The following is a 144,179-nucleotide window of genomic DNA, read 5'->3' as shown; positions in this document are numbered from 1 at the left end:
TATTCACTAACTAAACAAATATTCTCTAAGTACTTAAAGTGTGAATGTAAAAAGAATCAAGACATATGTGGGTCCTATCTTCCTGAAATTTGCTATCTGGATTAAGTAGATGTGGAGCAAAGCATTTCAACCACAATCAATATTATAGGAACAAATGTATATGGTGTTTTTAATAACATGCTAAAACCCAATATTATATGAAGATGCTGGAGGGAATGGAAGTGCTTTTAGATCAGATCAAAGAGCAGTGACTCTTTAGTTAGGCATATGGAGGTGAAGTCAATGGACTTGAGGGATGTTTGAGAGAAAGAAGCAGTCAAGACTTGGCAGTTGCACTGTGGAAGGGCAAGTGAGGAGAAGCATGGTATCTGCTCATCTTATTTGGATAGTTAGATAGATGATTTTTAAATTTGTAAGTAACAATCCCAGAAGAGAGGTTTTAGTTTGAGTAGAGTGGGTAATAAATGAGAGAAAAAAAAATAGGAAATCCTTTGCTCATCTGGGATTTGAGTCACCCAAGAGCGGGATAAAGTAGGGGGTTAGGTAATTGGGTAGATTGGATTAACTCCTATGATTGAGGTCATCAGTACCGTATATAGTACTGAGCCTGAAAAATCCATGAAGTTGAAGGAAGAAGAGGAAGTGAGAGAGCAAAAAGGACAGAGGAAAGCAATGCAGAAGAAGTGTTGGAGAGGAAGGGAATACTTGTCTGTAACTATTCAGGAAGATCAAGTAATAAGCACTGAGAAAATTCCATAGTACTAAAATTTTAACATAAATTTCAGTTATAGATTGTGTGCTCTAAGATATAATGACTTAAACAATTTATTATTTTTTCACAGTTTGGGGGTTAGTGAGGCTGTCAGAGAACTGACAGACTGCAATCATTGGAAGTCAGGGTCAGCGGAACAACAAAGTAACATTTTTCTTCCCAATGCATGGTACCTGCCTACATGTGGTCTCTCTCCAGAATAACCCAGATGTCCTACACAGAAAGAAACAAGCAGCTGGCGGGAAGGACTAAATCTAGCTGTGGTATTGTGCTAGTTTTATTTCATTAGGACCATTGCAGATTCAACAGTTTTGGGCCAGCGTTACGGTGCAGTGGGCATATTGCCACCTGTGATGCTGGCATTCCCTGGCATCCCCATTTCGCAGTTTCAATTCTAGTTCTGGACACTCTGTCATAGATCCAGGTCTTTGCCCATTTACTTGGGGAAGCAGAAGATGGCTCAAATGCTTTCACCCCTGTATCTGTGTGGGAGACCATGATGGAGTATCATGTTTCTGACTTTGGACCTGCCCAGGCCCAGCCATGTAATCTTTGAGGTGGCAGCGGTGATATTGGTGGTAATGAACTCATTATGTTTTTACATTTTAAATAAATAAGCAAATCCAACAGATGAAGAAATATATTTTTACTTGATGAAAGAATAGCAGAAAGATACATATTATTGGAAATATTGTAGCCATTAACTTACACTACATGTTAATGATTAGGCTATCATTTGTTACATATTACACACAATGTAACGTAGCAGGAACTTTTGGAAGAATAGTTATTTATTTTAAAGGTAGAGTGACAGAGTTAGGGAAAAACAGAGAGAGAGAGAGAGAGAGAGAGAGAGAGAGAGAGAGATAGAGGGAGAGAGAGACAGAGAGAGAGAATCTGTTTACTCCCCCGATGCCCACAGTTGTCAGGTCTGCATCAAGCTTTTGCAACATCCTAGGAACTCCATCCTCATCTCTTACATGGGTGTCAGATACCCAAGCATTTAGGCTGTCATCCGCTGCCTTCCCAGGTGCACTAGAAGGAGGCTGAATTGGAAGAAGAGTGGCTAGGATTTGAACTGGCATTTTGACATGGGATAATGGTGTTGTAGGTGGCTTAAACCACTGCACAGCATTGGGCTCTGTAATAGACCTTGTATATATACATTATAGCTTACCACAAATGCCTTAACACAGATATTGTTATTCTCTTAATAAAAAGCAACAATTCATAATTGCTACCACTACAACCAATATCACATCATCATCATAATACAGTAAGAAACTCTGGTATCACTGAAATACAGTCCTTCAAAATGATGAATGCAAACAAATGCTTAGACAGTAAAAACTCCTTAATTGTATTTACCATGTGATACGGAGTTTAGAAACCAACTGTATCATAAGAGCTTTATATTTAAAGCAAGTTTCAGGAAAAATCCTTCTGTTAGTATGATAAAATTCATAGGTCTTCAGTGACTTTTGGGGAAAAATATTTGAACAAGGAGCCTGGATGTCATCCACAGTAATATGCTTTTTCTTCTACCGCTTCTTAGGTTCCACAGAGAAAATAAAATAAAGAAAGGAGACACTTATATGCAAGGGAGTCATGGAAGAGTATGGAGCATTTGTGTGCAAAACTTCCCTTTCTAGCATTGATGCTAGCAGGTGGAACCTTTTGGATGAAGCCCTTCTCTTTTTTCACATGTTTCCCTTTGACTCCTCTGTCTGATTTGGAGTTAACAATAACTGCATAGACATTCTGCCTAGCACCCCCAAGCCCTAGATAAACCCAGTGACAAGGTGTGGGGACTAGCTATCGAATCCCTTACCATACAGGGCTGTCAAATTTTCTACTAAGAAGACAGATTGTATCAAACAAGTATACTTTAGATGTATGGAAAGTCTTAAATTAAAGGCTGTAGGATGACAATGCACAATGGTAATTATCTTTTAATTGATAACTAATGCAATTTTTAAAAAGAAATTTATTTTATTGGATGATGTTTAGTGGTTGGGAAGGATGCATGTCCATGTTGGCCAGTGGTTAGGGTGAGTAGGGTTGAGCACTGGGGGAAAGTGGAGAGAATTGCTTCTATTTGTTCTTTTCTTTTTCCTCCTTGTATCTGGGGGAAGAACGGAGAAAAGGGGAGAGGGCTGCTCTTAGAAGCCTAACCTTGTTAGTACCAGGAAATGGGGAACAGCAATTCGATTTTCAAAAATTTTAGGGCCTGGTACAGTATCCTAGCGGCTAAAATCCTCACCTTGTGTGCGCTAGGATCCCATTTGGGTGTCAGTTCTAATCCCGATGGCCCCATTTCCCATCCTGCTCCCTGTTTGTGGCCTGGGAAAGCAGTCAAGAACAGCCCAAAGCCTTGGGACCTTGGTACCTGTGTGGGAGACCCGGAAGAGGCTCCTGGCTCCTGGCTTTGGATTGGCTCAGCACTGACCATTGCAGCCGCTTGGGGAGTGAATCATTTGGCTGAAGCTCTTCCTCTCCTTCTTTCTCTCTATATATCAGCCTTCCCAATTAAAATAAATAAATCCTTTAAAAAAAAATTCAACTATAGTGTCTGGAGTAAAGAATGAAATAGAACTGCTTTAGTTCTGAGCATCACAGATCATAAGAAAACAACACAGTAATGATAAAAAAAAATTCTTTCCAATTATAAAAATTAGAAATTTCTGAGAGGAAGCACTCAAAAAAGAGAGCATGATATGCAATTTTTCCTAGAGTTTATTTTTAGGCAATTCCAAGTGTTGTAATAATGATTAATTTCTATCTGGTAATGAAAAACATCTCCTTTTTTCATTTGTTCATTCAGTGAATAATTATTGAGCAGTACTGTGTGCCAAGTATTGTACTGGACACTGAAGCGATACTGGTCAGAGTGAGCAAAACATAGAACAACTTTTGTGGTCCTGGGCCTTTCATTGCTTCTCTGGTTCTTGAAATTTAAATGTACAGAGAAGAATGGTGTATCCAACTGTAATTTCAGAGGTATAATCTTGGCAGTATTTTAATTCTGACCTGGATTGTGCAAAAATCTTGAAATAGCTTTTAATGCTAGGCTTTAGATTCTGATTTAACAGAGCATTCAGTTAACTTTGACATGAAAGACATCGTAAAATACCCTATTTCATCATCTGGAAAAATAACCAAAAAAATCGTGGTGTGAATTTTACCCAGCAATGGCTAAGAAAAATATTGAGTCTGTGGAGGTTCATCTTAACCTGGACAACCTGCCTTTCTTAAACTTTGATTTCAACTTCCACATGTGTTTTCACACCATGTATTGTATGGGTCAGTGGACTGAAGCCACATGGCGTTTAGGGTAGTTAATATTATCAAAGGAGCATCTGGAGGATGTTCAAGGTTAATGAGAATTCCATTCTTGAACCTATCATTGAGGGTTGGAGGTTGTTTCTGATTGTCTAGGTTCAGTAAAGTATCATTTATATCCATGTGTACTCAAACTCTGCTTATCATATCAAAACCCTGTGTTTCCTGCAACAAGGAAGCAGTCTCAAGGAGTCAATAGCACTTTCCTGTTTCCCCATCTTAATCTTTGAATGTTTGTACAGCCACACAATGCGCACACAGAGATGACACAATACAAAATGAAGCTGTGTGAATAATCTGAAAGAGTGATTTTTAAAATAAAATACCAGTGTTTGGTGATGCTGTAGCATTAATCACTTAGGGGATCATGATATACGTTTGAATTTTTTTTTTGCTTTTGAGGAGTTTTTACCTATGCCCAAAATTGTTTTCTCCTTTTGGTGAATAGTTCATTGCAGTGGATGGCACTGAGGCTGAGAAAGGTGCAACAACTTTCCTACAGTCACAAAGCAGTTAAGGCAGCAATAAGGATCGGAGGACAATTTCCTTACTACCATGCCCCTGATTCGATTGCCCTTTGATTATCTTCTGGTCGTCCTGATCCTCTTTGGGTTTCACAATTGTTTTTCTATGTTCTGTGCATATGTATTAAGTTAGATCATGGGACACCGTTCCTACTGTGCACACACATGGGCACTGACAGTTCTCCTGAGGAATCTGGCTTGAAATTAAAAAAAAACCCCAAAATGCCTGCTTGCAGAAACTTACGTCTGAACTGATCTTGACTGTTTGAGTATTTTCTCAGGAGATGCAATAATGATTAACATGATTTGGACATTTTGAAAGGAAAAATGGGATTTTATGTGGAAATACTGTAGGGCTACTTCATTATTCAAAGATGACTTCAGCTTTCAGGTATGGGAACAGTTCGTTGAAATACAACACATGCCAAAACAATGAAAAAATTATACAGCTCAGGATGCATATCTTGATTGCTTGTAAACTGAATAAAATCATGTGCACAGAGTATCACTGGCACCACAAAGCCTTTGCTGTGTCATTTTCCAGTTTATTGGATCTCCAAGGATAAGCACTATTATGACATCACAGATTGACTTCCTTGTTTTTAAATGTGATGTGAGTGGAATGTCTTTATTAGATAGAATAATTTGTGAGACTTTTTGCTTTTCTATGCATTGTATTGTAGTGGGCTTGGCCTCTGCCTAAGAATGCCAGCATCCCAGAGAACCGGCTGGGGTCCCAGTTGCTCTACTTCTGATCCAGCTGCCTACTAATTTACCTGGGAAATCAGTGGAAAATGGCTCAAGTGCTTGGACCCCAGCTACCCACAGAAATCCAGATGGAATTCTGATTCTTGGCTTTTTTTAAAAAAAGTTTTATTTATTTTCATTGAAAAGACAGACTTACAGACAGAGAGATACAAAGATCCTCTGTCCATTGGTTTACTCCCCAAGTTGCCACAATGGCAAGAGCTGAGCTTATTCAAAAATAGATTGCCCATGTAGGTTCAGGGTCCCAAGGCTCTGAGCCATCCTCTACTGCCATCCTAGGCCACAAACAGGGAGCTGAATGGGAAGTGGAGCAGCTCGGGCATGAATTGGTGCCCATCTGGGATTCTGGGGCATACAAGGCAAGAACTTAACCACTGGGCTATCGTACCTGGCCCTGGTTCTTGGTTTTGACTTGGCTCAACCCAAGGCCTCATGAGCACTTGGTGGAGGGGACCAGCAGAGGAAAGATCTCTCCCTCCCTGTCTCTTCCAGTTTTGTTATTCTGCTTTTCCAGATAAATAAAATGAACATTTGAAAAGCAAAGATAATAGCTTTATTGAACAGAGCAATTCTAGTGAATGGTGGCATATCTGATAATAAAATAAACAAGAATTTTCTTCTGTGGATTATGTTCCTTTTCAAAAAAGTGAAAGTTGTGGAACTGGCATTGTGATGCAATAGGTTATACCCCTCATGCAAGCTGGCATCCCACTTGGACACTGGTTCAGGTTTTGGGTACTCTGCTTCCAATCCAGCTGCTGGCTGATGCACCTTGGAAAGCAATGAAAGAAGTCTCACGTGTTTGGACCCCACTACTCACATAAATGACCTATATGATATTACAATTTTTGGCTTCAGTCTGGCTCAGCTCAGGTCATTTGGGATTTTTTGTGAGTATACTAGCAGATGATAGAGGCTTCTTTCTCTCTGCCTCTCTCTGTCTCTGTATGAATTTCAAATTTGATTTTGGGCTAAAAAGTAAGCTATTTTGATTTCAGTTGAAATTTTTGATGTAGGCTTGCGATTGGATATTCAACTCTAATTTTTGCTATCAAAGACAGATGGAGATCTTTGTAAAAAGACATCTTCTTATCCTATCTGTAAAGGTACTCAAGGTGTTGTTCTACATGCCTTTATTTATTAATGCACTTTCCAGTTTCTTTTTACTTATTTGAGTGGTAGATAGAGACAGAGAAAGATAGAGAGCTTCCATCCGTTAGTTCTCACTCCCAATGCCCACAGTAATAAAGGCTGATCTGGAATAAACTGCAACTGGGTCTTTCATGTGGTGACTTGGATCCCAAGCTCGTGAGCCCTCAATTACTGCTTCCCAGAAAGCTGGAGGAACAGCAGATGCAGGACTTATTCCAGGCACTCCCACACGGGACTTTGGCATCCCAAGGAGTGTTAGCCTATTGTTCTACCACAGCCATCCCACCATATGACTTTAAAAAGGCCTTCATCAGAATTCTTTGACAAATAATGAAAAATACTATAGGTTTTATCACCTATGGATAACAATCACATTTAATGTTTCTTGTTTTTCTTCTTTTTACTATTATGCATGCATCATGCCTTTGCATAGTGAAAGTTCCATTTAAGATATTATTAGAATGTTCTTTAAGATTTATCTTAGTTTTTTTTTTTTTTTAATTTGTAAGGTAGAGCTGCAGAGAGAGGAAGGGGCTTCTGTTACTTTCCCAGGCTATAATCAGGGTGCTGAACCTGAAGTGGAGTAGATGAGGGGTGAACTGGCACCCATATGGGATCCCAGAACTACAAGTGGTGGTTTAGCCTATTACACCATGACAATGGTCCCTAGAATGTTCTTCAACCATAAGAAGGAGTGGGTGGAATAGTGGGATAAAAAGAATGGCTATTATAAGACAAAGAATTCAAACACTGGAGGGAGGTTATGAAAACAAGCATTTAAAAACCATCCGTTTCATTTGGCAAGTAGGAGACTGTGGGTGAGCCTCACTGAGTGGAGGGCCGATCGCAGGGCCTGACTGGTGAAGGAGGAACAGAGGAGACAATGGGTTTTGAGAAACTTACTTGTGATAAAAAAGAATTACAATAATGCATATTTTTTTTCAAAGATTTATTTATTTTTATGGGAAAGGCAGATATACAGAAAGAAGGAGAGACAGGGAGGAAGATCTTCCATCCAATGGTTCACTCTCCAAGCAGCCGCCATGGCTGGAGCTGAGCCAAACCGAAGTCAGGAGCCAGGGAGCATCTTCCGGGTCTCCCATGTGGGTGCAGGGTCCCAGAGCTTCAGGCCATTCTCAACTGCCTTCCCAGGCCACAGCCAGGGAGCTGGATGGGAAGCGGGGCAACCGGGATTAGAATCGTTGCCCAAATGAATTCTGCTGCATTCAAGGTGAGGACTTTAGCCTCTAGGCTATAGCACTAGGCCCATGATGTGTATTTTTAAAAAGGTTTTTTCTTGTTCTCTTTCTTCTCTTCTCTCCCTGCCTTTCTTTTCCCATCTTTTTCTTTTTAAAGGTTTTCTCATTTTTCATTTGAAATTCAGACTTACAGAGGAGAGGCACACAGAGAGAGATGTTCTCTCTGTTCATTCACACTTCAAATTGCCACAATGGCTGGAGCTGAGCCCGTTTGAGGCCCCGAGCTAGGTCTTCGTCTGGATCTCCCGAATGGAGGCAAGGCCTAAGGACTTGAAGCAGCCACTGCTGATTTTCCAGGCCATAATCTGGGAGCCAGATATTAAGTGGAACATCTGGGATACAAACCAGTTCCCGTATGGGATTCAGGACACTAAGTGAAGGCTTAGTACTCTACGCCACAACACCAGTACCTCCTCATTCCTTTCTGCACGTTTTCTTTTTGGTGATTTTCCTGACTTTATGAGTAATAAATGAAAGTGGCTTTCATTTTTTAAAAAAAAGTTTATTTATTTTTATTGGAAAGTCAGATTTACAGAGAGAAGAGAGAAGAGAGGTGAGGTGTGTGTGTGTATGTGTGTGTGTGTGTGTGTGTGTGTGAGAGAGAGAGAGAGAGAGAGAGAGAGAGAGAGAGAGAGAGAGAGATTTCCATCTGCTGGTTCACTCCCCAAGTAGCCACAATGGCTGGAGTTGAGCTGATCTGAAGCCAGGAGCCAGGCGCTTCCTCTGGGTCTCCCACGTGGTTGCAATGCAGGTAGCTGGATAGAAAGTGGAGCAGCCAGGATATGGAGTGGTGCCCATATTGGATGCTGGCACATGCAAGGCGAGGAGTTTTGCCACTAGTCTACTGCACCGGGTCCTGCGTTTTTAAAAATTCAGCCTTAGACTCTGATCTGCACTGCCACAGGTGCTCTTAGTGTTGTCTCATGCTTTTCCATTTGTGTCCTACCTTTTTATAAACACTAATATTTAATCGCCATCCATTATGCTTCTTACTACAACTAGAGAAAGGTTGTCAACAGCAACAGGAGGATTAATGAAGGGTAAAAACCATGGTGGATTTGTTTGCTAGACTCCTGTTTGTAAATGAAATTTGATTTTGAAATATTCCCCATTGAATACAGTCTGCAGGTTTGTTTCAGAGCGTGTTGGCTGGTTGGTTTTCTAGAACTGCGGTTTGGCCATAAGAGGCTCTGCCCACTCTAGCAGCAGGATGTTGTTAGAGGTCGTCAGGACATCTCTGAAGAAATCTTTCCCCAACATTTGGAAAGAACAGCACCAATCCAAGTGGTGCTGAGAAAGCTGACTCTTCAAATCAGGGTGTGTATTCCATTAATAATTTTTAATAAAATAATATAGAATGCTTGGCAGAAAAATTGGCTTGTTTTATTATTAGATTGTCCATTTCATTGTTGCTTTCATCAATAAAGTAATTTTCATCATATGAATCCTTGATTGTATTTTGTACCTTTAATAATTATTTAGAGATGTCAGGCGAACCAGAGGGAGTGTAATAGGGGAAAATGATGAATTGTAAATAGAATGCACATATTTTAAGGATTTGTCCTGCCACAAATCAACAAATCATTCTCTACTCTTCCTCTCTTGACAGAGAATGTATGGCAATAAAAGGAAAATTCATGGCATTTTTCGAAATAATTTTTGCTCAGAATACTATCATATCTCTTTTTGAAGTTTCTAAAATTTATTAGCTATTAGGACAATGATAAACTAGCTTTGTAATAACTCTTATAATTCTCATAGGAATTTGATATACTTGAGTTATTTTTTAAGCGAAGGTTTAATGAGGAGGTATACTAAAAGGCTTTTGTGTTTTAAAACTTGAATCCTTTTGAAAAGTTAGACCCAGAATTTTGAAGAGCTGTAACGACTAACAAATTACGCTTGTCAAAATCATTTGGTAGTCTTTTGCCTTATATAAAACGATATACAATTATATGCATTTTTATTGTGGCATACGAAAGACTAGTGAACATTTGTAGCTATGTCTGTTTATTATTAGGAATGAAGTTTTTGTGTTTAAAACACAGAAAAAGGAAAGGGTATTATACCAGTTTCATACTCTTCCATAACAAATCACCACAATATTTTTGGTTTAAACAACAAGAAATTCATTCTCTCACAGTTATGGAGATCAGAAGTTTAAAATCCAGCCTTAGGCTGGACTGTGCTCCCTCAGCAGATACTAAAGAATAGTCTTTTTTTTCTGTTTTCTTTTTAACTTTAGGTAGTTCTTAGTTTGTGGTCAGAACATTCTTAATACACTGCCTTCTCCACTTTGTATGTTTAATCTTTCCACATCTTTTTCAGCAACACTTTCCACTGGGTTTATAAACTGTGCAAACAATCCAGGATGATCTTATGTAGAGATCCTTAATTACATCTGCAAAACCCTTTTTCCAAAGAAGATATGAACATATTTTTTTCTGGGGGGAGACACAATTCAACTTATTATAGATATTATACTATTGCTTTGGGAAAGTGATTACATGCATGCATATATTAAAACGTATTTATTTATTTGAAAGAGTTACAGATAGAAGTGGAAGAGACACAGAAAAAAAAGTCTTCCATATCTGATGGTTTACTCCCAGATGGATGGTTGCAATGGCGGAGCTTGGGCCAGGTGGAAGCCAGGAGCCAGGAGCTTCATTCAGTCTTCCATGTGGATGGAAGGGGCCCAGGCATTTGAACTATTTTGTACTTTTTTTTCAAGGTTATCAGTAGGAAGTTTGGTCAGAGGTGGAGTAGCTGAAACACCGGTTGGTACCCATATGATATTCTGGCAGTGCTGGCAGTGGCTGTATGAACTGTGCTACAACACCATCTACACTACACACAGAGTTTTGAAAGTTTTGTTAATTTTTTTTTTTGAAAGATAGAACGACAGAGAAGAAGGGGAAGCAAGAATAGATGGAGAGAAAGAAAGAGACAGAGACAAGCTCTTCCATACTCTGGTTCACTGTCCAAATGCCTGCAACAGCCAACAGTGGTCCAAGCTAAAGTCAGGAGCCAGGAATTGCAATTAGTCTCCCATGTGGGTGACCATGGCTCAAGTGCTTGGTCATTATCCATTACCTTCGCAGGTAAACAGAGGTACTTTAGCAGGAATGGAAACAGATGTCTGAATTGTAGCTAGGGTTTGAACTCATATGTTTTTTAAAGATTATTTATTTATTGGAAGGTCAGATATACAGAAGAGGAGAGACAGAGAGGAAGAACTTCCATCTGTTGATTCACTCCCCAAGTGACTGCAATGGCCAGAGTTGAGCTGATCTGAAGCCACGAGCCCAGAGATTCTTCTGGGTCCTCCACGTGGGTGCAGGATCTCAAGGCTTTGGGCTGTTCTCCAATGTTTTCCCAGGCCGCAATCAGGGAGCTGGATGGGAAGCAGGGCCACCAGGATTAGAACCGGTGATCAGACGGGATCCTGGAGCACGCAAGACGAGAACTTTAGCCTCTAGGCTACTGTACATGGAATGTTGGCGTTGCAGGTAGCAGTTGATCTTGCTGCATCATGATAACAAGCCTGAAGTATTATCTTGCAAACCTATTTTTTAGGTGTTCCTCAAATGATAGCGTGATGTGATGCTGAAAAACAGGCCTGAAAATTAATAATGGTGGGAAGAACTGGTTAAAAAACTGCAAGAAGACCAACCAACACCATGTTATCGTTTTGCAGAGACCATTCAGATACAGGAGGAACAAGGCTTATTTGTAAAACCTCATTTGCTAAACATATGCTACATGGTCGTAGATACACATATTCTATAAACTCATCATCTCATTTTCATGTTTTTCTATATGAATAGTTATGTGAAATGTTCATTGACTCATTTCCCACATAAACAGCAAGTGTTTGTATACACAATTGTAGGTCATTTTGTATTTTATCAAAAAGTTTTTCATGCTATTTTGAATGGACACACAAGAATCTTCCATTTGGATATACATACATGTTCTCTCCAATTTTTCAAATTTTATGTATGCTCTTTTTGTTGTCTTTATTTCTGTTATATATAACACAGTGATGAACACAATGTGGATTTCAATAGACAGAATTTCTTTCTTTTTTTTTTTTTAAAAGATTTATTCATTTTATTACAGCCAGATATACACAGAAGAGGAGAGACAGAGAGAAAGATCTTCCGTCCGATGATTCACTCCCCAAGTGAGCTGCAACGGGCCGGTACGCGCCGATCCGAAGCCGGGAACCAGGAACCTCTTCTGGGTCTCCCACGCGGGTGCAGGGTCCCAATGCATTGGGCTGTCCTCAACCGCTTTCCCAGGCCACAAGCAGGGAGCTGGATGGGAAGTGGAGCTGCCGGGATTAGAACCGGCGCCCATATGGGATCCCGGGGCTTTCAAGGCGAGGACTTTAGCTGCTAGGCCACGCCGCCGGGCCCAATAGACAGAATTTCTGAAGAATATAAATTTGAGGCTTGTTCTATATAATTAAATTATTTTCCAAGAATATTAAAGTATGTTAATTTTAGCCAGCAATATATGACAATTTGATTAGCATTGTGTTTGTAAGATGGGTCCATGATGCTCTTGTTCATTTACTCCAGCTGATTAATATTAGATCTTTGGATAAACTACATTTTACTGATGCATTCTTACATTATTAAAGTGTGCATTATTTTAAACATATGTATCCTTGTTTACTTACATGATCTAACATTTTTGGGCTATCTAGTTAAAAATAAATGTTTTACTTCATCATCATTTATTTTTCTTGATACTGGCAAATTACACTTCTGTCATATCTAATAAATAGATCTGAAACATTATTCAGTGTTTATGGTGGCTGTAAATGATAACGCAGGTTCTGTGAATTAACCTAAGAGATTACATAAAATCAGGAAATTCCTATGTGCGTCTTGGGATGAATTTTACATTCCTTTTCTAAAAAAAAAGCCCTGCATTTGAATGTATAAACATGTTTTCAAATTTATGTGGATTCTATGCATGCATGTGTGTATGTATTTGTATATATATATTTATTGTGTGTGTTTGTGTACTAAATAGTAATTTCTGAGCATATTTGGAGAGTCCGTTTGTGTAAGATGCCTGATTTATGAAGTGCATGCATACGAATGAGTGTATGTATGGAATTTACAAATCTAAAAGTAAAGCTTTGAAGACTAGGGGCTTTTCTAAAATCATTGTTTGGTTCAGACATGAAAATCTAATATATGTTGCTTGCTATTTTTTCCTTTCAGTTGCTACGATTTCAATCTCAATGTGTTGCCTGGATGTTCTTAAGCTGCATAGAACTGCAAGATGTTATGATCACCAGTGCAAATATTACAAAGCGTAATAGTTTGTTTTACATAATTATGTGATAAAAATTTCAAGGCAGATGCTTTAAAAAAAAAACAATCACAAAACAGCAAACCTCTCAGAATCCCTCCTGTGTTGTAAACTAATAAGGTTCATACTCGGCTTTCCTTGGCCTCATGACTTTATTTTGCATCTTTCTGAAGCAGAAGAAAAATATTCTTTATATCTCAGGATAGCCAAGACAGAACAATCTTTTCACGGTGTTTAAATCTCTCTGTCTCTCTTTTGACCAGAGGTTCCTCACTTCAAGCTGTCTACTGTGTCTTCTGAACTTAAGCCCTCAAAAGCAGGCAATCTGAATTTTATAATCAGATGTGTGGTTGACATAATCTCTGGAAACAAATGCATGCCCATTATTTGGTTTGCCACATACCAAATAGGCTATGCTGCTACGGTCTTAGAATTTCTAAATGTTAAAGATTCTTTATCTGAGGAGAGTAAACCACCCATATGGAAATAATCTTTTCTTCAAAAATCATGTCATTAACTTTAGAAATAAACTGGCAGTAGAAGTTATAAGAATTATTTTGAAAGTTTATCTGGATCCTAAAGCCCCACATTCGATTGCGTCTATGTTAGAAATTATCAGTTACGTTCGACCATAATGTGGTAAAGTGCTATTTTGGAAGCAGGTAGGAGTTCACAGTCAGTGACAGACTTAAGGTGGCTCTGGGGTTGCCATGCAGATATTGTGCAATTTACTTTCTTGCTTTTTTGTTTGCTGAGAAAAAGTGTCTTATATTAATTTATAGTCTTCATTTGGCATGTCTTCTTTCTTTGTGACATTGCTTCCTTGGTTGATACGTATATACAGTCACTTGCTTGGTATACCTCTTTCTCAACATTCCCAATCTTAGAAAGACATTGATAGAGATCAGGGAGGAATTCCACTGTTAGAAAAGCTTATGTGCTGCAGTGGCAGCCTTGAAATAAAAGGCTCTTGTTGACTGAAAAACTGATCTGCAAATGAATGGATTTATGTCTACCTCACAAACCTCCCAAGTTAGAGGATTAGCTATCTACCTTCTTCTTCTTCTTCTTCTTCTTCTTCTTCTTCTTCTTCATTATTATTACCATCTACCTTCTAGCTTCCTATCTATTATTATTTTTAATTATCTATCTACCCACCTATCTATTTATCTATGGATTCCAGCTAGTTCCAAGAGCTTCACCTGCCACTGATAAGGATTAACAACCAGTGAGGAAAGGTGGAGAGGAAACACTACCCAGTCACATCAGAATGCAGCCTGCTGTGCAGGCAAGGGAAATAGGACCCAGCCACAACCACATTTAAAGATGTTTGTGAAAGTCATTTAATTCTGTGTAAGTGCGATACTGAAATGCCATGATATCTGCTGGCTTCAATGCTGAATATTTCTCTGGGTTAGATTCTGAAGGCATTGAATGAAGTAAGTTTAGTTGGAACACACAGTAAATTACAGCACAATTTCATCAATAAATCGTGTAAAAACGAGGGATATGGAATGGGGAAGAGGAAAGGTATGAAATAAAAATTCATACATAATTCAAAGAGATACTTATATCTACTTTCAGGTTATTGTGAACATCAGAGAAAATAAAAATACTTGAAAACCAATAGCATACTTTAGGTTTATTTATTTGAAAGGCAGAGTTACACAGAGAAAGAGACAGAAAGAATGAACAAATAGAGAGAGAGAGAGAGAGAGAGAGAGATTCCATCCAGTGTTTCCTGAATGGCAGCGAAGGCTGGATTTGGGCTGATGCACACTAGAACCCACATGTGAAACCTGGCTCCTGGCTCTGGATTGGCACAGCTCCAGTCTTTGCAGACAGATCTCCCACATGTGTATGGCCTGGGAAAACAGCGGAGGATGGGCCAAAACCTTGGGACTCTGCACCTGTGTGGGAGACCCGGAAGAAGCTCCTGACTCCTGGCTTTGGATTGGCTGAGCTCTGACCATTGTGGCCTTTTGGAGAACAGTGAATGGCAGATCTTTTTCCTTCTATGTCTTTCTTTCTCTCTGCGAATCTTCTTTTCTAAGAAAAATAACTGAATCTTATTTTTTTTTAAATAAAAAAAGAACGTTTGGTGATATATCAGATAACAACTTTTGGCCATTAAAAATAAAGTTTCTACAGACAATCTTAAAGTAAATTGAAGGTTATCACAAAATCAAGGAAAAAGAGGGAAGGAGGAAGAAGAAACAAATCACTATATTCTTAGAATTGTTTCTATGAAATACATGAAATCTGTTCTCTCTATATTAATAAATGAACGTTAAGAATAATAAAAATGAAGAGCAAAATAGTAGTGTTTGTATTCTTAAATTAATATTCAATGCACATTTTATTGTAGTGTATTGCATTTCAGTTAGGTAGATTGTCACATACTTTTCTTGTGCATTTGTATCAACTGTTGGATAAATAAATAACTTAATCTTTTCTCTGAATGTAATTTAATAAATAATTATAATAATTTGTAGTATAATTAGTTCAAGTAGTCAGATTTGTTGGACTGAATTTAGATTGTCTTCAATGTTTAAAATGAATTAACACAAAGCAATGAAATATGCTGATTATTAAATAATCGAAGTATCATATTTCAGTTTGTTTCTCATGTTTTCTTTTTTTTTCCAAAGGTTACAAATTCTCATGTTTTCTTTGTAAAACTTTTAATAAAGTTTCAAGTTTTTAGAAAATTTCTAAGGTATTAATTATTTTATACTCTGGTATATCTTATAGATAATTTGATACTTTTATTGAAATAATTTTGTCAATCTGCTTATTTTATTCTTTATATACAAATTTTTAGAATGCATTGGTCACTTGTTTTTCTAAAAAAAAACCAGTTACTGTTATAATTAGATCATAGATAGCTTCATGTTCATTTTGGGAATTTTCAAGTCCATTATTAAATGAATATTTTATGCAGCTAAGCAAATAATATTATGTATTTGGGTTGAAAACAGCAGTAAAATGGCATCAAATATACTTCCTAACAGAGATGTACAAACGCCTTTCAGTTTTTTTCTCATCAGTCTCTGTTATATTTTTAGACAGTCTTTATGTGAATACAATGGCTTCAATATCAAACATTTTAAATGATGCTTGAAATATCAGTCACTTGACTTTGATGTCACACACAATTAAATCCAACCCATCTTCTCTCAGTTAATAACAGCAATCTCACCAAGTGTAGGGCCTAATTAATACCAGCTATTTGTCACAAAGAGGTGACACATGTATATCAGAAGGCTTGAAATATTGTGTTGTGCTAAAGTGCAGCTAGCCAGCCCTGCAATATAGAATCGGTCTCATGTATGATTTGCTTTAAAGATTTCCAAGGACCTCCGAGTTTAGTGTGTTCATGCTGGGATGCGACAGCGCATAGAAGGTGGTACTGATGTGTCAAGTCCCTTTAGGCTGCTAAGTAGGAAGGTATTTAGAAAGAAATGCAGCTCTCCCTAAAAGGTTCAGACTTCATCATCCGCTTAGGTGAAAGGCAGAATTAGGAATAAAGTCCCTAGGTATTTTGCTTAACCTGCAGTTTTTAAGCTCTACACAACAGATTATACAGTTATAAATTGCTTTATTTTATTTGAAAGACCATTGCTACCTCCAAGATATTCTTTTACCTATGTTGTTTTACACAATTAAAGTGGCTTCCATTAAAGAAGTGATATTTTCACTACTTTTTTTGTAGTGTGTGAGAGAAAGTGATTTAAATTACATAACAATTACTAGTCATCAGTTAGGGGAAGTATTTGAGATAAATACAGATGGGACATAAACCACACACTTCAATTAAAAAGAGATGGAAGTAGGAGTATGTTGGTCAAGTACTTACCAACAGTTAAGTGAACAACAATAGGTCAAGCCTCTTTACTGATATTTAGAATTTAGGCCAGATCAAGATACCAACATTTTTTTTTTTTTGGATGAGCAACTACAGCCAAGAAGCTACTGTATGTTTGAAACTTCTGCTACCGTTTCCCCAGATACCGTGATTGAGTTATGAAGAGTTGTTGCCAAAGCATTGCACTAAACAAGCACTTTCACTCCATTTCTTATGCAAGGGGAGGAAAGAAAAAAAAAATAAAGTATTTGTCTAATTGAGGTTTCATCATGGTTGCCATGGTACTCCAGTTGTCTCAGATTATAGCTGCTGAGGAATTCTTTCTTTTTGTTTGTTTCACCACGAAGATGTTTTAATTGGACCTTACCAGTCACATAGTAATTGGTACTGTTGTTCACTTATTGAAACCAATGGAGGGAAGAAACAATCAGAGTTGAAAGAGAGGGGAAATTTGAAAAGATACAAAACAGTGGCTTCCAGGAAGCAGGCACGCTTTCAAATAAGGCAGAGATTCTACGTTCACAGGGTGAGAAGGCTCCCAGTTGCTACTTGGCCAAGGGTGTACTATTGAAATAAATAATGCCAGTGAATACCACCGCAGCTACCAGCCGTGCCCTCCCAGTCTTTAGGACAGTTCAGTTTACTAAGAGTATCAAGTTTGTGTCCTTTTTGCCCTCAGCTGTGGATTTAAGGACTATTTGCTCAGATCTACATGTAATTGAAAAAAAAAAAAGCAGTAAAAAAACCCTCGGGGCTTCTTTCAAAGCATGGCACAACATAAATAGTTGGACCATTTTAAGGTTCTATTGGTTTCATGTACAGAGATGGCTATCCTGTACTCAGCTTGGAGCATTTATTTCTCATCTATTTTTTAAAAAAGATTCATTTATTTTTATTGGAAAATCAGATTTATAGAGAGAAGGGGAGACAGAAAAATCCTCTGTCTGCTGGTTGACTCCCCGAGTAGCCGCAAGGCCGGAGCGGAGCTGATCCGAAGCCGGTGGCCAAGAGCTTCTTCCAGGTATCCCACGCAGGTGCAGGGTCCCAAGGTTTCGGGCCGTCCTCGACTGTGGGTGTTGAAGGACTTATACCTATTCTGACAAGACGGTGGTGCCACTAGAAACCTCAGAGCCGGTCCACCAGACAGTGGCATGCCTTCTCAGCTTCATCTAGTGGAGGTTCGTGTGGCTGTTGCAGCAGCTCTGCTTCCCCGATCAGCTTCGAAATACTCCAGCTAGATCAGTTCCAGGTGTCCCTGCAGCCTTCCGTACAGTGCAGACAAGTTTCTCTACCTTGGTGACAATTGGTTGGAGGCCTAGGGCGCTCCCTGAGGATTCCGCCGGCAATGCGGCAGCTAAGGCCAATACGCGCATCAGGGAGGAAGAAGACACCACGCAGTCTCTGCTTCCCTCTCTCTCTTTTGTATTTAAACACAGAAATTCCATTTAGGATTAAGAGTAGATATAAAAAAATACCAAGTGCATTAAGCATCGCCACTGGTTAAGACACGATGGTAGATGGTTGACTTCGCCAACACAACTTGGAAGACGTTCACATTCGTCCCGTGGGAGGCATCTCAGTCTCTCTTTTGTCCAGTTGAGGCTGAAGTGTGGTCATTTTCTACTTTTAAAGAAATGACGTTTCAAGATTTGTGGAAGCTTATGCTTTCAGAGGCAAATTAATGGGTTGAAAGAGGTGAAGCCATAATTTGATTTTCGTAGCAGAGTTAAGGACTGGTATGAGGCCCAATGAAATCCACTTATGTTTCTCAGTGGGAGCCTCAAAGCATCACCACTTTGTCAGAATGGGGAGTAGGTATTATTTCCTCACATAATTCCGTCCCTTATCTAGCCTGCAAACAAATATGCAGAACATACTTCGGAGTGGCTCTCAAGTCACCCTTAGTTTTTCTACCTTTCAATGTCTTGTTGATCTCTGTGACATTGGGCTTTCAGGTGTACATTTGAAGCAATAATGACTTTCAGGGTGTGGAGTTTGGGGTCCCTGAACTTTCTGAATTATGGTTCACGAAAGAGATGTATAGTAGGTACAATAGCTCACATTACCCAGTTACACATGTATTGTTTCTGGACTCCATGTTTTGTCAACTCCTTTAAATTGTAGTTATTTATACAATACTGCTCAGAAAGTGCTGGACTGGGTAATGTTTGTTAATTGGCTTTATAAGCCTGCATGGGGTTTATCAATACACATACATTTTGTTCTCAGTGCTGAATGGGCAAACTGCATGTGCAGCATGCTGATTTCTTACAGTGCTAAGCTGATTTAATCAATTGTTGCAGTTTCATGGGATGCTAATAAACAGCGACTTATTTCACTTGCTTAATTGTAGATGAACATGCTTTCATTAATTTCATTTAGAACAAAGATTTTATTTTGCCGTTACGCTAGATGCCAAAATTTGAAATGCAAAGTCAAGACAGTGACAATTTCTGATAAAGCATTGAAATTTTAATCTAGGCTTTAATTAAATTTTCAATGTGTGATAGCTTTATCCAGCATCATATTCCCAAAAAGGAGAACACATTATATGCTTTTTATTATGTCTGTTTGCTTTTTTAGAAAGAAAATTTCAATGCTGTCTTTTTATACACAGTTTATGGCTTAGTATAAAGAAAAGAAAGTTATTTATGATTTGGAAACACCCAGTTGATTCTATCTGACTTAGAATTATAGAAAATGAAATGTTTTTCAAAATCTAACTCTTGGCGTTTCAATCTGCTGATTAGAAGTTTACTGCTCAGAGCATATGCATGAAGTCACGCTGTTCATATGCACTTAAAAAATACAGAAACTTTGATACACCAATGGGTTCTAAAATTTGTGAAGGGGTAGATGAGGATTACTCTTCTTTCATCTTTGCAGAACGGATAAATTACATGATGTATGGCCCTACTAATAAAAATATCAAAGTATCAAACAGAAGTCGGACAGGAAAAAAAAAAGACATGGTTGTAGAAATCGATTAAGATTTGGAATAGTGTAGACACAGTAAATTTGAAGGAAGATCAGAAACAGAGCAGAACATTAGAATCAGATTGTCAGGTCAAAGCAGGCTCACTACAGAGCAAAACCAGGTTGGAGGACTAAGGTCAGAAACCCTGGACGTCAGTCAAGAGGGCAGTGGAAAGCAGCAGCTTGAAGCACATAGACTGGGAGAAAGGAGGTGGACCACCAACTGGGAGGTGATGCCTAGGGTTCTCTCACATCTGGTGACCTCTTCTGACTTCAATTCCTGCTGACCCTGGCTCTTGGGTTAGACTGTGGACACCCAGTATGCCTACTTCCTCGAGAGTTCTAACAACTAATTTTAATCTAAAGTTGGGGACATCAAAGGCAACTGTATGTCTTGTGTTTCAGTAGCCTCTTGTGTTTTCACTGATGTAACACTAATGTAAAATCTTGTGTTAAAGATTTTAGAAAAATCATCTCCAGAAACAAAATGCAAATATGTAACTAACTGATAGCTCTCTTCAAATGTTTAGTGTATGGGAAATCAATACATATGCATGTTTGCATATATAAAGAAAGCAAGTGTCTCTATAAAGCCTGAGCATTATGAATCACTGTTGCTTTAAATTAAAACAATGTGTAGTCATCACTTGTTTATACAGTGGCGTTACCTATTTTTTAGAAATGTAATAAAGATTAAGTCTGCTCTGATTTACAGAATGACTTAACTGTTCACCAGCAGTGTCTCTTTGACTGCAACATATTTACCTTTCCCCTATGGATACTGAAATAATAAATAAAATAAAGTGTAGATATAACCATTGCTTTGTTTTATTTAAAACACTGCGTATAGATGCTTACATTTAATAAGTGTCTCACAAAACAGCCTATGCACGTAAGATAAGTCTGTTGCCCATCCCTGTTAGGAATACAAACAGGAAGTGTGAAACCTGCGTACAGAAGAAAGGTGAGGAAGACAAATTCTTTGGTATGTAATGCCATCTTTGCCAGCTCTTCTTACCAAATCTTCCAACACTCAGGCTCAGCCAGAAACCCAGATCCCTGCCTATGAAGTTACTGCAGGTGTCTTCCAGAGTTTGTAAACTGGTCATGTGATAAACTGAAAAATGAAGTCATAGAAATAATAATGTCACTAACTTGAGAACCTGCAAAACAAGCTAGTCATCTGTATTTTGTCTACTAAATGTGTCTTGATTTCCCTAATGAAAAAGGCCTTTCAAAAAAAAAAATAAAAGTGAAGAATAGCTTTGTTAAATATTAAATTCTGGGAGATTAAAAATATAATTCCCTTCCCTTATGCTGATATTGCCTTCATCCTATTGCATGGCCTTATTGGAAATCACTATTGCATTGTTTATTTTTTAAATTAGAATGCTGCTACAACTGCAGTGTTTTTCATTGTAAGAATATTTTATTGCATGATGAAGAAGGATTGTGAAAGCCTTAAAATGCTCAATTTTTCATTTAAATATTTTACTAGGAAAACCCTACTGAGTTACATCTTCTTTTCAGGGGTGCCCTGGTGGGCCTCACAGAAGGGAGATGTTACATGTATATATAGTTCTACAATCCAGTGCATTTAAATTTCATGGAACAAGAGGACAGAGATGACTTTCTGTTGTAAGTGGAGTTCTAACAACTTATCTGGGTGTCACTGCAAACCTAAGGTTCTGCTCCTTCCATGGCAGGTTAAAAATGATGGGGCTGTATTCAAAGTGCCCAAAGTCCTCTGAGCTGAAGCTACAAACTCAGAGAGATATTGCACCATGAATTTTGCTCTACACATGGAAGGCTTTGATTTATATTATTGTGTCTTCTATTTCTGGTACTTTATAAAGGAGAAATATATTTGTGTCTTAAATAGACAGCTGCATTCCTGTCATGTTATAACCACTAAGTAAGCTTGTAAATATCATTTTCTTATATATTCTAAATACATTAAAAAGATTGCCTAGACATGGCATGGTTAAATTTAAATTTAATCATCCCCTTCAATTACAAACATTTGTAGGATTTTTTGTATGTTTTGAGTAGAATAGCAGGTTATAAGCAGGAGACTTCGCTGGTATTTTACTTGTAGGAAGTACAAAAAGGTTGAGAAGGCAATACTAACTTTTGATGGATAAATGAGCTTCTATGTCTTTAAAAATAAAATAACAACAAAAATTAATTTACCTAAACTTGAAAATATGAAGTCCAATCAAAATTTATGGAAAATATAAATCAAAGTGTGAAAAGTCTGAAATTCATATGTAGCGTTTTTCTTAATGTGCATTTTGCATGAGCTTTTTAAATACCTCTTACATGCTTTATTTTCAAATTTTTTCTCCCAAAATCAACCATAACCTTTTAAAGTTCTTTTGTCTTTTTTTTTTTTTTTAAATTATAAAGTCAGATACACAGAGAGGAAAGGTAGAGAGGAAAATCTTCAGTCTGCTGATTCACTCCAAGTGACCACAATGGCCAGAGCTGTGGTGATCCAAAGCCAGGAGCCAGAAACTTCTTCCGGGTCTCCCATGCGGGTTCAGAGTCCCAAGGCTTTGGGCCATCCTTGACTGATTCCCCAGGCTACAGGCAGGGAGCTAGATGGGAAGCAGGGCTGCCAGGATTAGAACTGGTGCCCATATGGCATACTGGAACGTGTGAGAAGAGGACATTAGTCATTAGGCTACCACTCCAGGCCCCTTTCCATGAATTTTTGAAGTATCTTTATATGTAATATTTGAGACTCTGGGAGTGAAATAGCCAAAATTGTGCAGTATTTTAAAAAGTGGATAAAAAGGGAAAATAATTTCAAAAGAAAATCTTCAATGGTTATACGCATAGTGCACAAGGCTTAAAAATATTTAACACAAATTTATAGTCTGAATTCTTTTGAAAGTTCTTTCTCTTATGAGAATAATTAATGTGTTTGAGTTCAATGTGGCAAAAGAAGCAAAAGGGAATATTTTTGGTATTGGTGATCATGGTTTTTATGTTGAGAAAATTCTAACATTTTGCTATTTGAGCTACTGTACCTTTTAGTCAAAATGCAACAGAAATGTCTATTAGCTTCTCACCTTAACAGGAGCTGCTGTACTCTCCAGAATTGCCTCTCTTGGGAGGCCTGGTTGAAAAGATGAAGAGCTGAGTACATAAACACAATTTTGTTGGAATTAGCTATGTAATCACTGTTTCTCAAATTTCCAGAATCATAAAGATCACCTAGAGGTATTACTTACAACACACGTTGACAGAATCCTTGCCAGGAACTCGACAGCCAACCAAAACAAGGAATCCGGGCGATGCTTATGATGAGCCGGCGAGTTTGGCAAACATGGTGTACTTGGACACCTTTTAAAAGTTTTCACAACCTTGCCACCCCTTGCTAAGGGCCCTGGCATTGTCACTGAGAATGGCAAAAACAGACGTGTTAAGTAATTTGCAAGGAATATGGAAATCAAACGTTAATGTTTTTACATAAAACTTAAATCTTTTTTATAAGACCTTTGAACATCAGGAGATAAATGAGCTATCTAGCTGTTCCAAGTTGTTACTCCTGACTTTAAAGACAGCCAAAGCAGCAGCTTCAAGAATTCCTCAGTGCCTCAGCAGTGGTGTTTGGTTGCCACATGATGATATCTTTTCAGAGTGTGCAGGGAAATGTTCTTCTTTTGTAGTAGCTCAAATAGTCGTAGTGTTCGGCAAAAAAATTTTTTGTTCAGTATCTTACACTAATTGTGATTGGCCATGAACCTTTTAGTCAAATATATTTAGATGGATTTGAGACTAACATGTAAATACAACTAAATTGTCTATTCTCCATCCAACACACGTTTCCTGTGGTATCTACTTTGTTTTCTATCGTCTCATGCAGAAATGAAACTTGGCTGTTGATTTTTTTGGCTTTAATTTTCTTGGCAACTTTATGGAGACAGAAATAATCACAGACTTGGATGGGATGAATAGAGAATTTACCAAGCACTTAATTTTTGCTCTGGAAGAAAATGGTATCACGAAAGCACTTCAGAACCTTTTAAACATATTCTAATTTTCTGATGTTGATAACAATAAGCATTCTCTCACAGTCTAGCCAGAAGAATGAATATTTAACTTTGTGCAAATATATATGCCTACAAAGACGATTCTGGAATTTTCAGAGCAAGTTAAAATACTGCCTACTTGGTAGCAGTAATATATACACATGTATATATACATCTGTTCCTTGGAAACAGTTATAAATAAGCCATACGTATTGATAATATAAGAAATAAAGTACTAGGTTAAAAAGATAATCAGCAAAATATTTGCACTTACAAGTGGAAGACAGATATGGTGGTTGAGAGTCCATCCCTTGCTGGCAAGGTTGGGGAGCAAGGCTGGTGAGGAGAAGGTGGGCGACTGATACAGAGAGGCCTGTGACCAGGAGTGGTGGCCCCAGGAGTGTGTACTCACAGCACGGTACTTGCAGTTAACTGTGATCAATTTCAAAATAGCTGGAAACTTTTCAATGATCTCATCACAAAGAAATGACGCTGCAGTGCTGACTACGTGAACAGGATCTTTTGCTCATTGTGTACTTGTATTAAAGTATTATTCTGTATCCTGTAAACATGTACTTTAAAAAAATCTGTATCTTAGGAAAAAAAAAGAGTGTAGCTTGTAAAGTCAAAATTTCTTTTCTGGAGCGAGGGTGCTACTTTCCACCTGGGCTAGCTTTTCTCACACGCATGTTATTTTGGTCCTGGCATGGTAGCCTAGCAGCTAAAGTCCTCGCCTTGCACGTGCTGGGATCCCATACGGGTGCTGGTTCTAATCCTGGCAGCCCTCTTCCCTTCCAGCTCCCTGCTTGTGGCCTGGGAAAACAGTCGAGGATGGTCCAAAGCCTTGGGATCCTGCACCCGTGTGGGAGACCCGGAAGAGACTTTGGGCTCCTGGCTTCAGACTGGCTTAGCTCTTGAGGCCAGTTGGGGATGGGAGCATCAGGTGGAAGATCTTCCTCTCTGTCTCTCCCCTCTGTGTATTTGACTTTGCAATAAAAATAAATAATTTTTTAAAAGTAATGTGTGGAGTTAGTTCAATTCTGTCAGTCTTCTCCACCAATTATTTTAATATTTGTTATTCTAATAAAGATTTGTATGACTTAAAGATGGATTCATATATGTCTGTAAGCCTCAGAAACTGCTTTAGCTTCTCAAAATGTCAGTGGCAGGCTCCGAGACACCCCATTCTACCGGAATTTGATTCTGGAAACCATAGGACCCTGAATGCCTCCCTCAAATAATAGCTGATAATCGTTACTCAGGGATGTTGCAAACAGCTTTAAGTCCTCTAAGGTATCAACCAAGCAAGTGACAAAGGACATGATGGATTTGATATTCGGCATTTTGTGTTTTTTTGGTTTATAAGCATAAGCATAAGCATAGCATCACACTGGCCTAATTAGAACAACTTCCTTTCATTTCTTTCTCCCGTGACTGCTTAGGCATTCTCCAGTGATCATTTTTGCCTGTTCAGCCTCTTTGTGTTTCATAAATTTCCTTTTCCTCTATTGGTCCTGAATTAGAGAGCATTATTTTGGAGCCAAGCCATGCACCCCAAATCTCTGTACTTGATCTGAAACAGGCAGGGCCTGAATCAGGTTGACGTTCTGTGGTTCTAACAAGCCTTGGGTGATGTCAACACAACTCGTCCGCATATCAAGGATGTACTATGTGGTTCAGGACTAATTAGGGAAATACACAGGTTCTCATCGAGACCCAAGCATCCTCTATCTTTTGATTCATTGGCTGGCCAGTTGTGTTGGTGACTGTATATCCCTGCAGGGTACCTCCAATGGTCCTTTCCAATAGAACAAGTTTCTTCTTCATTTTTACAATTTAAAAATTTATGAAAGGGAGAAAGAAAGATAGAGGAAGAAATCTCCCATTCACTAGGACTGGAAACTCAGTTTCTGGATGGTTGAAACTCAAATACTTGAGCTATTATGTTGTGTCTCTCAGTATGTACATTGTCAGGAAGCTGGAACAGAGAGCAGAGTTAAGAACCAAATTCAGGCACCCCGGTATGGCTTGTAGCCTTTCCAAGCAGCAACTAACCCAGCACACCAAAAACCTTGCTCAGAGTACTTTGTGCTCAGAGATATGCCTCTCCTCCCCACCTCCACCCTGTCCCTGCCCCAGGCTTAACAAAACCAGAGGAGGTGGTGTGGAGAGGCAGAGCCCTCACATAATTCAGATTATGAGCTGTCGTGGAAGGAACCGTATTTGAGAAAGGACAGGGAAATACCAGACTGCATGATAGAGCTGACTGAGAGGAACAGAATGGTTGTTGAGGGACTGGTACTACTTCAAGCACAGTACTGTGTGTGGGATTGTGGCGTTGTGCAGAGAACGAAAGGCTTTAGAGCTAGATGTATTTGGTTTCTGTGTCTTCCACTTACAAGAAGAGAACAGATGGATGAGCCCTTGCCATCTCACTCACAGCTAAGGTATTAGCCAGAGTAAGATTACTCTTTCTACCGGATGAACAGATAGATGCAGGGATTAAACCAAAATACACAATAACTGTCAAGGATCATGACAATGAACTTCAAATACATAGGGATTATAAAACATTTAGCAAATGTTTGTTAAATGCACATGGTCACTTCAAAGTAGTCTCCTCTGGTCTCACTCAGTCTATGGCTAGCACTGGCTGCAACCAGTTATCACTCTTCTGTTTTGGGTGCTGCTATTTCTCAGACTTGATGTTTTTCTCTGGATGAGAAGCAGCAGGCTCTTCTCCCCGCCACTGCTTCCATTTCTTCATTCTCTTTAACATTCCGTTTCGTGTGTGCAGAATCCTTAGGGTCCCTTCATGCTGGGGACCTCCAGTAGGCAGGGGTGACTGGCCCTGTCATCTCGCTTCTCCTGGCTGGAAAGGAGAGTGGGTGTGTGTTTATATGGTGAGTCGAATAACAGACTGAATAGCAGCTTCCCTTTATTCAAGCTCTGCTCCTCACCTGTGAGCAGACACACTGGTTTTTATTTTTCTGTTGTTCCCTGGCAACGTGTCAGTGGGGTAGCAAAATATCATGGCAGGTTACCTATTTGTAATGCAAATGAAGTTTTTGAGTATGTGTTGCTTCAGTCCAGTTTTTTTATGTGGATTGTTAATCCATAACACGTTGCTGCTTCTGAAACAAACCTGAGATTTCTGGTGTGACAGCTTCCAGGCAGAGACATCGACTGATTCCTGTCTTTCTTTTTTGGAGACTTTTCACGGAAGGGGAGCCGGTCAATGGTTTTAGCTCTGGGTAACCTATTTTATGTTCCTGAGTTCTGAGCTTTATAACAAGCAGAAAGATTTTAATTTTGAAAAGAACCATTAAACTAGATGATAACACGGGTAATAGCAATGAGTATGATGTTGCTGAACAGTCTACTTGCTCAAACATAAATGTTCTGTACTATATATTGAAAGTAAGAATGACAAGTATTTGATTCTGAATGTCTTTTTCAGATTATTTTCATTCATACATTTTGTGGGCACTTGTCTATGAAAGACACTGCGATAGGTGTTAATATTCCAAAGAAAGACAGCTTTCTGGCCTCAAGAAACGGGAAGTTGTGGATAAAGAGCTATAGTAACATCTAATGTTGACTTGGGATTTGATGGGTGGTGGCTAGCAAGGCTGCTTGCTGAGAATGATAGAAAATGCAGTGCAGACCAGTAATTAAGAGAAGCAAGCTTTAGATACAGACAGATCTGGGATATCAAATTTTCTTTAAATTAAAAAGAAAGCTGTTTAATTGAAAAGCAGAAAGATGGAGAAGGAGCAAGAAATCTATCTGTAGATTTATTCTCCATATAACCCCAACAGCCAGGGATGTGGCAGGCCAGAGCCAGGGGCCTGCAACTTCATCTGAGTCTATTCTGGCAGGGGCACTCACCCAGGCCATCTTCTGTTGCTTTTTTCAGGCACACCAGAAGGAAGCTGATTGGAACTGGAACAGTTTGGAGTCCTAGGATTCAAACTAATGCTCACATGGAATGCTGGCTTCTTACATAGAGGGTTTACTCACTGCCTCACCAAGCCAGCTCCATGGAAAACACATTCTTGCAATTTTACTTACAAGTTGTGGGGTTGAGGTCCTTCAGAATGATTTTTAATTTTTCTCTGTCGTGGTTTCTTTGTGGAACATATAAATGTATTCTAATAAGTTTGTGGGAAATTTGCATCCAAGGTTGTATAGTTGGATGTAAAACACTTGATATCCATGTGTACACATTTTGTAATATGCATTTTCCCCATAAACTACAGGTCTTATACACATGGAATTTAAAAAATGTTGATACCAAAGTAAGTTGTCTTTTAATTCTGTTTTCCCCAAACACTTGAGAGTACCTGCAGACAGGCAAGGCTATCTCCCTTAGGGTGATGATAACATTTAAATACATTGACTAGGGCCCGGCGGCGTGGCCTAGCGGCTAAGGTCCTCGCCTTGAGCGCCCCGAGATCCCATATGGGTGCCGGTTCTAATCCCGGCAGCTCCACTTCCCATCCGGCTCCCTGCTTGTGGCCTGGGAAAGCAGTCGAGAACGGCCCAATGCATTGGGACCCTGCACCCACGTGGGAGACCCGGAGGAGGTTCCTGGTTCCTGGCTTCGGATCGGCGTGCACTGGCCGTTGTGGCTCACTTGGGGAGTGAATCATCGGATGGAAGAGCTTCCTCTCTGTCTCTCCTCCTCTCTGTATATCTGACTTTGTAATTAAATAAATAAATCTTTAAAAAAAAAAAGGCAAGGATTTAGCCACTAGGCCACCGTGTTAGGCCTCACACTTAAAAAAAAATACAATGACTAATGTAGACTTCATTACAGTAAAATCACGTGATAAACATGCAATAGAGAGAAGTCCTGACAACTGTTATGCATTAGCATTTATACTTTTGTTTCATTGAATGAAAATGTTGTGTTGTAGAGCGCTATGTATCTTCTTAATCGCTGCTAAAGAGTTTATTTTTTTTAAGAGTTCTCCAAGTATATAGATATCTGTTGTATTTCTAAAATTGCTACTAAGAGTTCAAAGACAACCAAAGCAAGCTGGTGTAAGTGAACAATTACGACACTGCGCTGCAGTCTTGGTGCTTAATGTTAGCCATCCTTTGTATTCATATGAAAGATGGGTTCTTAATGAAGGTTTGGTGTAATCTGACCTGGGGATTCTTAATGAGTAAAAAGGCTCATTAAGACTAATCAGAAAGATGATGAGAGTAACACTTGGACATTTCTAAACATGCCACCTGTTTTCCAATATTAGCTTAGACCATTTTTTAACTGCACATTAAAATTGAGACCCACTCCATGAAATCCAGGTGTGTGAGAAAAGTGACTGTAGTGGCTTTGGTCCAATGTCTTTCTCAAGTTGGACCAGGGAGTTGAAATCTTTTAGTGGGGCTCTAACCCTTTCAGTGTGAAGACTGTTTTAAAAATCCAACATTGCAGCCTAATTTACACTGATTTCAATACATGCATCAAGATGATCGTTGATAAGGCAGAAATACACATATTGACTTCCTTTAAGAGTTGACACAGTATCTTAACTACCAAAACTATGAGATTGTATAGACTGATGTATAGGCTACAGAGTATGCATGAGTTGAAATGTATCATTGGCAGAAATGAGTAATTGCACCAATGTTATAATTCGTTTGGGTAATCACATTTCTTTGAGTTGTTTTCTGATTTAAAATATTTATTCATCTCTATAGAGAGACACTGACATACAGAGATTCTTCTGAGGTGGCTGGGGTTTGTTCAGGCCAAGACTGGAAGCTGGGTGATTGTTTGGGTCTCCCACATAAGGACAGGGGCCCAAATACTTAGCTCATTTTCCTTTGTTTTTCTAAGGTCGCTGGTAGGGAGTTGGATCAGACACAGATCAGGTAGGACACAAACTGGCTCCAGAAGCGGATTGCAGTATAGCAGTCAGGCCCTGCTTGCTGATAGTTACAAATAGTATACTCATTGTGCAGAGTGCTGCATAATTAGTTTCTGTCGCAGTATTTTTGAGCAATGAATGTTTTGAACGTTTGTTATTTTGAACTTAGTTTTGAAAAATTTTAAAAACTCTTATAAGTGCAGAAAAAAATGGAAATTATAGCATATGATGACTTTATCAATACCAATTTATTTTTATGTTGTTAAGAAATTAGTTTGAGGAACTTTGGCTCTTTTTATATAAGCATCTAATTGTAAGAGTTGTTTTGGATGCTTATGTGATGTCCCTAGTCATGAACAGGATGATAAATACTGTCTGATTAACATACTCTCATAAATAGATACATGGATCTACGTATAATACTTATCACAATATAATGAAATCTAATCCTTTCATAATTGTGTAAGTCCAGATCAAATTTTTAAATCTGGGATTAAAAATATTTCATCAAGCTTTTTATATATCTTTGGAAAAGCATTGAATCAGGTTGACATTTTATCTATACAAGTATTCACTCTGTTATGCCTACTCTTTCTCACCAAATACAAGTGAAACAAATGATCATTAGAAACATTGTATTAGTACCAGAAAAAAGCACTCAATTTTGCATGCAGATTTCACTAATTTATAAGTGCATGCCAAGACAAAATAATTGTTAAAAAGAAAATATTTATCAAGAGGTGAGTTTTTAAACTGGTATGAGAATGAGAAAAGTCGTGTAACTCTCGGGGAAAATATTTTATTCGATATTGATATATTTATTCAAACTACTTTGATATATTTATTCATGTAATCTTATTAATGGAGGAGAGCTGAAAATTAATATATGTCCACAGTTGTTGCCTCAAACCATAACAACTGAGTACATGAGTACATTTGTCGAATGCAGAGCATAATGGTAAACCAGAGATAATTGTCTTTCCTCAGAAAAGCCTCTCTCTTTAGCGGAGGATTCTGTAGGTCTGATAACTCTGCAGGCAATTTAATCCATTTTTAAAGTTTAATTTTTAACTGTTTCTGAATTATACCATCCGTGCTAGAGCTAGTACAAAATAAGAATGCAACTGTGACATAAAATTTTACGTATTAGCGACATCCCAAATTTGATATTCTTAATCTAGTCTTAGAAAATTGGGCTTTTGAATTTTAGATATGACAATTATTCTGAAGACATTGCTTTTTGTTTTGCTATAGCACTGTTTTTTCTCCCATTGTTTAGCAAATAATTGGCACAATTTTATTGTTGAGGTTTTTAAAATAGTGCATTGTTTCTGGAGCCTTTAAATGGCGATTTTCTCAATAAAAATGCCATAATCCTGAGTAATTTAAAAGTAAGTATTTCTTTTCATTAACATGTTTGAACAGTAAAAATATTTTCCTTTTTTTTTTTTGTGGTAGGAGGAAGGAAAACCTGGAAGACACAGCTAATTTTTCTTGACAGTTGCTTGGGAAAAAAATGTAATACACCACACAAGTTCTATATGCAATGGTTGAAAGCCAATTGTTTTGTAGAAAAATAGGTTGTAGCTGTGAGTATCCTTAAGCATAATGCCTTGCTTGTGAATACTGCAGCCTCTGGAATGCAGATTCCCCCCCTCCTTTTTTTTTTTTGCTGGATGAACAGCCTAATGTTCCATGCACTGTACTGGAAGTAGCATTTTATGCAACATTGAAAGAGTCAATTAATTTGCATAATTTCATGAGTATTACCATGACTTTAAGGTAGGGTAGCTTGCTCAGGAGCCTTGAATGTCCAATATATATATACATATATATATTTTCATTTTGACAAATTAATCATTTTTAGAAACCATTAATTATACTTATGACAAACAAAACCCGAAACCCAAAGGTCTTAAATTTTTATAGCTGAAATATAATATTAATGTGAATAAGATTAGTGATTTAGTGAGTACCTTAACAGTCAACAATGCCTAAGGCTGAACAAAATTAATATTTTGTTTCCCATCTGGAGACTTCAGTAAAATTAATGAGGAAAAGGGGGTTATTGTAATATATAATAGATATAAATTCACCATTTTCAAGTTCAGCATTCTGTTTACATCAGAACGAAGATATTTTGTGTACATTTCATCTGAGTGGGTTGATAGAGTCTGTTGTCTTCCTAAAGGAAAATGGAGCAATAATTAATTCTAATACTTTGCCCCTATTGACCCAAGTAAGAAATTAATTTTAATTTAGATGATATACTTGGTGATCATGATTTTTCTAAAAAGTAATGTTTTAAATAAACATGATCTTAAATATTTTTAAAAGGTCTAGTGAAACGTTACACTATTAAGTATTAATTGTATGAATGACCAAACCTGCCAATGGAAGAAAGGATCTGAAATTTGTTCTGATATTCTCCAAGAAATTCCATTCCAGTCCTATAATTATATGGAATATTTTATGGAATAACTTGCCTCAGGTTTTTTGGAAAGCTGCTGATTGAAACCTTGGACCAAAATAGTACTGAGAATTTGGTGAAAGTAAAACAGAATAACGCTAGTCCAACACATCTACCAGATGACTTTCCAAATATTCTAGTATCTATCTTAAAACTTCAATTAAGTTTACACCTAGTTAGAAAGGACAATTCAAATTTGTGAAATTCTCTCCAGTTAAAAAAATCCCCTAATTTCTTTTCTTAGGATCATTTTTCTTTGCTCATATATCCCAGCAAGAACCCTTCCTAAAATTGCATTTTTATGTTTTCCATTTTTCTTAAATATTGCCCAATATATTTTTGATCTTCAACAAGCACCAAAGGGAAATGTCTAGTTAGAAAATGTACCAATATGCATATCCTGAATAGAGTATGATTAGCATGTGTAAAAACACTTTCTTTTATCAATATAACAGACAAGAAATATCAAGTAAGAATGTAGTCGACTCCAGTGGCTCACTATGTTTTTAGCAATATTTAGGTTTTACAATCAATACACATTTTAACTCAAAAAGTCAATTACTTAGTAAATTTCTGCAATCTATTCAGCATACTAAATTATTTTGATTTTTTTATAGCTAAAAATGATAGTTTATGAATCTTATGTTTTGTAAGCAAAAATTTTCTTTCAAACACTACAAAAAGCATTTACATTCTGTGCAAATCTGCATTATTAATTCACTGTAAAATAGATCCAGTTGGAGTACTTGTTTTTGCATTAAATTAAGCCTTTGATGTTCTTTAACGCTTTGATTTAGCCTCTAATTTGTCAGAGCACAAATGCACCAGCAGCTGTTGAAAATATCACTTTTGCAATACTGTTCCTGGCCAATAAAACCCAAACAAGCCATCTTCCTATATCTGGCTGTACAAAATAGCGTTGAGAAAGTAGTCACTGCTTTGAAGTATCACTACAATTATAGGTTTTAACCCCATAGGTCACAGTTAGATTATTTATACAATGCTGGTATAATTCTGTTTCAATTCTAGGCTTTCAGTCCAGAGCGTTCAGCAGCTCCGCCGGAGGAAATTTCAGTCCACTGCTAGGTTGACATTGACCTGTGTTTGATAGGATTAGACAGCATTTCACTGATTTCTCCAAATTTTGTGCATTATTTAACTTTCTAGAACATGTTTAACAGCAGAAGGGAACTATACCAGAATTACTTTTCTCGTTTCAGAAACCAAGAGACTAAGCCGGCTTTTTTTCATGTGTGATATTGATGCCATCAGCTGTATGACATATATGCATATGTCCATAATGTGGGTCAGTAAACTATCTTATTTGACAACCATTGATGATTTGGGAATCTTTCACTGCAAGTTTAGTCATGTGTCTCTACTCGGGTTATGTGCCGATGTTGATGCTTGACAGTAAAAACGGACAAATCCACAATGCTGGTTAAATTGTCCAAATTTATTACATTAGACATTTCCTGGCAAATGCATCTGCTAGCAGGAAATACAAATGCAACTTTTGTACCAAGGCAACTGGCTCTGTCATTTCTGGCTTCTTGATGATAATTCTGTCTTACATTTTTATAAAAAAAAAAATAATGGCAGAAGACCATGGGTTTTACTTAGTTGTTGTACTAACAACAGATCATCACAAAGAAATCTACATGATGGCACAGGAGGAAAATAAAAAACAGAAGAAACTGTCCATAGAAGGACAATATCTTTTTGATGCTTACGATTTTGAGGCACAAAATGTTTTCCTCATAGATGATCAGCGAGCACCACCACAGCAGGCTGTAACCTGTCCAATATGTATAGTCTCCTGATTTGTGCTGATAAGCAAGAAATTACACATTAGTGTTTTTTCTGTCTTTTCCAGCTCATTCCTTCCTTTGAAATCAATGCAATTATCAAAGGGAACAGGCTTTTTCCATATTTGACTGTTCTGTGGCATCCTACGCCTTAGGATTGTGGATTAAGTCTTCACTAGTCTCTGTATAAATTTCTTTCTAGAATCTGGAGATCTTGTCAAAATAAAGAAATTATTTCCCCTCAAATTATTTATAATTATGCACAGTGATGAGATATCATGCGTTTACATCTGATAAATAGATTTCTTTATTTCTAAAAACAGAAACATATTATAAGAGAAAGTCAACTCTTTGGAATCCTCTCAACCCCTGATATTACTTAGAAACAACACATAACATTCACATTACTTTAAAACTGATGCAGTAAAATGGACCTGAATAATACATTGCAGTCCTGACCAGAAGATGTTTGCTTACCCACATAAAGTAATTTGCTTCTTAGCACAGCTGGGTTCCCTTTTGTGAGTGTTTTATTTTTTATGAAGTAAAGAGAAAACATTATGTTTGTAAACCAATGTTTTAATCTAATTGATGACAAGTCAATGGCCTCGAATAGCAATGGCTGGCTCAAAACACCTCTCAATTTGCACATTTTAGGGCCTACTAAGCTGGAGAACTGAAGCATGAGGCAAATGAAAAAATATGAAGTTCATAATCTAGGGAGACCTGCGTGTGTACAGCCATAAAAGCCACAACTGCCAGCTCAGGTGGAAAAATGTTGAAGTGAGAAATGTATTCAATAAATAGAAAACACAGCATGGAGCTGAAAAGTGTGCATGAGAAACTGGTTAGGAGATTCAAGTAATGGAAAAGGAAGCAGATGGAGCATGAGTGTACATTAAACAGTACTGTTCATAGCTTGTGACACAAAGTATTCCATTGGGAGCCTGATTCTTAACTATCTTCAAATTCATTCAATTTAAAATATCATGGTCTTGTTATCATCTAATTTTGCAGAAACTTTATGGAAATATTATTGTGATGGACGGCATTCCACAGTTTAAAGTGCTTGCTGGTGGAGTGGACTACGTCTTCAAAGTTGATAACTTCATGTAACTTTACTTAGTAAGTTGTACTTGCCTTGCTGTAAGTTTGTGATTTCAGCATCTAGGCTTGTGTCGACCTCAGGCATGTGAAAATGTCATTGTGGGTGCTTGCAAAGAGGATGGGATGTGGCAAGTTTTCTTGGACATTGAAAGAAAGTGTTTAAAGATACTTTCAGCTGTTCGTGTAACATATCAAGACACCCAGAATAGGATTTCGGTTGCTCTAGGAAGTAAAATTTAAAATGAGATGGCATTTATTAGTGTCTATAATTGCAGAATTCTTGCAGCTTTTATAAAAATGTGCCAGAATTTGTATTCTGGGTTCTTCTGTTTCATCCACTTGCCGTGTCAGGGGCACACCAAGAGAAAGATATTTTCCCTCTTTTGATCATTCTCATCTTCAAGTACTAAGTGTTCTTAATTACCTGTAACACAGTCTTATGAAGCTACTCATAGTAAACTCTTTTTGAATCTCTGTATTTTCACTTCTATGTATTCTGAGCAAGTGTAAAGTATGTTTTTATTTCAGTTACTGTAATGCTTTTTGTCTCCGGTGCACTTCTCTATACAGTAGCAGCAGTAAGTGGAAATTTTTATATACATAGTATTGGTACCAAGTGGGACACTAATTCCTAACCGTATTTGAGAAACAAAATTTTTATAGTGAAGCCCTTAAGCAACAGTTTTGTATATGTTACTTGAAAATTACTATCAACATTCATTATCATATTAATATTTATAGGTTAATGAGATTGTTTAACTCAGGCTTTCTCAGTATTTTCTACACAAGGGACCATATGCTTTGAATAAAACCTCCTTAAAATCTGAAAATTAGTATTTTGTAAACAACTTGAAAACTGCTGGCCTGTTGCACAGTATAAAAACTTCATGCATTCAACAGAAAAATGATAGTCAATATTTAGCAAGTCACTGCAAATTATCTTACATGCTTAATGCTTTTGAAGTTGTTTTTTGTGACAATTCTATGATGTGCATTTTATGTGTTGTTACCTTTATTTTTCCAAAGCTCATAGAGTCTGGAATCATAGAAGCAAGTGACATTACAAACTCAGGCAGACAGACAGATAACTTCTGTACTGTTTGGCTGTTTATAAACCCAGGCGTCTCTCTACTCCTCCACTTTGGCTTTCCAAGCTAAGTTTCTAACTGGCTTTCAATGTTTGTTGGGTTGGTCTACTACTCTTTTCTTTTTCACCTTCAATTATCTCAATAATGTTCTTCAAGAAAATTTCCTCCCTCTTCTCCCTGATTAAAACAAATTTTCTTTTAATTTCCAGTAAATATATTAGCAGGCCACACCATCCTGGTATAAATTTATCTTTTCATGGTCTTGCACAGTGACATATAAAGTTAGTTCTCTGCTTTTTTAAAAAAACAAACAATAAACAATCTTTTCCAATGCATCAACCAGATTTCCAATACACTGTTCACTTGCTACTAGATTATTAAAGAAAGAAAACCAAATCAAATCAAACCAAAAATAAGTGGTTTAGTGGTTCTAATGCCTGCGTTCCATATATGAGTACTTGAGTTTGGATTCTGGTTCTGATTCGTAACACTGGCTGCCTGTTGGTGCTGACCTTTAGAGACATTGTGGGTTTATGTGAACAGCTTCCTGCCACCCGCCACAGAGGATTTCAACTGTGTTTCCCCTGCAGCTTCTACCCTGGTCCAACCCTGGCCGCGTAAGAGATTGGAGTGAATCGGAAGATGGAAGCATGATCTCTCTTTCTGCCTCTCAAACAAACAAAAATTTAAAGCTAAATGTTAAACACAAGTAAATAAAAGGCACCTTGAGTGTCTTTGCCCCCAGTGCTATTATAATCTTGTGAACTGGACCTATAGTTTTGTACTGTCATATATAAATGAGTTAAGTGGATGATGTAGGAACCCTGTGCAAAATTTGTGATAACATAAGGAAGAGAATTAATCCTATAAACATCAAGTGAGGAGTGAAACAACTGTACTCTAAAAAATGCTAAAAATTCACTATTTTTAAAGTTACATAAATTATTTATGCTGTTATAAAATATCTAAAGAACAGGATATATATTTTTAAAGACTTATTTAGTTTTATTGCAAAGTCAGATATACATAGAGGAGGGGGGAGACAGAGAGGAAGATTTTCCGTCCGATGATTCACTCCCTAAGTGACCAGAATGGCAGGTGCTGCGCCGATCCGAAGCCAGGAGCCAGGAACCTCCTCCAGGTCTCTCACATGGGTGCAGGGTCCCAGGGCTTTGGGCAGTCCTCAACTGCTTTCCCAGGCCACAAGCAGGGAGCTGGATGGGAAGTGGAGCTGCCGGGATTAGAACTGATGGCCATATTGGATCCTGGCACGTTCAGGGTGAGGACTTTAGCTGCTAGGCCACCATGCCGGGCCCAGAATAGGATATTGTATAGAATAAAATAGGAGACTATTCTCTCATTCGGTAACTTCTCAACTTTAACCTTGTTCTCTAGAGTTCACAGTTACCAAAATGTGGCATCTTTCCAGTTCTTTATCCATTTGACTATATTTGTATTTAAACTTAGAGTCCTTTAATAAGATGAATGTGATTCATAATAATACATTGTATATCTCAAAATAGAAGAAACAATGCTGGATTTAGTCACCAAAAAGAGATGATAAAAAAGGAATCGAAGAGAATACATTATTTACCCTCATTTGATCATTGTCTAATTTATGCATGAATAAAAAATTATATTGTACCTAAAAAACACACACACAAAAATCTCAAAGTTCACAGAAAACAAAGCATTAAAATATCTATTTTGGTGCAAAAAGCATTGAAATCCATACATGGCTTTTCACAACACACCTACGCATTTGCCATGAATTTTTTGAAGAGCATCTGGAATGCACAGATGTTATATGCTAATCAAAAAACAATGATCAATTCACATTTGATTATTTAGCTCCACCCTTGGAGTCCATGAATTCTCACACTTACCTGGTATTACCTGACTCCAGAGGACCCAAGATTATTACAGCTTTTAGGGTACAGTTCTTCAAGAAAACAAGATTTCCTAAAAATCATGTAACACATTTCTACTTTCCTCACAATTTCCTGCTGAAACTCACGGCTCCCATCTTGACATAAAATTGGTCATCTCTCCTCCCTTTGCGGTTCCCTCTTCCCTGTCATACGGCCTTAGCACTCCAGGCTGCTGCCTGAGCCGCTCCCCAGAGCTGCCGCTGCATCCTGGCGGAGGGGGCCCTTCTCGCCATTGTTCAGGGCCAGATAGTCACACTGGAGATTGTACACTAACTGGAATGATACCTTTCACTGTGTTCTCCTGTAAATTTTCAGCTCTGCTCTACCGATTTCAAATCCTGTGTAACTTGATTTAATCATGCTTTTTGTCCCTGCTGCGATTGAGAAGTTTTTCTTTATTTTGCAGATCTTGAAAATTCTCAACTCTTAGTTTTAATATTTTTACTGTGTTTGTGTAATTTTTTAAAATAAATTTGATTAATTTAAAAGCATTGACCCTAACCAACAGGTATTTTCCCCCCTTCATTATTCTTTGTTTATATCTATATAATTATTTCCTGCTTCTTTATTTCGTCTTTCTTCATATGGGTATCTGGTCTGCAAAAATCACTGTTATGGCTGGTTGCCTCAAATCCTACATATTGAAGGTGTTACTGTTACCGAATTATTCACAATTTATCTTTAATTTTAGTTTATAGTTATTTTTAATTCAATGAAGCACACTATAGAGTTTGTATGATTTTTCCATTTACAGTTTATCAAATTTTTTTGGAGACAGTCAGGATCTTAGGTGGCTCTGTTTCCATTCATTTGAGTGCCTTCCATTTTTGTTCTGCAAAAGGTTCTTAATGACATTTTCAAGCATGTCCAAAACTTCAAATATTAAATTTTAAGGGGATCTTGAAAATATATTGCAATGTATACTATGGTATATCTATATTCTAACCTATAGGGAAAAATTGCTGTCATCTAAAACAGCACGCACAAAGAAATTTTTGTCACATTATTATTTATTATATAATTCTGAAATCAGATGGAGGACAGGTGAATCCAATGATGAAACGCATTCATTTCTCTGCTCCTGAAAGGTTTAACCCAAATTTTAAGTGCACATGGATACTCACTAAAATATAGCACACCTCATATTATGAAATAAACCTTAACAACTTGAACAAAGTGAAATAAAGGAAAGTTTGTTGTCTAAATGTACAGACTGAGACTAGAAGTCAATAACAAAATGATTACAGAAACATATTTAGACACTTTCAAAGTCAACAGTATATACCTAGCAATGAAAACAAATTCAGGGAGAGAAAACCCGAATCAGCAATATGGAGAATGAAACCGGGACTTCCTTCCCCTCAGGGGGACTCTGGGTAGTGTCATGAAGCCACTCCCCTTCCCACCATCCCATGAAGACCCACTCCAGGGAGGCCATCTCAGTCTAGCAGACACAGGACGCAAGGCAGAATCATTTCCCCTCTCTGACCTTTCTCCCAGCCTACTGCACCCTGGAATGCTCCTTGTGCACCTGTGATCTCCTTTCCTTTACAGTAAACTTAAAGTAAATTAAAGTAATGAAAAAGGAGGTAACACTACAGATCAACAGGTGAGAAAATGGTAATAAAGGAATATTGTGTAGAATGCTATATACATTATCAGACAGCTTAGATGAAACAGAACAATTCTCATTATTGCAGTAAATATATGATATTTACAGATCTATAACAATGAAACAAATTGTTTCCTTAGTTTAAAACTTTAGTGTAAATAAATCTCTGACCTCAATAACATCACTATTAAATTGTACCAACTATTTAAAGAATTCAACTCTACATAATCTCTTTTAGAAGACAGATGAGGAAGAAAGCCTTCATGGCTACTCTTATGCAGCCCGGCTCACCTGATTGAAAAATTAGAGAAAAAGCCATAGAAGAAAAGGTAATGGAAGATCTATATACCACCTGAACACATACAGAAACAGAAAAAGCTTAATGTAGAAACTATATATAGACATATGAACATATGAATATCAAAATAGGATTTCTTCCAGTAGTATAAAGCCAGTTCAATATTCAAAAATACATCAATGCAATACATGAAGATAGGAAAGAAGTGATGTTACCAGATTATCTCAAAATGGTGCAGAAAAAGCTTTTAAGAAAAATACATTCATGAGAAAAAGCTTTTAAGAGATTAGAATGGAAAGGAAATTCCTCAATGTGACACAACACATGTACAAGAAATCTACCTCTAGCATCATATTGGAGGTGAAGGACTGACGGATTTTCCTCTTTGGGAACAAGGCATGGATACCCACTCTAACTTATTACAGTCAACATGGTCACAGAGGTCTTAGTTAATTCAATAACAAAAGGAAAACTCATGAAAGGGAAATTGGAAAGAAAGAAAATACAAATTGGCTAAATGGAAAAAAAATCCCAGGGAATTATAAAATAAACTTTTAAAAATAATACATGTTCTTAAGTTGAGTACATAATTTAACACAAAAATTGATTATATTATGTAGATATGAATATCTGAAATAAAAAATACTGAGAAATTGATATAATGAAGCATGTACTAGGCCAATGCATTAAGAATTACAAGATGGTGGTAAAACTTTTCAGTCATTATAGCTATATAGTATTTTTTTAAATAGGACTCAACCTAGTAATGGTGTCAAAATAATTACACTGCAAAATCAGAGCAGTGTGGAATTGTGGAAGCAATAAACACACAGATCAACCGCATAGAACAGAGTGACAAACAGAAGCAGTTCAGCTGTCTTCCATAAAGGAAGCTGAAACACATGGGCGTCCATATGCAAATAAACCTTCACCTGAACTCACATCTGTTTAAAAAATTAGCTTAAATGGGTCAGGGATGTCAGAGATCTAAACGTGAAGTATAAAGCTGTGAAACTTTACAAATATTTATTCATTTGAAAACAGAAGAGAGAGAGACATCCATCTTCCAGAGGTTGGTTCAGTCCTCAAATAGCTCCACTGATCAGATCAGAACCAGGCAGATGAGTAGTAGTCAGGAACTCCATACTGGTCTCCCATACAGGAATCAGGAACCCTAGGTCTTAGGCTATTTGTTGCTGCTTTCCCAAAGTGCACTAACACAAATCTTAGTTGGAAGTAGAGTAGCCTGTGTTTAAATGGGCACTCTAACATAGGATGCTGCATTGCAGGTGCCTACAAGCCACTGTACCACTGCCAGCCACTAAGAAACTTCTTATGAAACCATAGGAGAAAGTATTCGTAAATGGTGCTTAGACAAACACTGCTTAAATATGACACCAAAATAAATCTGATCAATAAAAGGAGAAAACCTTTAAGTTCAGCTTCCTTAAAATTAAAACCTTTTGTTCTGCAGGGGACAGTTAAGAGACTGAAAGCCTGACCTACAGATTGGATGAAGGTATTAAAGTCACACTCCTGACAAAGGACTTGTATGCAGGCTATTTAAAGGTCTTCCAAAATGTATCAGAAACCATTCAAATCATCCAGTTAAAAATAGGCAACAATCTGTACAAAATCTTCACCAAACACATAAAAAGCATTCAATATCATTGGGAAAATACAAAGTAAAACTCAGTTTTTAATTTCTTTTTAAATTTTCGCTCCCACATAGAAAGAGGAAACATTTTTATTTTTCCGTATCCAGTTTATTTCACTCAGCATGATGTCCTCTGGCAGCATTCATCTTGACATAAATTATAGAACTTCATTCTTTTTTATAGCTTAATAGTATTCCATTGAAAAATGCCTTCATAGTATTGCATTGGGGGGAAAAAAGGCTGTGTGTATCAGTGTTGCTGCAAATACGTTTTGTCAACCTTTGCTTTATATCTTCTCAATCCAGTGTTAGGAATGAAATACTAGTGTAGTTTCGATGACCTGTGATTATTTTAAGATTTATGGTACTTGGGTGACATGATTACTTTTTCCATTGAATTATTATTGATAGCCCTTGCCAGTCTATCACTGCACTAGGATCCTTCTGCTTTTTACTTATTGATCTGTGAGAGTGGGAGAGAGAGAAAGGAGAGAGAAAAGAAGGAAGGAGGGAATGAAGGGAAGGAGGGAGGGAGAGAGACGCTGGGAGGCAGGAAGGGAAAATCATTATATTCTTAGAATCTCATGTGTGAATGACATTGAATCTGTTGTCTTTGTATTAATATGGCATAAGCATGAAAGAATAAAGTATTAGAGAAACTAATACTTTATTTATGAGATACCAATGCAACAAATACATTAAAATGTTTAAAATTGACTTTTTTTTTAAACTAAGCTCAAATCTGACAATTTAGATGTTGGAAAGAATGCAGAATTTTAAAAGTTTTTGTAGCAACTTCATTAAGTTACTAAAGCTTGACACAAACCATACATTGGTGAATGGATAAATCAGAGTATATGACATTCTCAGAAATACAGAATTATAGGGCCATAAAACAAATCTGGTTACAGGTTAAGCTTGATGGCAATGTGTGATTGCACAAAAGAAGCACAGGGAAATTTTAAAGTAAGATGATGTTGGTAGTAGTTGCACAAATTTAAAAATGGGAAAATCATAAGATGCTATAAAAGTTATAGATTTTAATAACAAATTCAAAAGAACATTCAAAAGCAATTTTGAGTATATTTTCTGCTCCTTCAAATAGTGATATTTAATTCTTAAAACAAGCACATATCATATATTAATAACCAACAATGTAGTATCATTCCTGAAAGAGTTAGAAAATATCATTCAATATGATATTCACTTTTAGTTCACTGTAGATAAATATCACACATGGTTTACAAATGTGTTAAAAGCACAATATGGAGAACAGCACCATCCAGAGACACTCTCTTTGTCTAACATTTCCTGTAAATATGTATACCTTTTGCAATCTTATTTCTTCTCACATCAGTTTGTACCTAAATAATGGTTGAAATATAGCATGATCACAGACCATCAAACCCATCCTAACAGCTAAAATCTTATTTCGAATGGAACGTAATTGTTGGTACTTCTTTTTACACGAGCAGTTCATAAAGGCTTTTCAGATGCATATTTAGAAATATTTTTAATATATTCATCTGACGTCTCCAGATACTTGCTAATGCTATGGCAAATGAAGTAATAATGTTTCTGGAATAAAACGGACATCTTCTGTGTTAGTTGAATCGTTTGGTAACCAGAACAGTACTCCATGTACAATGGCATTAATAAATAATGTTTGCTGGTGATCCAAAGGCCAGTATGATTTATATAGCCAGAAAATTGCTCAAACATTAATGTGTGAATACAAATGAGAGTATCTAAGAATCTTCACAGAAAACAGAACTGAAGGATCCATTTACCATAATGAGAAAAGATTCTGAAATGTATGCAGATGATGGGGTTTTCAAAAAAGTTTATGGAAAAAACCATGTTAAAAAAAACCTAAGCATGAATTTTCAAATTTTGCCCCATAATGATCTTTGGATTTCATGTTTGCATGAACACTTTTTATTATTGATGTCAAAGAACAGTTCTCGTGCATTTTACGAGTGGCGTCTCAGCTCTTCATTTCTGCCTTGCATTATTTTTTAAAAAATAAGATAACATACTTTCAATTTACCTTACGATTGTTTGTAATCACAGGATTTTTGGTGCACTACACAAACAGTTCCACAAGTAAACAGAAGACCACTATCCTATAGGAATATAGTTAAGGGTAATAAACAATGATCATAAGCATTAAACCTTTTCTCTAACTTTTAGATGCTGTAAGTCAGTGAGAACACATTTATCATTTTCGGTCTGCTTCATTTCATTAAGCTAAGTGGTCTCCACGTAGATCCAGTTTGTTTCCAAAGACAGAATTTCATTCTTTTTTATGGCTATATAGTATTCCACAATGTATAGAGATATTTTATATGCCCAATCATTAGTTGATGGACATTTGAGCTGATTCAATTTGTTGTTGTGAATTGAGCTTTTATAAAACATGGGAGTTCAGGTACCTCTTTTACATGCTTATTTCACTTCCTGTGGGTATATTCGTAGTAGTGGGAAGTTTTGATCATGTGGTAGATTTATTTTCAAAATTTTTTTAAGATTTATTTTATTTTTACCGCTAAGTCAGATACACAGAGAGCAGGAGTGACAGAAAGGAAGATATTCCATCCAGTGATTCACTCCCCAAGTGACCGTAACGGCCAGACCTGTGCCTATCTGAAGCCAGGAGCCAGGAGGTCTCCCATGCAGGTGCAGGGTCCCAAGGCTTTGGGCCATCCTCTACTTCTTTCCTAGGTCACAAGCAGGGAGCTGGATGGGAAGTAGGGCTGCTGGAATTAGAACTGGTGCCCATATGGGATCCTTGCACATTCAATGCGAGGACTGCAGCCACTGGACCATCGTGCTGGGCCCAATTTTCAAGTTTCTAAGCAAGCTCCATACGGTGTTCTATAACGGTTGTACCAGTTTACATTCCCCGATGAAGTTTTCTGAAGTCCTGTCATAATACTTTAATGTATGTTGCCAGACTTTTTTGTCTCCAGTATTTACTGTGACCTCTGTTCTACTTGCGTAAAGTGAAGAGCAGAGTTGATTATTTATGGATCCTGCTAGGCCTTGGTGCCAGTATTTGAGTTTACAAACACTGAGTCATTGTGAACCGCAGGAGATGAATTCTGTGAGGTTTTGGGAATGATACAAATTTGCTACTTCCTAAATAGGAGCACGTCCACAAATTAAAAGAATTACACAATGGATTAATTTTTTCTGCTGATACCTCAATTTCCCACTGAATCCCACTGAGTGCTTCAGTAAAAGTATTTTGAAACTTACAGCCTTGCATTTAAAAAATATTTATTTTTTTTAAAGGCAGAGTTATATAGAGGAAGAAAGAAAAAATGGAGAGAGGGAGACAAAGAGAAAGAGAAAGTAATCTTCCATCCACTGTTTTGTCCTCCAAATCAAATGGTCACAGTAGCGAGGGCTGAGCCATGTGGAAGCCAAGAGGCTGGAATCTCCCAGGTGAGTGTGGGAGTCCAAGCATCCGGGCCATCTGCTGTTGCCTGCCCACGCTTATTAACAGAGAGCTGGATCAGCTGGGGCAGCTAAGACTCAAATCAGTGCTGATTCATACGGGACACCACTCTGGAGGGCAGAGACTTCACCCGCTGTGTCACAACACCGGTCCTTGCATGCACATTTTAAAGAATGGTTTTGTTGTAAAACATTTCATCATCTAAGAATGTAATTTCCTTTCTTTTTGAAATTGTTTAATTTTTTTAACATGTTGGAATTTTAAACTACATAGTTGACTATGTGTTTTTTCTTTCTTTCCTTTTGTTGTTCAGTTTGAACAACAACAAAACAGCTTTGAGCAAAATCTATGCCTGACCCCTAGTAAATGGCCTTTATGCTGCCTTTAAATTTGATTTGACCACATTTAAAATTTTTGGTTATTTTCATGTTTTTTTTTCTTTGTAATACATCTGTGATTGCCTCATTCTATAATCTCTCCCTTGTTTTTGCGATTTAATGTTATAATATATTTGTGAACATAATTATCTTTATGAAAGTTGGAAAATGGTCATTAACTTCTAAGAATGTGCTGTAGGAGACATAAGTGATGGTTCGGTTTTGAATTTTTTTTTGTTTTGTTGTAGGTAGATAACTTTATAGAAATAATGTTACATGATTTGAATGCTGATTAGTACAGATAGAAAAAAATTGTTCCTTTTTTGCTTCTATATTAACTTTGGTTACATTGCATGGGATTATTTATAAGACCTATTTTATCTATTTTCAGGCCATGTTCATGAGGTAAATATTCTGACAACTGGGATGATAACCTTGGCTATTATTACAGTACCTGCCCTCCCCTCCAACCTGATTTTCTGTTCGTAAATGCTTTGGATAGCTTTATCAGTCATCCCATTTTTCCACTCCTACTGAAGATCAGCCACTAACAAAATCATACCTCATCCCTCCTTGGCTCAGCCCAAGTGGAACTTCTTTTTTTCTTTTCTTTTCTTTTCTTTTCTTTTCTTTTCTTTTCTTTTCTTTTCTTTTCTTTTCTTTTCTTTTCTTTTCTTTTCTTTCCTTTCCTTTCCTTTCCTTTTCTTTTCTTTTCCCTTTCCTTTCCTTTCCTTTCCTTTCCTTTCCTTTCCTTTCCTTTCTTTTTCCAATCCCTTCTCTTCTCTTCCTCCTTGCTTTTCTTTCTCCCTTCTTTTCATTTCCCTCCCTTTCCCTCCCTTCCCTTTCATTTTTAATTTTACAACTATAGATAGCAAAAAAAAATGTTAAGTTAAAGAAGAGTTTATGTGAGAGGCTGGGAGGGAGAAGGGTAGGGAGGAAGGGAGAGGGAGGAAGAGAGAGAGTGTACTGCAGCTTTTTGTCTCACTTTCCAAATGTTCACAGTGACATGGGAATTGGACTGAAGCTGGGAGTTGAGAACTCAATCCACGTCTGCTGTGTGGATGGCAGAAAATCGGTTCTTGACCCAACAGTTGCCTCCTCCCGTAGTCTGCATTAGCAGCATGCTCAAGTCACATACTCAACTCAGGCGTCCCAATGGCATCTTAACTGCTGTGTCCAACACTTGCCTCTCACAGTGAAATGACATTAAAGGAAAGCTCTTCGGCCATTCCGGTTTGTGTTGCTGCCACCTCACCTCTTGTTTCCTGACCTTTCGGCACCCAAATCTGAATTTCCTCAACTCTTCTTGTTCTACTGCTTCAATCTGATAAAAGCTGGGTTTATTTTTTTTCATTAACTTAAAAAGATTATTCAGTTAATGGTTAAAGACAGTTGGGAGCTGGTGTACTTGGCAAAGTAAAGATGTTCTTCCCCATACCAGGTTTAAGAAATTTCAAATAGACGCTAGGTTATAGAGTGAAAGCGTGTTTTGAGTGGAGCAAAGTTCAGAAGATAAATTGATTCTGAATGAGAATGGAGTTTTAAAGCATAAAATAAAGGCTGAAATGATTGAGGATAAAAGTAGCAGTTTGACAACCTGAAAATTGAATGCTAATATTCATAAAAATAATCACCCCCAAATATTTAAATGATATTATGAATTTGATACTAAGGGTTGAGCCCATTCGTGAGGGCTGTGAGAAAATGGTTAAAGAATCAATTCTTCCTTGAAAAGATTTTGGCAAGCACACCAATAGTTTAAGTCCAGTTGCAAACCAAATTGATGACAGACAGTTTAGAAAGATGACTGGTTATAGTTTTTTGTTGGCTATTAGAAATATCAGATGGGTATCAATACTACACAGGATTTTTTTTTTTTGCCTTCAATTGTTTTCCTTTTAGTTATCTTCTTGATAAGACTGAGAGTAGCATATTTTTTATGAGATGGCAACATTTCATGAAATAAAGTGACACTATGGGAAAATGAAGTTTATTGTAATTTTTACAGATTACATTGGTGTATGCTAGATGGAGAATTTTGTTTTATGCCTTATTCTTCTCCTGCCGTTCTTTTTAGAACTGCCGTGACATTTGCAGTTTGTGGCTTGATACTGAGGAGAGTGGTATTATTTCTATTTTAGATAGGAAAATGGAGGCCCAAGAACTCCATGAGTTGTCTACAATGAGCTGATTGTGGACATGGAAGCTACACACAGACATTCTGGTTCTCAAACTCATCCCGCTCCCACATAGCTATATGGCTCTGGATGTTAATGGAGGAGGCTGTCAATGAATACATGGAACATTCTGCTATGTTGTCATCTAAGGTCCTGATTTCTGTAATAAATTATATTTTTGTTTATACTATCCGGTTTAAATCATATTACAGTGTTAACATGTTATTCTTTGAGGAACTATTGATTTTGAAACAATGTACTTCTTCATATGCCTGCTCCTGAAAGGTGGAATACCAGTTAATGGCAGAGAGAGCAGCGAACCCTTGTGGAGAATTAGCCCTGTGCTATTTTGACTTGTGACATCCTCTAAGGGTGAACTATCACATCCCATTGTACAGGTTAGAAAACTGAAGCGCTTGTCTGTGGTCCGCAGAAGTTGTTACTGCACAGTTTTGTCAATCTTTAACTCAATTCCCTCTGGTTTGAAGCCAAATGGAGAATGCTCAGTCTGACAAAATGGAGGTAATATTTCCAGCATTTAGCGTTGATTCCATTTGCGTACTTGACGTCAGTTTATATCCAGGTAGCTCTTGCTGCTAGCAGCAGCTCAGTAGCTCTGAAGCCTTTTATTGCAATCAAAACATTTTCAAAATCTTTCCACAGTTTATATATACAGCGAGAAAGACTTTGCACTTTGAAAACGTGGGATAAAACAAAGCCAGGTGCTGTTGCTTTTATCTGAGCCAAGGGAAAGAGTGCTGTGAATTCTTCTCTCAGATTTTTAAAAAACCTTTGTCTTTTCTTTATATAAAATGTATGCGTATCAAAATGCTAGCTGTGAAATATATTTGTGGTCTCATTTGCAACATCATTGAACTTGGGTTATTTAGTGACACATTTTAGATGTCCATGACAAAACTAATGCTTTTTGTCCACCGGAGATGTGGAATAATTAATCGGAAGCGCCACTAGAGGAGGACCCATCACATTCTAGGCTGGTTTGTAAAACAGGCCTGGGTGAGAGGCTCTCAGCAGGCCGCGTCACGTTACCTGTAATTTTTCACATGCGTATAGTTCATCACTAGTGACATTCTGGCTTTCAGATCAGCCATCTCTTAGGACTTAAAATTGATATATCAGTCTCAGCATAAAATGCTATCATTCCCGTAGACCAACTGTTTACCGGAGTATAACTCCTCCTGTGTCTCATCTCATCACACTGTTCCACACTGTGATGTTTCAATGTGAAATGAAGTTTTTTCATGCTGTGCTTCTGAGTAGAAAAAAGACAGAAGTACATGTATGATAAATGGTGAAGATTCCACGGTAACCCTTGCAAAACAATACAGCGTGGAGGCACTGTATATTATACTTGCTTTAATAATTTAATGCATAAATGTGGCTTTTAAACTTTTATAATAAATACTATTTATGCGGCAGTAAGGGGAAGATCAATTATATTTGGTGTGAACCACTTTATCTTGCAACTTACTTAGAAATTAGCAAAATACCACCGCTGTCGGAATGTCTTAGTGAAATATCTATGGAGACGGCACTATCAGTAAAAAATAAAATTACCATCATGTTTTTCAATTGCACATGTATTTATTTACAGTTTTATAAGAGAAGGAATTCATTTAACATTTTATTAAATCCACTTTTCTTTTTCTACGTGGAACTTGGAACCAAATTCTGGCTTCCAATAGCAACAATAGAATATAGGAAAAGTATCTTGCTTAATTCTCTTATTGTTGTTTGAAAGACCTTGTAGTGTTTGCATTTTTTCTCTGGCCACAGAATGCATTTTCTCTGAGGCTCCGAGTGTGGTCTGACTGTGACATCAACATCCCACTGATTACTAGGGCTGATTCAACTGATTTGGCTGACTGGGCTGGGCTCCATGGACTTGCTCTGCCACTCTGAAAGCTGTGCACTGGCAGAGGGTGATGACATCCCCTGGGAGACTAGAACCACTTCATTTTTGTCCAAATAGGAATGATTTCTTTCCGTTAGCATGTCTTGATTTGGCCAGTACTGAAACGACTGATGGACTGCTTTAAAGTGAAAGGTACAAGTGTTTAACTAAAAATGGGCCCAGCTTGGGTTTTCAGTTTGATGTAGTGCTTCAAATCCTCAGTATTTTATCTGAAAAAAAAAATTTCAGCTTGCATTTTTAATTCCTTTTTCTGTCTTTAAAATCTTTGCTATGTATTGTATTGTTTTGATGATGGTGTCTGGAATTGTGTTGTAGGGTAATATGAAAGCATTAAGCTACTAACTCATATATAATTAATAGTTAAATAAGAATGAATGAATACTTTATTTGAAATGTAAAACAGCTCAAGAAAACATTCTTACTGGAGAATATATTCTCATAAAAATAATTTAGCCCACAGGTGATTATTTGTATACTTTAGAATAATTATTGGAATTAGAATAAGTAATTGACTTGATTGTATTTTCCCGGTGTGGGGGGTACACAACACATGTCTAAGGAAATAATTCTGAAATTATTTGTGTCACTGACATTTACAAATTGGAGGTTAAAATTATATTGAATCCAGTTCTTCTAGTAGATGAGGTATTCTGGTAGTAGTTTGTAAAAATAGAGCACACGGAATGAAAGTTACCACTGAACACTTGAGGTAGATAGGGCTAATCCATTTCGTGTATTTCTTAAAACATACAATTTAAATAAAGTAATGCTGACTTCATAATGGCTTTCTTTTTGACTTTCAAGATAAAGGCAATTAAATCCAAGACTTGTTTGAAAAACAAACTGTTAGGTGTGTGTCAAGCATTAGCCCCTTCTTGTTGCCCACACCTTTTATATTAGAATAATTTCAAAAGCAGATATATATATATGTATATTTTTACTTTCTTTTTTTTATTACATTGCATTATGTGACACAGTTTCATAGGTTCTGGGATTCCCCCAACCCCTCTCTCTACCCTCCCCCCATGGTGGATTCGTCCACCTTGTTGCAGTATTACAGTTCAAGTTAAGTCGAGATTTTTTCATTGCAAGCATATACCAAGCATAGTGTCCAGCATCTTATTGTCCAGATACATTCAACGGTTTCTTGGGGAGATCATCTCTGGTCTGAGGGTAGAGCTGGCAGAATATCATCCTGATCAATTAGAAGGCCCAGCACAACATCAACAACAATTTACAACATTATAGAATTAATTGACATGGTATTGAGTAATCAAAATGTTATAACAGTGCAAGTTGTTAATCACAACCTGTGACTACTTCATTGACCTTTCAAATTTTGTTTGTACACGGAACTGGCAAAAGCAGATATATATATATATATATATATTTTTAAAGATTTTATTATTATTGGAAAGCCGGATATACAGAGAGGAGGAGAGACAGGGAGGAAGATCTTCCATCCGATGTTTCACTCCCCAAGTGAGCCGCAACGGGCCGGTGCTGCGCCGATCCTAAGCCGGGAACCAGGAACCTCTTCCAGGTCTCCCACGTGGGTGCAGTGTCCCAATGCATTGGGCCGTCCTCAACTGCTTTCCCAGGCCACAAGCAGGGAGCTGGATGGGAAGTGGAGCTGCCGGGTTTAGAACCGGCGCCCATATGGGATCCCAGGGCGTTCAAGGCGAGGACTTTAGCCGCTAGGCCACGCCGCCGGGCCCCGCAGATATATTTTTAAGTTTAATTCAAATTGACTTGTTTTAATTAAGACATGTAAGAAGTTTTAATTGTTATTCAAAAGATAGAGTTCATCTTTTTAGAGCAGTTTTGGTCTCTCTATGAAATTGACCAGAAACTATGGAGTTCCCACAAACCTCCGTTCCACAAGCCCACAAGGTCCCCCCCCATCAGCATCCCTTACCAGTGTTGTCTGCTAATAATTGGTGAATGTAACTGCGCTTTTAATTCTGAAGTGTGTAAATGGATTTTATTATGCAATTGTCTTTGTGAGAAGCTATTAAAATATCCGAGGGACTTTCTAAACAATCCTGGAAAATTTTAACAATTTATTAATTAGTTGTATCTGACTAACACCACTGGCACACTTATTTCTACCACAAACTATATGGGTATTGGTTGCTAAGATACGTTAATATATGACTCGCTATGTGAAGGAGAGAGTAATGAGAATAGTTTAGCTCTTGTCTTCCAGTTACTTCAGTGAAGGTTTCAAAGTGGGTGAAATATTTGAGTTACACTTTGAAAATGTATGCAAAGAGGGGTATCCATAGAGAAGTTTAATAAAACATGGGATACCCGGGCAAACTTGCCAGGTAAACAATGAATAATTTAAATTACATTTAACCTTCTCATTGTTTATCTGAAATTCAAATTTAATTGTGAATGCTGAATTACTTTCTGCTGAAGAAGATAATTCTGGCATGAGGCACATTGTGCTCAGAAAAAAAAAAACAATATTGAAAGGTACAAAGGAGGGGTATATACAATGTTATACTTAAGTTCATCTCATGGCACATATAGAAAGAACACATGTTGGAACATAAGGAATGTTTTTGGTTGAGTTATGGATAAACTTCTCAGTTTTACAGGGACAACAAGGTGTATGTTTCAATTTCCCTGAATAATTAGGAAGCAATAATATTGAGACCTTCAAGGGCAGTGGTATGATTGTCCAGAGGTGCCAAAAGGGAAGAGCAGCTTGGAATCTCATTAGGATAACTAGTGACATTTTATGAGTCAGCTGCCAGGACAATAAGACTAACTTATGCAGTAAAAAGTGATCTAATCACCCAATCTGTGAGAATGATTCTTCAATGACATAGGTTTAGAATATGATTTTAAACTTATGAAAACTCAGGCATATGCTCATCAAACTTCTGAAATACGTGTCATAGTGTTGGACAGCAGTATTTGTATTATGGATATTTTTCCCAATCTTATCAAGATACAAAGAATTTACCAAGAAAACAATAGAGGCCCAAAGAGGTTTTCATCATATATTTGCTTACTAAAATTAACTTGAACTCGAATGAGCAGTAGCCTTCATCGTGTCTCGACAAATCCTGCGTGAGGGATGGAATGTAGGAAAGCCTATGCACAATGTGTAAAGAGAGGAATTTAAAGTGTTCTCTTTGATATATAATGATGAAAGGTTAATATATTTGGATTGAAATGGAAGATTTCTTTGCATACCCCTCCTAAAATAGTTCTACACCTCAACTGTTGACATATGCCTTGCTAGAGTTATAAGCCAGTTTAGACTATCCTAAAATCTGCCAGGTTCAGTAGAATAATGCTTCAATGCTATGGACTTCTAAATACTAAAATAAGTATAGACACGAGAAAGCTGAATAGTACCCTATAGCCATTTTAAGGTGAATAGAAGCTGGTTGTATATAAACTAAAATCAAAATGTCAATGAAGTAGTCACAGGATGTGGTTATGAACTTGCATCTTGTAACATATTGGTTACTCAATACCATGTCAATTAATTCCATAATGTTGTAAATTGTTGTTGATGTTGTGCTGGGCCTTCTAATTGATCAGGATGATATTCTGCCAGCTCTACCTTCAGACCAGAGATGATCTCCCCAAGAAACCGTTGAATGTATCTGGACAATAAGATGCTGGACTCTTTGCTTGGTATATGCTTGCAATGAAAGAATTTCGACTTAATTTGAACTGTAATACTGCAACAAGGTGGACGAATCCACCATGGGGGGAGGGTAGAGAGAGGGGTTGGGGGAATCCCAGAACCTATGAAATTGTGTCACATAATACAATGTAATTAATAAAATAAAATTTAAAAATTGAAAAGTATATATGGATTGATCTGTATTAAGATGTTAACAATGCATGTTTGAGTCAATACTTAGAAGGATTGAAAAATAGTTTGCCTTATGAAAAGTATGTACAAAAAAGAGATTAAGGAAGTGAATTTCCATGTATTTACAACTCAATTTTAGCAATGATCATGAGTTTTCTCACAGGCTTTAGCTTTTCTTTCTTAAAACTGTTCTGCACCTTAATTGTCGACAAATGTCTTGTTAGAGTCATAAGCCAGTTTAGACTATCCTAAAATCCGCTAAGTTCAGCAAAATTATGCTTCAACACTATAAACGGCCAAATACTAAAATGAAAATAGACATGAGACAGCTGAATGGTACCCTATAGGCATTTTAAGGGGTATAGCAGCCGGTTCTGTATATAAATTAAAATTGAAATATCAATGAGCTAATCACAGGATGTGGTTAAGAACTTGCATTTTTTTTTTTTAACATACTGGTTACTCAAAACCATGTCAATTCCATAATGTTGTAAATTGTTGTTGATGTTATGTTGGGACTCTTAATTGATTGGGATGATATTCTGCCAGCTCTACCTTCAGACCAGAGATGGTCTCACCAAGAAACTGTTCAATTTATCTGGACAATAAGAAGCTGGACTCTATGTTTGATATATGTTTGCAAAGAAAGAATCTTGATTGAATTTCAACTGTAATACTGCAACAAGGTGGAAGAATCCATCGGGGGGAGGGCATGGGGAGGGGTGGGGGGATTCCCAGAGCCTATGAAACTGTCACATAATGCAATGTAATTAATAATATAAAAAAGCCAATCATATGATTGACGCTTTAAAAAAAAAGTTAGCTAATTGGATCTACAACAACAAATTGACAGGGGTTTATACAAGGGATTGTCAGATATAAATGATTACTTGAATTTTGTTTGTGTAGATATGGTTTGAGATATATTTGCACGATGAAATAATCATATATATCTGAGTTAAATCCAGGATATTGAATTACTAATCTCTTGCATTTGAGTGCTAGTTAATTGCACCTTCAAAATATTACCTTTTGTTAAGAGCTGCATGCATGAGAAACTAAAAACTTTAGACAGGTCTATTTTACTCTGTTTCACAGGTCAAAAAGCTACAGTGATTTGGCTATACTTAACAACAATACAATATTATAGCTTGGACATAAAATGAATTTTGATCCTTTTAATTTACCATTTGGCCTCATGAAATGTTTTTAGTTTATGGGAAATATTTATTCAGATTGCCAAGTTATAGTTTAATTTTATATTTCATCCTTGAGCAGTAGGAATGCATTGTATGGGTAAGAATATACAAGTTGTAATGACTAAGGTGAAAAATACTATTCAACCACATATATGTCCGAGTATATTCTTAAAAATTCTGGTGAAGGGAGAAAGAGAGAGCAATTAGATACACATAAGTTATGATAGTATATTGTTACAATGATTCTGTTTTATAATTAGCTATTACTGTTAATCTCTTATTGTGATCAACTCATAAATTTGATTTTAATACTCCAGCGTTTGCATTTGCAGGAGAGAACAAGGGAATGGAAGATCTCTTTCACCGGTGTCTCGCCTCTCTCTCCATAATTTCTCAGTTTCAAATAAATAAAATAAAAAGATAAATCTTTTAAAAGCTTTACAATGTGTTGGTTACATGGGAGCAAATACAGTTTTTAATCCACAGTTTGATGCATCCACTGTGGTTCTTAGCATGTATTGAAAGTAGAGAAAAAGGAACTATTGGAGGTGTTACTGTTAGAACCATGTGAAATGCATCTACTCATACTTCTTCAGAGCATCTCAGTCTCTATTTTGCAGGTTCTGTTCCTATCAGAAGATGACTATTCGTATAAGTCTCCATGTCACTAACCCAATCTGTTATGATCAAATCTGTTCTACTAGTACAATGAATGTTTACCATTTTGCATGGTCTTCGTGCTGTTACTGCTCTCTGGTCATATTATCGTATGGTCCATAGCTGCAAATATGTGTACCTCTTTTATTTTCTATGTATTGAACTTTTAAAAATCATTATATAGTTCAAATCATACAGTTTTGGGCAGCACATAAATGTGTTTTTCTTTTTTCTTTTTGGTCTGGGATATTTAGATTAATCATAATTCTCTAGGGGGTATACCCTGCTTTTCAGAAATGTGAATACGAATTTATGTAGTGGTGTGCACATATATGTGTATATACATGTACATATACATGGCTGAATAATATTAATGTGTGTATCATATGTGTGTATATACATGTACATATACATGGCTGAATAATATTAATGTGTATCATGTGTGTATATACATGTACATATACATGGCCAAATAATATTAATGTGTGTATCATATGTGTGTATATACATGTACATATACATGGTCGAATAATATTAATGTGTGTATCATATGTGTGTACATATGTATACAGATAATTCCAAATTTTGTGATTCAAATGACAAAATCTTGAGTATATAATGATGCCAAAGTGATATGAATTTAGTAGGATCGTATCTGGAACTCTGGAGTTTGATCTCTTCCTGATATTGGGCAGCGATACTGAGACACAGCACTAAATAGGGTATCAGACATTGACAGAAGGTAGGAATCACACCTTTCGGTTCTCTGGATAACCCCAACCTATCACCGACACAGCCATCGGGCTAGTTGGTAACTGGGAGTATTTACAGGGGCATATTCCCATCATAAATAAAAGGGTGTGTATATTTATTTCATTCTATGATATCTATTCATCTATCAGCTATCACATTTCTTTATATATTTGTCCATTAACAAAAACTTATATTGTTCCCACATCTTGGTTAATGTAATTTAGTGCTGGAATAAAAATTCATATTCTATTTCATTTTGAAAAGATCTATTTATTGATATCCAAATGTTAGAGTTGCAGAGAGAGAATCTTCCACATGATGGTTCACTCCCCAAATGACTGTGAAGGCCAGAGCTGAGCTTGTCCAAATGTGGGAGCCAGGAACTTCCTCCAGATCTCTCATATGGATGCAGGGTTCTAATGCCTTGGGAATTTTCCACTGCATTCCCAGGCAACTGGCGGGAAGCTAGATGAAAAATGGAGTACCTGGGACTTGAACCAGTGTGCATAATGGATGCCTGCAATGCAGACCAAGGATTAGCTTATTACAACGCTGCTCAGGCCTCTGATTTTATTTTACTTGTGTGTTTATCCAGCACAATGAAGGCTGATCATACCTTTGACTTATTTTAACTTTTAAAAGAGTTTCTACATTGTTTCTTATAATTGTTCTGACACCTTTTTTTTAATTTTTAAAAGATTTATGTATTTTTTCCATTATACAGATTTATAAGCCTTAATAACTTTCCGTTCTCACATCCCCCTCCTATTATTTGTGCCCAAGTTATTGCAATGGTTTAGTCACTTATTTCATGGACATTCGCTTTTTTCTTTGATATATAAATGTATCAAAGCATAGAAAGTATAGGAAAAGAAATTGAAGTAACATAAGTTAAAATACAGTTAGAAATAAGAATGAGAATCATACTGTTTTTCAATAGTAACATTTTTAAGATTTTTAAAATTTTACTTTAGAGTCAGAATTTCAGAGAGAAGAAACAATTGAGGCAGAGCTCTTCCAGTTGCCTGCTGGTTCACTCCCCAAATCATCACCACTGGTACAGCAAGCAGGGAACTATGCCACGTGCTGGTTCAGTCACTCAATTTTTAATTGACACTTGAGATGAGTCTGAATCGTGGCCGCAGATTCTCAAAACCATTATAATCTAATCAACATTAGCACAGTTTTGCTTCTCATCTTAAAAATTTTGCATCCCATACAAAATACATATTATTAAGAGAGGGTTAAAGATAAAAATTAAAATAGCCTGGGGCCGGTGTTGAGTTATAGTAGACTAGGCCTCCACAAGCACAGCCACATTGGCTCAGCTCTGCCTGTTGTGGTCATGAGGGGAGTGAACCAGTGGATGGTACTCTCTGATTATCCTTCTCTTTGTAACTCTGCCTTTTAAAGAAAAATGAAGTAAATCCTTAAAAAATTTAACATATCCCAATCTACACAAACACTATTAGCATTTTGATAGATACACTGTGGTATTTTGTTTATTTGGTAGTATTTGGTAGCTATTTCACAACAGTATTTTAAGAGTCAGTATTGTACTAAATACATATGAAACTGCTTCCTTGAATTATTTTACTAGAAAATTTCTTTTTACTTTACTTTTATCCTATTAAAAACGACAGACTTCTAATGAACAATTTTGATATACAACTTTACAGTTTTAGAAGGACAGTTGCTGAATTTCAGGCCATGAAAATTAGCATTTTTTGATATTTATTATCTATTGCCCTTCAGAAAAGTTCTAGCAACTTTGAATACTTAAACATTTTTGTGAAATAAATTTAAAAATATATATAAATTCTTAAAAGTTTTAAAAACATTTTTGTGAATATTTGCTCTCTTTTTTTGCAAGAAAATAATTATTTTAGTTAAATGAATTACTGAGTGAGGGAGAGACACTAAGAGAGAGAACTTCTACCCACTGATTCATTCCCCAAATGTCAGCTATAGTTAGAGCTGCATAGGTATGACTCTGGGAGCCAGGAGCTTCTTCTAGATCTCTCACAGGAGCATAGAGGCCTATCAGTTTGGGTCATCTTCTGCTGTTTTCCCTGGTCACCATCAGGGAGCTGTATGCAAAGTGGAGCGACTGGGAGTTTATCTGATGCCCATATGGGGTGTCAGCACTGCAGGTGGAAGATTAGCTTGCTCTACCACCACACTGGTTCCAATAGTTGATATCTTTTGCTCACTTTTCTATTCAGGTGCCATTTATAAGTTTTTATGAGAGTGCCTTATACATTAATGACACTTTATTTCATCTTCTATATTGCAAATAGATTTTCCTTTCAGTATAAAATGTAAAATTTTTGTAAGTTTCAAATGTACTTTAAAAATTGGTCATTCTGTTACTTTTTCATTCTTTGATAGTTTTCCCTGCTATCCAGGTGATCAAAATATTCATTAGATTTCATCTGCTTCACATTAGATATTTATTTTGAGATGTGATTAGTGTCTTGTTACGTATTATGATGAATGGCAAACTAAGTCTGTAAATATACAGTGAGTTAAGTTTGTTTCTCTGCAAATACCGTAGAAGAAAGGCAAAGGAGTGAGGGAATTAGAGCTGTCTTGTTGGTACTGTACTTACATAAAGTCTACTTCTTTTATATTCATAAAAATACTAAAGTAGTAAAATAAATGTTTTATCCCTCATGATTAACGTGACAAAACTTGGATTATTTATTTCGGGGCTGTACCCTGCAGATGGATAATGGAAGCGTGTTATTGTGCCCCATTGTCTTACTAAAGCTTGTAAAAACTTGATGTTGAAGTTCCTACTAACATTGTTCCTTCTCTTTTGGACCCCAGCAAAACTGAGGAGGGTTTACTGAAGATCACTTTTTGGCTAGGCTCCATGAATATTACTTCCTGGCTACAACTCCAATTCTTTCTTTGGGTCCAGGTTGTTCTTATATCATCACTGGCCCCTTACCTCAGTGTCTTCTTTCTTAGATTTGCATGCAAAGGGAGCCCTGGTATTTCTCTTCTGTAATGATGACTGTATCAAAGTTATTGGTACATTTGGATATGTGTGAATCCCATCTTGGACTAAGGTTAGAACTTCCATTTGAAAACAGGCTAAAAATTTGGAAAAATCTTCCTGTAGAACTGGCTTTGATGCAGGTAACATTTGTTAAGAGAAAAGTGTAAGTTGTAAAAAGGTAAAAAAAAAAATATATTCCCATCAGATGTGTGTATGTGTATGTGAATCTAAGCAGGATGTCACAAATTTTGCTGAAAGAGATCAGAAGAGTAATGTAAATGAATGAAAACAGGAAAGAGACATCAGGGATGGTGGGGCCCTGTTGAACTGTGAAACATAAGGACACAAGAAAAGGGTTTCAGACAAATACTTTCAAGCAGAAAGGTTAATCCAATATTGAACAAACATCCAGTGCCTCACAACAACCAGGAAATGCTGAATCAGTGCATTATTCCTATTTCAAATACTGACAATAAATTCAGTACTTAAAAGTATTTGGTGATTCAAACAGAATAATATTTATAAGCTGGATTTGACCTGTTAGCTACCATTGTTGGTTTTGATTTAATCACACTTCCTGTTAGGTTGGCCAAAATGATATGCATTTATTTGTAAAATTATAAAACAAAAGGCAAGCCAATATTCATGAATATAAAATGACAGATTTATCAATGAAGAAAAGGAAATTCATAAACGAATATAAAATTGTATTAGCAAAAGTGTTGACCCACCATTCTTCTGAAACATCCAGCTTTCGAATTTCACTATGATTTATAGAATGGGAAGAAAGATGAATGGGTGAGAGGAATGAAAAACGCCAGTTTGAGTACCAAGGAAGAACCGGACGTTTATTGCCGAGGGGGCCTGGGGTCTTCCTTCTGATGCCAGAGTCTGGAAGATAAGTTCTTTAATAAATGAAAGAACTTTGAAACACTCTCCACATGTGATCAGCTCCATGGGGTGTTTCTTGAAACAGGATGTGAAGAACTGGAGCTCCAATGGGGAGACCTTAGAACGGAAATGACAAGGGACCAGAGTGCCCATAAATCTAATATTCAGAGTACCTGAGGGGGCTATTTCAATCACCAAAGATCAGTCTTCCCAAGCAATTTATTGTACTGACTCTTTCAAAAATAGACACACTGAGCATAAGGGGAGGCCAAAAAGACAGGGTTTGTCTGTCTACTGTGAGACTCAGTAATGAATATTAAAAAAAAAAAACCCATGAGTGATCATCATACACAGGTGTGTAATAACGTCTCTCTAGGAGAAACTTCGCCCTTCCTTTCCATCTGTTTCTTTACTAGTAGCCTGGTCTCTCCAGGGGCTGTTTTCTCTTCAGAGTGTGGTCTGGCTAAGAATGGAGAAGTGTATATATTCCACTTCTAGCTCCTCCCCTTTCTATGGGCCACATGTTAAGTTCTCCACACATTAAGTCATGGATCTCCATTTCCTAAGGAAAATCCTACTAGCCCTCATCCGTGTTCATCTGGATCAGTAGTGGTTTTAAAAAATGTTCTAAAAAAAATCGTTACTTCTGGGCCTGGCGGCATGGCCTAACTGCCAAAGTCCTCACCTTGAACGCGCCCCAGGATCCCACATGGGCCACCAGTTCTAATCCCAGCAGCTCCACTTCCCATCCTTGTGGCCTGGGAAAGCAGTCGAGGATGGCCCAAAGCCTTGGGACCCTGCACCTGTGTGGGAGACCTAGAGGAGGTTCCTGGTTCCCAGCATCGGATTGGCGCAGCACCGGCCATTGCGGTCACTTGGGGAGTGAATCATCGGATGGAAGCTCTTCCTCTCTGTCTCTCCTCCTCTCTGTATATCTGACTTTGTAATAAAAATAAAAAAAATATATATAAAAAATCATTACTTCTGATTCTACCTTGTGGTAGACAGAAAATAAAACACCTGCTGACAGAATATAAAACACTCTCAGAGACTGTGAAGCCTTTACTCTTGTCTGCGTATGTCATTCTTTTGTTTGATTTTAAGGGAGTAAGGAGATATCTGTGAATAGAGAAAGAAAAAGAAGACACAAAGAACACATTATCGCTTCATCTATCATTTGCTGAATGCTTGTTAGGCCCAAGAAATGGTGATGAGCATGGAATATGTGTCATCTCCCTGAATCTTTGCAAGAAGCACAGATGTATTTTTTCATCTGACACAGAAGTGAGGTAAATAAGTGAGAAATGTAATTAAGAAATCTGCTTCAGCTGGTATGTAGGAAGTTGTCCTTACCCTCAAAACTTTTACATGCTTAATTACTATAAAATTATCCCAGATTTTCTTTTCAAAGAATCTCAATACCATGAAATTTGTAATGGGTTATGAATATTCTGTCCCTATTGAAAGACTTTCTTATTTATGTGAAAGTTAAGAACAAACAGAAGATACATTGTTCTACAAAGTTAGAAGGTCCTTTGTTGGATATTTTGCTTGTCAGAAACTGGCTAAATGATGTATGTGCCAAATGAATTTTAAAACTTACCCTTTTCACACACATACACAGATACTATATTCCTATCTGGTGGCCTATTCTGGCAAGGTAAACCTAAAACAAGGAATGCAGTTCATGTAGTTTTTCCAAAAAGGGACAGCAGGGAAGCTGGGATTAAGAGCCAGAATGAGGAATCAAACACAGGTAGTACAAAATGGAACACTGCTATCTCAATTCTCAGCTTAACTCTTAAGGCAAACACCTACCTTTTTGTGGATTTTGTTATTAAGAACCATCATATAGTTGTCAGCATAGGTACATCAATGTTTGCATGGACATCGATAAAATACTTTAATAAGTATTTCTTTTATTCGAGTAAACGAAACAGTTCAAGGATGATGGAATCCCCAAACCTAAGGCAGAGGAAGAGAAAGAGAATAGAATATTGATAGATGATCAGGAACCCAGAACAGAACAAACTTCAAAGGACATCGCTAACCATCTTCTGAGAACAGCAGAAGTAACCTGGGGATATGAATAATAAAAGAGAAGGGTGAGTCTCGGGGTTTGGCCCTGTCAGCAGGCCCCAAGGTCTCCAAAGGTGAGGCAAATGATGGCCTTCGCCCGCAAGAACCACTGGAGACAAGTGGTGAGGAATGTCCGCTTTATTACGTACAGGTTACAGGGTTTAAAGTGAGAGGAAGGGGAAGGCAGGAGGGAGCCTTCCGGCAGACCCCATGCCCACCAAAGACGCTGTAATTGGCTGTATGACACGTCTATCTCTCTAGCTCTTCCGGTAACGTCAGAGGTCATGTTTAGGTATACTTCCCTTTCCCTTCTAGCCATGTTGGAGGTCACACTCCACATACAGGCCTGAAAACTGTGCCTCAGGCCATGGGGAGGTTTAGGCTTAAGTCACGCCCTCCAGGCAGCAGGGCGCAGCGTGGGGGTATTGCCCACAGGTGAGTGCGGAAGCCATAATGGTAGTTGAGTGATACATGGGTGAGGGCATTGCTTTGGGAAGAATCTGGAGAACGTATTGAATGGGGAATTAACGAAGAGAAACCCAATCAAACACCAGTTAAGATGCACAATCAAAGGTAGGCACTGGATGATGTTTCTGAATGATTAACATATTGGCAAGAGTGGAAACAAAAGAATATATTCAAACGATAATTAGTTGGGGCTGGTGCTGTGGCATAGTGAATGTGGGGAGCATTTTGAGTCTGGTAGCTACACTTCTAATAGTGTGCCTGGGAAAGCAGCAGAGGAGGATCTAGTGCTAAGACCCCGCACCCATATGGGACTCCTAGAAGTTACCCGTTTCTGGCTTCAGACCAGCTCCAGTCATTGTGGCCATTTGGGAAGTAAATTAGCAGGTGGGAGACCTCTCTCTCCCACTGCTTTTATAACTCTATTTCAAGTAAGTAGATAAACATATATATAAAAATATAGAAACATTTTGGATAACAAAGAAGCAAATATGAAATGAAGCAATAGGTATCTTCAGGACTCCCCTGTTTATAACGCGTGTATCAGATTATAGAATCAGTATAGGTAAAGTGTTTATAAAAAACAGCAGATGTGGCTGTTATGAAATGATGTCAATCCGAAAAACAGTAATATTATTTCAACCCCAAAAAGCCTGTAGCTCATGCAAAAAGATATTGTGAAGTAACCAATAAAAAAAAAGAAGCAGTTTTATAAAGGAAAAACTATGACATCATTTATTTGTAAGCAAAAAATCCACACAGTCAGAAAGAGTGGAAAGAGATCTGTCAATTAGCTATGTATCATCTATCTATCTAACATGGACCTATCTGGCAATCACCGAGTCAGCTCCTGAGTGCCCACAGCAGTTGGGACCAACCAGACTAAAGTTGGGAGCGGGGCATGCGATCCAAACCTTGCACATAGGTGGAAGGAATTGAAATACCAGAGGCGTTACTGCTGCTTCCCCGAATCTTAACAATCAGGCAGCTAGAGCCAAGAGCTGGGATTGGAACTTGCATACTCTGACTTAAGGTTCAATTGTCCCAACCACCAGGCTAAATGCCAACGTTCAAATTTAGGTTTTTGTTATTTTTATATTGCCATACCATATTCACGGGGAAATAATGCATTACTTAATTCTAGGGCCTGGCGGCATGGCCTAGCAGCTAAAGTCCTCGCCTTGAACGCGCCCCAGGATCCCATATGGGCGCCGGTTCTAATCCCGGCAGCTCCACTTCCCATCCAGCTCCCTGCTTGTGGCCTGGGAAAGCAGTCGAGGATGGCCCAAAGCATTGGGACCTGCACCCACGTGGGAGACCTGGAAGAGGTTCCTGGTTCCCGGCATCAGATAGGCGCAGCACCGGCTCGTTGCGGCTCACCTGGGGAGTGAATCATCGGATGGAAGATCTTCCTCTCTGTCTCTCCTCCTCTCTGTATATCTGGCTTTCCAATAATAATAAATCTTTTTAAAAAAAACCCATCTATTGTCTAGAAGAGACACATTTCACCAACAAAGATCAGTGGGAACTATATATCATGGATTTTGATTTTTTGTTAGCTTCATCTCTTCAGAACACTTTCTTCTGATTAAAATCCACAATGACCACATACAGTAGCATCATTTCTTCAAAAAGGTTCTTGATTTCTTTTTCATTTCTTCTGCAACACATTAGTTTGCATTTGCATGTTTTTTTAACTTAATGATGTTAATTTCTTTTTTTCCTGTTGTTGATCTTGTTTTGTGGCTTTTCATTTAAGGGGATGTATAGTAACTGTAATGGAGACTATCATATCCAGATGTGAGGATACAATGCAGTATGCATCTGTACTTCCAGACAAATATGAACTCCCAATGAAACTGTTTATTATATCTTGACAATATGATGCTGGACTCTTTGCCATTGTCCATGCCCGCAATGATGGAAGAACTACATCATAGTAATGATATAGGGAATTTCAAGGAGGAAGGAATTGGGGAGGGGATAAGGAAAATCCCAGGGCCTATGGAACTGCATCATAAAATGATAATAATAAAAAGAAGCTTAAAAAATGAAAATGTTTTAAGTTTCATTAAATCATATACAAGCACTTCACTATTAATTTTTCCCATAAAGCAATTATAATAAAAACATAAACTTTCTTTTATATTAGCCTATTTTCTCTGTCTTCACAATTTACTAATCTTTGCCTGTCTAAATTGAATTAGTCAAATATATTTGTATTTTAAGGGGCTACTACTCAGTGTTCATGGAATCAATTTCAACCATTATTTGCTTTGAAATAGAAACTTTCCTTTTCCTTTTAGTGTATTTGATATTTGTGTTAATTAGCTTTTTTAAAAAAAGATTTATTATTATTGGAAAGCCAGATATACAGAGAGGAGGAGAGACAGAGAGGAAGATCTTCCATCCGATGATTCACTCCCCAAGTGAGCCGCAACAGGCCGGTGCTGCGCCTATCCGATGTCGGGAACCAGGAACCTCTTCCGGGTCTCCCACGTGGGTGCAGGTCCCAATGCATTGGACCGTCCTCAACTGCTTTCCCAGGCCACAAGCAGGGAGCTGGATGGGAAGTGGAGCTGCCGGGATTAGAACCGGCGCCCATATGGGATCCTGGGGCGCGTTCAAGTTGAGGACTTTAGCTGCTAGGCCACGCCGCTGGGCCCATTAATTAGCTTTTAAAAAGATTTATTTTTATTCAAGAAGCACATTTACAGAGAGGGATTAAGAAAAAGAGAGAGAGAGAGAGCTTTTTCACTTACTGTTATACTGTCCAAATGGTCATTTCGGCCAGAGTTGAGACAATCCGGAGTCAGGAGCCAGAATGCTGCTGGTCTCCCATTGGAATCCAGCACACCAAGGACTTGGGCCACTTTTCACTGACTTACAGTTCATAATCCTGGAGCTGAATTGAAAATGGAGCCAGCCAGGCCACGAATTAGCATCAATACGGGATGTTGGACCTGAAGGCAGAAAATTAACATGCTATGCCATCATGCAGCCATGTATTAATTAGTTTTGTTATGTAACAAGCAAAATCCAAACTTAATGGATAAATACAAAACCTATTTGACTTGCCTTATAGTTCTATCACTTAGCTGGGTTGTTTTCTGGTCTGGGCTAGCTTGATGTGTGAGATATTATCTCATCTGGCCTCTCTTGCAGCTTCCTTGCTCGTCTTGGAAGATTGGCTGGTGGCTGAATGCTGCAGATAGCCTCTCGTGCAGTTTTGACAGAAGAGGCACGCTCTCCTCTGTGGGACCTCTCATTCTGTGGCGCGCTGGCTTAGGCTCATTATATAGCAGCCCCTGGGCCTGGGCACAAGATAAGAAGGCAAGTCCCCAAGCAGATGTGCTGTATCAGCCTTTCTAGCACGGTTTCTCATGTTTAAATATCTGAAACAAGTCACTGAACAGTGAAAAGGATCTTTAAAGGGACTTAATATAAGACATAGATAAAGGGAAAAATTAATTTGTGATTACTTTGCTATGTGCTTCAAGCAAAAATATTTTTCAGATAGTCTATGTGCATCCTTGAGATGCTATCATACTTGATCATTTGTAGGCATGTAGGGTCTGTACTTGGCATTTGTAGGCTTAGGGATATTTGTAAAACAGCACACTTCAGCATATGGAAGGCAGAAACCACACAGAGACTTGAGCAGATGTGGTCTAATAGAAAGAATGTAGTAATCAGGGACTGGTATTGTGGCACGACTTGTTAAAACTCTGCCTATGAGGCCGACAAACAATACGAGTGCTGGTGTGGGTTCCAGCAGATCCACTTCTGATTCAGCTCCCTGCTGCTAAGCCTTGGAAGACAGCAGAAGAAGGCCTAGTGCCTGAGCTCCTGTAACCCGTGGAGAAGACACTTAGTTCCTGATTCTTAGCGGAAGCCTGGCCTAACCCTTACGGCTGCAGTCGTTTGAGGCAGGCACTGGCAAATGGAATCTTGCTCTGTCCTCCCTTTCTTTCTGTAACTCTGGCATTCCACTTAATATATAAATGTTTTTCAAAAAGACTATTGGTTTTCTCTGATCTGTGGCAACTGATGCACAAAGTACAAAAAATATAATGTATGTGAACATAGTTGGTATCTTGAGATTTGATTATTGTCTACATTCTGTCTGCATCTCAGTACCTCTGTCTATAGTCTTGAAGGAAAGTAGGGTTATTTTTTAATGAATTCTATTTATTTCTTTATTTTTTAATTATTTATTTTGTGACAGTCTTTACATAATTAGGGTAAAAATGTGCAAGCGCTACAGGAAAATGGGTAAGACAATTAATTCCGTATTGTTTCCTCCATATATCTGAGGTAAAAGGGGATTATAAGGGAGAAGCTCCACCAAGTCTCCCACCCACCCCAGGTCCCTGATGTGAGGCATGTTCTGAGGGTCTTGCTCTAGTGGTTTTCATAGTTCAACAGTTATGAATTACTGTCAGTCTCGCCACTCTAAGCACGATGAGGTTGTTGAAGAATCCACTGATTGACATAGTCCATCATGGAGTCTCCGTTTGCCCAGCATTTCGTTGCTAACATATAGCTGAGGTGGTTGATTGACTTGTTCTGTCTTCTGTCTTTTCATGGTTAGGGTTCTGAGTCCGGCAGCTCAATTGGGAGGATCCCCAAAGAAACTTTGTCTGAGGTGTTCCCAGATCAGATTCTTGTATGCACAGGGCTAGCAAGCACAGGGCCCAGCACAGTCCATCGCGCCGATCAGCTGGTGGTTGCAATTGCTGGGTTGGTTCTGTTTCCATTCCCGACTTCCACTGGAACCAATGGGTAGCACAGTCTAGCCTGGTTCTGCCCAGCACATACTCGGCCCTCACACAAACCAGTGTGGGCTGCAGCCTAGTTTGAGTGACCCACAATAACCCTTACCAGGCCTGCCCCTTGCCCTGGTTTGCCAATATGTGTGGCAGACTAGTCCAGTCTCTCCCGCATCCCCTTCTGCTCTCATACATGCCAACGGGTATTAAAGCCTTGTTCCATCTAACCAGCTCAACTATCCAACCCTCACAGATGTTGTTGGGTGCCTCTCTGTCTACCCACCCCAGTCCCTGTCCTAATTTTTGTGCCCTCCCGTGGGAGTGGTAACCCAAGAGGGAGGAGCCCACTATTTCCCTCCCAGGCCACTCCCACTCCCGGATCATGCACTCTCCAGGTGGTTCTGTGGTTTGACTTGACAGAATTAGCCCCCAGTGCCAGCTTCTGCCAGCTAATGCTGTGGCTAACCCCAAACAACCCTCACCCAATCTAATTTTGTTTGCACCAGTAGGAATAAGCAACCCAACCTGGCTTTTCCCTGATCTAGTCCACATGAGGCGTACAGTGTTGTAGCCCTGCATAGTCTGGTCTGCCCCCATCCCAGCTCACGCTCTCCAGTGGGAGTAACTGTCCGGCTAGGGGACCACCTCCTTAATCCCCCTGCCGGCTCTGCCCCTTCCCTTCCTGGTTCTCATGTGTGCTGAACGGGCACTATGGTCACATCTGGCACAGGCAACCTCTCCTTGGCATTCCGTATTGTGCACTGCTTTTGTTGCGACCGAACCCGGCTTGACCCACACTGTTCTGGTGTTTGGATTTGCCAGTGGATGATGTGAACTGATTCAGCCTGGTCTGCCCCCCCCCCCCCATGCCAAATGTATGCCAGCGGGACACTTTCCATGACCTGTTCTGGGCTGTTTCCTTTCATGCTTCTTGCGCTTACCTGCAGGATCTGTGCCCTGTCAGAGGAGTTGCCCAGGCTCCTTCATTAGAACCCCTCCGAATGCCAGATTTCGCGCATACCAGGGGGTCCATGAGCCAGCTCTACTCAGTTCACCTCCTGTCCTAGCAGGAACAGTGGCTTTTCCTGACTGGCCTTCAACCCAAACTGGTCCTTGCTGTTGGATGTTTCAGCCCAGCCATGGCTCGTCCATAACCACATACAGCTCATACATAGCTCAGTAGGGGATAAGACTTAGCCTAGTCCATCCCACATCTACCCTTGTCCTCCAGAGCACCAGAAGGTGTTGGAGTCTGACCAAGCCTGGTGTGTGCAGTCCCAGACCACACTTGTGCCAAGGGAGACTACAACTATATCCTGATCAGAATGCAGCCCCCATTCCAGCTTGTGTGCCCCTTGGTGGGAACCTCAACCCAGGTAGGGTTGTCCCTTTAGCTCCCCAACCGGGCCTATTCCCAGTCAGTGTTCAGCATGCCAGTGGTTGCTCTGACTCAGCTTGGCACAGCTCCATACCTGTTGAGACCCCTGCCTTAGACACTGTGGCTTAGCGTTCCTGGCTCATGCAGACCAGTAGGTGCATTAGCTGGGCATGTCTTGTGCTCCATCCTGGCTTCTAGTTTCGCTTGTAGGCTAAGGTTTGCTCCGTTCTGCCCGGTACCCCCGTTCCATTGCTATTTCATATGTTGACCAGCTGTTGGAGCTACTTTGCCCAGCTTGTCTGACCTCCAGGTCGGACCACATGTTCACCAGTGGGAGCTGTGACTCACCAGGGAAGTTTGCCAAGTTTCTCCACTTGATCCCCTCCCAGACCTAGTTTTCATACATGCCATTGGGTTTTAGGCCAGTGCCTGGTGTGGTCTGGCCTTCCTTTTGGCCTTGCATGAGCTGGTGAACGTTGTAGCCCGGCCCACCGCACACCCCATTCAGGATGCACATTTGGGTGCTGCTGCCTTGACCAGTCCAGACTGTTGTCAGTTCTTTAATCTGTGATTGATGGCAGGCTCCTTGGTCACTCCTAGCTTAGTCCATCATCACTCCATCTCTTGAACTAACCCAAGGGGCTAGAATTTCCATAGGGTTTGGCTCACACATCCCCCACAGAATCTTCCCCCAGATATGGTTCTCTAGCGTGCTTGTTAATGTCAGGGTCCTGCCTAATATGACCGGTCTCCGCTGAGTCAGTTCTGTTTCCAGCCCTGTCAGAGGGATAGTAGGTTTTTACTCATTTTTGTTTGTTTGTTTGTTTGCTGTTTGCTGAAATATTTTCTCAATGTAGTGCTAAGTTTGTGTTTCCAAAGTGAACTAAAAATATGCCATTGTAAAAATTAGTAAAAACAAAAAGGAAGGTTCTGGGAAGCTGCCCAGATTCCCTCTGACTTGTTTAGTCAGTCAAGAATTTCAGGAGAAAGAAAAGTGGAGGGCGCCAGAATCTAGAGTAGAAGCCTCTTCCAATTACACTAGTCACTCCTGTGCACTCTGTTTTCAAAGATTAACATCATGGCAGCTGGCAAAGCTGAAACAATGATAGAACACATCTTTAACAATTTAGGAAATAGATACATGGTTCATGAATTTGGCTGAAAATTTCCTTGGGGGCTCAAATATAAACAACAGCCTGATAATGTTGATAATGAGTTGTGCACTATGTATTTAGAAAACTTTGTGAATTTTCACGGACAACTTCGTAATATGTTTTACTGATTGCTGCACTGATTTGTGATTTTCTTGTGATCTTAATTTTCCAAATGGTTGTATTGTCAGCAGTGATAAAATTCTATCCTCATGGAATAGGAAAGCTAATTTTTGTATGAAATTCACCAACATTGTATATATTATTTAAAAATATATTTTCCCAATTTGGAGAAAAGTTTGTGTAAGATTTTGTTTCTTTAGGATATGAGCAATTTAGGGTAAACGTGGCCATGATAAGTATATTATAAGAAGCATAAAATTGTACCCTTATCCTGTGCCTGAAAGTTATAAAATTGTAGCTATAGTGGAAACACCACCTTAACCTTCTTTTTACATTTCTAAATCTTTGAAATAGAAAAGTAGACTTTTCTCTATGTGGATAATTTTTGTAAGTAACATCAGTAATAATGTATTATTCAGATTTAATAATAAAAAGTTAATGTGGAATCCTTTTCTTGAGACATGGTGAATTAGTGACCAATTGAAGATGTATTATAAAGGGAAAGATAACACACTGGAGAGGAAGACAGATTAGGGAGCAAGAGGGCTTATCTTGTGTCAGCAGGAAGCTGATGGAGAAAAATGATGTCCAAGAAAATGTTCATCATAGTAGAGGAATTCAAAGAAAGTACAAATCATTGCCATAATGACACCAAATTAAGTCATCCTGTTCCTTTCTAAGTACCCATGTAATTAGGACAGGTTTCCCAAAAAAAAGGTGGTTTTTTTTTTTTTTTTTTTGGTGGTGTTAGTACAATTACTATAGAAACACAGAGTTTAAAAAAAGCTGTATAATATGATTTAGTTACCTGGTGGCAATTTTAAGTGTATGGTGAAGAAAACAAATGAAAATATTTTTTATTGAAGGAGAGTAAGAATTTAGTAATGTTAAAATATGTGTTGTATCTGTAATTATAAACTTGTAGCTGCCAATATATTTCTTAATTCTAGTCTAAAAGTCATCTTCTACCCCATCATGAGAAGTTGTTTGGATTGCTGCAAATTTCACTTAGAGTGTGGATTTTTATCTCCAATACTCTTCATCATTCAAAGTAACCAAAGTTTTTGAAAGACAAAATTTAAATGGAATTTTCAGTAGTTCATGGTTAATAGCTTTTCTATGCCCTAAAGGAAGATAATAACTTCTTAAAAGGTTTATTTATTTTTATTGGAAAGTCAGATTTACAGAGAGCAGATAAAGAGAGAAAATCTTCCATTCACTTATTCACTCCTCAAGTGGCCACAGTGGCTAGAACTGAGTCGATCTGAAACAGAGTCCCAAGACTTCGTTGCATCTTTCCAGGCCACAAGCAGGGATCTGGAAGGAAAGTGGAGCAGCTGGGATATGAACTGGCATCCACATGGGATCCCAGCGCAATGCAAGGCAAGGACTTTAGCCACTAGGCTACTCCGCTGGGGACATCATTTTTTTAGAAATAGAATATGCACATCTAGAAAATTTTTGAAAATTAGGTTTATAATCAAGTGTTGTTTTCACCTACAAAACCCTTTTGGTTGTAAACTGTTGGGCTCAGTGCGGTAGTCTAGTGGCTAAAGTCCTTGCTTTGCGTGCCCCGGGATCCCATATGGGCATCAGTTCTATTCCTGGTGGCCCTACTTCAAAACCAGTTCTCTGCTTGTGGCCTGGGAAAGCAGTGGAGGACAGCCCAAAGCCTTGGCAACCTGCGAAGAAGAAACTCCTGGTTCCTGGCGTTAAATCAGCACAGCTGTGTCTGTTGTGGCCACTTTAGGATTGAATCACCAGATGAAAAATCTTCCTTTCTGTCTCTCCTGCTCTCTGTGGATCTGATTTTCCAGTAAAAGTAAATAAATCTTTAAAAAAAGTCATTTACCCAGGGCCTTTGAGACCCTGCACCAACATGGGAGACCGAGAAGAAGCTGCTGGCTCCTAGCTTCACATTGGTTGGCTCTTGAGGAGTGAGCCAGCAGACAGAGGATCTTTCTGTACCTCCTTCTCTCTGTGGGTCCGCCTTTCCAAAAAAAAAAAATAAATCATAAAAGCTTCCTTAGTCAGTTTTCTTTCTTCTTCTATCACATTCTGGTCTTAATGAATTTCTTCCTGCAATCAGAAATGTGATTGATACAGTATCTTTTGGTATTGATTATATTATGCTAGTACTGCATGTCTTTATTTCCTTTACCAGGCTGTACACTTTTAGAAGGCAAAATCCAGGTCTTATTTTATCATTTTTAGAGCCCCAAATATCAATCTGTATAATAAATGACTATATGAAAGAAAAAAAATAAAGTCATTTAAAAATAATGAAGTAAATCAACAAAGAAGCTGTTTTGTTAAAAGCTTTTGTTAATGCACATATGATATCTTACTAGGTGATGCTTAGCTGCCTTTTTGGATTGAGAGAGCATTGGTTATAGAATAATACTTGTTATACTGTAGACTAGATCTTGTTTTCCTGCCCAGGGATTAAAAACAATTTAAAGAATCAGTGATTCTATATATTTTATTTTTTATTTAAAGTTAGTATTTAATATCAAATATAATAGAGCAATTTTCATGACCTTTCATTTAGTTTTAAAAATTTATTTACATCAATCACAATGAGAGAGAAAGAAAGAATCTCATCTTGTGATTCACGTCCCCAACTCAGACATAATGGCTGTGCTTGGGCCGTTTTTGAATCTTGGAAACAAGAATACAATGTAGGTCTCTCAAGTGTATGACAGAAACACAATTATATGAGCAATCAGTGCTGCTTCCCTGGGTCTGCACTGGCAAGAAACTGAGTCAGGAGCCAGGACAAGGTGGCAGACTCAGGAACTCTGATGTGGGATGTCCATGCCTCCTGCTAGGTTAAATGGATACACCAGTCATACAATTTTTTAACTTGAGAATGAATACTGAGAATGAAAGAAAATATTATTTCTGAATTTTTGAAACACTGGTTTTGAGAGAGAGAGAGAAATTAAAAAGAAGGCTGAGGGTTTAAAGTAACAACCCCACTCTTGCATAATTAACCCCATCCTTCGAGAGATGTTAGTTTATCAATGAGAGCAGTCTTCATGGCCTAATTATGTCTTTTTTTTTTTTTTTTTTTGCAGACAGAGAAGTTTGTTTGTGAAGGGACCAGGTGATCAAGGCAGGGAGAGGGAAGGGGAAATCACCTCTGGAAAGGAAGCCGGAAGGTGGGGTGCCTCTGCAAAGAAGAGGGAGAGAGACACCCCTAATTACGTCTTAAAGGCCACACCTCTCAGCCCCATGCCACTGGAGATTAAATTTACAACACAAGAACAGTAGGGGACACATTCAAATTATAACAGTACATATATATTTTTTAAGATTTATTATTATTTTTTTGATGGTTAGATCTATAAGAGGGGAGGTGACACAGAAAGAAAAATCTTCTGTCTGCGGGTTTACTTCCTTAGTGGTCACCACTGCTGGAGCTAAGCTGATTTCATGCCAGGAGCCAGGAGCTTCTTCCAGGTCTACCACACGGATGCAGGGTCCCAACGCTTTGGGTCATACTCTACTGCTTTCCCAGGCCATAAGCAGGGAGCTGGATGGGTAATGGGCGCCCAGGCATATGGGATCTTGGCCTATGCAAGGCAAGGATTTAGCCACTAGGCTATTGCCCCAGGTTCAGCATTATTTATTATTTAAAAGCATTTCAATCAGTGTTAAGAAGGTGCAAATAAATACAAGATATTAAATCATAACAACTCAACTAAGTTTAAAATGAGCAAATGTCTGTTTTGGTTTCTTGAAGTTCTACTCTTCTTTTGAGGTCTAAGTGTTGTCTCCTTTAGAACATGCCCTATTCTGCACTAGCGTGTTTGCATGTATAAGTATTACTTTTTGTAAAACTAATTATATGCATACCTGTAGTTCTTTCAAAAATCATGAGTTGTAAGAGATCGGAATTATAGTCCATACTGAAGCATTCTCTGATGAATCAGACGATAATTACTGGAAGACCAAATGCATTGAACATTGTTGAAAAGAGAGCATTAGGAATTCGTGTGTTAGGAATAATTTCTGGTATGCTCTACTCCTCTGCTTCCAAGAGTGTTACTAGCTTTCCTGTCTGTGCATGGTATGGCAGTCAGGAAGTACATTTCTGCTAAAGGTTAAGAAGTTGCCTGCTCAGATGTTAGTTCTTGAGTGTTCTCCTATGCGAGGGTTGACCACTCTGATTTCTTCCAATTCCAAAGCCTTGTTTTAATGTCATATAGACATTAAAACAATGTCTTATGGAACACCATATTGCTTAGTATGTTAATACTAGAAAAAATTTTCTGCACGTGTGCATGCTAATCTGACACCATTTTACTTAATACAAATTTGGAATGCTTGCAACATTCCTTCTAAAAGGCAAATGAAGGTAGCTAGAGGTAAAAATGATATGAACAATATACCAGCCCTCGTGTCAATGAAAACCAATTGCAAGTACAACCATTATCAGCGACTATAATGCTGAGATGTTTGACCAGCATTGTAAATGGTATTTTTTGATTTCTTCATAATTTTCCTATTTCTCTTCGAGCTTTTTTCTACTTTCCATATTACTCTGTTCACAGTCTGACAAAAAATTTGCAGAAAAAGTATCCAAGTGATGGGCTCCCAGCAGGTGCTGGATCAAACAAGCCTTGTTGTTCGGCCCTTGGGAAGGCTGCATGGATCAGAGGAATCCAGGGGCTGCCCTTCAGATGACCTGTAGTAAAACTGCAGAGGACATGCTCAGTTTCTCTCCATGGATAAACAAAGTGTAGATGACATATTTTTGTTGGCTCGAATAAAAGAACTTATTTTATATACATGCTGCCTGTCTGTACAGTTGATGAAAATGGCATGAAGTAAATCTGGTCTAATAGATACTTGCAGAAGAATATTATTTAAATATCTAGCTGTGTGAAGGTCAATGTTTTATCTTTTGATCTTAATAGGGAAATATTGGTTTCAACAGCATATGAGATTTATAAAAAAGCATGATACATTGCAACTGCATGGTGAAAGCACCAACACTGTAACATGCAATTTGAGAAGGTCACTGTGAGCCTGCCAAAGTGCCGTGTTAATTTGTATTTTGTTCATACGTTTTTAGCAGTGTCTGCTGGGAAGTATGGTCTTTGGTTCAGAATGTACTAGTATGTATCTGTATAAAATATTAAATGTATTCTAGTTTAATCTGATCTTTTTGAAAATTATAATTGAACACATGTTTATTAATCATTTATTTGTAAGTGATATCGTTTTAAACATTGAGGATGCAGCAAATATTATCTCCCTACAATTTAGAATTCATAAAAATAATAAATGCTACCAAAAGTAAAGGAGATTAACCAATCTTTTTGTTTCTATTAAGATGATGAAAGCCTGAACCTCTGTTATTTGGGCAGTTTCACATTCTGTTTATTCTTCACCAAAGTAAAAGGAATACTTGATATTTTCCTAGCCTTATTAATATGCATATATAAATTTTAGCATGGTTTGTGTAAGCAAAGATTTAATTTTTATGTCATTATTTTATTTTTTAAAGTGACAGCATATTAATGTTATTTTAAAATGACATAATTTGCAAACATTAGAACCAATATTTAGAGCAATAGAATAACTCCTCTTTACTACTACAATAACTGTGAAACCATAAGCCATAACTTCTTCAAGTTGAAAGGCAGCATGGTGATATTCTTATAGATACTGTTTTACTATTTTAGTTACAGAACTCAGCTCTGTGGAGATGATTGTTTCATGAATCTCCAACTGTAAGTCTAGAAAATACCATGAAATTAAAATTCCTCTCTTCCTGTTGTAAAATAAGGCTATACACACTTATTGTTCCTGAAATCATTTTAATATCTCTCATAATTCTTACAACATATTAAAATTGCATATAATATTAAGCTTCAGGTAGATTTTATGTTTATTACTTTACAAAACAGTAATTACATATATGTTGGACATTTAGTCTCTTGTGATATGTGGAAAACTAAGATTGAAAGCAGATTAAAACAATGAGGAATGGATAGCTTCTGTGTAACATGCAACTTGCCTATAATGTCATTTGTATTTACTATTTTAACATACTTTCATATTTATGCATGCCTTTTCATTTCACTGAAATCACGGCGAAGTGCAGTTCATTAGAAAAGCTTAGCGTTGAGTTTTCTGTATGTCATATCAACATTCAGTATGAAGAGAATGCATTAAATTCGAGGTGTTCTGTGGTTTCAGGGGGACTCAAACTAAGTTTAAAATGCAGTTTTCAAAGAGCATATTGTCCCAATTCATTTATTTGCAGAATGATGTGACACATATGTAGTCTCAGCATAACGGAAGGTTTGCTATCCCCTTCCGTAATTTCCAGTTGTAATCACATTGAACAAACTTGGAACTGCTTTTAGTGGGTTGCTTTTACAATAAAACTTACTGAATTCTGCCAACTTTGGAAGAAAACTGTCAGAATGAAAGCTCCTTTTGAAATTCATGCCACTCAAACATTTTAACGTACTTAACTACAACTTCAAAAATATTTGTTAGTAGTCCTAAGAAGGTATTCCTGATTATAAAATATGGTACACTGTGGGGAAGTATCAAGCAAATGATTTCCTTTAATTAAAAAAAAATCTTCCTGTGATCTTAGTAGTATCATGCATTTTCCAGAAAAAATTGCTGAAAGATAAGACAAACACAAGACCAATTTTAGAAACATTAGCACTGAATTTAGTCACTGCTTCATATCTGATAGTTAAGAATGTAGAACACTTGAGATGAAATACCTGATCTTTGTTTTAAAGATCTACTTAAGTTTCATTACTTCATTTACCTCTTAGGCATAATTCCCCCAAGTGTTTACGGGTCAGACTATCATTCCAACTGATGTGTTCCAAGCTAAGCAAGTTTACCCTCTCGTTAGGGCCACTGATTGTCTGGCTCTGATCGCTCAGTTGGATAGCAGGGAGGGGAAGTAGTTGCACTCTGAAAAGGTCTTTTAGGATTTGCAGGGCGGGATGACAACCATATGGAGTTCAGAACATATTCACCTGACCTTAGGATCATGGGGTGAAGAACAAAAATCTCAAATTTCATACATAGATGAAAGTCTGTAAGTGTTATTTGAAAAAGGACAATGAAGAAATAGTTTAAACATAGAAATAGTTTAAACATGTTGCCGTTGAGAACTGTACATGAGTGAGCTTTTTGATGAAGCACTTCCTGTGCTTTTTGTTTATTGTTTCCAGGAGCTTTGTACATATTAGAGAATTGTTTACAGGTTGAAGAGAAGGTTTAAAGAAGTTTAGTACTTGAGTGAAGGATCAAGAAAAAACTTACTTGGAAATAAATTTTCTGGAAAATGTATGCTTAGGTCAAATCTCCAGTTATGAGACATTAACAAGCAGTCTAGGCAAGTAGCATTAGACACCTGTTAGAAATGGGATTTAAGCAAATGAAATTAAATCAGCATATGGGTTATCTGTACCTCCATGAATATGGAGTTACTAATAGCCAACAGCTAAGACAGGGAGTCAAGTTAGATGTCCAAAAAATAATGCCTGAATAAAAAATTATGATATATATATATACACAATGTAATGCTACTCACATGTAAAGAAGAGTGAGTGTCATGGCTTATTATTACTATTATTTATAATAAGTTGGATGCTGTTCGAGACCATTATGGTTACTGAAATCAACTGGTTCCAAAAGGACAAATACATATTTTCCCTCCCTGTGATTACTAATATGCAGGATACAAAAAATGCAATGTATATGAGCAATAATTGACATTGTGAGATCCTATTAGTTTTTATAATCCTTATCAACATTCTTGAGAAAGATAGGTTTTTCCTACTAACTCCTTATGGCAGTCTATATTTAGTGGAGGGCTAATATCTTGTGATTATAAAGTAAATTCAAATTATGCACTGTTAAAAAATTAAAGGAAAATTAAGAAAGGATTAAGGTAGGAGGGAGTGGGACTGAGGCAGGTAGAGCAGTGTGAGAAGTGTCATTTGCTTTTTTTAAAGGATTTTTTTAGGATTTATTTATCATTTTTTTTAACCCCTTAGATGATGCCTGTTGCATTTTTTAAATTTTTAATTTTTTTAAACATATATTTTTATTGCATTTCATTTTTTAAAAATTAATTACATTGCATTATGTGATACATTTTTTATGCACTGGGATTCCCCCCACCCCTCCCCATACCCTCCCACCACAGCAGATTGCTCCACCTTGTTGCATTTCCATAGTTCAAATTCAGTTGACATTCTTTCATTGGAGGTATTTACCAAGCATAAAGTCCAGCATCTTACTGTCCTGGTAAGTTCAATGGTTTCTTGGTGAGACCATCTCTGGTCTGAAGGTAGAGCCAGCAGAGTATCATCCCAATCAATTAAAAGCCCCAACATAATATTTCCAACCATTTACAACATTGTGGCATTAACTGACATGGTATTGATTAACCAATATGTTAATAGTAAAATGCAGGTTCTCAATCACAACCTGTGACTTCTTCATAGGCATTTCAATTTTGGTTTATATTCAAACATGTTCTATATACCTTAAAATGGCTTAGATTGCTATTTAGCTGTCTCATGCCTAGTATTTTAGTATTTAGCAGTTTATAGCATCGAAGCATGTTTTCGCTGAACCTGGCTGTTTTTCGTGTGGTCTAACTCTATAATTCTAACAGTATATATGTCAACAGTTTAGGTGAGCATGTGTAGGAGGGGTGTGCAGAGAAATCTTCCATACCCCAGTGAGGAGTAAATTATTTTTACTGGAAAGACACACTTACAGAGAGAAGGAGAGACAGAGATAAATTTCTTTTGTGCTCTGGTTCACTTTCCAAGTGGGCACAGCTGCTGGAACTGAGCTGATCTGAAGCCAGATGCCAGCCGATTCTGTCCATTCTGCCATGAGGGTCAGGGTCCCAAGGCTTTGGGCCAACCTCCATTACTGGGAGCTGGATGGGATGGGGAGCAGTTGGGACAGGAAGCAGTGCTCATATGAAATCCTGGCACATGCAAGGCAAGGGAGGACTTTAGCCATTACACAATCACATCGGGTCCTCATTCTGCTTTTAAGATTGAATTATGAAATACATAAAATTTCTTCCCTTTACCTAAACGAAAAAAGAGAATAAAAGAAAAAATGCCATAAAATAAAATAAAATAAAAATCTAACTAGTTCACTTTACCAGGGACTGAATGTGTCAGAAATTCTGAAGGTTGGCTTAGCAATCTTTGATTTATCACTTTCCATGTGATTCCAATGAATGCTCAAGTTTGAGAATTATAGTTCTCTATAATGTGGCTTGGAATATGGAATGTCATTTATCATGAAAATGACATTGAGTAGCTTTATACAGTTTGTTAGGACATTGTGAGGCATATTCTGTTTTGGTGAAGTGCTGATTTGGACAGCAGCAGATTTGTATCGATTTCCTTCTGAACCATAAAACAAATGCATAAGCTTTAAGTTACTTTTTAGGCACTCATCATGTGAGTTTTATAAATATTTTAGAAATATTATGCAGATCTCTATAGCTTTTTTGGAGCCTGCACCTTGGTATCTATCTGGAACCTGGTATTTCAGAGGAGAAATCACACAGTGGAATTTTTGACCCGTTGCCCTATCTTCCAGATGTTCGTGTGCACCCTTTGGGATGTAGCTCATTTCAAGGTCTATCTATTAAAAGCAAATTGCACATTTACACCACCAATAACGAATTGAATTCCATCAAGAGCACTGAGAGCCTTTTGTGTTTGTCTATGTTCAGCATTTTGCTACTTTGTCAACGAGATAATAACAGCAACACCTTAATAGTAGTAGAACCATGCTTTCACCATGTGGATTATACAATTTAGCACTGTGTCCTTTAGATACATCTAAAAGCTCCAGCTTAAGAAGATGATTAATGAGGTTAACTTGAACTGGTCATGGACCACGTCATTGATTAAACATTTTCCTTCATCCTGATTGGCATCTTATTCAGGAAATATGTGAAGGAAAAGCCATTCAGTCACAGTGCTTAACTATTAAAAGGGTATATGGAATGAAAGAAAATATTGTCAATGTGCCAACCAAAATTTGACTTATAAACAGAAAGTGAAAATTGCTAGCTTTATAGTCTACAGCCAGTGAAAGTCATTATTTATTACCTCTAAGCCCATTTGATTTGAAACATTCTTAGGAGTTTTATATGTTGACTTTTCCTAAAGAAGCCAAGAGACTGTAGAAAGATTATTCAAGAAAACAATATTTGCTATAGTATTCATAGTTCTGGGGAAAAGAGAGTGCAAATTCCTACATGGATAAACAAAGAAAGGAAAAGAAGTTGGAAGTGGAGTGGATCAAAATGATTTGGACTAGTGATAGATATACAAATCATGATCACACCCTGTTCTGTATATGGTACAGTGAAAGCTATGCGAGTTAGCTGCAGCATGAGTGGAGACAGCATGGGTTGATTATGTTAATGAACATCTGGTCATTCTGAAAGCAACTGGCCAGTCACCAGTTAGTGGAGTATCAGATGGAATTTTATTTGTTTGAAGACTAAATCCCATCCAATCTTTTAAAAAGGGCCTCTTAAAAGGATCACTTTGTGTAAAACACAATTAATCATAACTTTGAAAAGGCTGTTGCTGCTTAGGAAAGCCACTGGAGTTGGCACTGCAAGAAGAGAAAAATCTAATTCTCATTTTGTGACAGCTAGCATTTCCTGTTATCTGATGCTTCCCAGCTGTAGGAGAACCTTTCAATCATCTGACAGAGAGAAATCCCTCAAGGTTATACGATAAATTCTCCTAGTAAAAGTTATGATTAACAGTGGAATTAATACTGACTGAACAAGGCAAGAGAGTTTGCATTTTAGGGGAGGTTATTAATGAGTTGCTGCTGCTTCTCACTTAAGCTTCAGCTTCTTTTGGAAGATGATATTTAGGTAAAGGCTCTTTAGCATCTGGAAAACAAGACCTCCTCTTGGATCAATCCCCTGTCTATAATGTTGTTTGAGGCAGAAAACACACCCCACCATGTATCTATTCATCTGTTATTCGCAGTGAAGATTAGAGATTCTACCAATAATACTGTATTGATAGAGTGCATGGAGAAGTGAGCTCATTATTTTTAATAGAAGATTTTGTGGCTTTTATCCCAGTTTAGATGTATTCTCTAGTCATTAACTGATCTACAGAAAGGGAGACTTCATGATTTACATCAAAGTGGCAACTAGAAACCTATTTTTGTGCATAGAATCTTTGTTTGCTCACTTAGAATAGGAGGTATGCCTATTTGTAGTGATGTATTACATATAACGTGTTAACTAAGTTAAACAGAAACAAACATGACTACCTTGAGCAAAAGGAACATATTATATTAGCTGGATGCTTCATAGACTCCATGCATAGCTTGGCACAATCTAGAGAGAATATCCATCTTGCAGCTTCTTTCTTGGGAAGGAAAGAGAAGAGCAGAAAGCAATTCTTGCAGTCTTGCTTTTCAGGAGTTGCTTCAGGGAATGGTTCTTGTCTCACTTGAAGTGCTGATCGAACTGCAATACACAGGGTGCCTGGGAATTGCTGGTGACACATTTGATGTTAATGTCGTGTAGCACCAAAGAATTTGTGGTACTGTCGATATATGCCAGCCAGAATGAAAAATCGCAAGCTCCTGAAAAGAAACGGAAAAATATCTGTAATTGGGAAGCATACAACATCTCATTGGGAAGCTTTTCTCCTGTAAGAATCCAGTCTGTAAAATGTGGTGGAAGTGACTGTATTTCTATCTTTCTTTTTCATTTATTGTTATTATTATTATTATTACCATTTTATGACTTAATTCCACAGGCCCTGCAATTTCCCTATGGTTCATGGAAGACGTCCATAAGAAAATAAAAAAGAACTTTTTTTAAGAAATGAAAATTTAAACAAAAGTATCAAACCTGTGAGATGTAGAAAAAACAGTATTGACAGGGACATTTATAACATCAAGTACGTACAACAAATAGAAATATCTCAAATAAACGATCTAATAATGCACCACAAGGACTAATTTCAAAAGAAAAAATGTACAGAAAGCAATGAATGATAAAAATCACAGCAAAAATAAATGGAATTGAAGCTAAAAAGACTATAAATTGCAATAAGGTAGAAATATTTTTTTAAGAAGATGCGCAAAAAAACTTTTAGCTAGCATAGCGAAGCGAAATGAGAGAAAAAGCAAGTAAAATTAAAGATTAAAAAAGAAAGCTCCAGGGTATCTCTTTTTGCTGAATGGATCCTTTGATCATTATGTGGTGTCCTTCATCTCTTTTAATATTATTTATATCAAAGTCTGTATTATCTGATACAAGAATGGCTACAACATCTCATTTTTCCTTTCCGTTAGCTTTCAATATCTTTCTGCATCCTTCCATGTTCAGGTTTTGCATGCCTGAGTTGGTGAGATGTGTCCTGTAGGCAATACAGAGATGCCTTTTGTTTTTTGATCCAGTCCAGTATTCTTTGATGTCTGATTGATGAACTTATTTATATTTAGACTTAACTAGCTTCATTTACATTCATAGTTAATATGTACAAGTAGTACTTTGGTCCTGTCATTTAACAATGGATAATTCACTGTTTTATTTAGTGTTCTTTTGCTATTTATTGGGATATCTCCAGGTTTATCTTTGGCTTTCGTAGGTGCTATTTCTTTTCTTTTTTTCCCTTTATTGTATTAATTATATTGCATTATGTGACACAGTTTTATAGGCACTGGGATTCTCCCCATCCTTCCCCACACCCTCCCCGCATGGTGGATTCCTCCACCTTGTTGCTACCACAGTTCAAATTCAGTTGAGATTCTTTCATTGGAAGTATTTACCAAGCATAAAGTCTAACATCTTATTGTCCAGATAAGTTCAACGGTTTCTTGGGGAGACCATCTCTGGTCTGAAGGTAGAGCCAGCAGAGTATCATCCCAAACAATTAAAAGCCCCAGCATAACATCAGCAACAATTTACAATGTTATGGAATTAATTGACATGGTATTGATTAACCAATATGTTAAAAAAATGCAAGTTCTTAACCACATCCTGTGACTTCTTCATTGACATTTCAATTTTGATTTATATACAACCTGGTTCTATACACCTTAAAATGGCTATAGATTACTATTCAGCTGTCTCATGTCTATTTTCATTTTAGTATTTGGCAATTTATAGCATTGTAGCATAATTTTGCTGAGCCTGGTTGTTTTTTGGGTGGTCTGAACTGGCTCATAACTCTAACAAGACATGTGCCAACAGTTTAGGTGCAGAACAGTTTTAGGAGGGGTGTGCAGAGAAATCCTCAATACCCCCGTGAGGAGTAACTAATCTGTGTGTCCCACCTAGTGAGGTATAAGTGAGTCCACGCTGACTGTATCCTGTCTGATTCTAAGCTTTCTTTGTTGTTCTCTGTCTATCCATTCTAGATTTTTTGTTTGTGTTTAATGTTTGTTTGTTTGTTTTCAGGGGTTTCCGGAATGATCCTGATGGTCATTGTGAGAGAGGGTGGGGACCCAAAGTCGGAACCAAACAAGGACCAGAGAAAGCTCCCCTCCCTAGTCCCGAAGGAAGTTTGTTGTTCTTCTGTTTCTGCGGACTGCTCAGGGCTCCTGGTTGTCGTTCTGATGACGCTGGTTCCTGCACGGCAGGGTTTGGAGTTGTTCTATCCCATGTGGTAGATCCAGATGGTGGTGGGTGACCTCAGAGTTCTCGGCCTCCGAATGCACTCCTATTCCCCGTGGTCTCCTTGGCAGTTGAGATGTAGTCCTTGGTGCCCACACTGATAGTCCTTGGTGAGGATCTGGGAGTCCTCATGGTTGGGATACAAGCCTCCTCCTGTCCGCCCGCTCCACTCTAGGGTCCCCCCTGCTCTGTGCATATGACCTCCTGTTAAGAGGTTGTCAGGATCGCTCCTGATTCCCCCCATATGCCTTTGCAGCTTTACTATTGTCTAATGTTGACTCGAGTTTGTTGTCTATGGGTTACCAGATATGATCCTGATAGGTTATACTTCATGTCTTCCCCACACCTTCTAGGGAGATGGAAGATTTCTCTGCTCTCCCTCCCCATTACAGAATAACATAGGGTATTAGGAGTGTATTAGTAACCAATATGTTAAAAAAAAATACAAGTTCAAAACCATGTCAATTCCATAATGTTGTAAATTGTTGTTGATGTTATGTTGGGACTCTTAATTGATTGGGATGATATTCTGCCAGCTCTACCTTCACACCATAGATGGTCACACCAAAAAACTGTTCAACTTATCTGAACAATAAGATGATGGACTCTATGCTTGGTGTAAGTTTGCAAAGAAAGAATCTTGATTGAATTTGAACTGTAATACTGCAACAAGGTGGAAGAATCCACCATGGGGGAAGGGCATGGGGAGGGGTTGGGGGAAACCCAGAGCCTATGAAACTGTCACATAATGCAATGTAATTAATAAAAAAAGTTAAAGAAAATAAAATAACCTATGGTGAAGAAAAAAAAGAGTGTATTAGGTTTTACAGTTCTTTGATGTAGATCATAAGCAGTCTGACATTGTTGATTTATAGATTACATCACATTATCTTATTGCATTAGATACAGCCTGTTTGAGGTTGCAATAATATTACAAAGTATACAGGTCCTATTTTCTAAATTGACATCGTTTTATGTTAAATTAAAGCAAACATGTGGTATTCAACCTTTTGGGATTGGCTCATTTCCCTTAGCATAATGGTTTCTAATTGGGCCCATTTGGCCACAAAGAACTGCATTTCATGTTTTTGGATAGCTGAGTAGTATTCCATGGAGTAAATGAACCACAGCTTTTTTATCCAGTCTTCTGTTGATGAGCATTTCGATTGCTTCCAGGTTTTTGCAATCACTGATTGTGCTGCTCTGCCCTATCTGTTGCTTCTCAATGTCTAGGTGTCCCTTTGCTGTCAGCCTTTCCTCTCCTGTTTCCCAGGATCATGTCTTCTCTGCTTCACCATGAATACTGATTCTCTGTATGTTTAATCATATCCTGACCATATTCTACCATTTTGTTTTTCCTGCAAATTATAGAATTTCATTTTTAATGGCTGAATAGTATTCCGTAGAGTTGATGTACCACAATTTCTTTATCTACTCCTGTTTTATTGGATATCTGGATGATTTTCATGTCCATCACTATTGTAGATTGTGCTGCTGTAAATATGGGATTATGGGTCACTTTCTCATATGCAGAATTCATATCCTTTGCATATATTGAAAAAAGTGGGATAGCTGAGTCATGGTCAGTTGTCTTATCTCCATGCTAACTTCCGTAGCAGTTGTACTAGCCTACACCCCCACCAACAATGAAGGAGGATGACTTTCCCCCCACATGCATGCCAGCAGGTGTTGCTAGAATTCTGAATGTAAGGAAATCTCATTGGAGTTAGGTGGCATCTCAGTGTGGCTTTGATTTGTATTTCCCTGATAGCCAGGCAGCCTGAGCATTTTTCATATGTCTATTAGCTATTTGAATTTGTCGCTTTGAAAATGTCTGCTCATTTCCTTGCCCATCTGTTAACAGGGTTGTTTATTTTGCTGTTGTTGAGTTTCTGAGCCCTTCTTTAAATCCTGGATATTAGTTCCTTCTCTGTTGTGTAGTGTGCAAAAATTTTCTCCCATTCTGTTGATTGCTTATTCACTTTATTTATCATTTCCTTTGCTGTACAGAAGCTCAGAAGCTTTTTAGTTTGATGTTGTTCCATCTGTCCATTTTGGCTTTGACTACATATGGTTTTTGTGACTTTTCTAAGAATTCTTTACTTAGTTCCATCTTTTTCATAATGCTTCCTGTGTTTTCCTCTAATAGCTTAATTATTTCTGGGTGCATATTTAGGTCCTAGATTTATTAGGGCTGTTTTTTGTATAAGGTGAAAATAGGGGTTCTTGCTTCATAGTTCTGCAGGCTGCTATCCAGTTATCTTAATAGGATTTGTTGAAGAGACTTAAGGTTTTTTTCTGAATTATTTTCAGTTCTTGTGTTGCAGATTAGTTGGCTGTACATGTGTTGGCTCAGTTCTGAGATTTCTATTCTGTTCCATTGATCTTGTCTGTTTTTGTACCAGTATCAGACCACTTTTGATTACCATTGCCCTGGAGTGTAGTTTGAAGTCTGGAATTGTGGTTACTTCAGATTGATTTTTATTGTTCAGGATAGTTTTAGCTATTTGTGTTCTCTTGTGTTTTTAGATGAATTTTCCTATCATCTTTTCTAGCACTGAGAAGAATGTTGTTAGGATTTTATTGGGATCACATTGAATCTGTGTATTACTTCAGTTATATGAACATTTTGATAATGTTGATTGATTCTGTCAATCCAGGAACATGGTCGATATCTCCATCTTTTAATATATTCTATTTCTTCTTTTAAAAATATTTTGTGATTTTCATCTTAGAGGTCCTACACATAGATCCATAGAACCGTTTTGTGACTCAGTGACAGGTTAAAAATACCTAGAATAATGTAGATTTTAAAAAATTAGTTTGTTTATTTAAAAGGCATAGTTACAGAGGAAAAAGAGAGGCAAGAGAAGGGGAAAGGGAGAGAGATATATTCCTATGTGTATAAATATTGCTGTAAATGCAGTATTCTATTACATTTTGTTCTCATTGTTTATTAAGTAAATTGATAGAAATGCCTGCTTCTGTAGCTTTAGTGATTTTGTGACTCTTTGAAAGTTTATTATGAGTGAAGCTCAATAATCTTTTATTTGATTATTGTTTATAGCTCTTGCCTATTTACCCACCGGACTATGGTCTTTTGCTTTCTGCTTGTTACATTTAGTAGAATATTAAAGCTTTATTTATAATTTAAATTAAAATATGTTAATTCAAAAATAATAAATAAAATGTTATGTTGCAAAAATCCAATGTGACTATTCGACCTGGTGCACACTAATTTGGGGTGCTATCTAGTGCTGGAATACAAGAAGTATTCTTAAACTAATGGAAAAATAAGCAGACTACTTAGAATTTGCAGAACAGCTATAGAGGAATTGGGTTACTAGAACTAATCCCTCAATGTGCAATCATCAGCATCAAAAAAATTCCAGGGAACTACCTACTTGCCTAAAGAAATTGAAATTTTCAAGTGCTTCATTGAAGCTTTTCAGATAATTATTTCAAGGAAATTCAATATCAGCATTGTTACTCTGAGATGTGATAGGGTAGAATTAAACAGAATCAAGTGGAAGTCCTTCTATTGGAAAGTATACTGTGTGAAATTAAAATTGTGATAGAATGAAGCCAGCCTGTGGCAAAGAGGTGCTGGGATCCCATCTGGTCACCATATGGAGTCCTGACTGCTCCTTTTCTGCTCAGCTCCTTCTGATGTGACTGAGAAAACAGCAGGGGATGGCCCAAGTCCTTGGCCCCTGTACCCAAGTAGCAGACCTAGAAGAAGCTCCTGGCTCTTGACTTCAGCCTGTGGCAGCCCCAGCTGTTATAGCCATTTAATAAATAAACCACTGGAAAACCTTTCTATTTCTATCTCTCTAAAATACATGACAGAACATACCAATGACAAAATGAATCAAATGGGAAAAAGATTTAGTGATTCTAAAGGTTATTTGAAAACATAAAGATGATGGAGAAAAAAGGATCAAAAGTAGTGAAGAAAACTTGTAGCGAGCACAGGAACAGAAATAAAATAGAAACTATTTGAGTTGCTGGGATTCAGATGATATTTAAGAGTGTCTAAAGAGTAGTAGGCAAATTCCAAGAGATAATCACAGAAAACTTCATGAACCTAGAAAGAACACCATTATCTGAGCACAAGAAGGCCAAAAGTCACCGGGGATATTCAAATCAACCAAGTCCATCACAAGGCATAATGTAATCAAGAACTCTAAAATTAAGTGAGGGTTCCCAAATTTGTAAAAGAAAATGAGCAAAAAACAGGTAGAAGTCTGAATCTGCCTGGCTAGAGATTTTTCAGAAGAAAGCTTATGGGACTGGAGGAAGTGGGATGAAATGTGTTGAAGGAAAAAAAAAATTGCCAGCCCAAATCAGTGCATCTAGCAAAGCTATCTGTTAGATATTAGTGAAAGGGAAAGCACTTTTAGGAAAAGCTCAAAGAATGTATCACTGTTATTGGAAACATTGAGGAGAATTCTTGAAACTTAAAAACATACTAACAAAAAATAGCAGAAGACAGGATATTCACCAACGAAAGTTACTATAAATCAGTTCAAAATGTTCTAGCGATCTAAATCACTTGTATGTTCACTACTGAGAACAAAAGTTATAATTCCCTCATTAGAGATGAGGAAACAGCATACGGAGAGGTAAAAAATAACATCAAAACCTCAAAATGTGCAAAAGAATTGAGCTGAAATGTACAGTTCTGTTTAAGGATTTCTTTATCTTTGTTTTACGTTCGTGCTTTTCCATATCTTTTTAATCAACATGAAGTTGTTATTGTTTCAAAATAGCTTGTTATATCCAAAAGTTTTTAAGACTCAGCATAACCATAAAATAAAAGCCATTAATACACTTTAATAGATTAATTCAGCCTTGATTAAAACATGTTGACAACATTAGTGAGGGTTAATCTCCTTTCCTCAAAGTTCATCAACTGAAATATTATCCTTGTTCAAAAACATATTCATAGAAACTTTTAGAATAATATTGCCCAAAAATCTGGGCATCATTTTTTTATTTGTTGTATAAAGTTAGAAGTTTCCTGGTGCTTGGATTGGATACAAATGGCCTTCTCCACCTTAGTCATATGGGTGTGTGCAGAGTCCTACAGCACGACCCCTCACGCCAGGGGCATTTGGTGTAACCTCATTTTGGTTTGTATATGTGAGAACCACTATGTATCAGAAAGTGCTTGTGTTTCTTTTTCATATTGGTTCTTGCACTATTGTGAGGTGTTGGGTCCATAATTTTGTACTTCTGGTCCTGGGTTTCCCTATTTGTAACATCAGTTTGTTGTTTGCAATGTGTCTTGCATCTTTCAAACATGGAGGTATAAACATGGAGGTCTAGACATCTTTTAAACATGGAGGTCTAAACATCTTTGAAACATGGAGGTCTAAACAGAATTGATTTGTGTCATTAATTGGTATGTGTAGTGCCCAGGAATTAATTCTTGAAAAAATTCTTTCTTTCTTTCTTTCTTTCTTTCTTTCTTTCTTTCTTTCTTTCTTTCTTTCTTTCTTTCTTTCTTTCTTTCTTTCTTTCTTTCTTTCTTTCTCTCTCTCTCTCTCTCTTTCTCTCTCTCTCTCTTTCTTTCTTTCTTTCTTTCTCTCTCTCTCTTTCTTTCTCTCTTTCTTTCTTTCGGAAGGCAGGTTTCTAAAGAAAAGGTGATACAGAGAGAAAGATCTTCCATCTACTGGTTCACTCCCCAAGTGGCCGCAATGGTTAGAGCTGAGCTGATCTGAAGCCAGGAGCCAGGAGTCAAGAGCTTCTACTGGGTCTCCCATGTGGGTGCGAAATCCCAAGACGTTGGGCCATCCTCTACTGTTTTCCCAGGCTGTAAGCTGGGAGTTGGATGGGAAGTAGAGCAGTTGGGACATGAACTGGTGCCCATTTGGTATCCAGGCACACGCAAGGCGGGGATTCAGTCACTGAGCCATTGGGCTGGGCCCAAAAGTAATTCTTTAACTAAGATTATATATCAGATAAGGCTTAATTTTCTAATCTAGTGTCTAATGTTTTTCATGATTACAGAACTTGCATCATGTGACTACAGCGCTTGATGTTTAAAAAAAAAGCTTGTGAGAAACTTCAGGTGAAGAAGCAACTTGATAAAGCAATGATGACAAAATGTAAAAACCATTGAACAGGCCCTTCTTCTGTCTGATATTGAAGTCTAATACATACTTTCTCCCAATTTTGATTAGTATTAATTAAGTTTTAAAAATTAGCTTTTGAAATTCAAAGAAGCTATGGAATTACACTGTAGATTTCAGTATACAGTGCGTTTGCGGTCACTTCAGTGCATAAATAGCAAACAGAGAGATGTTCGTTTTCCAATCTATAATACTCCTTTCAGGATTTTCTTGTGTACCTGATTTTCCTGTCTAATGTCACTTCCTAATGGACCTGTTACATTTACTTTTCAAGTTGCTTAAAGTTATTCACAAAAAATAACTATTCATACTCCTGAAATTCATGTTATATAAGCAAAATGAGTGCATCTCTTTTTAAAAAAGATTTATTTTTATTGGAAAGTAAGACATAAAGAGAGGAGGAGAGACAGAGAGGAAGATCTTCAGTCCAAGGGATTCACTCCCCAAGCGGCCCACAATGACCAGAGCTGAGCTGACCCAAAGCCAGAGGCCAGGAGCCTCCTTCGGGTCTCCCATGCAGGTGCAGGGTCCCAAGGCTTTGGGCCATTCTACACTGCTTTCCCAGGCAACAGGTAGGGAGCTGAATGGGGAGCACAGCTACCAGAATTAGAACTGGCACATATGGGTTCTTGGTGGGCTCAAGGTGAGGACTTTAGCCACTAGGCTACCGCACCAGTGAGTGTATCTCTTTATGCAACGTGACCTCATCAGAATATGTTACAGTGTGCTATAGAAAGCAGTACTAATTATGTGAAAAAGCATGTGGAGCTTTAAAGTTTTGTCTGGTGTTTTAAATAATTTTATAGTTACTGATGGAAGTTGAAATTGTCAAGTGCAAAAGGACTTCATAAAGTCAGAATTTTTTAGAGTTATTTATTTGAAAGGCAATTACTGTTAAAGAAAAGAGAAATAGCAAGAGTGAGGGGGAGAGAGAGAGAGAGAGAGAGAGAGAGAGAGAGACTTCCATCTGCTTGATCATTTCCCAAATGACAGTAACCTGGGCCAGACCAGGTGGAGGTCAGAAACCTGAAATTCCTTCTATGTATCACATATGGGTGGGTGCCAGGGGCCCAAGTTCTTGGCTTAGTTTCTACTGCTTCCAAGTGCATTTGCAGGTAGTTGAATCTGAAGTGGAGTAGCTGAGACTCAAAACTGGTGCACACGTGGGAACTTGACATAATATATGGTAGCCTAACCCAATGTTCTACAATACCAGCCACAGATGGTGACATTTGCATAAGAATATATTTTTAGCAAAAATACAGAAATATTGTGAGTGTTGTGTTATGTGAGTAAAGCTGCTGCCTGTAACTTCGGCATCTCCTACAGGTTTTGGTTCAAGTCCTGGGTATTCTGCTTCTAATTCACTACCTACTAATGCACATGAGAAAGCATTAGAAGATGGCCTAAGTGCTTGGGCCCTTGGTCCCAAGACCCAAAAGAAGCTCTTGCCACTTTGCTTTGGCCTAGGACAGTCCTGGAGCCATTTGTGGAAGGAGGCAGAAGATGGAGGAATCTTCCTCTCTCCTCCTCTCTCTGTGACTCTGCCTTCCAAAAAAATAAATTAATCTGAAAAAAACTCCAAACTCCAAAATAAGAATATCCAAATGTGTACTTTAGGTTTTAGCACTGGATTTGGGAAGTTCTGTGCTGATTTGCGTAATATTGCCATACTTGGATAGTATTTAGAACTCCACCCATTGGATTGATTTAGAGCTAGTTTATGAACCACACAAGAAATTTATTTTTTTAAATCTCGTTTCCATATCTCATAGTTTCCTTTCCATATTCCTCGTAGTTGCTATCTTCCCCATTGCAGCCAGATCATGTACTTTCCTCATTTTACAAGTTCCTAGCACATGACCAGCCGAGAGAATGAAGACCCACTGTAAATACACTCACAGTTATGTGCAACTTCAAACACAAACGACAGCGCTCTATATTGCAGAAAAGGCCTTTCAGGGCTGGGTTGCTGGCCTACCAGTTAAGATGCCCATGCATAGTGTCAGAGCGCTTGGATTCACTAACTTGCTCTACTTCTAACTTCCCATGCCTGTTAACGCAGCAGACCTTTGGAGGAAGTGCTGTTGCTAAGGTGATCAATTACTTCATTCTTACATGGGAAACTTAGGTTGAATTCCCAACTCCTGGTTTCAACCAAGGCTATTGCAGGAATTTGTGCGAGAGAATTAAGGGACGAAAGTTCTATTTGTCTACCTGTGTCTGTGCCTCTCACATAAATCAACAAAACTTTACCAAAAGTTTTCCCTAACTGAACTACATATAAAATGTAAATGTTCTAAGTTTAAAGCCCTACCAGAGAATTTTTTGTCTTAACTTGTTGACCTAGGTTTTTAATGTTTTATTTATTTTTCCTTTAGAAAATCTGGTTTTCTCTGAGGTGTAGACCAAAGAAATATAAATAACTTACTGTTGATTCAAAGAATCATAAAACTGTGTAGCTTGAATATAAGAATCATTGTCAAATTATGGATGTACTGTTCTTTGATCTTTTTCTAGTCTTTTCTCCCCCTAGCTTCTTTGTGGCTTTACAGAGAACAATAATGATCAGGTAAAGGAAATGCCAACTGTTTCAGTTTGTGTATGTCTATCCAGGTCATGCGTTTCCCTGTCTTATATTCATTGAGGCAATATAGCAGCATGGATTCTGGGTGAAACAGGCAAAAGATAACACAGGACACATCAAACTAGAATAGGTCAATTAAAAAAAAAAACCTTATTAACAAGCAATTAAAGCTCAGTAGCTTTTTCTTTGTATGGATATGTGTGTAGTATTCAGTGAAGAGGTTGGTTTGTTGAACTCATTCTTTCCCCAGCTGACATTTACTGGAAATGCCTGAGGAACCCTGGAGAAGAGTCAGAAGCCAGTAAACAAGTGGTATCAGTTATAAACTAGTGGATTTTCTAATTGATATGAGTCTTAATTCTGTATTTGCTTAATAAAAAAGCCTTGGTATCAATGCAACAAACCGTAAAGCAGTAACTTTAGAAATGGTGTATCAAAGGCAGGGCACACTGTGGGAATGAACCAAAGTGAGCCTTGTTCATAATGGGCTGGTCCTATGGAGAACCCGGGTGGCTAAGCGCTGTCTGGAAGTAGACTGTTCACTCATGTGAGGTTAATGAACAGTTCCTGGGCACCAGGGTACTATTAGTGCATGGAAACAACGTATTTACGCTGGGCATCCTGGTGTCCTAGCAATCCCACATCACTATAGCATCACACGTAATAAACTCATATGGTGCTAAGAAACCAGATCTTAAATGTTTTGGCAACAGCCCAGTGAGGTGGCAGGGATGCATGGTAGCTAAATCAGCTGATGTGCTACTGCAGTCAGAGCAGAAATGTCATCCTTAGTGTATGGAAAGCAGAAAAATGACAGCGAGTTAATAATCCCTGCTTACAAGTTCCCCAAGTCTTTCTTTTACATGTTGTGTGATTTTGTAGACATACTTCTTTTTTTTTTTTTAAGATTCATTTTATTTTTATTGGAAAGTCAGATATACAGAGGAAGAGAGGCAGAGAGGAAGATCTTCTGTTCAATGATTCATTCCCCAAGCAGCATCAACAGCCAGAGCTGTGCTGATCTGAAGCCAGAAGCCAGGAGCCTCCACTGGGTCTCCCATGCGAGTGCAGGGTCCCAAGGCTTTGGGCCGTCCTTGACTGCTTTCCCAGCCACAAGCAAGCAGGGAAATAGATGAGAAACAGGGTTGCTGGGATTAGAATCAGTGTGCACATGGGATCCCAGTGTGTGCAAAGTAAGGATTTTAGCTGCTAGGCTACTGCACCAGTCTGATTTTGTAGGCATACTTCTTGGTCGTGGCAAAAAAGAAAAAACAAAGTAAAAATTGCCTTCATTCTTGTAAGTCAAAACTAGGGAGAAATTGATAGTTTATAAAAGCAACCCTTGTTTATTTTATTTCTGATAGCTTTGATTCTGTTACCGAAAATGTTTATTAATAACAAATTTAAAAAGAAGCAAAGATTCATAAAAATAAAGAATCATGGATTTTGGACCACCATTGTGGCATTAACAGGTTTTGCTACCACTTGCAAAGCTGTATTCCGCATGGGCTATTCAGGTGCTGGCTGGTAGAGTTCTGATGCAGCTCCGTGATTTTGCATCTGGAAGAACACCGGGAGATGTCCCCAGGACCAATGTGGGAGACATGATGACGCTTCTGAATTGTGGCTTTGGCTTCGCCCAACTCTGACCACTTTGCCAATTTGTTAATTTGCCATTTGGGGAGAGGACCAGTGGATGAAAGATTCACATTCTCTCTCTCTCTCTGGTCTATAACTTTGCCTTTAAAACAAATAAACTATATCTTAAGAGAAAGAATCAAAGTCTTTATATATCATGCCCTTACTGACCAACTACCTATTACATTTTTCCTAAACAAATTCTTTTAAATAAAGCTGATGTGTTAAGAGAAAGAGTGCATTGCCCTAGAGACAAGTGCATGGTAGGCTGAAACAGAAACAAGTTAAATTTGTTAAGAAAGAAGGAGTTCTCTTATTGCCATCTTGACTAGTTGGCTAATACTCATGCTTATTGTACTTTCTATTCTCTTACAAAGTAAAACTGAAAGCTTACCCTTTTCTAATTTCATATTTATAGTAAACCAAATTTCATTCATAGCCCTGCTTAAGCATGCTGGGCATACTTGAATTTTAGGATATGCCATAAAAATGACACAACAAAGAAATGGCCCGGCATAAGCAAGCTCACGCTATTCAATAAAGAAAAATCACAACACTTATGGTTTTGCTTTTCATTACAAAATGCTTTTGTTCATCTGATTCCATGGTTTATATGTGAAATTTGATCTAGCTAAAATTTAAATCTTAAACAAAAGTAGTAGCCAAATTTGTCTCACCGTTAATAATTTCTGTATGAATAAGAAAAATATATTCATATCATATTCATCCTTGAAAGATAGTTGAAGACAAATGTTATAAAATTATGTTGGCTGAAATACAAGATGCACACTTTTGTATTCTTTAGAGCTGGGACATGTGAGGAGTAATCATCTTGATTTTCTGCTAAGCACTAGTCATGCTAATTTCTGCCATCAACAAATTTGATTAAATTCAAAGAGGGTAAACAATTTTTTTTCTAACTTGCAACATTCTTAATGTTTAGAAACAGAAAATTTGTCAACCAGAAATAGATTTTCCTAACATTTCATTGCAAGCAAATCTTTTAAAAGATTTAAAATAAAATAAAATATTTTTGTCCACATTTCCCTTTACTTTCAGGCGGGTGTGTGTGTGTGTGTGTGTGTGTGTGTGTGTGTGTGTGTGTGTGTGTGTGTGAGATACTCATCTTAAATTCTTCACTTTCCAATTTCTGTTGTTCAGATACAATGGCTTTTTTCCTTGTTCACAGGGATGATTATACGCATCCCATCCAAATCACGTAGATTCTAAGACTTGTGCCAAAACATCTGGTCCGGAAAGTTGAAAAAAAATCAGTGTCAAAGCTTATTAAATTTGAGTAGATTGACAAAATATTTGATTTTTATTGCAAATTGAATTGATAAATTACTTTTATAGCATTTTAATTTGACATGTTCCATTCCTTATCCTCAAAATCAAAAATATGCATTACTCAGTGTTCATTGAGAGCAGTCTGTGGAAACCATGTGTGTGGAATACCCCAACCTGTGTTGCCACAGACACACTGAAGTGGTTTGGAGGGTTGGATGTAGAAGGTATTATTTCTGTGTCCGAATTGCTTGGGAGCTGCTTACAGTAGACTGACTACTGAGAAGACATCTACAGCTTGAATGTTTTCAAGTGCTGCATGTATGTAATTTAACATTGCATCTTTACATTTACCAATGACACTTTAATAAAGATAGACTTCCCTTTTTGACATTTAGTAAAATTCCGACAGTCAGAATTTGGTGTTACAACTAAAGAAAAGATAACAAATATGTTTAAAAGACTATTGGAAAGTTACTATTGAGGCAATTTACTTTTTAATGCTTAAAAAAATAGTACTTTATTATATTAGAATCTATACCAAAAAATAGACACCACCATCTCCTCAAATAAGCAAGCTTGGAAAGGGTAACACAGACATTAGCTGCAAAGCACATTTGCAGCCAATACAGTGTGATGAGCAGGAGAATTCAGGATTATGGGATGTGCAGTCGAAGCCATTAGCCATATGGTGCTGTGTGAACAGGGCCTCTGTGACGGAATAACAGTTGCATCTTTTCTGGTTTATTAAATAATTATGCAATAGCAAGCTACACTTTAAAAATTATTGGCTGTTTTTTTTTTAAACACATTTTTGTTAATCTTGGTGTATTTACCTGGTTAAGGGAGACATGCTCCATCAGTTCACAATGTCCCCTAACTGCTTTGTGGATAGAATGAAAATGGACTGCCATCTTGCACATCTAGGGCACATTTCTCCTGTCACACAGTGCATCCTCAGGGTGTGCCATAGGGCATTTAGAAATAGAGGGGCACATTCCTTTTAGAGTTGGCTTCCCACCTGCCACCTGTCAGTGCAGACCCTGTCTGTGGAGTAGAGAATGTGCGATTTTTATGTTATTTCCATAGAATGAGATAGGGAAGCATTAAGGCGTTTAAATGAAAAGCAAAAAACTCAGTAAGTATCCTCAAATTGCATGCTGGCTCTTATTTGGATACTTTATTTATTTTTAATTGCAAACATTGCTCTAACACATTTCTGCCAGTAGTAATTTTTGTTTCTCTCTCCAAGGGAATGTTTATTTCATTCTTTGTCTACTTCCAAGTTACGTGGCTTTGTCAGGTGACCTATACTGTGTGACTGGTCAGTCCCCCCTGGCCTACACAAGATAGGCATTGTGTGTTGATTCTGCACTGTGGGATCACTGGAGGACAGAGAGTAGTAACATCACTCATTCAGTGAAAAAACTGAGGTTGTGAAGTGTCTTCCATGGGCTGACAGGGTAGCTGCATCTGTCACCGATAGGTTATGTTTTAATAAAATACATTAGAACGGCAGCATACTTGTCTTGTGTAAGCTTACTCTGTTAGCTAATGAAGGTACGACATCTTTTTAAGAAGTTTGTTGCCTTCATACATGATTTTTTGAAAACATTAGCATTTTTAAAACATTTATTTATTTTTATTGGAAAGTCAGATATACAGAGAGGAGGAGAGACAGAGTAAGATCTCCCGTCTGATGATTCACTCCCCAAGTGACCACAACGGCTGGAGCTGAGCCGATCTGAAGCCAGGAGCCAGGAGCTCTTCCGGGTCTCCCATGCTCAGGTGCAGAGTCCCAAGGATTTGGGCCATTCTCAACTGTTTTTCCAGGCCACAAGCAGGGAGCTGGATGGGAAGCATGACTGCTGGGATTAGAACCAGTGCCGATATGGGATCCCAGTGCGTTCAAGGTGAGAACTTCAGCTGCTAAGCCACTGCACCGGGCCCAAGCATTAGCACTTTTAAAGTATAATTTAGGTTTAAGGATTGAAAGATAAAACCACTGGAAAGTAAAGCTAATCTAGGTACAATATTAACGGTGCAAATAGTGGTTATGGATCTTACTGCAAAGTTCCATCAGCATCTCTGCCTGTGTATGTAGTTAAAGGTTGAGATAGTATTATTACATTCAGAATATCTCATTTTTGACGAAACTGATTTTATTATTTAAAAAAAATGAAACCACTTAATTACACTCTTATTTTCAGTCATGCTTGATTACATTCAAGGAGGAAATATAAGACGTATTGAAAAGTAGTCATTAAGTTGATTTGTCAGTATTCCAGTCCCCATGCCACAAACACATCATAGAACTGCATTTCCTCACATCCTGATGTGTGTTGTGACCACTGCCTTCCTCGATGAACAATGAGGCAGATGTTTTTCATAACAGAAATGCGACTCACTGCAGTGTGTTTGGACTGATGTTCGTTCAGCCTTTATATTGGAATGAGTCCTTCATGATGTGCTCTGGACAGCACAAATGAGAAGTAAGTCTTTGCTGTTTTGAGCCATACTTTCTTAAGGTTGATCATTATTGCTCATTAATAACCAACAAAAATAGAACATAGTATCTGTGAATTCAAAGGTCTTAGTGATGTGGCATTATAATAAAGACCTGTCTCAACCTATTATACTGGCATTCCATATGGGCACTGGTTTGAATCACGAATGCTCCATTCCAGGATGGACCAAGCATCCTGGCCCCTGACAACTAAATGGGAGAAGATCTTGGATCCTGCCTTCAGTCTGGCCAACCCTTGGCCCTTGGGATCATTTGGGGAGCAAAACAGTCAATGTAATATCTCTCTCTGTCTCTTCCTCCCTCTTTCCATAATAAGTCATTTTGAATAACTAATTTTAGGTAAGTTAGGGTATTCAGAGATTCCTGCCTGAGTCTGAGTCTGATAGGCTTTGGTGAGCTGTCAAGTGACCTGCTCATCCCACAGAGGGCCCGAGTGGGCTTGGGACAATCCTTTCTGCACTGATTTCTTGAGTCATATGAGTATTATTACTTTGGTAGTTGGAATAAAGTTTGGCAATTACCATATGTGGTATACAGACATTGTGTGTTAGGGACAAAACTTTCAGAAACATTGACTAAGCAAAACATTTAAGAAGAAAGGACTTCTCATCTTTAAATAGGTCCAAATTGTAATATGATGGCCCATTTATGGTATGATTTGGCTTGTACACTAATTACTAATCCATCGATTTATTCAGGCAGCGAGCTAATCAAAAATGTTTCAGTGTCTACTGTGTGTTAAAGGAGCTGTGAAATATAAAGAGGATTTACCACAACGAAACTAAATTAATATCCAAGTATAAAAATAAAACAATATGCTATTTTCTTTAGTACACACTGGGTAATATTTACCTTCTAAAATAAAAATAAAAATTAAAATAAAAATACAGTGGTTTTAAAAGAGGAATAAGTCATTGTCTTATTGTCTGTTAACAATGAAAGTTCAAAGGAAAAAGAAGATAAATTAATTACAATGCAATATAAAAAATGCTATCAAAAGTAAATTCTATGTTCCAGGAACTATCCTGTATTTCTCTACAGAGCCCAATGAAGTGGATACTACAGTTTATCATGTTCAGAAAGAAATACTGATCCTTGGAAAGCTTAAATAATTTCCTTCAGAAGTCCTCTTGGTTAAAAAAAATCATTGAAAAAAGTATTTGAATCTAGTATTGCAGAGGAAAATATATTCACATGCACAAATTTAGTCTTTATTTCTTTCATCAGATTTCCTTCCAAAATTGTATGCCCTGTGTTCACCAAGAAGGCAGGATTGTGAGATGTTGAGTTTAAATCCATTCTTATACATGTCTGAGTCTGAAATTACTTTTAGATCTTTCCTTAGTAAAACAGTGGGCACATAGTTATTTATATATCAACACATGGAAAAAACTCAGAAGGGAAAATTATTTTGATAAATTGTTTCTTTTTCTCTTATGGGATTGAGAGACAGATAATAAAATTTGAGTTTGTGGTTAAAATAGTATTTTCCTTAATGTAAAATATTTTTCAAAGATAAAATGTATATATTAAATATGGATGGGAGGTTGATTAAAACAAATAATTTAATTTTTATCATGCTGCATTTTTTCAGTTATTTTGCCTTAAAAAACCTTTGATTCTAGGTTAATAAAAATTTCTGACATCTTTATAAACATTTTGCCATATTGTTTCATCATTGGTGAAACTAAGTCATGGATTACGTAAGGTTATGTGGGAGCTTTTGTGTCTTCATGCCTCTTTAGGTTTCTGAAACCTTGGAGCCTCTAACTGGAATCCTATTATTACTGTACAGGTACATATAAGTGGAAACTGAGAATACATGGGACTAATTAATTTTTTTTTAATTTTAAGTGATGTTTACATTGCTAGTTAAAATGGGAGGATCGAATTTTAGGGAAGGCGGGTGTGATCATTGTTTCCAAATTTTCTATTTCTTCTTTCTGCTTCTGAACAGTGGCGCAGGACAAGGGGAGAAGCCATACCCAGCCTCTCAACCACCCCAAACCCAGGGATGCAGAATGGCCACCTGATATCAACCCAGGGTCTCTTGCGGTGCACGCTCTGAGGGTTCTGTCCAGGTGTTTCCAGTAATTCTGAAATGCTATGGGTCTCACTGATCCAAGGATGAAGAAATCCTTTCATTGTGTTTTGGCTGACATAGTTGATCTTAGAGTCTCCATTCGCCCAGATATTTGCTGTCATGGTTTGGCTGGACTGGTTGTCTAAGTTGTTCTGCCCTCCTTCTTCTGGCAGGGCACCAGATGACCTCTATCGGCCTCAGTGGGTTGCCATATCCTCCATGTATATCTGGGTAAGCTGTCCACTACTCCATCTTTTCCACTGAGGAGGACCAGTTCTCACAGGTGGGCCCGAGGACCTGAGCCAAGCGACTTGATCCCAGGAGAAACCTCACTCCCCTGGGCTCACTGATCCATGTATGGGGCTAATTTTAAGTTCATGTTGACAGAACAAAATCACCAGCAGAACACTGCTTTTTGCCTCCCTGTTTCAAAGGTTTCTTTTATAAGGGTATTGAACTATCATTTTTTTCTGATTGGAATACTTTCAAGAGATTTGAGAGTTTGTTTCTCGGATTACAGCATATTGTTTAAAAATATTTAAATTGCTAATATCCAGCATAACATTTGGCATTATTAACATTTATGTTCTGATTATATACAGTGCTGGATTCCATGTTGATTCCTCTATCTGCTGCTTCCATTTGTGTGTGTTTGTGTGTTTGCGTACGCGTGCATGCGTGTATGTATGCTGATATAAAAGCATGCGATGTTTCAGGTGCACATGAATTTCTCTTTCTTGGATCAGGCATTTGGTTTAACTGTCGGGGTTTTTAACCCTATTGGCATGGCTGAGTTCAAGTTCCAGATTAATTTCACATTCCACTTCTGTCTCATAGATGTCCCGAGAAGCAGAGCTGATGATTCGTGTAGCTGATTTCCTGACATCAGGTGAGCAACCTGGACTGCGATATGGCCGCTGTAGCACTTCTGAAGTGGACCAACAACTGGGAGACTTATGTCTGTCGCTGTCTCTTAGATAAAACAAAATGAATAAAATCTAGAAAAAGAATGGAAGCATCTTAAGGAAAAAAAATACTTGAAAAAACACTAATGGAACGTGTATGAACTACAGAGAAATAAAGCTATTTATAAGCAATTCTAAATTCATAAAGTAAGATTGCGTACATGGCATCTATATTCTTACATTTCCTCACAGTAGTTCTAGAAATTAGCACCCAAGAGTGATATTTGGTGTAGCACACAAGAAAAATGTCTTTATTCACCCAATATGTTCAAGTAATGTTAAATGTAGAAATAAGAACAATTTAACCAAGGCAGAAGTTCCTGACAAGTTACATAAAGATTGTAGTGATGGCAAATATTTACATTCTAAATCTTTCTCTTTATAAACAACCTGATTTTCATTGGTGAAAGCAGCTGGCAGGCTGCTGAGCCGGTTATTTTATCAGGCATTGCTAGCACAGATACCACTTTCATTTTTGCCACCATTTGTAGTGTAAATGAGGAGCAACCTATCGTAAAATAACGCTAAGAAGATCAAAGGAAGTAATACCAACTACCAAGCTAAATTCATCCTGGGAAAATGTTTTTTGATTGTAGTTAATAATGTAATCAAGCCAGAAACCTGCCTACAAGTTGAGTTATAGCTGAATGGCTGCTTACATTACAGGGTATCTCATCGGTAGTAATAGGGCAAGAACGTTATGGGCATAGGAAAACAAGGGGATAATAAAATATTTACAGAGAATCCTATGTTTTTGATGAGAGTGCTATGCATATTTTCCTAGAAGAACAAATCAGTGTTGCAACCAGAGGTTTAGAATTGAAGTATAAAATAAGGAAGTGTAAAAGGGAGATGAGCCAAGGGGTCATTAAAAAAAAAAAAAGTCTTTGATTTCATTCTTTAAAGGCCAATTACATTTCTGTCCCTTGTGGGAGTAAAAAAAAAAAATGTCTTCTTAATAGCAAAATCATTTTAAGACTTTTCTGATTCATTTTATATTTAGCAGATTAGAGCTTTAGTCATCAGTGGAAAAGAGCTTCACAAACTGACAGACCTGAAATCATGTCCTTTGATTGTAATTGACAGAAAAAGCATTTAAGGTAAAGAAAAAAAATATTTTATTCATCTTTGATTACACTATGATGTGATTTGGTGACATAATACAGCTGGGAACTGAGGCAAAAAAGGCAATAATTCTACTTGAGGGTCTGACACGCTGTAGCCCTTTAGTCGTCTTCATACCATGCCTCCAGTTACAATAGTTGCCTTGATGGTGGCTAGACAAATAGATACACAGAGTATTAGAATGTAAAAGGCAAGCGGCTCTAAAAGAACATGTCTGAAGGCAATGTGTTTCAGCGCTAAATGCTTGACAACTGCACATTTGACTCGACCTAAAATTAAATCTATTCAATTTAAACACTTTCATGGTACAAAAATATCCCCATTTAAGCCACAATTTCTTAAAATAATGGGAAATAAATGGGTGTATACACAATAGCTCTTTAAAGAAATGCATGCCCTTTTTCTATCAATTACTATGACAGTATGCTTTAATCGTTCGTTTTGAGTTGAGGTTTTGCTTGGTAGTCCTTTGCACTTCTCTCTTTGACTTAGTTGCTTTTCAAGTAGGAGATTATTATTTATATTGTGTACATTTAATATAAAAGGTTTATGAAAATATATCTGTAAGTAGTGTCAAGATGTAATGTAATACTTACAGCATAAAATATTTTTGTGCTAGGATACTTAGATAGCACACTTGATCTTAACCAAAAGGTTGAGAAGCGATTATTCTAGAATATTTAGAATGACCTTGAAGTTCAGTCTGTATTTTCAGTGTCTCAGCAGAAGTTTCTCTGTATTAATTTCTAAATTATTTCCTACTATTCAGATTATAAAATCCTTCACACATAAGATGGAAAAGAGATGGCATTTCATGAAACAGGGAAAATGTTAGAAAATGTGTAAAAGAAAATTACAAAGTTAGTTTAATGCAGTTCCTTTGTAATCAGAAATTTGGAAAGTTTCTATTTATATCTAAAGGCCATATCAGATATACAACAAAACTTATTTGCCTAGCAGTATTTTTTTAATTAAGAAAAGATCTGTTGAAAGTATGTGTGAGTGTGTGTAGCTAAAGAGAATTAAATGAACAGCCACCTGAGAATAACTTATGATAGAGTTACATTTTCCAAAGGAAGGTTATAAATTGTCAGTGCATGATGATATTTATATATGTAAATCAACTGTTTGAATCTGCAAGTTAATTGTGTCTAGAAATGTCAGACTAATTATAAACTCTTATGCTGCATTTACCGGAATGCCCCCAAAGCTGTTTAAAACTGAGAATTTCAATTTAAAGAAGGTTGTTTCAGCTATTGCAAATGGACTCTATTAATCATACCTTTAAGAGTAGTGTAGATAGCTTTTCCACAAACGTAGGTGCAAGCCTGAAAACTGTTCAGCCGCCCATGGCAGACGCGTCAGTGGTCTTCCAGTTCAGCTCAGAGTTCTTGCATACTTTGTCAGTGAGTCCAAAAGAATATGCTTTATTAGAGAAATAGTTTGAAATATTGTTTTTTAATTGCTAAGATCACATGGAGTTTTCAAGGCTCCATGACTATTTCCAACTGACATCCACACTGTATTCCAGCATTCAGAGGATGATGATTTCATTGAGTCAGTTGCACATGTTTTTTTATTAGAATATTTTTCAATATTTTATCCTAAATTTAAAATAAGAATAGAAATTGTTATATGTGACAGAGTCAGTGTCATAGGGAGGCTAATGGTAACATACTTTACATTTTTCAAAAGGTTTTCATGTTTTTGTGAATATAAAAGCTGCACTAATTTATATGTAATGAATTTTGTAGTTTAGTATTTGTTACAGAAAGCAGCCACTGAAACAGCCCTTAGAAATAATTGTAATTATTGCATATATAATTATAATTTACTATAATAATAATTGCACTTCCTTCCAATAATAAATTGAACATATTTGCTGTCATTTACAGTATTAACAACTGAAATCAATTAAATGGAAGAATTGGAAATAGGAGTTGAAATACCCTCAAGTAATAATTATTTGTTTTCCTTGGTATATTTGACTTCTTAAGGTCAATCCATATAGACTCAAATGGCATGATGCTCAGAAATACCAGACTGATTTATATAGAGGCATTCTTCACTTTAGAAAATATTTTATTTTGTTTGCTTTGAAGCAATAATATATAGACTATGTCTGAGAATAAATAATATAAATTATTAAAAACTGAATTTTCACAGTAAAAGCTAAATTAGACAGTTAAACAAGTTAGATTCGATTAACATACCTTCCCAAAAGGTTTTCCATCCTAAAATAAAATACGTACTATCGTAAATATAGTAAATGATGTTTCAAGCATATACCAAACATAGAGTCCAGGGAATCTCAACTGAACTTGAACTGTGGTTATGCAACAAGGTGGAGGAATCCACCATGGTGGGAGGGTTTGGGGAGGGGTGGGGAGAACCCAAGTACCTATGAAACTGTGTCACATGATACAATGTAATTAATGAATTAAAAATAATAAAAAAAGATATTTCAATTGTCTGTGTGACCAAATTTCAGCCAGTAATTAAGTGAAGAATAAAAATATGGTGAGTGAAAAAAACATCGTTTGAAAATCTGCAACAAATGACTGCTGCATATGCTATGTATATTTTGCTCTTTGAAAAAGTGCAAGAGAATGTGCATAAGAAATGATGAAGTCAGCTGGCACTTGTTAATTTGAAAATATTTCTCACCTTTTCAATTTTTAAGAGTTATTTATTTTTAAGTCAGATTTACACGGAGAAGGAGAGACAGACAAAAAGATCTTCCATCCACTGGATCACTCCCCACGTAGCTACACCAGCTGAAACTAGGCCAAAGCAAAGCCAGGAACCAGGAGCTTCTTCCAGGTCTCCCATGCAGGTGCAGAGTCCCAAGGTTTTGTGTCATCCTCGACTGCCTTCCCAGGCCACAAACAGGGAGATGAATGGTAGCGGAGCAGCCAGGACATGAACCGGCACCCTTTTGGGATCTCAGAGCATACAAGGTGCGGGTTTAGCAACTAGGCCATTGTGAATGGCCCGGAAATGTTTAAAAATCTACCTAGAGATTAATGTCATTTTTCTCAGATATCTTCAATCAATTTCAGAGTGTTATTTTCTTCCTAAAAATAAATAATTGTGCAAAAGAACCCAACATATCTAGTCCACAGAATTTTTAATTTTTTTACAAAAACGATGTACTGTTTTACTTTTAGGATACTGTATTATCTTAAGTTATCATAATAAAATATATTGTCATCCAATTCAGAGGAGTTATATAAACTTTTAAATTACTAAGTTTATTGTGCAAGTACTACACTGTCAGGATTATTAAAAATAAATTCTTGAACATTAAAAGATAAGTTATGGCTATAAAATGAAATTCTTAAAATTACCATTTGAATGATAGGCAATTTTGTGTATAATTGTAGTTAACACTCTGCATTCAATGCATTTTGATATATGGATAATTACTTCTAGTAATATTCTTTGGTTGGATTTTTGCAATAACAATAACGATTTATTGCAAAATTAGTTCATTGGCACAATTTAACATGTAGTGATGTGAAGTCAAAGTGAACTGATTTTAGTAAAGCCTACTACTTATACTCTGGTTTCATACGTTCAAGTACTAATTATTTATTATAGGTCACTTTGGAACCTAGTTAAAAATAAATCAAATTGGTTGCAAGGTGCATTTAGTAAAACTAGCTTAATATTTTCAGCCCATGGGATATTATTTAAATAAAAAATGGTGAAGTAACGCAATCATCTTTGGTTATAAAAGTGATGGATGAATTGAAAACATTTTTGAATCAGGTCAATGGCGCTGATGATTAGCACATTGTTAATCAAGTTCCTCAGATTGCTATCAAATGCTTTAGCTCTTTTGCTCAGGCTGGTGAGAGGATCATGAATATTAAAGAGATTCAAATAGATGTTCTCTCATGTAATATGGAGTATCACAAATGAAAAGACTAAATGAGGGCAGTCTGTAACTGTATGTACTGATATATCGCTTAAATAAAGAGGAATACCTAATCAATTTCTACACTCATGTATAGCAGACAAATAGAATTTCTTCTTTGTGTAAATTAGCTTTTATTAACATTGAGAAAAAATGAACATGATGCATACAAATATATTAAAAGGAGAGGTTTATGTATTAGTTAATAAGGTGTGGTTGGCAATAGCTAGAATCTAAAGGAAGATATCAATTAAAAGTTATGTTAAAGTACATAGTAATGTGTTTTGGAGGAAAAAAACTGGGACTGAGTTAAGTTTCCTAAAAAGAGATGAGCTAATGGAATATTTAATCTATTGTTTTTAACAACAATCCTCTTATGCTTTTAACAATATGACAGTATATCTTCAAAGTTGCCGATTGGTTTTACTTATTACTAAAAGCAAAATTTCAATTTTTAAACCAAAATTAAAGAAAATTACCAGCTACAAACAAATATTGCTAGATATTTAGAGTTTACATAATTCTTAGAATTTATGTTTTTTTCAGTATGACTATTTAAAATCACATGGAATTACAAAATATTTGTAAATATAATATTGCATGTTTATGTACAAAATATAAATAAAATAAAATGCATTCAAATTGGTTAAATTAATTTTTAACAAAACTCTTATTGAAGCTGTGGCATGCTGAGCATTTAAGTTAACAAAGTTTATTGCCAAAATTGGATATACACAAATAAATCTCTACATCTAATATAATCATCTTGTTTAGAAATAGTAATGTATTTCCTTTAGAAACTTCCAACTCAGAAAAGATTGAGTTAACTGATTGTTAATAGAAGGCGGAAAATGATGCGCTTAGCATACATGAGCCTTATGGATTTATATAGATGATCTTGAGTAAGTTGCTGGTCAACAGACAGCATAGTGTATGTGAGTTTTCAGCTGAAAATGAGAGAGAAAGGGGATGCAGAAGTACAGATTTTAGATTTTTCTAGCTTCAGACTTTCAAATAGGTACCAATTGTGAGTATACATACAATCATATCTTTGTACCCTGAAAAACTAGTTAATATGCAAATTTTGGATTGTCCATAGCTCAATTCTTCATTAAAAGCCCAAGAACATTGGATGATTATTGAAGTTTCAGAGAAGTTATAACAACATAGAATGATTCGGTTGTTGAGCCAAAAGATTCTGAAAATGAGTCGTTTTTAAACAGTGAAACCGTGAGATTCTGAGAAGTGAATTATCTTGTTTATCCTGTTTATCTCTACTTCTTAGGTTCAAAGTTCTAACTAATCAGTACAAATCTATATACCCCACAATGGAAACTAGCATTGACGGTGAACTACAAGAACTCAATGGTTATATGGAAAGAGTTAAACCAATGGTAAGAGATTGAGTTTATTTCCTATATGAAACTGTACACGGACCACCAAAGAAAATTTTGGTAGAAGGTGTAAACACAGCACTGCTAGATATTGACTTTGGGATTTATCCTTTTGTAACTTGTTCAAATTGTTCCCCTCAGAATGTTGGGGAAGTCTAAGGAGTTGTGAAAGCTTATGCAATTAGAGTTGGTGCTGGTGCGTTTCCTACAGAGCAAAATAAGATTCAACAAATTACTACGAACACGAGATAGAGAGTTTGATGAAACTACTGGAAGGAAAAGAAGCTATGGCTGGTTGGATCTGGTTTTACTTAAATCTGCACATATAATCAATGGATTCACTGCATCAGCACTTACCAAGTTGGACATTTTGGACGTGTTTACAGAAATCAAAGTTGGAGTTGCTTGTTTAGAGTTTGATGGTGAAATTATACCTCATTCCCCAGCACCAAGAGGTCTTAAATAAAGTTGAAGTTCAATATAAGACTCACCCAGGATGGAAAACAGATATATAAAATGAAAGGACATTTAAGCAACTGCCTGTTAATGCACAAAATTATGTCTGATTTATTGAAGATAAACTTCAAATTCCAGTTAAATTGATTGGTGTGGGAAAATCCAGAGTCCATGATTCAGCTCTTGTAAGCAGTACCAACAACACAAGAAACACTCCTTGAAACGAAGGAAAAGATTTTAATATTTCTTTATTAGCTGCATGGTAAAGACATTGAAGTGAGTTTTAAGCCCTTTAGTGACTCCCAGTTTTCTAAACTGGGTGGCTGTTGTAGATGGACATTTTAGCTTATTCCAGTGTCAGTTTTCTTTGACTGGCATAGTTGCTGAACCGTCTTTGCTGCTGTTCCTCATGGTGCCATGATTTCTTTCACTGTTTAGTGATATAGTGTAACCCATGTTGTTTGAAATTGAAAAGAGTTACTTTCAGTGAGGTGTTTCCTCATTATTGTCATTATGTGTTATTGGGTACTGTCCCTATTAGATGGTAAGATCAACTAACATAGTTTTGAAAAAATATTTTTATATTCTCACTATTGCAATTTGTCAATGTAATCTTGCTGGTAAGAATGGTGGAAAGATAGGGGTTCTGTAGACTTTTGTAATGCTATGGGATCTGTTTACATTGTGACGTGTTTATTTTCTGCTGAGACCATTGCAAAGTTGAGCTTTGGTGGGAAGGGAGAGAGTGATATTCATGGGTCCTTTAATTGGTACAGACACAGAACTTATTTCTTTCCATAAGTTATTTAATCCTTTGAACATCTAATGAATTGTCTAAAGAGGAAAGACTTTTCTCTCAAACAACCTTAACGATAAGTAGGATTAGTTATTAAAAGATTTGCGTGCTGATTGGTGAATTTGTTTTAACTCCAGACATTAACTCCAAAGTGTATATCTTCCCCTTTTTATTGTATGATTATTTCTAAATCTGTTAGATAGATTTCAAAATTATGCCTGTCAGTATGCCTACAAAATCATCTGTAAGTGTCCAAATGAACTCAATATCTGGCCATAATTTTGATCATGCCTTCATTTCTTCTTTCTTAAAAAAAAAGAGAGATGTTATTTTGACAATTAGGCTTACTTAACATACTGTGTTATTAGATTTTCTTTCAATGAGTTATTTTAAATGTTTAACTGCCACCTATTTTAAGACACCATCAATAGCCAATTAAAAATAAATATTTCTAATAAAAAAGGTTCTGAGAAGTGAATTATCTTGATTAACTGAGTGATTTGGCATAGATTAGAATTAAGTTATTTTGATCTAAGTTGCAACCTCAACACTTTCTTATGATTAAACTTGCATAAGTTTTAAACAAAGCTAGATGTTGAAAGTATGCAAATATATAACTACAAACTTTTATTTATATACTGAAGAAATATATGAGAGAATGTAGCAGAAATATAATCTTATAAGAGTTGTAATTTCATGACTAGAAAAGACCTAATTTAGAAAGCGATATTAAAGTGAAAACTTGAAGATTAAGTGGTATAGTTTAAAAGACTTGTGAGACGTACCGTTAATATTTAGTTCCACTTTCCACAACTTTTTTTGAAGCTTCTGGTAGAATATAGGCTGAAAAAGAATGAAGAAAAAGTGTTAGAGGACTTGAATACTACAGGAAACATGCCTTATGTTGTGACAAACTGAAAGGAGGCCAGATTATAGAGTGTACGTCTTGAGTGTTGAGAGATGAGGTTGAAAAAAATCTGAAGGGAGCTGTCTTGAAAAATAGAAATCAAACCGGAGGAATCACAATTCCAGACCTCAAGACATACTATAGAGCAGTGGTTATCAAAACAGTCTGGTACTGGTATAGAAACAGAGAAGAAGATCAGTGGAACAGAATAGAAACACCAGAAGGGGATCCACACATGTATAGTCAACTAATCTTTGACAAGAAAACAGAAAACAATCCAGGTAAAAAACCTGGTCTATTCAATAAAAACTGTTGGGACAACTGGATAGCAGCTTGCAGAATAAAGAAGCAGGACCCGTACCTGTTGCACTATACAAAGATCAGCTCTAATTGGCTCAAGGACTTAAATCTACACCCAGAAACTATTAAACTATTAAAGGAAAATATAGGAAGCACACTCCAAGATATAGGAACAGGGAAAGACTTTTTAGAAAAGACGCCTAAAGCAACGGCGATCAAATCCAAAATGAACAAATGGGACTATATCAAACTAAAAAGTTTCTGCACAGCAAAAGAAACAATTAAAAAAGTGAAGAAACAACCTACAGAATGGGAAAAAATTTTTGCACTCTACACAAGTGACAGGGGACTAATATCTAGAATCTACAAAGAGCTTCAGAAACCCAAGGATAGTGAAAAAATAAACCCTGTAGCAAAATGGGCAAAGGAAATGAACAGACATTTCTCAAAAGAACAGATACAAATAGCTAATAAATATATGAAAAGATGCTCAGGCTCTCTAGCCATCAGAGAGATACAAATGAAAACCACCTTGAGGTACCACCTAACTCCTGTGAGACTGGCCTACATTCAGAATTCGAAAAACAACACATGCTGGCATGGATGTGGGGAAAAAGGTACCCTCCTTCACTGCTGGTGGGAGTGTAGGCTAGTACAATCATTGTGGAAATCCATATGGAGAGTGCTTGGAAAATTGCAAATAAGCCTGCCATATGACCCAGCAATCCCGCTCTTAGGAATATACCCAACAAACGTGAAATCTGCATACGAGAAGGGGATCTGTAATCCTATATTCACAGCAGCACAATCCACAATAGCAATGTCATGGAAACAAACCAGATGTGCGTCTAAGGAAGAATGGTTAAAAAAACTGTGGTACATCTATTCAATGGAATATTATTCAGCTGTCAAGAAGAACGATATTATTCTATTCAAAACCAGGTGGTCCCAACTAGAAACTATTATGCTCAGTGAAATGAGTCAATCACAAAAGAATAAATACGATATATTCTCTCTCATATAAGAAAGCCAACATGGAAAGGTAGAGTTCATCAAGTGCCCATGGAGTTCTGATCTAACTATAGATTGCTGCAAGTCAGGTCCCACGGCAAGAGATGGTGAAAATTCTCTGTTCTAGGCATGTTGGCATTTCATGGATGAAGTAACAGCAGAGTATATTTAGCATGTTGTGAACATGAATATGGCAAATTGGCAGTTTCCGTCAGTTGCTGGCAATAGTTTAGAGTGATGACAAATATTATTTTGATTTTTTTGTGTGTTATTTAGTTATGAGGAAAGTGTATGGTAAGCAGTCCATTTGATGGTTTACTAATTTCCTTGTTGTTGAGAAGTCCAAGTTGATTATGTATTTAATATGATAACAGTTTGTGTGCTGTGAATTGCATGAAGAGTTAGGTAGGGCAGAGATGATGCTTACTAAATGTACAAAATGGATTGATGAGATTAGCCAGTTAAATCTTTTCACCAGTAAGGCACTCAGCAGCCCATGAGATATTTATTAAAAATGTCAAGTAAATCCTCTTATTTTTGTATCATAGTGTCAAATAGCAGTAAAATAAACATGTTAAGATCCTTAATCTACTGCTATGTTTCACTGTAAAATTTACCTTTGTTAAAATTTGCTTCTGTTCAAATTTGTTGAGATCGCACGTAAAAGTATCCTAATATTACTTTGGCTGGTATTTTCTAATTACTGTATAACATTTTGGGAGTGTAAATTTTATTTGAATGTCAACTACAGTTAAGCATGTGCCATTTGTTTTTCTTGCTCAGGTTTTGTAATTTGATTGAATGTTTTGCTTTATTTAAAAAAAAATCTGAAGGGAACAGTTCATAGAGACTGAAATAAGATTTAGAATTTCATTTTAAAGGCACTGAGAACCTTTTGAAAGGTTTTAAGTCAGACTTATTAAGTGTTCCAATAAGATTTTTCAAATTTTCAATTGATCATTGCAGCAAGAATGGATTGCGGAGTGAAGTCATTTAGCACTCTTTTGAACTAAGTTGGTGCTGAAATAAATGGAGTAGAATGAACTAAATTGAAATCTATACTGAAAGTTGAACCAATGTAAGTAGTAATTAGTTGTGATTGATTGAAAGAGGAAAAAGTCACCTAATGCAGGGTTTTTGGTGTTGAAAGAATTCTATGTGAAGGAACGGTAATTTATGGCAAAATCAATAATCAGAAAAGGAACAAATTCAAATAGAAAAAGCAAGGGTTGGTTTTAGATATATTATCTTTGGCATATGATGAACCATTTAACAGAGAGGCCATCTAGGTGGTTGGATAGAGGATCTGAATCTTAGAACAGCTATTTGGATACAGGTGCAAATTGGGGTTCTCCTGATATGCTGGGACATATTTGATTGACTCTGGGATGAGTGTAGAGGAAGCTGAGAAGGTTGGTGGACACAGCGAAATGAATTGCCAAATGGAATTGGGGAGTAAATAGGAGGCAAACCAAGTGAGGTTAGTGGTTCAGAAGTGAAAAGACAGTTACGCATAAGATAGAGTTTAGAATTTTTGGATTGTGATTAAGAAATTGTAGTGAATTGAATTGTATTCTTCAGAAAGATATGTATTCACCAGTGTCTGTGAATGTGACTAATGAAAATAGGGTGTTTGTAGATGAAATCGAGTTAAGATGACATTGTACTGGTCTTGGATGGGCACTGCATCCTATGTCTGGTATTCATGTCACATAAGAAGATGGATGAGTGTTTGCAATGGAGTGACATCTGCATACAAAATCAAAGTACCCATGTTCATCTCCTGGCTCCAATAATTCAGTAGACTTACTCCTAATTCCAACTTCTTGCTAATTTGTACTTTGAAGGCAGAAAGTGATGTGTAAAGTAATTTGGTCCATAATGTCCCTGTGGGAAACTGGGCTCAGTTTCCAGCTTCCAGCTTCTATCTGGAGTCCCAGCCAGGTGGGTATTTGGGGAAAGAGCCTGTGTGTAGGAGTGATATCACTTTGCGCGCGCTCTCTCTCTCTCTCTCTCTCTCTCTCTCTCTCTCTCTTTCATCTTTCTCTCTTTGCCTCTCAAATACATAAAAATTCAGCAGAATACATGGAAAAACACAGAAGCCATATAATGACAAAGGCAGATTAGCTTATGTAGCTAAAAGACAAAAATCATTAGAATTTTAAAAATTACCAGCAACTACGAGAGACCTAGGATTGTTTCTTCTCCAAAGCCTTCAAAAAGACCTAATTTTGCTGACACTTTGATTCCAGATTGTTAGCCTACTAAAATGTGACAAAAGTTTCTGTCATTTTATACTACCACATCTGTGACTATTGTGTGTCATTCAGTCACCTTGTGTGCTTATAAGGTGACAAAACAGCTATGAGTTAGGCGACAGAGAGAATTTTTCATCCTTTGCAAAGCAGAACAGTCTCATAGAGGGTGGAAGTGGAATGGGATTGAGAACTGAATATGTGATGTGGTTAAGATAGTGAATACTGAAGGTGACAAAAGAAGTAGGAATATAGCTGGAAAATAATCAATACGTCTTTTTTTAAAAAAGTGCTGATATACGCTTATGTATTGATGTTAACCAGGACATAGAGATGTAGTAGAGGAACAGAAATTAAAGAGTTTAAGAGAGGGATGACTCATGAAAAGAGGACTCAATGAAGAAAGTGGTAGAAGCAACTGAGATTATAGCTCCTCAATCTATTTTGATTAGAAAGGAAAAAACAGAGACACAAGCAGCAAGACTTGTGAAGTGGAAGAGTGAAAGATGCCATTCTTAAGGGCTTTTATAGTTTCAGTGAAGAATGGTGCAGGATCTTCTGCTAAGATGCGGGGATTTACGGAAGTTAAATTACCGGAAGCCAGCTCTGGCTGACTTGAGAGCTTGCAAAGGATGCATGGATCGGTACGTGGATAAGGAGAGACACGGACCATTACGACATGATGCTCATAACGGACAACTCAGAAAAGTTGTCTTCTTAAAAATATTATTTTACTTCAGAGAAAATATTTTCAGTAAGCTATTACTCATTCAAACGTGCAGTGACCTGGCTTCAGCCAGGAACTCCACGGTTGGCAGCACTGGTGGTTACATAGTGACAAGTGGTTTACTTATTTCCAAAATCAATTTTCACTGAACATAAACTAACTAATATTACTTAAAATACCAAGAGTACAAAATTAAAAGAAAAGATCATAAATGAAAGGAATTTATAAGAGCATATATCCTAGAATTAGGATCTTTATTAAGTCTTATAATCGATCATGTCACCTTCACCTAGTGCTGATTCAATTGTTTTTTGTTCTTTTGTTAAAGGGCAGTGAAAGGGATCAAGGCAGCTCAGCCAATCTACAAACAGAGGGCCTTTACAAGAAACTTCTTTTTATCTTCATAAACTGTTTTCTTTCCTTAAATATGAGTGCCAACATAAGGTAGAAGTTTTTTTAAACCTTTTCCTTTCCCTAAATATAAGTGCCAATATAAGGTAGAAATTTTAAGCCATTTTTGGGGGGTTCACATTTGTCTCCCTTTAGAAGATGCCCTATACATTTTCTGCTTTTTGTGGTGAGAAACCAAAATGCATCATTTCATGTGTTGTAACATTTCTAGGTGCATGGCAAAACAAACTCTGTACTTCCATGATTGCCATCTGTTCCAAGATATCATCAAACCATTTCTTAAGGAAAACATTACTTATATTAGGGCAAACTTCAAGACAAAGGTGGGCACGTAACAGCATGTTTGGAGGCATTGTGGGCTCAATTGTACTATTGTATGCTTTTAGCTGTGTGTCACTGCCTTATGTCGCTAAAGACGCTTTTACGATAACATGATTAATAAGTTTGAGGTGTTATACCACTTACAGGAATCATTTCACATTTGCAGAAAAACAACAACACCTTCAGGAGAATTCTATGAAACATCAAAGAGGTGATTGAGTGTCCATACAAGGGTGTGAGGCAGCAATGAGGTGACCAGAGACAGTCTGCCGGGCCTTGCCACGCAGCCAGAAACCCCTCATAGCCTTGCTGACTGAGGAGCGATGCTCATCACACACCCATGCCATCCGACCCAACTGCATGGCTCCCAGCATCAAATATTCTGGGAACTGTGGCAGGTACGAAACAGATGTGAAGAGAGGGAAAACTGTTGAAATCACTAAGCATTGGGTAATACTGACCTGAGACTAGAGGTCATGAATTGACCATGAACCCAATCTTCCTAACGCTTTCTATGCAGAACATAGTTCTTATTTTGATCAAATACGCAGACCTATAGACCCGCTAAGAGAAACCCAAGATTCAAAGAGCTTCTTTAGAGTTCAGTGTTTAAAACATTCCGACATTCATGTTTAATCAGATGTATGCTTTGCTCCTCTCCTACTGGTCTGTGTCTTGAAACTTTTAGATGCTCTAAAATAACACACAACATTCTGCAGTTAGCAAGATAAAATAGGGAATAATCAGTAGTTCTCTGATAACTCCTTGATTGTTTTCATTGAGATCATGACCATCCAGTTTTTAATTGATCAAAATGGAGTTACTGTGCAGTTATATCCAGTAATGAAATCTTAAAATAAGTACTATCCACTGACTAAAGAACACTGAATAAAGCTAATAATTAGAGCCCAAGATGCTAGTGCCAGACTAGTCTTGCATTGATTGAATCAGTAACTCATTCCATTGATATTTGAGAAAAGATGATAAAAACACAAAAGCCTAAATTTCTTGAATATATTAGGGAAATTAATATATTGGAAATCTTTCAAAAATATGCTTGAAAGTGACTTTAAATCCTCAATTGAAAAGCAGGCTGCCTCCACAATGTGGTATAACCCAGCAATAATTTGTTTTGAAAAGCTGTAATTCACTTCTGACATGATCACGGGAAGCTCTGGATGCTTTCGCTGTAATGTTTGCTCTGAGCTACAATGGGAGATTTCCTGAGGACGTTACTTCTGAATGATAGCAGTCGAAAGAGTACAAAGTAAAATGTGTGAAGTCACATACTTTAAGTCCAATGATACAAATCAGAACAGTGATCTATCTTTAAAAACATTACAATCCTTGGCTACAAATGAATAAGGGAAAAAGAGAACTTAAAATACAAAACTTGTGAGAGTTCACTGTCATGAATGATTTGAACTATCCTGTGTTTTGTTAAACACTTTGGAACAGAAAAAGAAAGAAAATGATGTCTTGGGCCTAGATAGCCTTAATCAGGTTTCCGGGCTCTGTTAACTGCGTCGACCTCATACATCTAGTATTTGTGATGAAGCTTCCCTTCACTTGGGAGTTCACAAGGACAGAGATATAGACAATGCTAATGTCATCTGAACCTAATTCACTATCTGAGTCTCGTACAGGACTCAAGATTGCATAGAAATCAAGAGTTTTAGATGTCATTTTTTCTATTCTCAACATGATTCCAGAATAGGGCTTTTATTTTGAAGAAACTCCAGCATTGCTGATGTGTAGCTAGAGGTGACAAGAAACAGGGTCTGCGTTCCTAACTGGAGATAAGCTCTTATTGTGTCCCATTATGAGTGACAGGTGGTTGAATTTGGAATATGCAGAATTAACATATGTTACTTTGCTGGAAGGAGTTCAGTTGAAGTTTTTAGAACAGTTCTGCACAACAAAAGGCTCATTATTATTTATTTATTTTTGGTACATTCATGACAGGATCTCTCCATTTGGCCAGCTTCTGCTTGTTCCCTCTCCACTGTCTGTACCTGGCTGTGAGTGTATGGCCAGAAGTATCAGTCTGTGTGCTCAATCACAGTGTAATCCACACTTTAGAGAAAAGAACACAGAATCCAACTGGTTAAGGAATAGAACATTCCATTTGTGGTTTAAGGAAACTGAACTATTTAAGATCAATAGGAAAATTTAAAATAAATAATGGTAATGGCATCTTTTCTTTGAGGACTGGGAGATTAAGAACTTGGGAGAGGGTAAAAATAATGAATTGGAGGAAGATTCTTGCAGTGGGATATGCATGGAGCGAGGCAGTGTGCAGCTGGGGGGAAGCAAAACACAGAAATCAATGGGAGTGAGAGGTGGAGCAAACTGAGGGAAAGCGGTGCAGACTACTGAAGAAACTTGGATTTTTTTTTAAAAGATTTATTCATTTTATTACAAAGTCAGATATACACAGAGGAGAGACAGAGAGGAAGATCTTCCATCCGATGATTCACTCCCCAAGTGAGCCGCAACGGCCGATGCGCGCCGATCCGAAGCCGGGAACCTGGAACCTCTTCCCGGTCTCCCACGCGGGTGCAGGGTCCCAATGCATTGGGCCGTCCTTGACTGCTTTCCCAGGCCACAGGCAGGGAGCTGGATGGGAAATGGAGCTGCCGGGATTAGAACCGGCGCCCATATGGGATCGCGGGGCTTTCAAGGCGAGGACTTTAGCCGCTAGGCCACGCCGCCGGGCCTGAAACTTGGATTTTCAACATCTTGTTTAAAATCTCTTACTTCACAACATCTATGAGTACCTGAAAGCAAGAAAGCAAAATGTGCTAACATTTAATTTTTTTTTATTAATTATTTTGCATTATGTGACAGTTTCATAGGCTCTGGGAATCCCCACACCCCTCCCCACGCCCTTCACCCCTGGTGGATTCCTCCACCTTGGTGCAGCATTACAGTTCAAATTCAATCAAGATTCTTTCCTTGCAAACATATACCAAGCATAGAGTCCAGCTACTTATTGTCCAGATGGGTTGAACAGTTTCTTGGGGAGACTATTTCTGGTCCGAAGTCAGAGCTGGTAGAATATCATCCCAATCAATTAAGGGTCCCAATATAACATCAACAGCAATTTGCAACATTATGGAATTGACATGGTTTTGAGTAACCAGTATGTTAAAAAAAAATGCAAGTTCTTAATCACATCCTATGATTAGCTCATTGACATTTCAATTTTAGTTTATATACAGAACCGGCTGCTATATACCTTAAAATGGCTATAAGGTACCATTCAGCTGTCTCGTGCGTATTTCATTTTAGTATTTAGCCATTTGTTGTGTTGAAGTATAATTTTGCTGATCTTGGCAGATTTTAGGATAACCTAGACTGGCTTGTAACTCTAACAAGACACTAGTCAACAATTAAGGTGCAGAACATTTTTTTTTTTGGGGGGGGGGTGGTGTGCAGGAAAATCCTCAACACCACGGTGAAGAGTGACTAACCTTTGTGTCCCACCCAGCGAGGCATGAGCCAATCCACGCCAGCTCTTTCCTGTCAGATTCCAAGCTCTACTTTTTGTTGTTTGTCTATTTATTTTAGGTTTTTTTAGTTTGTATGATTGTTTGTTTGCTGTGAGGGGTTTTCGGAGCGATCCCGATGGTCATTGCGAGGGAGAGTGGGGGTCCAGAGGTGGAGCCAGGCTCGGACCAGAGAAAGCTCTCCTGCTTGGTCCCGGGGTACGTTTATTGTTCTTCTGTTTCTGCGGACCGCTCAGGGCTCTGGTTGTCTTTCCGATGACGTTGGTTTCTGCACGGTAGTGTTTGGACTTCTTCCATCCCCTGCAGAAGCTCCAGTTGGGGGTGGGTGACCTCAGAGTGCCCGGCCTCCGAGGGCATCCAATTCCCTGTGGCCACTTTGGCAGTTGGGATATAGTCCTTGTTGCTCGTATTAATAGTTTGTGGTGAAGGTCTGGGAGTCTTCGTGGTTGGGATCCAAGCTTCCTCCTTACCACCTGCTCCACTCTGGAGTGCCCCTCTGCTCCACGCACATGACCTCCTGTTAAGAGGTTGTCAGGATCGCTCCTGATTCCCCCCTTATGCATTGGTATAGTAGTTTTACTATTGTCTAGTGCCGCTTTGATTCTGTTGTCTATGTATTACCAGATTTGATCTTGATAGGCTATATTGTACTTTTTCCTCACTCTTTTTATGGTTTTGAAAGACTTCCCTGCACTCCCTCCCCATTACGGATTAACATAGCGTATTGAGGGTGTATTAGGTTTTACAGTTTTTCGATGCAGATCATAAGCAGTCTGACATTAGTTGTTGGTTTATAGATTATATCGCATTATCTTATTGCATTGGATACAGGCTGGCTAACATTTAATTTTGTAGCAAGGAAATTATGCATTTTTTATAGCATAATTAAAAAATGTACAGGAAGGAGACACTCATGTCCCAGAATACACTTTTTCATATTGAAAACTTGATTATATATACTTGGGTAGATTTATAAAAATTAAAACAAAAAACTTCAAAAACCAGAAACACAAAAAAATATCAGTTGACTACTGACACTAGTCATCAGTTTGGCAGAAAAATCTCCTGATGAATTTTTCCGTATTCTTAATATTGAGAAGTATCAGGGCTTCCTTTAAGAAATGTATGTGAGCTGCAGAAGAGTTAATGGATGGAGCCTGAGTGAATCATCCCCTGTAAGGGATGACAAGTTACATCAACTGGATTGCAGCACACCACTCATTCTGGAGTATTTCCTGCTACAGGAAGGTGGGTAAGACCATTGCTTCCACACTAATATCATCATTTTTTCCCCCTATATCTGAGGACAGGGTAGAAACAAAGGGAAAAGCCCCACCCAGCCTCCCACCCATCCCTGCTTGCTTTTTTATTGGGAGCTTACTGATTTAAGTGATTTATGATGCAAAAGAAATGTCATTTATCATTTAATTTAGAAAATGACTTAGATGAAGTTTCTTTAATTGTAACAATAATCTTCAAGAAATTTCATTACAGAAAAGTCCATGAAGTGTCAGTGAAATAAATTTAGTTAATGTGTGATAGATTTAATATAAATTCAATAAAAAATAATAAATATTATGCGGCTTTGCTTTCAAAGTGTGGTGAATTCCCTTTTTGCATAGGCTACTGGGAACTGTAGTGTAAAATTGGCATATTCTCTGGGCGTGTCTATGTTACTCTGTGGGAAGTAATTTGAAGCAGAATAATTACATTAGGACAAACTAAAATGCATTATGGGGCTAGAGCATGAAGCTATCTGGCATTTTCAAACTAACGCATGACACTTCAAAGACATTTGGGGATTAGGGCTGACATTGGCTCCTTTCTGCCTTTATGGATTTTTGCCCCAAGACTGGCGCTAAGAAATAAAATTTATAAATCACTTCAAGGGAAGTAAATCACAGTTTGACACTTGGAAAGGGTTGTTCTCAGAGAACCCATGTTTTTCAATGCAGAAAAAGGTTTGGCCATTGATTTTTGCATGAATAAACTTCGCAAAACAAAGCAAAACAAAATTATTTCTTGGCATATGTATGTAGCAGACAGTCAAGTAATAGAGACAGAAGAATTGCCTTGAGCTGAAATCATGGTTCATATTGGCTGTTCTAAACCCACTTCATCCATATTTGTCTTGCCTACACTACTTTACCAACTGACCCAGGCAGTTAGTTCAGGGAGCAAGAATCATGCAAGTTAAATGGCTTCTGGACTTTGGATCTTTAGAGTTTGCAGAATTTTCATTAAAACAATTTACTATGCACAGATATGTTATAAACAACAAATGTTTTATTGGAATTCCTAAAGGGAAATACCAATACCATATGGGACGGAGAATAAATTTAGTTTTCCAAAGGCCACAAACACTCTGTCGATGCCTCTTTATTCTTTCCCACCCTTCCCTCTTTTCACTTGTCCCCTCTCTTCTTCTTCCCTTCTTTCTCTTCCCTATGTTGTTATTCTCTAAGCACAATAAGAAACGCAGGGGAAAAAAGTCGTTTAAATGTATCAAGTGCTTGCAAATACTAAAAAAATAATTTTTTACACACCATTCACCTGCTGAAATTCTTAAGTAAAGATAAAAGTCGTTCTTTTGTTATTTAAATATATTTAAAGAAGGTTGGTTTCCTCAGAAAATTAATATTAATTTCCTTTTTCCAAATATTAGGACTTTCGTAATCCCATCAAAAGGAAATGCATTTTCAACCTTCTTAATTTTAACAGGGTGATTATTTTGCATTGTAAGCAATTCATGTAAGCCATCTTCAGCCTGACAGGCTGGCACCATTAAAGAGACTGGTTAAATCAAATATTTCTATGACCTATAATTTTAAGAGCAGAAGAATTCTAGTTGTGATTTACAAAGCTTTTCTCTATCTTGTCTTCCAGGTAATTTTCAACTCACAAAACCGATGTCGGTTGCTGTCAAGTCTTCCCTTTCTTCTACAATCTCCGAGAATTAATATGTATCCTCTGAAACTAGAAGCTGTTATTAACATGCTTTCTTCTTATTCCACAGCATTAGGTGGATTTTTCTGCTCTTAGCCATTGGCGTTCAGGAAGATGTTCAGTCACATGGCATAGAAATCCTTCGCTGTCTCCTCCTCTCTCCCTCTGAAGCTGCGAAGGAATGTGGGATGAATCATGGCTTACATCTGCCTTCCATGCCTCAGCGCCTCGCAGCTTCTCAGACCACACGCCTTGGTTCTTCCTCCTAATTCATGAGTCCTGCAGTTTCTAGCATTCTCTCTCACACATTTGTCATTCTATCTCTTTCATATTGATATTTCCATTTTCCCTTCAAACTTCAAAGTTACTCACTTCTAGCTTGGATGATACTAGTCAGAGGCATGCTAACGAAAGAACAAAACAAGTCAGTTTCTTCTCCCTGGAAAATATGTGGAAGGTGTCCTTCTGCTTAGCGACAGGCCATTTTTTCTCCTTGTGTTGGTGGTATGAATTTTGGTTCTTTGATGAGAAAGATACATATCTAGCTTATTAGAACACGTTACCTCCTCTTGCGCAGTCTTTTCAGTTGAAAATTTGTACCAGGGCTTGGGAAAAAGTGTGATCCAAAAATGGAATAGCCTTCGGGCGCCAAGCATGTTGTTTTGCGTTCTACAATGGCTCTTTTCTCAGTGACATTTCTCCTCCTCCCAAGTGGCCTTTCTTCTTTCACTGGAGTTGCTGTAGCAGACGTTGTGGAGTCCCCTTTATCTATAAAACAAGGCATTTTTTTGGGGGATCATTACTTATCTGACATTGGTATTTAACATTTTTGGTTATGTTGAAACCACTGACTCTATTTTCTTATTGTCTTCTTTCCCCATTTTCAGTTTCCTTTTATTTATTTCTGACAGTGTGGCCAATTCTCAAGATTTTGTTTTTTCCTTTTTTGTTTTTCCTACAGTCTTTCTTTGGTACTTATCTGAAGCATCACAATTGTTTTCTTTTTAAAATTCATTTATTAGGAAAGCAGAGTTACGAAGAGAGATAATACAGAGACAAAGAGATCTTCTGTCCTCAGGTTTACTGCCCAAATGCCTGTTGCAGCTGGAACTGGGTTGATCCAAAGCCAGGAGCCAGGGGCTGGGAGCCTCTTCTTGGTCTCCCACATGAGTACAGGGTGCTAGGTAGTTGGGCCGTCTTCTGCTGCTTTTCCAGGCACATTAGCAGGGAGAAAGATCAGAAGTTGAGCAGCCAGGTCACACCGTACTGGCTGCTGCTGCTGCCATGACAGCTTTACTTGCTATGCCACAGCACAAAGTCCTTGGCTCCCTCAAACAGCTTTCACGGGGTCCAGCTGCAGTGCAAGCATACCATATGGGAGTTCTGGTTGCTCTGATTCCAATGCAGCTTGCTGCTAACACAGCTGGGAAAACAGAAGCATAAGCCCAAGTGCCCAGGCTCCTGCCTCTGCTATGGGAAAGCAGGATGAACTTGCGGACGCCTGGCTTCAGCTTTGCCAGACCTAACTCTGGCAACTATTTGTGAAGTGAATCAGAGAATGAAAGGTCTCTCTCTCTCTCTCTCTCTCTCTCTCTCTGTTTCTCTCTCAGTCCCTCCATCAATCTGTACTTCAAACAAACAAACCTTTAAAAATAATGTTTACATTTCTACTGGCTTATTATATATTCTCCATGCAGATTCTGCTGCAATCTTAAATTCAGAGTATTTTCAAACAACTCATATCCCACGATCTAATTCAATACCCCATGGGATATCTGTTGGTGTCAGGTTATTCTTTGTGATACAGTTGGTAACTTCCATCCTCCCAAATTTCCCAGTGATTTCTGAATGCTTGTTCCCTCTTAAATGGTTTGCCTTATCAAGTTGCTATCAGCACAGTGGTTTCTTGAATGTTGCTTATGAAAATCTTTCAGTTTTTCAAATTTCAGGTAGTTTTTAATCCTTGATTTTCATAGTCATATTCTGTTTTTCTTTTTAAAATCCTGGTTACTAAAACTGTTTTTATGACAGCAAATAAAACTTAATATATGTGGAGTCCTAGCTTTACAAGTAAATTTCATTGATATAAGATGCACATTTTTATGGTAATTAATTTTTCTTGCATTCAAAAGCAGTTAACTACAATAAAAACTATCCTAGATTTAATAAAATATAGCATTTATTGTGTCATAAATTGTCAGGGACTATTTAATATCTTGACCCATGTAAATATGTTTTAATCAATACATGTGCTATAGAATGTACTAATTTTTTTTAATTTCTATATTTCCTTTTCAGTAAATACATGCTAAATTGCCACATGACACATCTTTTTCTAGTCTGCAAATTCAAATCAAGGTGTAAGAATTATCAAGTGTTTGACAAGAAGAATTTGTCAAAGATACCTTTGATGTTCTATTTTGTACTTATTTGAAAAACACAGAAAGAGAGAGGAAGAAATAGAGGTATTTTCCATCTCCTGATTTCCTCTTCAGGTGTTCACAACAGTTGGGGGCGGACCAGGCAGAACTCAGGAGCCAGGAATTCAATCTCTGGGTCTCTAGCTTGAGTGACATTGTTTACTCTCCCATAGGATGTGCATTAACAGGAAGTATGAATTGAAAGTAGAGCCAGTTGTCAAATCCAGGTATTCTGCTATGAGTTGAGGGCATCCCAGTGGCGTCCAAACTGATATACCAAGGCCTCCCCTCTAAGGCTGATTTAAATGTACTTCCATGTAACTTTTAGGAGACATTACAAAATACACTATTGTGTTCATTGAGACTCTTATTTATCATAATTGTTTATATTATTGGCAATATAAGACAATGGGAAAATAAGAGTCAGTGGTTTCAACATGAGCAAAAATGTTAAATATTAATGTCAAGTAGGTAAGGACAGAAAAAGCCTCCTGTTTGATAGATAATTACTTATATTAATGATATGATTATTATAATTAGTTATCACAATCATTTTATAGGTAATTATTTATCATAATTATCATAATTATCATAATAACATAAATGAAACTGATTTATGAATAGTAAAATTTACTGATCACAAAATTTAAAGTCCAATAAAACTCGGGTTCAAATAAGATCAGATTCCTTATTTAAATAAAGTTTTGCCATATTTACTTCTTGTTCTTCCTCGTCTCTGGGCACTGTTGTCCTACAAACTGACTCCAACCTCAGGGAAACTCTATGTTATATTTTCTGGTATTTCCAAACTTCCATTGTTAGAGGAACTCTGTTGGAATAGCATTTCTGATGTCCGTATTCTCTACTTGAGCACCTGGGCTTCATTGCCAGCTTCCCTCTGAGTCCTGCCGGGAGACGTAGTAGTAATGGTTCAAGTTCCTGCCACATGTGGGAGATATGGAAGGGCAGATAGAGACAGAGCTCTGTCCCTTTTAGTATCTCTCTCTGTCTTTCTGTCGGCCTTGGTATCTCTTTCTTTAAAAAAAACAATCCTCTGAAAAGTCCTCTTTATTTATGTAATTGCAAAATGTTAAAATCAAGCTTTCTGAACTCTAGGGATTTACAGAGAGCTTACAACAAGTTAACAAAGATTTCTTTAACATAAAAAGGTCTCAAGTCATGTAAGAACAGTGAGCTTCCTAGCTTGCAAAGATTTAATCCACAGATTTATTGATTTATACTTTACTTGGAAGGCGGAGAGACGGAAATAAAGAGAGAGAAATGAAGTAGGGAGAGACACACCAATAAATCTTTTATTTTCTGAAATGAAATTTCCCCAGTACCCACAGCACGACGGCCAGGACCAGGTGAAAGCCAGGAGCTTGGAACCCAAACCAGATCTCCCAGACATATTTGTAGATAGCCAAGTTCTTGCACTCATAGCTTCCTAGGATGTGTGTTAATAGGACGCTAGATCTGAGGCAGAACTTGAACTTGAACGAGGCTCTCCAAAATGTGTCCCAGATGAAGTCTTAACCACTGTGCTGAACTCTTGCCCTCTTCTTAGCCTTGAAATGTGTTCTAGTTTCATCTCCCTGTCCCCAGAAGTTTGATTAGGCTTGAAACTAACCTACCTTAAAATAACAGTAGGATTGAAAATCAGCAGATTATTAGCCATGGAGAAAAGCTGGAGTGAGAGCGCCTCCAAAGCATCATCCTCAAGAATTGTCTCTCTTTGGCCTGTCTGGCACCTGCTTGGACGAGGCGTCCTAAACTACAGCACAAGCGTCATGATGGCTTACATTTGCTTGATCTCACTCAGAGATTCCTTCTGTGTAAACAGCTCTATCTCTAGTGGCAGTTGTCTCACATCACACCAGTACCAGCTGGGGCTAGCAAGAAGCTAGTGATCCAAAGAAAAACAACAACAAAATGAGCAAATGGAAGTGGAAGATGAAAAATTTTGGCTGGTATTAAAACCTTATACCATTTCAAACCTGCTCTTGAGCCCTACAAATAAGATTTGTATTTTAGTTATTGTACTTTCTGTCTTTGTAATTTCTATTTTGTATTTTTATACATGTTCCTTTTTCAGTGAAAATTATTACTTAAATTTTTTTCATATATTATTTTCTTTAATTTTTAAGATACATTATTAGCAGAGTTGTATTATTGTATCTGTTTTAAAAATTAATTAACATTAATTAATTTTATATTTTGAAAGTCAGAATTAGAGGGACAGGTAGAGACAGAGAGAACTCTTCCATTTGTTGTTTCACTCCCCCAATAGCTGAAAAAGCCAGAGCTGGGCCCGTACTAAAGCCAGGAGCCAGTAGTGTCTTTTGGTCTGCAACGTGGGTGCAGGGACTCAAGTCTTTGGAGCATCCTTTGATGCTCTTCCAAGGCCATGAGCAGGGAGCTGGATAGGAAGTGGAGCAGCTGGAAATAGAACTGGTACCCATATGGGATGCTGCTACTGTTGGAGTACGATTAGCCTGATAAGCCACCACATAGTCTCTAGAGTTACAGTCTTGGTTCATTAAGTTCAGATCTAGCCAGTTTCTACTGACTGGTCATCACTCCCCCATGTGCAGGCTGTATGTTCTTCATTTACCTGGAGCATTATTTTTGTCACTGAGAAATTGCTGTTGTGGTTATTCCTACTCTTTGCTTAGTTTTTAGTTTCTTTCCTGGACTGTTTCTTTGAAGTTTGTATTTATTTTCCTATATACCCATTGAGAATATTGTCTGTTAGCTTAGTGGTCTAACGATGAAGCACCCCTCACCCCTTTGTTTTTTAAGTTCTGTGAATAAGTAAGAATCAAAGACTTTCTATCCATGTTGAGGCACAGTAACAGTGCTCCTACATTCAAATTATGCCCTTTGCTTTTAGCTGCTTTTTGTACAAAGCCTCAGTGTTAGCCTCTCTGCCGCCTTTTCTATGTTTCTCTCTTCCTCCATTCTGATTCTCAAAAAAAAAAAACCAAACCAAACCAAAACCAAGACATCACTGTTCTCAAGGAGTTGTTCTCTAATGATTGTAGACACAACCAAAAAGACAATGTGGTTTAAATATAGCTTGTGCTTGAAGGCGATAATTGTAAAGAGAAAAATTAATTTGGGGACATAGAGAAGGAGTGTATGGAAAGCAGTACAACATTTGCAAATTAAGCTGAAGTGTCAAGACATTTTTCTTCATCAATTGATGAATGTGCAGAGAATGATCTGAAGGAAATCGGAGGGTGGCTCACAAAGACCTCTGGGAAAGGAATTTCTGCAGAATGGAAAGCAACTGCAAAGGTAGTGAAGTTGAGTTATGTCCCTCGTGCTGGAAGAAAGGCAAGGAGGCCATTGTGGCTGAAATAGGGTGGGCGATTGTTATTCTAGTAGAACGTAAGTTCAGAGTCAATGGTGGCCATATCATGTGAGACTATCATGTAGGATTTTAGGTAATAAGTATATGTCTTATTTTTACTTTTTCAATCAATTGATTCATTATCAGTACCTTGAATTTCACTTTACTATTTGACAATTTTTCTTGAAAAAATTTTATTTGAAATGTAAAGAGATGGAGAGAGATAGGAGAAAATAAAAGAGGGAACTCAGATTGGCTGGGTTATTCTTTGAATTCCTGAAGTCGTTAGGACTGGAATGGAGTCAATGCCAGGAGTTGGGAACTCAACCTCAGGTCTTCCATGTGTCAAGAAACCAACTGTTTGAGCCACTGATGCTGCCTGTCATGGTCTGTATTATCAGGCGGCTGGAGCCAATCGGGTCTTGGCAATCTTACCTAGCAGGCTTCCTGCTTGACTAAATTCCTGACCCCAGGCAAGCGCATTCTGTGAGTAAATATTTGGGGCTCTTACATCACTGGAGATGATGTGGTTACCTGTTTTGTTCATGACAGAGGGAGATCAACTCTTGTTAAGTTCACTTGTCTGTTTTCCCATGCTTCCACACTGTGCTGTTACTTCAATTCTCTTTTATATTCTCAATATTTTTCAGTGTTGTCATGCTGCAGTAGCCCATATGCTGGGGCTCTGAAAATGTCATACTTTAGTTCAAATCACAGGCTTAGCTACGTTTATCCAATCCAAACATCTATACCAATGTAGTAAAGTAACTTGTAATGTCAGTTGTAGAGTCCATCTCACTGGATCCCCTACTGATTTAATTCATTTGTTCTGTGTAATTAGCATGGTTGTCTCTAAACCAAATGGACGCCATAGTGTGCCTCTTGCAAAGGTGCTTCCTCATTGCTTGGGGACGAGGTAGCATTCTTACGAGAACCAAAGAAAATGTTTCTCTGGGTCTGTACAGTCGTTTCAAGGCAGAATGAACGTGTGCTGGATTTCAGCTCTCTCTACCTGCTCTATGGCAGATGCTCTGTTCAGGACACAGTCTGTCATTAATGGATGCTGCTGGCCTCTGGCACAGACATGCTTGTTTCTATTGGAAGCCTTACATCATGATCCATCTCTTGCCCACTCTTCTTTCTAGGAGTCTTCGGATACATCTAACTCAGAAAAAAGATGAGTCTTGTACATTTGAGATCCAAAATGAGTGATTATATTGTTATATGGATAGCTTTTGAGAATCCGCCTGACTCCCAACTAAATTTTTTTTGTTTTGAATATCTGTGATCTGTGATCTTTTAAAGCATTAATCCAGGAAGAGATGCATATTCTTACTCTTTTTGTTTGTGGACATACTATTTAATATTAATTCATGCACTTTCTGCTTCTTTGTTGGTCTTGCTAGAGGTTTTTTAATTTTATTCATCTTTTCAAAGAAACAGATTTTGGTTTTATTAATACTCTCTATTGTGTTTTGTTTTCAATTTTATTGATGTCTGTTCTTGTATTTATTATTTCCTTACTTCTGCTTTCTTTGGGTTTCTCTTTCTTTTTTTTTTTTTCTTAACATGAAAGCTTAGGTTATTGCTTTGAGACCTTTCTTCTTTCTAATATAAACATTTAATGCTATAAATTTCCTCTAAGGGCCTGCTTTCATGGCATTTCATAAACTTTTATGTATTGTATTTTTATTATTATTTAGCTTAAAGTATTTTCTAATTTTTTTGCAGACTTACTCTTTGATCTCTGGATTATTCAGTAGTGTATTATTTGATTTCCAAGTGATTTTGAGCTTTCCCTTTATCTTTCTGTTATTGATTTCTAGTGCAATTCATAATATTCAGAACATACTTCGATTTAAATTCTTATTTCATAAAAATATATGTTGTGCACAGAATATGTGCTACATTGGTAAATATTCCATGTGCTTTAGAATGGAGTGTTTATTCTGTTATTTTTGGATCAAATGTTCTGCGAATATCATCCTGATTTCCTTGCTTGATAGCGTTGTTCAGTTCTTGCTGGTTTTTTCTTTCTTTTGCTTTTCTTCTTTTTTTTGTGTGTGTGAAGGCAAAGGGTCTTTACTTCTCATGGATACCTAGTGAAAGAATTCTAAAGGATTTACTTCAGGAGGAGTGAAAATGGTGACAAATGAAAATGTTCATTGAAAGAAAAACCAGGTTAAATACAATATATTGTAAAGTAAAGAAAATAATTGAATATGCAAGTTATGAATATATTCACACCTTGTAAAATACTGAAACATGCCCCTAAATAATATTAACTTCTGATTTTTGTTATCTCTAGAAAAAACAGAGATAGATGATGTGGGGGCATTAGCTATACTTTAGTTTTCTGAACAACACTTTTTAAAAAAAATTTCGTTTTATGACACAGTTTTATAAGCTCTGGGATTCCCCCAACCCCTCCAAAAAGCCCTCCCCCCAATATTGAATTCCTCCATATTGTTACAGTGGTACAGTTCGTGTCCGGTCATGATTTCTTCATTGCGGGCATGTACCATGCATAGAGTCCAGCATCTTATTGTCCAGATAAATTCATCAGTTTCATTGGGAGACCATCCCTGGTCTGAAAATAGAACTGGGGGAATATCATCACCCCCAATGAAAAGCCACAAAAGAACATCAACAACAATTTACAACATCATGAAGTTAATTGACATGATATCGAGTGACCAATATGTTAGAAAATGCAAGTTCTTAACCACATCCTGTGACAAGTTCAATGGCATTTCAATTTTAGTTTATGCGCAACTGGATGTTATGCACCTTAGAATGGTTATAGGGTACTATTTAGCTATCTCATGTCTATTTTCATTTTTATATTTAGCAAGTTATAGTATTCAAACATGATTTTTACTTTTTTTTGAACTTCGCAAATTTTAGGATAGTCCAAACAGACTTATAACTCAAACATGCCATATGTTAACAATTGAGGAGCAGAACAGTTTTAGGAGGGGTATACAGAGAAATCTTCAATACCTTAGTGAGGAGTAACTTGTGAACTGGAAAGTGTTGTGATCCAACTCAACCAGTCCTACACCATGCCCTGGCTCCAATTCATGCCAGTGTCTGTTCCCACTCCTACGTGCCCCAAGACGCCCTTTCTCGAGTAATTTTTCCTGTGTGGAGACTGTGGTGGCATTTTCCAGTTTTGTCTTCCCTGCCTTCCCTACATATCTTTTTTTTTTCTAAATAGAATAGACAGTTGTGCTGACACACTGATATAGTTAGCACACATTTAGCATTTACCAGGCCCAGAATGCCTTCTAGCTATTGGCTGCTTTTCTGCCAGCAGTGTAGCAGTTGGCTAGGTAAAAAGCAATTGAAGCAGTTGCCTACAGCTGGGGTGAATTATGCTTTTAATGATTTATTTACTTATTTGAAAGCCAAAGAGGGATGGCAAGAGAGAGAGAGAGAGAGAGAGAAAGAGAGAGAGAGAGAGAGAGAGAAGGAGAGAGAGAGAGAGAGAGAGAAGGAGAGAGAGAAAATATCTCTCTGATTAATTCCACGGATGATTATAATATCCAGGTCTGGGTGTGGAGCCAGGAACTCCATCTGGATCTTTCACATAGGTGGCAGGGGCTCAGGACACTCGGGTCATATTCTGTTTTTTTTTCTGGTATATTAGTAGGTAACTGGTTTGAAAAGGAAGAAACCAGGGCATGAACCTGTGGTTCTATATGGGATACCAACATCATAATTGGCAGTTGATTAATCCCAATGCTATTTTTTGTGTAGGTCCACAGATTTCTAAGTTATGCCAACATTTTCCTATTCATCTTTATACCTTCAGCCCTGATCTTCAGGACATTTTCCACATGGAAGCCATAAATTTTACTTCAAAGGAAGATTTACACAGAGAATATCTCACACACACACACACACACACACACACACCCCAAAGAGAGAGAGACAGAGAGAGGGAGAGATCTTTTATCCTCTTGTTCAGTCTCCAAATGACTGCAATGGCCCAAACTAAATAGATCCAAAAGCCAAGAACTAGAAACCAGGAACTTCATCAGGGTCTCTTACAAGAGAGCTAAGACCTAAGGGCATGAGCCTGCCTCTACTGCTTCCCCAGGGCGTAAGGTGGGAACTGGATTTGAAGTGATGCAGCTGGGACAGGAACTGGCCCCAAATGGGCTACTGGTGCCACAGGTGTAGGATTAGCCTACTATGCCACAATGCTGGCCCCTCACTTTGTATTTCTATTTTTCCCTCTTTAGATCTCTTAGCTCAAATTTGCCAGTTTTACTTATCTGTGTTGTGAACTCTAAAAAGGTGCTTGTCAACTGCTGCTGTGATTGTACTGGTAAACACTTTGCTTATTTAGTTCATATTATTGAAAGGCTTTAAATACTTTTCTTAGAAGTCAAGTTTACCAAATTCATGTTTATTTTTCTTAAAGAGTTTATAAATGAAATATTCTGTTGCAAGTGCAAGAATTTATCAAATTTGAACCACGTATTTATTTAAATGTATCATTTGTTTTGAACAATTTACCATTTTAAATAATTTAAATATTTCAGGAATTATAGAATATCTGTACTAAAATAAAGTGTCATTATAACAATATAGCTATTGTCTACCACTGATTGGTCCTTTGATTATTGATTCTAATGATTTAACACAGTGTGTTTAATGTAAGCCAAATAAATGTATTTTTTGGAAAAATTTTATTTCTTTTTATTGAAAAAACCAGATTTACAGAGAGAAGGAGATACAGAGAGAAAGATCTTCTGTCTGCTGGTTCACTCCTCAAGTGGTCATACTAGCCGGAACTGAACTCATCCAAAGTCAGGAGCCAGGAGCCTCCTTTGGGTCTCCTACGTGGGTGCAGGGTCTCAAGGCCCATCCCCTACTGTTTTCTCAGTCCACTAGCAGGGAGCTGGATGGGAAATGGAGCAGTTGGGAAATGGACTGGTGCCTAATGGGATCTGGTGTGTTCAAGGCCAGATTTAAAATGTCCAGAATGTCACCAGGATTCTGTGATTTGCTCCTTGGATTTTTCTGCATAGTTGAATTCATTTCCAATATTTTTATTCTCAGTTAAAGGATTTATGTGAATAGCATAGCTATGTAAAAATACATACATATTTTATTGTAATTTCAATAATCCCCACATAATATTAAAATGTGACATACTATTTCTTTTAGGAACTCACTAGTTTTCAGAACTATAAACAGATATTGACAAGCAAGTGCTGATAAGAGACATTTTAATTTTGTTTTTTAAGTTTTAATATGCATGTGTTGTTAATGTTATATTCATGGAACTTTGAACATATTTATAATGATTTCTTTTTAATATTTATTTTAGTGTGTCAAAGGCAAGACAGAGTTAAAGAAGAATGTGGGAGACAGAGAGTTACCATCCACTGTTGCATGCCCAAAATTTCCACATTAAGTAGGGCTGGGCAGTTCAAACCCAAGAACCAGAAGCTTCTTTCAAGTCCTCCACATGGGTGAAGGGGCCCACAAGCCTAGGACATCTCCTGCTGCTTTCCCAAGCAAATTGGCAAGAAGCTAGATAGTAAGTTGGGCAGCCAATTCTCCAATATGGGACTAACCCTTCTTGGGCCTTTACGAAATATTTAAATGTCACAGTGAACTTAAAAGATTTGTTGATGTATTTTAGGTGGACAAAATGTACTCCAAAAATCTACTGGGAGACAAGCTAATAACTGTGTTAGATACAGGAAACATGTATATAAGTGATGATTAATTAATGTGGAAATTTCCAAAATTCTTTCATATTTTTGTGTTGTTTTGAAAACCTTCAGTTATCATAAATGAAATATAAAACAATGCAATAGTGACTACTGCTACTGCAAATAGTGTCAGCAATTATTTGAAACTTGGTGATTCTCAGTTGACATAATTGAGGTCCAGAGAAGTAGTTAGAGGCAGGACGAAGACGTAGGACATCTGACTTTTCTCTTTCAGAGCTGTTTTTCTAACACTTGTCTATCTTCTAGGGCTGTTTCTACTGACTTGAAAGGCTGCAGGTCAGTAATATTGTTGTCCACATTGTAACAAATCATGCCGAGTACATGATAGTGAGTACTAGTAAGTATTTGGAAATTTGAGAGTATTTGCTCACTTGGAAATCAATAGCAATCACACAAAGAAAGCATGCTGGCTGTTATCCAAAGCATGCTCACAGTACATTTAGTTGCCTTTTGATAACCTAAAGGTCTTTAATAGAAACGCAAAGATGTGTGCAGCATCTAACATGGTCTCGTAAGCCTGTGTTTAGGAATAAAGTTTGAGAGTTCAGAATTTTATGCTGTGGGATAAATTTTAAAAAGGTTTTATGATATGTTTTGAATAATGGAAGTGTACCTGTCATTTCTATGATTTTTTAAAAATGATTATGCATTATTATTGGAAGGCAGATTTACAGAGAGAAGGAGAGACAGAGAGAAAGAGCTTCTGTCTACTGGTTCACTGCCGAAGTGGTTGCATCAGCTAGAGCTGAGCCAAACCAAAGCCAGAATCCAGGAGCTTCTTTCAGATCTCCCTCGTGGCTGCAGGATCCCAAATCTTTGGCCCATCCTCAACTACTTTTTCAGGCTATAGGCAAGGGAGCTCGAAGGCAAGTAGAGCAGCCAGGACACAAACAAGTGCCCATGTGGGATCCTGGTACATGCAAGGCAACTAGGCCTAGTCACAAGGCCATCACACTTTTCCCTGTTATTATTTCTTGTGAGAATTGTAACAAGACTGAAATAAGATTGCATGAGGTCTAGGCCCAAGCACCATTGGCATAGGGGGGATGACGGAGCGGTGACCACTCCTGCTGAGCCCTGGGAGCCTGGCCAACTGCCTGGGGCACGGAATGCAGAATATCTGTGCCATAAGATAAAAACCACCAGACATAATCCCTTCCCGGATCTCTGATCAGGGTCCGGGAGGAGACATGTCTTTTGTGTGAAAAATAGTTGGTGGATTGTTGGGTTGCCGCCTTTGTTTGGAAGGTACATATAATTACCGCTGATCTTTGTTGATGAAATGTGTCTCTTCTAGACAACAAATAGATGGGTTTTGTTTTTTTAATCCAGTCTACTAATCTATGATGCTTGATTGAGCTTAAGCCAATTACTTTCAGGGTTAATATGTATGGTTGGTACTTTGGGCCTGTCATTTTAGGAATGGGTTGTTCATCTGTTTAGTCTTCTGTTGTCATTTTATTAGGATGCTCTTCACATTTGCCTTTGGTTTTGTTTGGTGCTGTTCCTCTTCTCTGTGAAGAGAACATCTTGAAGTATCATTTGTAGGGCAGGTTTGGAAGAGGCAAATTCTTTTAACATTTCTTTACTGTGGAAGAATTTTCTTTCATTTTCAAAGACAAAAGAAAGCTTTGCTGGATATGTTATCCTAGGCTGATGATTTTTTTGCCTTTAGAATCAGGAATATGCCACTCCCTTCTCTTCTGGCCTGTAGAGTTTCCTGTGAGAGATCTCCTGTGAGTTTAATTGGCATTATTTTATATGTCAATTGATTTTTTTTTTACGTGCACATTTAAGGATCTTTTCCTTATGTGCAATTGAAGAGAGCTTGATGTTGGTGTTGTTTTCACCCGCTGACACGGTGCTATTCCTGGTACCTGTTGTAGGAGAGCCTCGGCTCCAGTGATGAGTTTGGTGACGGCCTCTGATTGGTAACTAATGCAGACTCCCTTATCTCTTCTGTCTTTGTTCTTCCTCCCTTGATGTCTGTCGTCCTTGTGTATTCTGCTTGCTCTTTGTAATAAATGCCTATCTATAAATTAAACCAGGCTTGCTGAGTGTTTCTCGCAGATCGAGCCTAAAAGTGAAACCAAGTCTATGCACAGCAAACAGCAAAAAATGTTCCTTGCTGTTACATTTTTTAAAAAAAGATTTATTTTCATTGGATGATAGATTTACAGGGAAAATAATTCAAAACAATTAAAAATTAGTAGCATTGCAGGTGTGTTTAGGGAGTATGATTAATACACAGAGTCAAACAGCAGTCTTAAGGGTGGATCGATGCTGTAAGACTGCTGTGCCTAGCCAACCTGTAAAGCTTCATGCTTTTAATGTGGGGAAAAATGAAGCTTCGATGCTTGAGAACCTGCCTACCGAGAGTCAATGATGACCCCGAATGTGCTTTGCTAGTCATTCTTATAAACAGAAGCTTCTATGCACATACAAGTACCTTCCAAGTCTAGAATATAATAATAAAATCCAGCCCTTCATTCTTCATTTAATTCTCATGTCAAAACTTTAGACTTATCTGTTTCCACTGTGGGTCATGCCTTATTACAGTATTTAACCTTTGAGATGGTGCAGAATCAAAGCAATTTCTCACTATTGCTTTCATTAAAGAATGAGCACGAAATAGAGAAAGAAACAGGGTGCATATTCGGCGATTTTGTTGATCAATATCCAGTGACGATTTGTGTACAATATCTTGGAGATGTAGGGCAATATATCGAAGTCTGTAGCTCCTCGGGCCCGGCAGTGTGGCCTAGGGACTAAAGTCCTCGCCTTGAACACACCGCGATCCCATATGGGCACCGGTTCTAATCCCAGCAGCTCCATTTCCCATCCAGCTCCCTGCTTGTGGCCTGGGAAAGCAGTCAGGGATGGCCCAAAGCTTTGGGACACTGCACCGCGTGGGAGACCTGGAAGAGGTTCCTGGTTCCCGGCTTCAGATCAGCGCAGCACTGGCCGCTGTGGTCACTTGGGGAGTGAATCATTGGATGGAAGATATTCCTCTCTGTCTCTCCTCCTCTGTGTATATCTGACTTTGTAATAAAAAAAAAAATTAAAAAAAAAGTCTGTAGCTCCTGCCATTTCCAAGTTTGCTCTTCATTGAACACAAAGCCTCAAAGAAATGAAGAGAGTTAGAAGTCAGTGTGGCCATGCCTTTGGACTGGCTCAGCTTCGGCCACTTTGGCCCTTTGGAAAGTGAACCAGTGCATGGAAAATCGTTCATATTCTCCTTCTCTCTGTAAATCTGCTTTTCCAACATAAATAAATATCAAAAACAAATAAAAGGAGGAATTCTCGCAGAGTAGCAGATCTTTGCTTTACTGATCTTAAATACTGTTCCTTTGGTCTCTATTTGGTTTATTTTCTCCCTTATTTTATTTTCTTTTTTCCTGAAAATCCTGAGATTGTTTTCTTTCTTTTCTAGCTCTTTTAGATGTGTGTTAGTCCATTTACTTGGTGTCTTCTAATGTCTTGACATAAGCATTGATCGAAACGAACTGTCCTCTTGCCTCTGCCTTGACTGTATCTTAACAACTTTTGCTATGTTGTGTTGCTACCTGCATTTGTTTCAAGCGTTTCTTTTTAATTTCTTCTTTGATTTTTGTATAACACATTGTTCATTTAGCAGTGTATTTTTCAGTCTCCAAGTGTTTGTATATTTTCTGGGGGTATTTTGTCTTGTTGGTCTCCAGTTTCACTTCATGAAATTTGAAAAGATGCACAGTATGATTTACTTTCTTTTTAAATTATTGAGGTTTGTTTTGTGGCCGATAATATGATCAATCCTGGAGAAAGTTCAATATACTGGTGAAAAAAATGTACTCTACATCTGTAGCTTGGAAGGTTTTCTAGATAGTGGTTAAGTCCATTTGTTCTATTGTCTGTGTCAGCTCTGTTATTTCCTTGCTAAATTACTGTCTCATTGATCTCTCCATTAAGGTTACTGGGGTGTTAAGGTCCCCCACTATTATTGTTTTCTTCATGTCTTAAAAATATTATCTGTCTATATATTTATTTGTTTTACAATATAGTTCCTGAGGATCAGAGATTTCCCCTCCCTGCTCCCCAATACTTCTCCCCCTACTGATTTCCCCTGTATTATTACTTTTTTAAACAGCTGGAGAAATATATCTTTATTAAACTAATAAAAACCTAGGCTACTTATTTCAATTTCACAAGAAACATGTTTCACCAAGATTACTGAGTAAATAGAGCATTTAATTAAAATCCAGAATAGTGCTTAGAAGAAATTTACAGAAGTGAATATATGTATTAAAAAAGAATGTCTAAAATCAAATTGTACCTGTTTTAATAAACTACTCTAAAATAAAATTTAAGCATAAACAAGTAAAAGAAAACAAATAATAAAAATCAAGAAAAAGCTGAAAAGTAAGAAAAAAAAATGTCTCCTTGAAAAGCAAAGATAAAAGTTTCCAGGCCTATTCATAGGCTAACTATTAAGAAAGGACTTAAATTAACAATAATAAACACAAAATGGAAATCATCTCTATGGATATTGAACTTACAGATACTAAAGTATACCATGCATTATTACAGAAGTACAGACCTTAAAAAAACTAGTAAGTCCATCATTCTGCTATTTGTGTCCTGACACTGAAGGCATAGACAATGGCAGAAATTCCAGCGTCCTATCGACAATACAGATTTGATAGTTTCATTGAGAGTCCGTCTTTGATTCAGGAATAGAGATGCCTGCTGCAATGCGTGTTCACTTCTCCATGTGATAGTCTGGATTACACAGTTCCTCTGGATGCGTGTTAACCTATATATCTATCTGCTTTGTATTTTTCATGCAGGTTGCCTTATATCAGAGAACATACAATATTTGGAGTCTTTTTCTCCCATTAAATTCATTAATATTTATTAATATTTATTTCATGTAGTTAGGGACACTGGCATTTGGTGCATATACATTTAATATAGTGATTTTTTTCTTACTGAATGGATCCCTTGATCATTATGTGGTATTTCTCTTCCTCTCTTTCGATGCTTTTCATTTCAAATTCTGTGTATCTGATATAGGAATGGCTACAACAGCTCACTTTTACACTCGATTAGCCTGGAATACCTTTTCCCATCCCTTTGCTTTCATTTCTGCATACATTTATTGGTGACACGTATCTCCTGTAGGCAACAGATAGATGGGTCCCGTTTTTTGATCTACTATGCTAATCTATGCTGTTTGATGAGTTTAATCCACTCACACTCAGGGTTCATATCGATAGGTAGTGATTTGGTCCTGTCATTGTAACAATGGCCTTTTCATTGTTTGATTTAGTCTTCTTTTGTCATTTTATTGTGGCATTCTCCATGTTTGCCTTTTGATCTGGAAAGTGTGATTCCTTTTCTATGTCTGCAGCACATATTTAAGCAACAGTTTTATGACAGGTCTAGTATAGACAAAATCTTTCAGCTATTGTTTGAAATGGAAGTATTTTCTTTCATTTTTAGAAACAAAGAAAAGCTTTGCTGGATATATTATTCTGAGCTAAGTTTTTTTTCTTTAAGAATGTGGGATATGTCACTCCATCATCTTACGACCTGTGCAGTTTTTTCTGAGAGAACAGCTGTGAGTCAGACTGGGGCTTTTCTATAACCAAATTGACTTTTCTCATATGCACATTTAAGTAATATGTTCAATCGAGGAGAGCTTAATTGTAATGTGTTGGTGTGAGGGCTTCTTTTGGTCAACTCTTTTGGGATTTCTGTGTCTCTCCTGTATTTTGCTTCCTATTTTTCCCCTCATGTCAGGAAAATTTTCAGTTTTTTAACTGAACACTTTTTAAAAATATTTTTAAAGTTTTTATTGGAGAGGCAGAGAGAAGAAAATACTGAGAGAAAGATCTTCCATTTGCTGGTTCACTCCCCAAGAGGCCATTGGCTGAAGCAGAGCTAATCTGAAGCCAGGAGCTTCTTCCAGGTCTCCCACCCAGATGCAGGGTCCCAAGGCTTTGGGTCATCCTCTATTGTCTTTCCAGGCCACAAAGGGAGCTGCATGGGAAGTGGAGCAGCCAGGATATGAACCAGCATCCATATGTGATCCAGGCACGTGTAAGAAGGCTTTAGCCTCTTAGTTACTGTGCCAGACCCTGGATATGTTTTTGGACTCAGCTTCTCTTTCTGCACCTTCAAGCACTCCTATAATTCTTACATTTGGCTTTTTAGTGATGTCTTTTAACTCTTGGTTCCTTTTCTAAACTTGACTCAGTTCTTTTTCCAACCTTTTGACTGTTTCAGCATGATTATAGCAGATCTCTTCCAATTGTAGGAATTTATCCATTTGAAACATATCTCAATGAAACTGTTAAATAAACCTGGACAATAAGATACTAGACTAATCCTCTGCCTGCTATTCTAGCATCCCATATGGATGGCAGTTTATGTCTTGGCTCCTCCACTTCCAATGAAGTTCAGTACTAACGACTTGTGAAAGCAGCAGTTTCGGTCAAGTCATTGGCCCTCTGCCCTCAAGTGTGAGACCCAGTTGTAGGTTCTCAATCCTGGCATTGGCCTGGCATAGTTCAGGGCATTGTGGCCACTTAGGGGGTAAGCCAGGGAACAAAACAACTCTTGTCTCTTGTTCTCTCTTACTCTCTTCTGTTCCTTGTTTCTCCATCTGGATGTGTGTGTCCTCTTTTACCTCTATAATTCTGCCTTTCAAACAAACAAGCAAACAAACAATCTCTATGAAAGCAATCTTTAGGGCCCAGTGCAATGGCTCAATTGGATAATCCTCCCCTTTGAAGCATTGGCTGCTCCACTTGCCATCCACGTTGTTGTTGGTCTGGGAAAAGCAGTCTAGGATGGCCCAAAGCAAGCCTTGGGATCCTACAGCTACTTGGTAACTCAGAAGAAGCTCCTGGCTGTGGCTTTTGTAGCCACTGGGGGAGCGGACCAGCAGTTGCAAGATCCTACTCTCTGTGTCTCTTTCTGTCTGCAGATCTTCCAAATAAAAACAATAAATAAAAGTAACTTTTAAAAAAATGAGGCAGTATTTTGATGTGGTCAAAGTTGGGAGGATTTTTGATGGTGGAGAGACATGGTTTTTTGGGAAAAGGGAAAAGCACCACCGTGAGGGACCATTTGAAAGGCCAGAGGGATGAGATGCTGAGAAATAGTAAGGGCCTTATGTGGGAAATACAGGTACTTTCTCCAGGGGCGGGTTGGGGTAGGGCGGTGGTGGGTGGGGGCTTGTGGTGAGTGGGACCAGTGGGGGCAGTGGTGGTGGGACTGGACAGTAGTGGGGATGGAAAGCAGTTGTCTAAAATATACCTGAGAACTTCTCAAAAAATATTTTGTTTGAAGTCAACCTCTAAGTAAATACAAGGTCCATTTTGACCTTGTTGATTAGGGAAACTACTGAAGCTACAGAGAGAGAAAAAAAAAATGGACCTTAAAGTTCCCAGATCTGAGTCCAGTATCGTCTCCATGAGAATTCACCTGCAGCTCCTGGTGTGATTTTGAGTTGTAAATATTGTAAGCTTTGATTGCCTCGTGTTCTCCACCTTTCTATTATAATGAAGGCAGGATATGCTCAATGTTGGACTGGCGAGACTGACAATAGTTTGCTAGTCATGTATACATGCAGCTTGAGGGAGAGAATCACACACTGAACATGGCCACTACAGGCTGCATTTGGGAACACCATGAACAACGAGGTGCAGTGAGAGGCAAACCTTTTAGTGTTAAGAGGCTGGGGTGTTCCTTGGTTCTTGTGCAAGTGTGATTCACTCAATTTTTTACTACTTCTTATTATTATTATTATCATTTTATGATAGAGTTCCATAGGCCCTGGGGTTTCCTTTATCCCCTCACCAATTCCCTTCCCTCACCTACTTAGTTCCCCTATATCATTACTAAAGTATAGTTCTTCATGCACAGTCATATGTCCATCATTGCAGGCATAGACAAGGGCAGAGAGTCCAGCATCCTATTGTCAAGATGTAGTAAACAGTTTCATTGGGAGTCCATCTTTAGTCTGGAAGTAGAAATGCATACTGCATTGTATCCTCACATCTGGATATGTTAGTCTCCATTGCACCATTACTGTACATACCCTTAAATAAAAAGCCACAATACAAAATCAACAATAGAAAGAGAAATAGAAATTTACAACACCATGAATTTAAATAATGTGTTACTAGATATGATAGTCTCATTACACAGTTACTATACATCCCTTTAACTGAAAAGCCACAAAACAAAATCAACATCAGAAAGAAAAAAGAAATAAATAACGCCATAAAGTTAAATCACATGCTACTGAATGACGAATGTGTCATTGAAGAAAATAAAAAAATCGTCGACCCAGGATAACATACCCAGCAAAGCTTTCCTTTTATTTGAAAATGAAATAAAATTCTTCCACAGTAAAGAAAAGTTAAAAGACTTTTCCTCTTTTGAATCTGCTGTACAATGATACTTCAAGATGTTCTTTTGACAGACAGGACATCGTAGTAAAATAACAACAAAAGACTAAATCAAATATCAACCCGTTGCTAAAATGACAGAACCAAACTATCACCCATACACATTGATCCTGAATGTAAATGTATTAAACTCATAAGTCAAATGTCATAGATTAGTAGACTGAATAAAAAACAAAACCCATGTATTTGTTGCCTAAAGGAGACACATTTCCTCAACAAAGATCAACAGAAACTATATCTCATGGATTTTGATTTTTGTTGTTAGTTTCATCTCTTCAAAACACTTTCTTCTGATTAAATTTTTCAGTGACTCTTAGATCATACAGTGGCATCATTTTCTTCAAGAAGGTTCGTGATTCGCTGATTGTAATGATTCTTCAGGGCTGGCAGGGAAGGCCGGCACTCCATTACCATCCTTTGCATAAAGAGGATGGCTTGTTTAGGAGACTGTACCTACAACAGGGAATATAGAGAGGAGCGTAAGGGTAGGTGATTGAGATTCTTCAGATCAAGGCAGCATACCTTAGACCTCTGAGATTGGAGATCGTATCTGTTATCTTTCTTTTTCATGGTCATCAAAATGACGCTTATTGTTTCTGTTTTGTTGACATAGCATTTCCTGTTACCGTGTATCCTAACTTGCTTTTATGTTTAAAATACTTCTCATTTTATTCTTGTAACTGTATTGATAATTTTAACATTTTTCTTGTTGACTTTCTTCCCATATATGGTCATCTTCAAAATTGAAATCATCTTTATTATTACATTTTCAGTGATGCTCATGGTTGCTGGCACGCAACAAATGCTTAGTAAATTCTATCAAATAGAACACTAAGTGTAGGTATACTTTATACATTTGGAGATTTTTTTTTTTCAGTTTCTCTCATTCAGAGCAATAAACCGAGAATGGAGAATGGGATTTTTCTGAACCAGTCTCTGTTCTTGGAATTCACTTTCTGCCATTAGAAAGGAAGAGATAGATTAGTGAATCTGCAACAGCAAAGCTTGTAATAACAACTATTAAACAAAGGAGCACATGGGCATGGAGGCCTAAGAGGTCAGACTGACAGAGGATATTCACAAACAAATCGATAAACTTTCTTTCCAGTGTGGATAAAGGAAAGCCTTAACTTCTCTTAGCTACTTGCTACTGCTTTCTGTGCGTTCTTTTTTTTTTTAAGATTAATCACTTTTGTTTGAAATGCAGAGTTACAGAGAGAGAATGAGACAGAAAGATCTTTCATTTACTGGTTCACTGCCACATGGCCACAACAGCTGGAGAGGGGCCAATCCAATGCCAAGGGCCAGGAGCTTCTTCTTCCGGGCTTCACTGCTTTCTAAGACTGTTAGCAGGGAGTTGAACAGAAGTGTCCCCAACCTGGACTTGGACTGGAATGCATATTGGATGCTGGCACTACAGGTGGAGGCTTAGCCGGATGCACCATGGCTTGGTTCCCCTTTCTGTACTTCCTAGACAGGTAATATCAACAAGAATGTATCTTGCATTAATGGAATTTAAGATGAAGGAATGAATTGTGTAACTTATTATTTTAAAACATGTTTTATTCACATAATAAATGAAGTAGGAAATGAAAACAAAACAATTAACCAAGCAATGAGCTGTGTGTTTGTTTCCTAATTCATTTATGTCTGTTGAGCTTTGTGGTATATATTTCTTGGTCCGTCAGATGGGTCCTATTGGGAAGATGGCTTGCTCAGTGCCTCCCTCCTATCCAGAGTGTTGAAAATATTTTCCCATCTGTCTCTGTGCAATTTCCACAGGTCTGTGTTTACAAATAGAGTGTGGCATTTGAGATCCTGTTCAGTATAATTCCAATTCCTTTATGGCTTCTTTTATATCCTTCAGCAATATAGACTAGCACACAACCGCCACTGAAAGGTGAGTTTATGTTCTCATATGTATCCCTGGTTTCTCTTGTTTGAAATTTTAAGCAGGAAATTTATAGGATTTAAGTCAAAATGCTCTACAGGGAGTCTTAACAGTCTTCATAGTGTGATAGAAACATATTGAGGCTGTGTTCCTTCTGTTTGAAGGTGATCTTGGGATTTTACTGTTTTGTAAGTTAAAGAAAGGGATTGATATAAATTTATCTTAGACTCTAATAAAGTTAAGACTGATTGATATAAAATCAGGTCTTACATAAGAGAGGGCTTTATGTTGACCTAAAATATTAGTCTTAAATTTCATCTTGCAAGTTTAAAATACACGAGGCTAGGTTGATATCAGCTTCATTACCACTAGAGGAGAAAATTTATATTCATAATTGGATATGGATCCAGATATTTGATGACCTCACATATGGTACTTAAGAATGTCTTATATATTTATCACTTTTGAGCATTAAGTGATATAAAGAATGGCCAGATTTGGATTGATTTTTGACATCTGGGATTGAGATCTATTCTCTTTCTCACTGAGGTTTTGGTGTCATTGCCCTAGGTAACAAGGTAGTTGTGCAAGAAAATCAGAGAAAAGCTATAAAGGAGAGGACACTTTGAAGCCACAAAATTGATTTGCTGCTTTTCAGAGAGAGAGAGAGAGAGAGAGAGAGACCACCTCATTTTTTTCTTTCATAGTTTTTCTTCACATACCCTGCATCTAAAAATGAGGTTTCATTTCTTTAATGTGCTTTTATTTTCCATTCTAAGTCTTATGAACTATGTCCCTTTTTCGTTTTTCGTTCTTTCTCATTGCTTCCTTCTCTTTAGTTTCCACCATGAAATCTAGTGATTGCTAATGGTTGAGGATTAATTTTGAGATTACCAAACAACACGTTTTGCAAAGTCAATTATTTTTGTCTTTTACATGTGAAATGACTGTCAACACTTCAGTTTCTCTACAGATGACTGCTTCCATCAAAATCCCCTAAGTATAACTTAAACCTACCTTCAGGTTTGTTTTCTTAGTATATGTTCTTCTTTTAAGACCACAGTAAATGGTAGCTCTTCCTTCAGGGTTAATTTGGGGCTTCCAGTAGCTTGGTCTGACCATTATTCTTTCA

At 37.5% G+C, this 144,179-nt stretch overlaps 1 pseudogene; it reads left to right on the top strand.

The window, feature by feature from the left end:
* The first annotated feature begins 34,051 nt into the window (after positions 1-34,051).
* On the top strand, positions 34,052-108,201 carry LOC101533862 (adenylosuccinate synthetase isozyme 2-like; annotated as a pseudogene).
* The last annotated feature ends 35,978 nt before the right edge of the window (positions 108,202-144,179 follow it).

This window comes from Ochotona princeps, chromosome 3, assembly GCF_030435755.1.
Source record: "Ochotona princeps isolate mOchPri1 chromosome 3, mOchPri1.hap1, whole genome shotgun sequence".
Lineage (NCBI taxonomy): Eukaryota > Metazoa > Chordata > Mammalia > Lagomorpha > Ochotonidae > Ochotona > Ochotona princeps.
This window is presented reverse-complemented; position numbering and strand designations above follow the sequence as displayed.